At 43.1% G+C, this 144,179-nt stretch overlaps 2 protein-coding genes across 2 annotated transcripts; one reads left to right on the top strand and one right to left on the bottom strand.

Moving 5' to 3' along the window:
* The first annotated feature begins 56,153 nt into the window (after positions 1-56,153).
* On the top strand, positions 56,154-76,506 carry EIF2S2 (eukaryotic translation initiation factor 2 subunit beta). Its single transcript, XM_035123161.2, has 9 exons — positions 56,154-56,338; positions 59,532-59,712; positions 61,789-61,892; positions 64,076-64,217; positions 65,809-65,909; positions 67,532-67,680; positions 68,863-68,919; positions 71,891-71,976; positions 73,632-76,506. The coding sequence occupies exons 1-9, from the start codon at positions 56,324-56,326 to the stop codon at positions 73,805-73,807; spliced, it is 1,011 nt and encodes a 336-aa protein (XP_034979052.1). The 5' UTR covers positions 56,154-56,323; the 3' UTR covers positions 73,808-76,506.
* Positions 76,507-78,946: 2,440 nt separating this feature from the next.
* On the bottom strand, positions 78,947-116,597 carry RALY (RALY heterogeneous nuclear ribonucleoprotein). The gene is made up of 8 exons (XM_035123488.2): positions 116,325-116,597; positions 108,046-108,118; positions 90,679-90,726; positions 87,687-87,847; positions 86,741-86,854; positions 85,146-85,291; positions 81,720-81,768; positions 78,947-80,731 (listed from the first exon to the last, which is right to left on the bottom strand). The coding sequence occupies exons 1-7, from the start codon at positions 116,578-116,580 to the stop codon at positions 81,724-81,726; spliced, it is 843 nt and encodes a 280-aa protein (XP_034979379.2). The 5' UTR covers positions 116,581-116,597; the 3' UTR covers positions 78,947-80,731; positions 81,720-81,723.
* Positions 116,598-144,179: the final 27,582 nt, after the last annotated feature.

The following is a 144,179-nucleotide window of genomic DNA, read 5'->3' as shown; positions in this document are numbered from 1 at the left end:
CATGAGGGTTGGAGAACTTTGTAACAGTAGACTTTACAATGCTTTGATCTTTTTCAGACAGAAGAAAACCAGAAGATGGATAAGGCACCTTTCAGAGGAAAGAAATGGTTGAAATAAACATGTGCCCTACGCCACGAGGGAATGCAATCTGTCACTCCATTGATGAAAATGGACGCATTCCTCATAACTCCTTGCAATATATATGTTTTGCCCCCTTGGAGGACAGTTCATACCAATGACAAACTTAGTTGGTCTCTAAGGTGCTACTGGAAGGAATTTTTTTTAGCTCATAACATGTTGAGGGAAAAGAACAAAAGGGTGTATACATAGCCTATACGACGAGCAACAATTTACTTGTGTAATTTTCAGTACACAGAAGCCAAAAGGATTACTAGAATAATTCTTCAAAATCTGCTTTTGTCGATCACAAATGCCAGTTTTCCAGGTGGGCATGCCACTGATGTTCTGGATCTAGTTCTAAGATTCAGATGACCTTTCCTGAGGCTAGGGATGTACAAACACCTGAATTTCAGTTTCTTTCAATTTTTCTGCACTTGCTTCACTTTTGAGAGGTAGCTGCCTGTCACTATCTTAAGCTTGTGATTCAGTCGAAATTAACTTGCACTATGGTATATAGCATCTCTTGAAAATGTATTTATAGACTATGTCTAAAAGAAACCACCGCCTTCCTGTTACCTTCAGATTAACAACATCTGCAAAAGACATGTGGCTGGGCTGTGGGGAGGAGAGCTGTTTTGCCATCAACCAAAGACGAATGAGCTACGGTACTTATTAATTTGTGAAAATGAGCATCTAGGTTTTAACTTAGCACTGCTTGCTGTTTATCTATATGATGCTTATTTTGGATCTTAAAAACAACAATATTTTAGGTGCTTTTTGTGGTAGTTCTTTTTCTGTATTAATTTAAATGTTTTATAGGGATGCTTTTATTTGCATTCTTTCTCTTTAAGCTGTCCCTAACTTTGGAGAAGCAGAATCTTTGTCTATATTTGTTTGTGCCTGTGAGTACGAGAAATGAATAGGGTGCCACATCAGGCTTGCTAAATGAAAAAGGAAATCTTGCAAAGCTTAAAAGGGAGTGTAACTGCCCAGTTAGCATAAGCTCCTTCTGTTTTGAATTCAGTCTGATTCTTCCTCAGTTCAACTACTCTGGTTTGAATCAGCACATGGTCCTTGCTAAGTATGACAGGAGCAGCTGGAGGTGCTTGGTAATTACCTGATATACCTTTGCTGAGTGCTTTTCCCACCCCAGTGGTTGTTCCGCTTGGAATTCTCCCTAAGGGTACTATTTATCAAGCATCTCCTGTCCCACGCTGGGTCACAAAATTTACAAGTATACAGAAATTGACTAAAGGGGTGGGGTGTGCTTTCATAATTTAGCTTTAGGAGAAAAGCTGCTGCATAATAGCCTCTGCATATTCCTTAAAGGAGGGCCCTGTGTGCAATGTAATCAAAGCTCCTTATTGGATACTTCTCTATAGCCCAAGCAATAACAAATGCATGGTAGTACTAATCACCTCCAGACTCGCATAATAGCAATAACTTGGAATATTGTGTCCCGCTCAAAAAGGATATTGTACAAAAGGGAAACCACAATAATCAAGGGGCTTGTGATTAGGTTTCGGGTTGCACTAGAGGCCACTGCGAAGAATGGCTATATATTGATTTATTATTATTTTACTGAATTTCAGTGGGGAGAAAAATGAATTATTTGCCCCAGTTGCATATAAACCTTGCTAGTCATTAAGATCTTCTTTGGAGGCCTCCTTCCAGTTGGCTGTGCCTTTTGAGGAGAGATTTGTGGTGTTAAGAGCAGAAGATCACCTTTGTGGCAGCATATTCGCTATGGAATTTCCTCACCTGTTCTTTATTTAGTATTGACTCAAATAAGGAACCTTGTAATAGGTAACAGGAGGGCAAAGATGGCTTGACACCTTCCTCTTTGTTGGATTATATGCAGCAGACCAAAATGGTGATCTGTATCCTTCATTTTTGTAAAGTGCAAGATGGAGAGCTAGGAATCCATGGCCCTCCAGCAATCTTGGACTTGAACTCCCATCAGCCCCCTGTGTGTGGCCAATGGTCAAAGATGACGGTGGGTGTGGTCCAGTAACATTTGGAGGGCCTACTGGTCCCCACCTCCCACTGTGAAGAATTCTTGCTGACTTTGCAGAATCTTGCTGGTCAATAGTTTTATTGATTATTTTTACATTGGGTAATGATGTTTTTGAGTTATCCCACCTTGTTTTGTTTTAATTTAGAGAAGATGCCCAATGCAGGTTCCAAGGTTCATTTATTTCTTTAAATATGTCTAGACCTCACTTTCATATAAAGTCAATCAATCAAAACCTTTATTGGCATCATCCAGAAACATTCAAAACAAATTGGCTAGTACAATCACATTGCCATATTATCAGTACAGACACTTGGAAGAGGAAGAGGAGACCGGCAATCTATTTCACCTCTGTGGGTCTCCAACAAGGGCAGGGTCCTGTAATGTACTTTGGCGGCAAAAGATCAGATAGAGGAACTTAGCTACTGTCTTAGTTAGCTCCTGGTCTCTCCCCTGTAATAGGAAGCAAATAACCTCTATCTCCGGTATGCAACCTAGTACCAGTACTACAGTAAAAGCTAAAAGATACAACATTGAGAAACAACCCTTTGTAAAAATGTGATCATGCCTGTTTCAAAAACTAGATTCTAAATGTGCACAAGAAAATAAGAATAGACTCCTGTGTCAGTCCAATGCCCATCTAGTCTAGCACCCTGTTTTCATAGTGGCCAGCCAGGACTTGATCTCAACAGTACTGTCACCTCCTGTGGTTTCCAGCAACTGGTATTCAGAAATGTATCTTTGTGCCTTTATATTGTAAACCACCCTGTGGTCCTCAGATGAAATGCAGCATAGAAATTAATAAATAATACCGTAATATTGATAATGTTGCTTCTGATAGTGAAGGCAGAACATTGCCATCAGTGTTAGTAGCCACAGATGGCCTTATTCTCTCCATAAATTTGTATAATCCTCTCTTAAAACCATCCAAGTTGGTGGCCATCACTGTACTTTGTTGCCAATGAGTTTCATAGTTTAACCCTGTGATGTGTGAAGAAGTAACTTTCTTTTATCTGTCCTGAATCTTCCAACATTCAGCTTCCCTGAGTTCTAGTGTACTGACCGGGGGGGGGGGGTTATCTGTCCACTCTCCTCCCTTATCCATACTTTTATACACTTCTGGAAGATGGTAATTGTAGTCCGAAACATTTGGAGGGCTGACGTTTGGGGATGCCTGCTCTAACAGAAGCTATGAGGAGGGATGAGGAGGAGGCCAGGGCAGCCCAGAGGGAGAAGGCCATTTGGTGGCAAAGTCTTACCATTGCTGCCTAATGGGTGGCACATGAAAGTGAATTATATGAGCATAAAATAGTGCACTTGCAGTGCACAGCGCAGCATGGCTGGAAGTTACTGGCAGGACTGGAGAGCAAAAAGAGAGAGAGGCACGGCACCAGTTTGGGATCAAAATGGCCACAACTTTATTGATTATAGATATAAGTTGGTTTTGGTTTAGGCATTGGGTATGTATCCTGAATCAGCCCACCTGCTTGCTGACTGATATCTCCATCAAGGTCAAACCAATTGAATGGGTGATCCCACCAGGCTGCCCTTTTGGGATGTTCTACAGCCCATCAGCCCTATTTGGGCTTTCAGACAGAACCCAACCTCTGGACCCCTTTACCAGGGTCCAGGGGTGGGGAACACACCCATCCCTAGGTTGACAGGGGCAGGTGCCAGAAGCAGGTACTAGGAGCGGGTCAGCACATGGCTTCAGTGGAGTCAGCTCTTTATTCAAAGAAACAAGACAGCCTAGGAGGCCAGGCCTAGTGAGCACAGCAACTCTTCCTAGTAGAACTTGACCCTATGAGGCTATTGCAAGGATGGACGAGTTTTGGGAAGGTGGCGGGAGGGCTCTTGGACGAGTCAGGGCATTGTGCCTCCCTCCCTAAGCCGGGCAGAAGCTTCCTGGGCTTTGAGAAGGAGGTGCCAGGCTTTAATACTTTAACACTCTAATTTATTGGGAACATTTAGGGGACTACTCTGGTCCCCCATGTCCACTTATTGCATGTCACTGGTTAGGCATGCACTTCTTTGGATGCTGTTGACTTGTTTTTGACAAGCTCTTCATATTGGGTTTCTAATGTCCATGATTTTCCATTGAACTTTAAAGGCACTTCTTAGCAACGAAGTGACTCATAGAAATGTCACAAATAAATAATAAATGTTTATGATTTATTGAGAGCTGGCCCTTTCCAAAGATTCATCCAAATACATGGCAAATAGAAGCTAGAAGAGAACAACAGGGGACAGTGTGCTTCATGGGTGCTTTGTGTTTCTGTTATACGCAAACACTTCACAGCGGAGCCAAATTATTCCCAGAATGTATTTATCTAATGTATTCATATCCTGTCTTTCTCCCAAGCTGGGAGTTGAGGCAGCTTAAAACATTAAAAAAACTTAATAAAATACAAAATAATTTAAAAAACCTAGTAAATAAACCCAAATAAATAAAATACATCAGAACACAGGTACAGCAGCCCCAGTGATCAGCATCACCTGCCGTTTACGGTAGTTTTCAAAGGTCTGTGTCAATAGAAAGGTCTTTGCCTGACAGTAGAAGGATAACGAAGAAGAAGCTGATCTAACCTCTCTCAGGAGAGAATTCCACAATACTGTATGGGAACAGCCACAGAATAGGTTCTCCTGTCACCAACATCCGTGCTTCTGATATTGTTGAGACCTAGAAAAGGTACTCACCCAAGGATCTTAGCACCCAGAGAGACTTGTATAAAGAGATACAATATTTTTGGTAGGCTGGGCCCAATGCCCTGGCCTTGTATAAATAAATGTTTTCCCACCACACCGTCCCTGCAAATAGAAAACCAGCATGCCAAGAAGCAACCTAGGCTAGAACCTTCCCCCTAGCACCAGTTCACTTAGGAAGAGCAGTGCTAGAATTGGTGGCGGCTGTACTGGAACCTCATAGTATGGACTCTAAAAGTGTGTGATCTGCCATTACTGGAAGCGTATCAGAAAGACCATGTAGCTACAGCACATCCCATAGCACCATAGTCATGTCAGAAGGGGCTCTGGACTGAATCCAGTTCTAGAGATCCCTTGCATTTGTTAATCTGACCTGGGTGAAACTAGTTTTTGTCGGCAATGTATGCACATAGAACAGCCTTCCAAAGCCTGATGCGTTCCATCAGCTTCAGCCAACATAGTACAAATGATGAGAGTTGTAATCTAAAACATCTAGAGGGCACCAGGTTGGTGATGGGTATTGAGGCTAAATTGCTGCATTGGTGGAAGCTACAACAATGTTTTTGAACCTCACTTTACCGCTATGAGCCCCCCCCCATACAGGTTTTTGATTTTCACTACTACATTTTGATTGGCTTCTGTCAAAATTGCTTACTCCTTTTCCTCTGGTTTGGGATGGGCAAATATATCAATTTTGGTTTCTTTCCATTTCGCATTTCCCCAATCTTATGTCTCCTCCTACTTCTCGAAAGCTGCCTTATGTCAAGTCAGACCAGTGGTCTATCTAGCTTAGTATTGTCTAAACAGACTGGTGGTGGCTCTCCAGGATTTCAGAAGGGATCTCTCCCAGTCCTACTTGGAGGTGTTGGTGATTGAATCTGGAGCCTTTTGCATGGACGAAGACGACAACAACAACAACAACAACAACAACAACAACAACAACAACAACAACAACGGCATCAATATATACTTGTATGCCTCAGGTGCCAAATTTCCTTCATCATTCATTTTGTCTGGTCCCTGGCACATGCATAGAAACACACTACATAGTTCTAAGAAGAATTCTACCCTCAAAAAAATCCTTCAAAAATAAAATAGGGACAGTGTTTTAACAAGGAACAGGTGCCAGAAAACAGAAGCCTGTGGGTGATATATAGGGACACTGCTGTAAAGAGAGATTGAATTGTGAAAACACGACTCCTCCCTTCAGCTCCAATTATATCTGTAGCTTTAGTCAAGCCACACTCTTGCTCAGCCTAAACTCAACAGAGGGATAAGACTACTGATACTATCTTGGAGGGTCATTGTGTTAGGTTTTATTGAGATATGTGAAGTGCACTGAATACTCTAAAGGATTATATAGGCAGGCTTGTCATTATTACTCCCAAAGTCACACACAGTTTAAAGAGGGATCTTATGAGATAACTTTTCACTGTTTTGTAGCTTTATGACTGATCCATCAACACTACACCCACTTTGTTCTGGTTTCTAATACAACACTGCTCTCTTGCGTGCAAATAATACATTGCTTTGGAAAAACCATTTCCCTTGAAGCTGTTAATGGTTCTGCACATTTCTCCAAGATAGTGAGTGTATCAGCTTAATAAGGTGTTTCTGCAAGTTTAGCAACAAGCCCTTTGAACAACAAGCTCCAACATTCTTCATCTGAAAAGTGGGACACGTGTCTTTGGGTGCGCAAGTCAGTGGGCCGCCTTCCCTGCCACAGCTGCTCACTTCCTTCCCTGTTCATTCACTTCCTCCACCCACACCGTGGCAGAGAGGGGCCGGCAAGAGCACTGTGCGTCTCCACCACCTCCACTCCAGTGGGGAACTGACTCTCCCACTCATGAGGGTTCCACTTCACAAGGGTCCTACTGCAAGCACAATTGCCACCTGAAAATGCCGGCTGCAAGCGCCAGCTCACTCTCCTCTCTGAGCTTGGTGGGAGCAGCGCTGGACGGGGGAAACAGGACATTACGGGGTCAAATTAGAAGCCGGGATGGCTCCTGTAATTCCAAGAATGTCCCAGGAAAATTGGGATGCTTGAAGGGTATGGACAAATGTGTCTGAACAAAATGCTGGTTTTTCTCCCCCAGTTTTGCATTGCCCTTTACATACACCTTGAATCAGGCCCCAACTGCACTATACATTTAAGGTAGTATTATACCACTCTAAACAGTCATAGCTTCACCCAAAGAATCCTAGAAACTGTAGCCCAGGCATCCCCAAACTTCAGCCCTTCAGATATTTTGGACTACAATTCCTATCTTCCCCGACCACTGGTCCTGTTAGCTAGGGATCATGGGAGTTGTAGGCCAAAACATCTGGACGGCCACAGTTTGGGGATGCCTGCTGTAGTCTGTTAAGGGTGTGGATAGTTGAGGAGACTTCTATTCATTATCACAGAGCTACAATTCTTGAAGTGGTTTAACAATCAACCCCTCTTCCTAGGAAGCTCTACCATAGGCATAGGCAAACTGGGACCTCCAGATGTTTTGAGACTACAATTCCCATCATCCCTGATCACTGGTCCTGTTAGCTAGGGATCATGGGAGTTGTAGTCCCAAAACATCTGGAGGGCCGAGTTTGCCTATGCCTGCTCTACCCTGAGAGGGGAATGGTGTGTGTGTCTTCTAACAATGCTCACCACCCTTAAACCACATTTCTTAGGATTCTTGGCAGTGGTGGGGAGAGCCATAACTGTTTAACACGTTTAAGTGTTGTAAAGGTAAAGGGAACCTTGGCTGTTAGGTCCCGTCACGGATGACTTTGGGGTTGCGGCGCTCATCTCACTTTACTGGCCAAGGGATCCGGCGTACAGCTTTCGGGTCATGACTAAGCTGCTTCTGGTGAACCAGAGCAGCACATGGAAATGCTGTTTACCTTCCCGCCAGGGCGGTACCTATTTATCTACTTGCACTTGCACTTTGTGCTTTCGAACTGCTAGGTTGGCAGGAGCAGGGACCGAGCAACGGGAGCTCACCCTGTTGTGGGGATTTGAACCGCTGACCTTCTGATCGGCAAGCCCTAGGGTCTGTGGTTTAGCCCACAGCCCCACCCGTGTCCCATAAGTGTTATAATGGTGCTTTAAATGCTCAGAGGCACCAGGTTGCCCCCAAGATTGGGGTGCTGGGTGCTGGTGCATGTTGTGCATTTGCCGTGTGTCACGTGTCATGTGCGACGCAAGAACCCTGGAGGAGCTGGCCACTGGACCTGCATCACATATTGCATGCGTGATGTCACACATGTGTAATGCACGCAGGACGTCACACACACTTGACGCATTCATGGCCACCTGAAGATTGAGGGGACCCATTCCCCTTCAAAATATATGTATCAAGGGGGGGGGGTCGATATAGTTGGCATGCCGGATAGTGAAGATGAAGCCTAAGGCTGTAATCCTATAACCACTGGGAGTAAGCTCTATTGAACTCAATGGGACTTACTTCTGTGTAGACATGTGTTGGGTTGGCACTGTAATTTTATCACAGTGACAGGGAGATTGCCTCCAAATGTTGCAGTCAGGAAAGTCAGGAATTGTACTTTTGACATGGAAGTCAATTGATCTAACTTCAGCAAATTGTGCTTAGTTTTATGAGATAACATCTGGACTCCAGAGAATGTATTCCTTATGTCCATCGTTTATAATACCCAACAAAGGAAAGCAAGCCAGTGGTTCTTTTTTATAGCTAGGTAGATTATTTATTTATTTAATTTTATTTTTAAAAAGATTTTCAATCAGGGCAGCTCTCAATCAGTAACACCTTTCAAAATTAATTAATTAATTAATCACATTTTTATAAGACACATGTCTAAATAATATTATTTTTAAACTGATTCCACAGTGCATTTAGTGGTTGGGTGCTGGGTGAAAGAAAGAGCTTATGTATATTCTTGTGAGGCTTGAGAGCTTGTTAAATCTTACAAACAGAAGTTGAGTTATTGAAGAATTACGAACAGCATGCACTAAAGCTGGACAATCATTTCCAGGGAGTTCGACGGAAATGATTCTATGTCAAGACTTTTACCATTCCATATTCTTGGGTAAAAAGGTGGCAGCTCCTATTCGGCCAAGTACTACTGTCCGGTAGCAGATGGTGTGGTAGGATGACACCAGTCACTGAACCTCTGAGCAGTTGTGTTGTTGCTGCTTACTGGGAGGTAAAGGGGAGGTAAAGGGGAGGGGTGGGGAGGCAACAGCGAGATCAGTATGGTGCAAATGTACCTGCACAAGTGCCAGTTTGGCTCCACCTGTGCATTTACACCACACTGACCTTGCTTCCATATTGATAATCTATCTCCTGATAAGCTCTTAAGGGGTGTGTGTGCCTATCAACTTTATGATTCCGCTGTGGGGCTTCTTTGTTGGAAAATTTCTGTATTGTGGGAAATTTCAGAGCTGGTGGCACGCTTCACTCTTATACTTGAAAAGAGGAGGCTACCTGTGTTTCTTTTACACTCTGTGCAGAATTTTACCCTTCCACCATGCAGGCTGATTAGCAAGAGGCAAAGGTGGGGCAGTGACAGCTGACATTTTGGATAGTGGAATTTGGACTCAGGGAGAGTCTTTAATTGCTTTGTTTCTTTTTTTACATATGAACACCAGCACAACACATGAGAATCGTTGATACAAAATGAAACTCACTTGCAGATCAGTTAATCCTGATTAGCTCGCTGGGATTTTCCAAGCAAATGTAAAGCAATTAATATATTTAAAACCAACTGTCAGCAACAGGGAAAGTCACTATGTGATTGCTTGGATTTACATGATGAACACTGATTTTGTATGGGTGCACAGATAGATTACAGCTTCCTACGGACAACAGCATCAATGCATAGCTGCCAAGTTTTCCCTTTTCTCGCGAGGAAGCCTATTCAGCATAAGGGAAAATCCCTTTTAAAAAGGGATAACTTGGCAGCTATGCATCAATGTACCCAAACCTATAGAAAACCTTCTACTTCATATTGGCCCTACTCCAAAACTGTGAGCTGGCTACATGCTGTGTGGACAAATCTCCACATGCCTGGCTATAAAATGGGTGGCTGGTGCTGTAATTTTGACTAACTCAAATCACCTTGTTTCAGAAGGATTGTGGATGTGTTAATCCAAGCTCTCTCTGTGATATAGAAGCTCAGAGGCAGACCACATGCTTTACTACTACCAATCCCTGGTGTCTCCAGGTAAGGATGAAACCATAGAGAGCTGGTGCCAGCTGGTATCAACAGTATTGAGTCACATGGATCAATGACAAAATACAGCTTCCTATATTCCTGAAACCCCATACAAAATGTCAGCCAAAGCACCTGTCACCTGTTCAATACCATCTTCTCAGTGTCTTCTTCTCTCCCATTATGAAGGCTAAGCCTATTGTATTGTTATGTGTTTTTTTTGGGGGGGGGAGGCTCCATGCCAAGACCCTTCTAACCCCTGGATCCAGCAAGTGCCGGGGGGGGGGAGCCAGACTAGCTTCCAGAACGCCAGAATGCAGAGAGAGAGAGAGAGAGAGAGAGAGAGAGAGAGAGAGAGAGAGAGAGAGAGAGAGAGAGAGAGAGAGAGAGAGAGAGAGAGAGAGAGAGAGAGAGAGAAGCACACACCATGTCTGATTTCTGCTGGAATCCAAGGCTGTGGCTATGGGAGAAACAAGGTGTTTTTTGGGGGGTGTTAATGCTGTGAACCCCTCCATCATAGACTCAGGTTGTATATATGTATGAATAAACCTTATATCATAAAGACACCACAGTTTCCACTGTCCCTCATTCCAAAGGAAACACAAACCCTGTGTAAGCGCTTGGAACCCCTGGAATCTCACATTGCTTGGAGATTTGAGTGGTGTGCAATAGTATTGTAACCCTGCTAGCAGGAATAACTCCTCTCTTTCTCTTTCTCTCTCTCACAAATAATTCATAATTAGCTTAAGAGCTAAAGAGCTGATTAACCAGAGGTTGTAGCAAAGTTGTATAAAACTACTTGGGTTGAAGTTTGATTACCAAAATAGACAACTTTGTTCTCCTAATATAACCTCTGTTAATATACTCTCTGCCTAGAGCTAGATTTGTGCAGGCATTTTGAATTTTTATTATGTTGTTATCAGTTGTTACAAGGTTATTAGAGCATTTTGTAATAAGGCCAGCCAGATCAAGGTTTAGTTGAGATTCCTGGATTGCAGGGGGTTTGGACTAGATGACCCTTGGGGTCCTATCCAACTCTGTGATTCTATGAAACTCATCTTACTCATGAACTGGTGCAGCTATCAGTAAATAACTACAGGCTAAATGTAATCTTATACTGCCATCTAGCTTTCAGTCTACATCCAGCATCAACAAGGCCAGAAAGCTCGTCAATGGAGCAGTGGCGAGTAAAGCACAAATGCTTAATGGCCAAGTGATTGCGCAAATGGAAATCACATTTAGCTTTGTTTCGTGAAGATGGCATGCATCTTTCTGATCGTGGAAATGATGTTTGGTTGGCCAATGTTATTGAAGGCATTGGCGTTGGTTGCAGTTGTGAGGGCATTTGGCGGCAAGCCGTTTGTCTCAAGTAGCGGTTAGGCATTGGAAAAGCTTGTTTTATGGGAGGGGAGGTTGTAACCATCTCCTACCCCTCCCCTTTAAGGGTATTCTGTTAAAGGAATCTGGGGTGTGTGGTTCCTGCCTGAAGCCCAGGTGGAGGCTAGGGCCATGGCATGGCCTTTCCGGTGACCCTGGGGGAGCTCCGAGTTGATGTACATCAACAGGGTTTCCCCAACAGATGGTTAACCCTTGTGAGACTTCCTGCGTGACAGGCAGGAGTCAGATATAGTCGGTTTGGGTCCAATGCCTAAAGCCAATACCACTCAAATTCTGTAACCAATAAAAGTTGTGGCCTTTTTTCAGCCCATTAACCTAAAATACTTGTGTCCACATGTTTTATTCATCAAGGGAGGGGGTGCGGGGCCTTGACGCGCAATAAGGCCTGTTGACCACAGAGGGACTTACTTCTCAGTAAACATGTATGTTTTCTCACCTCATGAGAAGAAAAGACTCCCTGGAAAGGACCCTGATGTTGGGAAAGATGGAGGGCACAAGGAGAAGGGGACGACAGAGGACGAGATGGTTGGACAGGGTTCTCGAAGCTACCAACATGAGTTTGACCAAACTGTGGGAGGCAGTGGAAGACAGGAGTGCCTGACGTGCTCTGGTCCATGGGGTCACGAAGAGTCGGACACGACTAAATGACTGAACAACAAAAACATGTATATGGCATTGTTTTGTATAATTATCAATGCTGTGGTGTAGGCGAGTGGGGAAGCTGATGCAGTGTGTCTTGTCTAAAGAAGCCTGGTAATTTCATTGCAAAAGGGAGACATGGATCAGGGACCTCCTGGTTAACTAACAGTGCAGTTTGTCAGCCACTGTAGTACTCTACTAATAGAAAGGTTAGTGGAAGTTAAGTTTTTGCAAATGAAGCACTGTGTTGGGATAATGCAAAACCTGAAAGAGTGAAAAAAGATGGTCAGTAAGGGAATTATGAGTATTGACTTCCAGGGTGGAACAACAGTGGGGTGAGTGAATGTAAGAACTGTGTTTTAACAATGGTGTCATGTGTTCTAGACTGGAAACACCCACCAGAATTCTCTCTGGGCAGTTGGAAACCTTGGAAAAGTTGGGTTATTGGTGGTATGCAGAGAGCTTTGTGTATGTACAGTCTATACATGTATGTATGTATGTATGTATGTATGTATGTATGTATGTATGTAAAAATGAGGTGCTGGTACTCATATATTAATAAATCCTCCCCCCAATCCATTCATCACACACACCACAAATACAACTCTCCCTCTCTCGAACAAACCACCTACATACCTCTCTCAGTTTTTGCCTCTTACTCTCCCTATAAATTGAACAACACCTTCAGAAAATTCCCTCCATTTCTACACCTGACTGGCGGGCAACACCAGGCTGAGTTTGCTGGAAATACCCCACTGCTCCTTCCATCCCTCCCCAACCTTTTTTTATTTTACGCAAGCCCTAGCACAGGGTGAAGAAGTTGCCTGCTGCTGGATGGTGAGCATGTGGGGATATCTTGCCACTCCTCCCCATCCACTTTCCCTCCAGCCGGTCCCAGCATGGGATGAAGGAGGTTCAGCTGCCTCTTGGTGGGCATCTCACTTGTATTTTAATAAGTGTGGAGTGGAGCTTTCAGAAAGAGGTTTGAATCCATGCATTAGAATAGTATTAGAATATCAGAGCAATGCCATGGCAGCAACTGCTGGCAGAGAAGATCTCTTCATTGATATCTTACTTCCAACACATCAAAATTTTCCAGTTCATGTCCACGTAAAAAACTATTTCCACAGACGCGAGAATATGGTAGCAACGAAACTGCCAGCACATTATAGCAAGTTTTGAAAGTGTTTCCATGTCATGAACTGCTTGCAGCAGGGCTGCTTGAGAGAGCATGGGTCCGATTGTCCCAATATGGAGGACACATCCCCCCCAAAGCAACTGGTTTGATACCCTTTCACAAAATGGTATACAACTATACATTTTTGCAAAGCAGTTTCACCTCATGTAATGCATTTTTCATTGTTATTTTCATACATGCATTTCTATGCGCACTTTACCCTAACACAGTGGTGCCTCAACTTACGAATTTAATCCATTCCGAAGGCACCTTCATAGGTCGAAAAATTCGCAAGTCAAAAAGCGCCATTGGAAACGCGATTTCCCATAGGAATGCATTGGAAAAATTCGTAAGTCGAAGCAACCCCATCTTAAACCACTGTGGTTTCCGTTCGGATGTCAAGAAATTCGTAAGCCTGCAACCATTTGCCCCATTCGTAAGTCGAAAAATTCAGTTGTTGAGTCGTTCGTAAGTCGAGGTACCACTGTATATGCATTTTTATACACATTGCTTGATTGGAGAACTGCATTGCAAAATTCAGGGGAGTACACATTTCAAAGGTAGGCTACATATTGTTTCAGAAAGCACAGGTTAGGTAGCTTCAATTTTTAATGTGAATTGAATCAAATGTCTGTTCCATCTGTAGCTTCTGCAACATAAACTACCTTTCTAGTTTAAAGTCATATGTGTGAGAGCTGATAGCAGGACCGTATGACTGGCCTCTAAAATGTATGGAAATATTTCTCTGGAACCAAAACACCAGCTGCCCTCAGCCCAAAATGCCTGATCTTTCATTTCCCATAAACACGTGAGAGGGATTTCGTTTACTGAAGCTGGCCAGCAGCCCACAAACCCTGCAATATTATCTTCAGGAACCTTTCCTTTGCCGCCTAATAAATCCTTCACACATTTCTTCCATTTGCCTGGCAAGTTAGAGTTCACATCTTTGGTTTGTGAGGGTTTCTGGCCCTTCCCTAATTTCAGGAAATCTGGTTCTCTAGTAGATTTCTCAACACATCTGTTCATCTTCTGGGTACATTTCATGGGGGTGAACTAACTTTCTTTCCTTTCTTTCTTTCTTTCTTTCTTTCTTTCTTTCTTTCTTTCTTTCTTTCTTTCTTTCTTTCGTGTTTTATTTCATTTGAACACTGCCCCCCGAAACTGGCAAGACATTAAGAATTCATATCTTGTATTGTGAGGAATCGACAAGTGGATTTATGGAGGTTTGCTGATGAGAGAGATTTTGAAAAGGAACATCACATAAAATTACCTGTGTTCACTCAGAAGATTTAATAATCCTCATTAGGAAGTGAGAAAACTGCAGGAGGCCTTTGTAAATTTCACCAAAGGAATTCTGTTTGCTGAGTCGTCATTCATAGGCCTAGCCAACAAGGCATGCACGGACAAGAGGCAGATCATGACAGGCCCTGGCCTAGGCTGCAAACAGAGGGACCATCTCCAGGGGATCAAAAGACCAGACATATGGCAGGAAGTGTCAGTGGGAGGGGGAGTGAAGAAGGCCCCATTCTCTCACCAGAACTTCTATTTTGCTTGGAGAACCCAAGAAGCTCAAAGCGAGTTTGAGAAAATCTTCAGTTTATAGTATACACTCTTCCTCTTCCAGATAAAGGCGGTGCTGTTATCAGCGCTTGTATCCTTGGCTCGATCCTAGGGAATAATGGTATAATCCTAACCCTGGCTACTAACAAACAGGTGGGGTGTAACGAAGGTGGTGGTGGGTGGAGAAGCAAATGGCTATTGTAGCTTGGAATTGGCAAAGTGATCAGGTCCAAATTGGGCCCAATGCCATTACATGACGACAGTGAGGGTGCCTTGGGAACCAATGGATCTCGGCTGGCTGAGAAGAATAACCATGCTCCACAGGCTGGACCAGAGAGCCCTGCACCAGTGAAGGCTGGCAGGGGTTTAGATTGTGCTCTTAGTGCTCAAGAGGGCCCACTGCTGATACCAGTGCACCAGCATTGTGGCTTGGCTGCCATCTTTGTTTCCCCCCTGCCCCCTGTAACCCTTCAATTTGACTTCTTCCAAGGTTTTTAAAAGATGAATAAAATAAAATTGCAACCATCACAAAAACAAAGTAGCACCCGCCGGTGGCTGCCATGATTTTGTGATACTGTCCATTTTTAATTACTCTCAATACCCTGGAATGGTTCAATTTCTAGAGTGGGATGGGTGGAATGAAGATGGCATTTGGAAGCTACTTGGAATAGGGGGAAGCATTTATCACTTGCCACTATGAAAGCCTCCCTGGTTTCCCATGGACCATCAGGGGCTGAGCTGTATGGTCCAAACCATGTGATATTTAGGTCTCCTGTGGGAACCCTAGCCATTCGCCACAACAGAACTGATACATGTACTGATGTACACCAACACAGGAAAATTGAAAGCATCCAGGAGGGTCTTATTGAGTACATCATTTCCCTCACATCTATAGATGTCAGGAACTAGAAGGACTCTGAAGAGGGTGTGGTGGAGGCAGGGGGTTAGGGGAGTATCCCAGGAGAAGGGGCCAGCGAGTTATGGGCTTTGGTGCCACCTGTAAGGCAGGGGCCAGGGCAGCAAGCGGAGGAAGGGGCAGGGCAGTTTGAGATGGAGGGAGGTGCCTAAGATGTGATGGAGGCGGAGGAGGAGTTTGGACTTGATATCCAGCCTTTCACTCCCCTTAAGGAGTCTCAAAGCAGCTAACAATCTCCTTTCCCATCCTCCCCCACAACAAACACTCTGTGAGGTGAGTGAGGCTGAGAGACTTCAGAGAAGTGTGACTAACCCAAGGTCACCCAGCAGCTGCATGTGGAGGAGCGGAGACGCGACCCTGGTTCCCCAGATTACGAGTCTACCGCTCTTAACCACTACACCATGCTGGAAGAGACTGATCAGGTAAGTAACAGGCCAGTAGACTCCTCACTATCCCCCACCCCGCTGTCTCCTAGATCCAGGAGGGTGTTGAAGAGGGAAGGGCAGAGACTGCTTTTGTGATGGGCACTTGGAATATATGGCTGGAATATCAACTTATATATGTGGCAGGAACCCCAAAATGTGGGTGCTTTAAAAACAACAGCAGCAACAGCAACTCAGCAATGTTAGCAATAGTTGGCCACTCTAAGAACAGATTCCTGGGCTTGATCCTTGGTCTGACCTAGAAAGGGTTTTCCTAAGTTTCATCTTCCACAAATACTTTTCCTTAAGCAGCTCATGAGTCCGCTTCTTATAAATCTGTGATCAATGGATTTTATAATTATTATTATTTTGCATTGTTGCTGTCATTAACTGGAGCATTCAGTCCAATCAAAGAAGGATGTTAACATCCTTTGGCAGTTTGGCCTTTCTTCATATAATAAAGAGATCTGCTATGTTTATTTAACCTGGACCTTTAAAAAGGAACTATATCTACTTAAAGCCCTAAAGTGGGGCTTTAAGTCTAATCGTTGTCATTCCCATATTCATTCACTGGAGATAATTTGACCATTTTCATTCATTATTTATAGTAGAACAATGGGGGGTGGGGGGTGGGACACAAACACTCAGGAAAAGAGCAAACATTTGGAAGTATTTACAGGTCTACGTGCAGAACTGAAACTACAAAACAGCAGTACTCAGAGAATTGGTTCCAGGTGCAAATTAAGAACAAAAAGACTAATAGTTTTATAAGCATCAGGGCATATATATTTCTCCTTTTAGAATATATGTAAATATTTAAAATGCATGCTACCACTTATAACCATTTCAAAACCATTTCAAAACACACACACACAAAAAAATATGAGTTAAATATTAAGGGAGGAAATATTTAACTCGTGTGTGTGTGTGTGTGTGTGTGTGTGTGTGTACACACACACAGAGAGTATATATATTGCGCTAAACGGATCACTCCATCATTTCTGCTTGCCTTCTGGGGGTTCTCCTGACCACAACCCAATATGGGGGTATACAGGGATCTACTCTGAGTAGGATTTAGTTTAATGCAACTCTGCATAGTTAACATCAATTAATAAAACAGCAAAGTAACATTGCAAAGTATAACAACCTGTCCCTTCTCCATTTTGTAGCACATCTTAATGGCAACTCAAATACCTGAAGCAGCATATATTTACCTTTTATTTATATTGCTCTAATCTAAAATGTATTCCCTTTAGTCCTCCATGAACAGTTGCACAACTCTGGTATCCCCCAGTTTAACCTTGTTTATGGCTAATCATTTGCACATTAGCATTATGAACCATACTCTGGCAAACCATTTTCTTACATGCTCTCACAAACATTTTGATTGTGACTAATACAAGTATTATCAGACTCCTGTTTTTCTGTACAAACCACCATTTATCAAGCCATTTAATCACACGACTGTGAACCTATCATTTGCTGTGGCTTGGCTCTGAAGACCTTAAGGAACTTCACAGCAAGAAAGTTTCTCATCTCCTCCACCCCAGCAGCCACCGGCACCTCCTACAAACCAGGAGTACCATGTAGTGTTGCCATGTGTCCTCTTTTTCCTGGGTAGTGTCGTCATAGCGATCCATAGTTAAAAGTAGAAGTCGGCAAACATGTCCTCTTTTTTGCTATTCAAAATATGGCAACCCTAATTAGGACATAGGATGTTACCTTATTTTGAGGCCATTGATCCCTCTAGCTCAGCATTGCCTGCATTGACTGAAATTATCTCTCCAGGGTTTCAGAGAGCCCTACCTGGAAGTGATGGAAATTGAACCTCTAACCTTCTGCATGCAAAGCAGATGCTCCACCACAGAGGTATGGCTTTTAGTCAGGTGTAGGCAGAGGGAAGTGAGGTATGGGAGACTTTCCTTCCATGTTTTACCTTAAGTTAACATCTTAAGATCTGAGCCAGTATCTTTATTGATATTTTCTGACACCTTCCTTCCTTCCTTCCTTCCTTCCTTCCTTCCTTCCTTCCTTCCTTCCTTCCTTCCTTCCTTCCTTCCTTCCTTCCTTCCTTCCTTCCTTCCTTCCTGGTGTATGCACCATGTATATTAGAAATTGACCCCTAGTGTCTTGCAACATCGGCAAGATGTGTTGTTGTTGTTGTTGTTGTTTTGTTGGAGTTATTTATATCCTGCCACTTGTGGCAAAGTACTTCCAGGTGGACTTGCAGCATAAAATAAACACAGAAGAGGTACATTTATCTATCTATTATATTTATGAGGCACCCCATAAAATAAATTATCCAGGCATAATAAAGAATAAAAAGAATAAAATATAAAAACATGCTGCAATAAAACCACACTATAATACACTGCATACTACACACTACACCAAAACCACAATAAGGTTAAAGACAAGCAGCTTAAAAACCCAAATACAAAATCAGCCCCCAAAGAAGCATATACAGCAGCATAGAACCAAACTGCCAGCCCTACTGCGGGGGCTTAAAATCAGAACTTAAAAATGAAAAGTCCTCATCTGAAAAAGATAATAATGTGGGCACCAGGCAAAACAGCTAGGGGGCTACAACAAAAAAAGCCCTGCCATCCAAACAGTAGTTATAAAAATGTTAATGTTTTGCATGTTTCTTCTTCTTTTTCAATAGTTTAATGTACTTATATTTTTAATGCAAGTTGCTTGGAGACCTTAAGTAACAAGCAACTACTACTACTACTACTAATAATAATAATAGGAGGGTACACACTGAAAAGGGTGCCTGTTGATGACCTGAAGGTACGCCTAGGTGCATATAGGAGGAAGTATTCTGTTAGATACTGAGGTTGCCATTAGTGTGGAAGAGAGAAAAGCAGTCGCAATGTGTGACCAAAGGTGCAGACGCTCAGCCCCAAATTCACTCTTTAGAACATCAGATCAAACAGCAACAACACCACTATAAAAGGTAAGTGTGGAAAGGTCTGTAGCCTCTGTCCAGGCAGCTCCTGCAAGCACCCGTGTGATGGGAAGCCGTTGAAGGCAGAGGAAACCTATCAGGAAAAACAACAACTTTCAATCCTATTCAGAGAGTGAAATTGTGAGGCGTTGACAACGTGCATCATGCATGCCACCTCACACCTTTCACAGCTGTATGACAGGCAAAAATGTTACGTGTTTCTCCAACAAATAGATTTGATGATGGGGGAAAGAACCCACTTTAATTTCAGAAATGTCTGCCTGCCATGTAGCTGTCACGAGGTGTGCGTGCTTTTGTACTTTAACCGCTTCATGAAACACGAAAAGTCAGTCAATAAAGCTGTACTCAACACTGCCTCATGTTTTTGGACTCCAGCTCCCATCTGACCCAGCCAGCATGGTCAATGGTCAGGGATGATGGGAGCTGTAGTCCAGCAACATTGGGAGGGTCACAGGTTCCCCACCTCTGTGTTAGGGAAAACTTCTCCTGCAAGATGTCTGCATATTGAAGACACAAGGGTGCTGCTGGGAAATTTTTTTATTTAATTTTTTTAAAAAAACACGGTTTTAATGTTATTGCTGTATGTGCTGAGGTAGGTGTTGGGCTGGATTGCTTTCATGTGCTGAATTTTACTTTCAAGATGTGCTGGAGTGATCACATGACCAACATGCTAAATTCCATACTAATTGCTTCAGTCTACACTCCCAGCAGTGTAGCTCAGTGGTATGAATTGGTCGTTTGCACCGCTTTGGAAAGCCTTCCAGGATCTTTCTGTTTTAAATAAACTCCCTTATTGAAGAAGCACCACTTCAGCGATATACCAAGAGCCATACTTCACATGAGGCACAGCTGAGTGGGTCTTAAATCCTTAGCCTGGAGTGCAGAGAGGGTCCATAAAGAGCAAGGTTAATTGTGAGGCCATGACTGCCTAAAATAGTTGTCTGTTAGACAAGCTGTGATCTTGGGTTTGATTACCGGCTTGTCACAAAGGCTTAGTTCTGTGAGGTGGTGAAAAGTCCCACAAGGTGAGGCTTACTGGACAGAATGCTCCTCCATCAAAAAAAAAATCCTTTCTGTCACAGAAGGCTTAGAACGCTCAACGGTCAGGAAGCTGCACAATGACTTTATTATCGTAAACAAGAACAGGCCGCAGCAAGAAACTCCATCCAGATAAAACAATCAATCCTATACATTCTTGCCTGGGAGTAGAGCATCTGTTTTGCATTCAGAAGGTCCCTGATCTCTCCCCAATACTCTCTGCCTAAGACCTTGGAATCGTTGCCTAAAACCTGCCAATACAAAACTGGATGGACCAATGGTCCGATTCAGTATAAGGCAGTCAGCAGAAGAACATCTTTTCTTTAAAAGAAAACCCCAGATGTATTCTCACAAGCTATACTGACATTTGAAAAAAAAAGGCATGCTTCATGAGTGCATTCATTTTTAAAAGAGTCCTGGGATGGTAATTTCTCATTGCTAATTGCACAGGCGCAGAACCAGTTGCCTATATTACCATTCTGCCACTACATTTGTGCTGCAGAAATGTCTCCAGTCGATGTTGCAAATTTGGATTAAATTCAGTAACTGACATGGCTCCTCCCTAAAGAAGTCTAGGAATTGCAGTTTGGTGAGGAATTCTCAGAAATCCTGAGATCCCTTTCATCCAAACTGCAGTTCCCATAGCTCCTAGAAGAGGGAATGGGTGACAAACAAGTTTATTGATGCATGTTTGCTCAGAAGTAAGGTTGCAATCCAATAAATACTTACCAGGAAGTAAATCCCATTGAACTCAATCTGATTCACTGCTGAATAGACACAGTGGGCTTGTGCTGTATGTCCCATTGGAGTCAATGGAGCTGACTCAGTTCTAAGTAAGTATAGGCTTGCAGGATCAGGCTAAACTGAACAAAATATCTGGTTTCCACAAGGAAGAATGCACCAATTCTGCAAGTTTTGGCAGCTACCAGAATTAGTTAATGGAATAGTTTTTAGCAATTTAAAGGGTTGAATATGTTAACCTTTCCCAGAAGTGAAGAATTATATATATATATTAAATTCAGATATCTTTTATTCCATTACATATATGCTATTAGAGTGAGAGTTCAAAATTGGAGAACCAAAACAGATCATGCCCACAAAATATGAACACATGTTGTGTTACTATAATTACACATTGCTCAGTTTCATGGGAGACGCAGTGTGGAAAATCTTCAAAAGCCTTAGAATTGTTTAAGTCCAAGTTGGGTCCCCACATCAACCCCTTCCCTACATATTCCAGTTATTGAAAGTATGCAAACACATACAAAATCACAGAAAAAAATATCTCAAAGAAAATCCAGTTGTAAGTGCAATAAAAAACATTGTGTATCTGGATAGCATAATTTCATGGGAAAAGCACAAAATGTTTATGGAATAAATATGACTGAAGGAATTAAATGGATCAAAAACTGCTAACAGTCACCAACAATTGAACCACATAATAGTTTTCAGAAATTATTAATGGATTGTTATTTCTAGGTTTTAATATGTGCAGTATTGATATAAAGTAGTTCAGGCAAACTATGGCTGCAGTAAAACAAAACAAAACAAAACCTTAGTTTGTGTGTAGTAGGTTAACTCTTGGCCTACTTGCATAGACCTGTATGGACATAGGTTGTATGTGCATTCTGTGAACCTGATCATAGGAGTTTGGAAAATATATGGGAAGCTAATGCCTAAATGGAATGCCACTACCATAAAGGCCCTATTCCTAATGGAAACCAATGCACTAGAGTTACCAGATAGGCAGGCTGACCTGGAGTCTCCAGGTTTGCCTAACACCACACAACAGATGGCAGGTGAAGAGCTTGAATCTCCAGATGGACGAAAGTGCCAACAACAACAACAACAACAACAACAACTCAAGAAGACTACATGCAGCTTGGAAACTTCAGGCCAGCAGGAGCTGGCTGAAATATATTGCATATACTCTCAGGGGAAAGGGTCTGCCCTTTCCTTCCCTCCCCATCCCAATTAATCTCCATCTCTGCAAATGATTGTGTAGATGCTCCAGGGTGTGTGTGTCTGCCCTTCTCTACTGTCCCAATTAGCCTCTGTCTCCAGGCCTCAGTGGTGGGAAGAAGCACAGAGGACAAAAAAGGACTGGGCTGTGTTCAAGAGTCCAGGTTATGAGTATGCATGCACACCTGGCACAAGGTGTGGGGCTGCAGAAGTGAGCAGAGCACATCAGGAGCAGCCAAGTCCTGCTGCTTCTGCCACCCACAGCAACTCATGGATGGTCCTTTGCTCTTCCTGAGCGAGTTCGAGGAGGTGAGGTCAAATACTGACTGAGGCAGACTACCGGTAGTGCTGGAAAGCTGGAGTGGAGAAGGAGGCCTTTATTATTTATTTTCATTCGAAGTAGAGTAGAGACTAGATAGATCATTTCAGGGAGAAGTGGGGTGGGGGCTGCCTTGGAGACAGAGGAACAGAAAAAGCTGCGAAGATCCCACTCTCATTCTAGTGTGTTTACCCCAGGCACCCCCAGACTTTGGCCCTCCAGATGTTTTGGACTACAGTTCCCATCATCCCTGACCACTGGTCCTCTTAGCTAGGGATCATGGGAGTTGTAGGCCAAAACATCTGGAGGGTCGCAGTTTGGGGATGCCTGGTTTACCCTGTTCCAGTGTGTCCGTTTTACCACCTCAAGGGCAGCCCCTCCCACTCCCAACAGTCCACTTGGGAACCCTAGAAGTGTGCACAAGAAATAAATTTGGATATGGGAAAGAATGAAGTGATGGAAGGGGAGGTGTTTAAGAAAAATGGCAAGAGTTTGCTTTCCAAGCTAAGATATGAATTGATATATTGATTCACAGAAGCTATATTGATTCACTGCTACATTAATTCATAAATGGGTGTGTGCTAATGACAACCTAGTAGTTCCCCCCACTCCTACATGTCTGAAACACATAGTTTGTGGAATAAATTGTGCCTGTGTATAAAGCAGATGTTTGGAAAGTGCTGTTCTTGGTGTGAAAATAGGTCCTTGCAATTTTCCCATCAAATCCCATGTCTTAAACACAAAGCTTGGAGGTATGAAGTATGTGTATTTCTGCATATCGCTGTTTAAAGCAAAGACTGGGAAGGTTAATTTGTGCTAAGTGTCCCCTTCCTCACTTGTGCCAGGTAGCCTTATATGCCAGACAGGTAGATCTGCACATGTGATTTTGTATGCCAACACCAATGTTAAATGTTTCTATGAGCTCTTAAATCCCCCCCCAAACAAGCAAGAATGTCTTGTGGTATCCTAAAGAGTAACTAATTGTATAACTAAATAAAAAAATTCCTTCCAGTAGCACCCTAGAGACCAACTAAGTTTTAGGGTTGCCAGACTCAATAGTGGACAGGACTTCTGTGCCTTTAATTGCCCTGCTCTCTTTTGAGCCTGGAAACCTTAAAGAGAAACCAGCAGACCCTTTGTTTAATTTCCAAGCAAAGGGTCTGCCAGGGCTGTCTCAAGCCAGTCGAGCGCCCTGGCGCCGTGGCGCGGAGATTGCTCCGGCGCCCCAGCCCTGGTGGGTGGGCGCAGCGCGCCGCACAGCGCCCTCCTGCCGGCCCGGTGCCCTGTGCCACCGAGACTACCCCTAGAGCCGGGCCTGGGGGCTGCTGGTTTCTCTTTAAGGTTTCCAGACTCAGAAGAGAGCAGGGCAATTAAAGGCACAGAAGTCCTGTCCTTTATTGAGTCTGGCAACCCTAATACTTAGTTGGTCTCTAAGGTGCTACTGGAAGGATTTTTTTTTTTTTTTGCTTCGACTACGGCAGACCAACATGGCTACCTACCTGTAACTAATTGTATAACTGTATGATAGCATAAGCATTGCTGGGGGGCGGGGGCGGGGCAGCTGTAGATAGTGAGGTTAGAAGGAAATTAAATGCATACCATACTGATTGGCAATTGTGTCATTTACACTGGCTGTTCTCAAGAGCAGCTCACAGCAAGCACAGGAACAACCCCTTTAGCTATGGTTTCTATCTTAATTTCCACACCAGTGACACATTTGCTAATTTGTTAGACTTTTTTACTTGAATGACATGCTCTCAGCAACTGTGGTTAATGCTTGGTGTGCCATGCTTGATTACATCACTGGGGGCTGCCCCTAAGTCTCATGTTTGGGCCCTGGGATCCTCCTGATCTACAATGCACAACTATACAGGTCTACATTTGTAGGCTTTCCTTTGCAGGCATCCATGCCTAATGCACGAATGTCAGTCAATGAACTGCAATAAAGACATATGTTGTTGCCATTAGTTGATGGGACTGGGCAGCCTGGAACTTCACACTTAACTCCTTCCAAAACTGACATAATTTCTCTTCTAGTTTTATCACTCTGTCAAGGAGAGTAATCAGGACCAGAGCTTCTTAGTGAAGTAGGAGCTGCCACATGGTTTGAAGGTTTCAGTGCCATTAACCTCTTAGAGATGTCAGATTTCTGGACATTTTGAGGCTGTAGGGAATAAACATTTTTCCTCTCCCCTCCCTGGTAAAAAGGAAGTTTTGGGGGAAATTGAGATGTATACAATATACAAGCAACGAATGTCCTGTATATGGGCCTCATTAAGATGCCATCTCTCACTATGTGCAGGGACATACCTTGATTCTGGCTATTTTATATGTCAGAATTATCGTTCTTGAATGTTGTAGGCCATCTTAGATAGAAAATTGTGATTTTAAAAACCATTTTGTATTATAAAAGAGAAAATATTTTTTCCACACACCCCAATCAAATTTTCAATTGGAAGCATGTGGGGAGGGGGAGTCTTTAAAAATGAAGAAAATCTATATCACACTTTTTTTACTAATGTAGCTGAGTCCCAGATCTCTACTCCTTCTAGAAAGCCTTTGAACAAACTGGGCTGGTGCTTCAAATTCCAGGCACCACACTGTGACATCTACCATAGAAGAGAAGATGGCTTCTAGGAGCATTGACTTCTGTAGCTGTCCACGCGCCACCTCTTCACCAGTGTATTTGTTTGTGGACATTTAACATATTAAAGCATTGTAAACCGAACACATAAGCTTTTTTTCTGGCAGTATGAAACAGTACAGAGTACTACCACCTTTTTGGGGGGGGGGGAGGCGGGAGGGCTCTTTGACCCCGTCAAAGCATCGCACCTTCTTCCCTTAAGCTGCTCAAATGCTTCCCATGCTTGGGGAAGGAGGCGCAAGCAGAATGTTGGACAGTTTGACCCTGTGGTACACAGCCAGGTACTGAGAGTACAGGAAAAGGTATGGTCAATTATCATACATTATGCAATAATGATATATCAAGATCTTAATGAAATTCTAGTAAAACATGCAATTGTTTTACATGTAATTGTTTTTCCTGGCCCCAAGGAATTTTTGTGTCCAGGCCAACTGCCCAGAGTACTGGCACCTTTTCCCCCCTAGAAACAAAGCACTGAACAGTAGGATGGCAGTGGCAGGCCCCACCTTGTGCACGTCCATTTTTAGGCTAGTATAGGGGCTGTTGTTACACAACTGAGAGCCCTGAGAAAGCAGGCCAAACTTTTTATCCACTAAATCCACATTTTGCAATGCCCCTCTTTAGTTGTTTGTCTTCTACACTAAAAAGCCTCCAGACTTTAGTTCAGTATTCGCCAACTTGGTGCTGTCTGGGAATGATGGGAGGTGTATCTCAACAACATCTGGAGGGCACCAGGTTGGCAAAGCCTGACTTAGCCTTTCCTTGTATGGAAGTTGCTCTGACCCCTTAATCATTTTGACTGTTCTTTTCTGCACCTATTCCAACTTTTCTTTTTTTGTAGATGGAGCAACCAGAACTGTATTCACATTATTCCAAATGCAGCTGGATCATAAAGGGATCACAAGACTGGCTCTTTTATTTTTGGTCTATTTCCTAATAATCCCCCAAATGGAAATTTCCCTTTTCACTGCTGTTCTGCCACACACAGAGCTGTTCTTCCCATCAAGCTATTCTCTTTCCTGTTTAGTCACTGCCGAATTAGGCAACATCAGTGTCAATGTGAAGTGAGGAATTTTTGCCCTCATCTGCTTCATTAACATTGAATCTGATTTACCATTTTGTTTTTCCCCCTGCTTTGTTTTGTTTATTTTTGTTTGTTTTCTGGTTTGAAGAGGTTCTTTTTTCCTTACCGTGAATAATTTGGAAGTATAATTTGGAAACTTGGTCACCTCACAGCACATCTGTTACTATAGATCACTTTTGAATACATCAAATAGCACCAGTCCCAATACGGATGTTTCTGGGACCCTGCTGTCTCCTGCACTGCAAAGATGGTATAATTATTACCATCACCCGCTTCCTGTTCTTTGACTAGTTACTGATCCATAAAAAGACCTCTTCTCTTATCCAATGACTGTAAAGTTGAGCCTTTGTGAAGGAAAAAGCCTTCTTAGAAATTAAAGTAGCCTATAGAATGGATTCGTTCCCGCGACACGCATTAACAAACCTTGACTGCAGTTTGTGGTTAGTGTTGGTTACTGTCCAGACTCGGCCCCATAGGTAGTGGATGGTTTTGCAATTGGGGCAGAAATACAGCTAATACGTGAATCACAAAGATATACATGCGAAACTCGGAAAATTAGAATATCATCGAAAAGTGCATTTATTTCAGTAATGCAACTTAAAAGGTGAAACCAATATATGAGATAGATGCATGACATGCAAAGCAAGATATGTCAAACCTTTATTTGTTGTAATTGTAATTATTTGTCATTAGGCGGGTCAATTATAAATGGAATGGAATTAATGAAATGTAATAGCGATGTTTATTTTTGTATTATTGTAACTCTTTGTTTTATTACTGTGGAATTTCCAAAAGAAAGCATTTGTAAAAATTAAAAGAAAAAGAAAAAATACTAAGTTGCATTACTGAAATAAATGCACTTTTCGACGATATTCTAATTTTCCGAGTTTCACCTGTAGCTCAAAGCTAGAACATAAGTTGCTACATGGTGCAAATGGCTACATGCAACACAGGTTCCCAACATGCATACTAACACAATGTAACGGATCTGGTAAGAAACCACACTGAATCAGCAAAATTGTCGGTGCTTATTGCGCATGTGTAAATGAGGTAATGATGTACATGATTGGTGAAAATTGAAATGCTTTGTTTGAAACTTTATAAATACCACTGCCTGAACCACTGGGCGTGGTTGCAGGTTTGCAGAACAATCCAACTGTAACCTATTGCTTTGCAATAACTGTTGGACTCCTAACTCTTCACGTTTCTGAGTTTTTATTGGCATAAACTAATGAGATAAGCCATTTTTGGCTTACAACAGTAGGACTGGATCCACTGTAATACAATACAGGTATAGGTACCAATCCTATGACCCAGTTCAGGAGGTACCTACAGTCCATCCATTATACTCATATTCTCCCTGGGAGCTTTCTTTGGGCATCAGGTTGGCTTTTGAGGGAAAAGAATGTTGGACTGGATAGGCCTTTGATTTAACCCAGCAGAGCTTTTATTGCCTTCCAGTGAATGTGAAAATGTTAATGGATGCCATTTCAAAAGAACACAAGAGATTTATAGATACAGTTCTGAGCTTATCTAGCAAAAAGTGAAATGGACCCTCTTTGGGGAAAGTTGTAAATGTCAAGATTCTGAACTAGAAACAACTATTTATGATCACAGACCCCATGCACTTGTATACTTAAATGGGGCTGGATTTTTTTTATTAAAAAAAAGCTTTCACACATCTCCTTCAGTTATATGTATATTGTGTTACAGAATTTTGGTAGGTGAGAAAACAAAATTGCTCTCCATCTGATATTTATTTAACAATTACCAAAAGCTAAATTCTTTCTAAGATCACAGTTATCATTACAAAGAAAGTCCAGGAGCACAGAACATATAAGGAGAAAAGAAAAGTTCTGCAGAAATAGTCAGATCTTTGATTCTATAAATCAAATTTGCCACTGCTGAAAAACAGGAGAAAAAGCTGCGTGCTCCTCTTTAGAAACATCAGTGCTAATATTACCAACTTCATCATTCTCTCCCCCCCCCCCCTTGATGAGGCAGATCTGTTCTGAGAACATATACTGTATAGGGAACTTCAAAAATCACATCAGTTTGTTTGTATGACTTGGGCAATATTACGTAAAATTACATCCACTTATTATACAATTCTACAATAAAGTTGTTAATGTGAAACCCAAAATACATAATTTGACCTTGAAATGCTACTAATCAAGTCTCTAAAATAAATTGCACACAGGTCTTTATTGCTCTGTATATATTCAGTATATAGTTAGCCAACCACAAGGAAGTACTTTTTTCTGGTGCGAGAGCTGATACAGGTTCTTGACAGGGGTGACGTCTCTGTGTCTTTGTTCAACTAAGGTCCAAGCCAGGCATCCCCAAACTTTGGCCCTCCAGATGTTTTGGACTACAATCCCCATCTTCCCCGACCACCGGTCCTGTTAGCTAGGGATCATGGGAGTTGTAGGCCAAAACATCTGGAGGGCCGCAGTTTGGGGATGCCTGGTCCAAGCTATAATGAACTCTCCAGGTGTTTGTTTGGTTTGGTTTTTGAAGCTACGGTGCAGGAACAAAATTTGATGGAAGCAGTACCATTGGGAAATGGCATACCAACTGATTAGGTAAAGGGACCCCTGACCATTAGGTCCAGTCGTGACCGACTCTGGGGTTGCGCGCTCATCTCGCATTATTGGCCGAGGGAGCCGGCGTATAGCTTCCAGGTCATGTGGCCAGCATGACAAAGCCGCTTCTGGCAAACCAGAGCAGCACATGGAAACGCCGTTTACCTTCCCGCTGTAGCGGTTCCTATTTATCTACTTGCATTTTGACGTGCTTTCGAACTGCTAGGTTGGCAGGAGCTGGGACCAAGCAACGGGAGCTCACCCCGTCACAGGGATTCGAACCGCCGACCTTCTGATCAGCAAGCCCTAGGCTCAGTGGTTTTACCCACAGCGCCACCTGGGTCCCTTACCAACTGATTACCTCATGCTATTTCCCTGCTCCAAATCAAAGGACCCATGTGGCGGCTAAATCTGGGTCCCTGTATTACCAAAGGCTAACGGCACAGGTTTTGATTGGGGTAACAGTAGGGGGGGGGGAAATATTACCTCTTCATCTAGTGCTACCGCTATGATCAAATTTAACCCCCTTTCCCTTTAGCTGCTCTTAAGAAAAAGTCTGGAGATATAATCAGGAACATCCATTTGGTCCTTGAGTTGCACAAAAAGCTGCATTTTAACAATGCTATCCTTAAAAAAAGAAAAAAGAACAAGAGTCTAGTTATTCTTAAAAAGTTGTATGCTATTCTGTGGGTTCCAAATACATTAGAAGCATGGGGCATAAGCAGTGATTTTTTCTTTCTAAAGAAATGTTTAGGGGTACTCTAATTTTGACTCAAGAAAATCACCATTGACAGGAACACCATGACAGGAAATGAGGCCATCACTGGGGGTAGCAACGGAACTGATGATTCACTGTGCTAGAGAAGAAACTTAAAAAAATTAAAATTTTAAGTTTTTGCTCCCATTAGAGTCACAAAATGTTTAGGGGTATGTGTACCCCTGCGTACCCCCAGAAAAAAAGCACTGGGCATAAGTTTTCTAAATGAGAACATTGAAATATAAACAGAATATAAAAATATATAGCTATGGCCAATAGTTCCATGAAACACAATGTCAGAATTTTATCTGTGTTCCAGTAGAACATAATTTTCTTCTTCTACAAAAATTATTATTTTGTAAAAGGCAGAGGAAACAAGAAAAAATTGCTTCCCACTCAAACAAAATTAACATATGGAAGAGTATGATGAATATTACATTAAAACCTATCTGAGAACCTTGTTTATCAACTACTGTGAATCCATTTGCCTTTTCAAAAAACAGTATGCAGTCTCCAAATTAATTTTTGTTCCTTGATTATTTCTCAAAATCGAACATTCTAACTTAAATAAAAATAAAAATAGTATTGCAACAAAAGCTATGGCTTCTCTTTCAGTATCAGTACAACCGAAATAAATGGACTTGTTAAAGCATAACTAACTTAAATCCATTTATTTCAGTGGGTCTAATCTATGGTTTAGGGTGAAGGGAAGACCACCCTAGTGTCTTAAATTGACATTTGTAAACCTGGTGAAATTCTTTGGGCTTATAGTTGGCGGGCGATGGTGGAACTAAAATTTCACATAAGTTTTTTGTTAACATAAATTATCATTATTTTTAAAATACGGTACTGGATACTGAAATAATTTTGATCTGCGCCAGGCACACAATGTTTTTATTGCTCTATGTATTTTATTTTGTATGTGGGATTTAAAAAAAAATAGAAGATGCAGAAGTACTGGACAGTCATTTTGTTAATTTGTAAGAAAAGGCTTTGATTTCTTTCTAATGCATTTTTATGAGAAATGTACAGTAGTTTGTATATAAAATCTATTAAGATCTTGGAAAGATAAACACAAGCACTCCTGTACAATTTAGGGCATGGTACCCACTTTTGTGTGGCTTACTTCAACAAAGAGAGAATATTAAAACATCTGAACAGTTTTGTTCATTATGCCTTCCTGTTGATCCTAGCAACTATATTTGAGTGTCACCAGAATCTGTAAACATGCATCATTTGCACAAGAAGCTATGGACCACAGTACTAGTGTTCATTTGATGTTATTTATCATCATGTAAAACAATTTTAACCCTGAAATCCTATTCATACTTTTCTGATCACAAGCCCTATTGAACACAGTGGGACTTTGGGTTAAAAATGCACAGGGCTGAATTACACATTTGTTTTTATGTTTGTTCTTATTGATCTTCACATATAAAAGATACAATTATAAATTAAATTAACACCAGAAATTGTTGGTCTCTAAGGTGCTACTGGAAGGAATTTTTAAATTTTGTTTTGACTACGGCAGACCAACACGGCTACCTACCTGTAACCAGAAATTAACATACTGTAATGAAAATAAATACAATTTGTTATAATATTTAAAATTAATTTGAAATGTACTTTATTTATTTTTTTATTTTACACCATATCAATTTAGGATCAAGTCCTGATGTGTTAAAGTTCAGTAAGTAATAGTTACAGAACTAAAAGAAATTTACTGGTAATTGCCTTATTTGTTCTCTGCATACTTGAAAAGCTAATCTTTTGTCTCTCTTTTCGGTTCTGAGCACTTTTCTTTGACAAGGAGAATTTTAAATATCTCGAAGATCATTATGGACTCATTCATAATAATCAGCATTTGAATGATATGTGTGCAAGTTTGATAATAATTTTATTGGGGGGAAACAGATACAATTCTTCCTTGCTGGGTGCTATGAATTGAAATATGCCCACAAGGAGAAATATTTTTATTTTCCATATGGTAAATATTTCCATTGTTCAGACATTGCTGATAAACCTGTAACCTAGCACATTCTTCATGGGAAATACTCACAATTTTAAAGCACATTTATGCCACACACTTCAATGAGCTATTTCTGAAAATCTTTAAACAAAAAAACAACAAAAAACGTGGTTTTAAAATTTATCTAAATGTTCAGCAATTTAATGCCTTATCTCTGCGCTTTTGTATTGTAAGTTGAAATGTTATGCACCCTGACTCGTATGTAAATTCATTTGAAATCAATGAAAGTTTCTTCCAAGTAAATAAGTTTTAGAATCGAATTGATACAAAGATGTGCATTATTGTATTAAAATTATATATAGAAAACCACTGGGTTACTCCTAAAACAAACCATTTGAAAATAAATTATAACTTAATTCATGCAAATTCAAACATGAACGGGAGAAAAAAACATACAGCATTCATGTAAGTTAATATCAAAAGCATTTTTGGGATTAAAAAGAGGATCTGTTCCTCCCAAGTCAGCTATTGTGTATTCTTGTTCGGTAAATGTAATAACGGGGCATTTTACAGATGCACAGAACTATAGACGAAAATAACAGGCGCAAATGTATGCATTTAAAAAGCTATCACAACAAGAAAAAAAACATAGTACAGTAGTCAGACCTCTCTAAGCCAATAAAGGTACTTGAAAGCATAATTAGGCACTCTTCGAAAATTCAAACGGCAGTGCTACAGAGTAGCATTTAATTTCCTTTTGATGAGAGCCTTAGGGTGTCCTTTCAGAGCAGAGTACCGGTATCTTAGAAGCAAATAGACCTTCCTTCAACAGTCCGCATATTCCTACAGACAGCAGCCCCACCGCTCCATAGGGCATTAGCCTTTGTCCACTCACTCACCTTCCCTCTAACTCTCACAAATTCAAGCTGAAAACTGCCTGTGAACAGTAGGATGGTCAGTCAGGCAACAACCATAACAATATAAATACATGACTACTCAAAGGTGTTGGGAGTGCCATTCTTTGCAACAAGTTTGACCCTGAAAAGGGAGGGGAGACGGACTTACTAGTATGCTGCATGAGCATAACACTGAGTTTTCACATGCACCTATTGCAGCCAGTTTGCAATTCTTAGAAGAGTCTGACAAAGCACATTTGCAACTCTAGAAGCAGAAAGCCACAGGAAAGAGGTGCATTTGAAACCTTGACAAGGAAAGGAGTACAAATCCGAGGGGGACAGAAAAAGGGCATGGAGATGTTAGTAAAGGGTACAGGAGAGAAACAGAATTTTATTTGTAATTCATGAAAAGTTTTTTGATTTCGGCTCCTACCTGAAAAGAATGTGCCTCTATTTATTCTACCTTGGGAAACAAAAGGTTCCAGATGATGCTCCCTAGTTATCTGGATTAGCTTTCCACTGTAAGAAGTTGTAGGTTCATAGCAAGAGGGGGATTTTTTTTGGCACAAATGCCTATTGAAAGGAGGGGTGGGGAGACAGGGGGAGTAGGGAGGAGGGAAAGAGCGCATGTTGGGGGGGGGGATCAAGCCCAGTACAATAAATGAGTAGTATCAAAATACTGCCTGCACATTGAATCCATCAGGCTTCTCTGACACTCCCCTAGAATCTAATTCATCTGAGAGGAGCGGGGATGCCAGCACAAGATAATCTCAATGTTTCTTTCTCTGTCGCAGATGAAAACTCCATCTACTCAAGGAATATGGCATAGTTTATCGTCTCTTTCCTGGTTCTAATTTGCAGTGAATTTCACAGGGCTTCCTGATTCATTTCCGGTCCCTTGTAAATCAATGTAAAGACTTCGATGTTTGCACAAGAATTTCACTGTTTAGATTTAGGCCAAGGAACTATTTTCTGCCTTTAGACTGTCATAAATGACTTTCTTGCATATAGGACTTTTCAGGGAGTAAGACTTTGCCTTTCAGCAGTATTAGAAAAGATACAGCAAGACACGATGCCCAGCAAACAGAGTCTTACAAAATCTGCGGTGTGGAGGACCCTTCAGTAAGGATCAATCGTTTGGATGTACTAATTTATTTCAATGCGTATTTGTTTAAAATTGCTCATTGATATAAACTGAGGAACAAAACAAACCTGGACTGGGTAGTACTCGGAAATAATAAGACGTTTAAAATAACCTCCTCCAACTTTTGCTAGGCTTTTAAAGAAAGACCTGAAATGTTTAAAATGTCTAAAATTTACCCGGGGGTCAGTAACTTATGTTGGAGATGCAAAAAAGGAAGTTGGATCATTTATCCATATGTGGTGGAATTGTAGTGCAATTAGGGAGTTTTGGGAAATGCTATACAGTATAAGGAATTAAAGAAAATGTTAAAATATTCTTTTAAGAAAATGCCGGAAATGTTCCTCCTGGGAATGATACCAGAAGATATCCAACCAAATGATAGATGTGTAGTTAGCTATGCTGTAGTAGCTGCTAGGTTATTAGTCGCAAAGAACTGGAAAGCCCCTGGAACCCCAAGCAAAGAAGAATGGCAAATAAAATTGTTTAACTATTATAATCTAGCGAAAAATTATGAAGAAATCAGAGGAATGAATTCAGAGGAAACTATTAAAATTTGGAAATCGTTTATTAATTATATTAGAAGTAAATTGGAAAGACCGAACTTTATCTCAGATGTCTAACGATTCTGTCATGAACAAATGATTGATATAATATGTAATTATCTTAGTGCAGTATATATATGTATATATATGTATAATTGAATGAATTATGGTATGTAATTAACATGTGGAACATAGGGATAAGCTCAAAACAGGATGAGAAGTGAGGGGGGTGGGGTCAAGGGAGGGATCTGAGGGAGGGGGAAGAACAGGGAAAACGACACAACGCGATACTTGTATTGCGGTGGTACGGTTTTATTGGTTTTTATTGGTTTGTATTTTTTTTAATCAATAAATATTTATTTGTAAAAAAAAGAAAAGAAAGAAAGACCTGAAGCAAGACAGGAAGGAGAAATTCAGGCCGGGGGGTGGGCACATGCAATCAGCTCCTGAAGCACCCATCAGCTATTATTAATTAATTCATTAAATTTATTTATTCATTTTATTTCATAAAATTTATACACCGCTTGATTGCAAAAACAACAAACCTCAAAGTGGTTTACAAAAAAAATCAAGCCCAATCAAAACCAAAGTACAATACTTTAAAACATATAGTGAATGCACCTGCTTGAGATCAACAGGGAGTCAAGTGACCACAAGTGGCGTAAGGTGATATTGTAGGTACTGTATACTAGTCTCAAGTTAATATGGGTTTTGTATGTTAATTGCAACACCTTGAAATTGGCTGGTAGCAGATGGGCAACTAGTGCAGCTCAGGTGTTATATGCAGACATTGGTGCCACTCTTGTTGTGCAATCGTCCTGCAGCATTATTTGGCTAAGAGAACTCTGCTCCATATTCTCTACCATTTATTTGCTTTAATTTAGTCCTTTAATTTTTTTATTTATATGCTGACTTTTGCCTCTGTCTCTGCCCACCACTGACACGTGGGAATGTGTCCCTTGGGCTGAAGAAAGTTCCCCACTCCTGTCGTAACGGAAAGTTTTGTGTTTTGTTTTGGAAACACCCCCCCCCATATCTAGCTATCTAAAGCTCTCCTCCTTCTCCTTCAATTAGCTAGTGAACCTTAATTAATTAATTTTTTTGTAGTGGGAATGCAACAAAAGACACTTAAAAATAATATCGCTTGACTTGTCTCTGTTAATTCTTGCTAATGATCGAATCCAGTGCACAGTGAATGCCTTTATCCAATGGATGGACTGTGGTAGAGATGGATTTAGGGCAATGTGACCAGTTCTGCTGCACTGGGCACTGGACCTGGGGGGCACTGCAGGATGTTGCAACTATAATGTAGTAAAATGGAAGCCATTTATACTCCTAATAGCCTTTCAAAGGACTTGGACTTTGTGGGATATTTGACATTTGGAAAACATCACACTCTCCTGATCTCTGTCATAATGCAGAGTTGACAGGAAACAATTGCAAACACTTTCTAGACTTTCAACATTGACTCGTTTTTTGTTTTTGTTTTTTGTCCATGTCATCTGGATCCACTGAATATGTAATTCTAGAAATTATTAAATTTTGGAAATGCTTGAATCCACATAACAGATTGCAAGGGGCAGTGAGAAGGATAGAAAGTGGAAGCGGTCACAATATCGGGGAGTTTGTGGTTTGGGGGGAAGTGACTAAAGGGAGACATGGTGGATTTAATTATGCATGGTATGGGGAATGTCCTCCCCCCCCCCTGTAAACATTAGAACACAAAGCCCACTGGCTCATGGCTACTAGCCATAATGGTTGTGCTCCGGTCCTGCTTGAGAGTTTCTCACAGATATCTGGGTTTTCACCATGAGAATGGGAAAGAGAAGCCCTTCAAAGTATTTCATTGGTCGGGATGACTATATGTGATCTCCAGGTTTCTAGTCACTATTTACTATTTAATGGCAGGTTAAACCACAGAGCCTAGGGCTTGCCGATTGGAAGGTCAGTGGTTCGAATCCCCACGACGGGGTGGCCTTCCGTTGTTCGGTCTCTGCTCCTGCCAACCTAGCAGTTCGAAAGCATGTCAAAGTACAAGTAGATAAATAGATGGGAAGGTAGGAAGGGAAGGTAAACGGTGTTTCTGTGCGCTGCTCTGGTTCACCAGAAGTGGCTTAGTCATGCTGGCCACATGACCCGGAAACTGTACGCCGGTTCCCTTGGCCAGTAAAGCGAGATGAGCGTCGCAACCCCAGAGTCGTCTGTGACTGGACCTAATGGTCAGGGGTTCCTTTACCTTTACCTTTAACTGCAGAGCTGTCTGTAGGTGTCAGGGCACAATTGGAAGGCACATAATGCAGCCCACCTTACTGAAACTAAGCTTATCTGGGTCTAGTGAGTAATCTATTTTAGAAAAGAAAATCACTGTGGAAACGTGAACTTCAATACATTTGTATCCTGCAAGTAAACTATATCTTTAAAGGACTCTAGAATTGATTAGTCATGCGTTAGTCTGTCAACACCCCACACACCCCACTTTTCTACCATTTCTTTTAGTTTCCTCAACGTTCCTCAACATTCTGTCACATGCTAGTGTGACCAAGAAACAGAACTCAGGATGAGTAGCAGTCTTGGTTTGCAATGGCTGGGATCAGCAGGAGTAGGAAACTGCTTTCGTAGGTTGCCACCCCACTGATGTCTCAAAATGAGAGTTACATATTTTCCCTAAACGTTTGCAAAAGGTAATTGCATAAAAAAAAAACCTTGACCGATAAGAATTTCACTAAAACTTCCCATCCCCTTTGATCATGTTCAAATACATTTTCCCATTAGTTAATGGAGAATGGTAGAAAAAATGCAGATGGGAGGGGCATAGCACTATGAATTTAATAATCTTTCATGGTCAAGTAAGCTCTCTTCATTGAAATCTGATGTTATGCAATAACATTTACTGTGTACTGGCTTGGTAATGATTTTACTCATTCATATAAGCCAGGCAAAGGGAACCTTTGGCCCTCAGATGCTTCTGGACTTCATCAGCTGCACCCAGCATGGCCAATAGTGAGGAATGATGGGAGCTGTAGTCCAGCTATATCTGGAGGGTCAGAGGTTCCCCACCCCTGATGCAACCAATCATGTTGAGGTCAAATGTCAACTCTTTCCACTTGGCCATCCCCTAGCATTTTGTATTAGGACTGGTTATAATACTGCCGTGTCCTTCCTAATTAATAACTCTTGGGAGCCTAGCCAAAGTCTTTGGTTATTGCAGTTGGGTTAGGAAACCTGCTGGGTCAACTTGTTACTGTTGGACTTAACCGTATTTCCCAATCTCCCTTGTTACCACTTTTAAGGATACGAAACCCTTGTTAATCGTGAGAAGTGTTGTTTTCTCTTTCCTTCTGTTCATGCCAAACCCACTAATGATAGAGTACGGTGAACACTTAAAACACAAATAAACAGCTTGTTCTAGTTTTAGGGGAAATGGCTTTCTGTCTTTGCAACATAAAATTGTCCCACAGCTTTTTTTCTGCATTAACTTCCATTTAAAACAATGACATATTAATACTCCTTTGTAAATGCTTGAACTGTTCCAAGGGTTTTTAAAACATTTTGGGTGGTTCTTCTGGATGGGATTTAGATAGACAATTGAGACCATAAAATGTATTGCAGTTTCTCCACCATTAATACAGGATGTCTCTTGGTGGTGTTGGACACATAATGATGTCTGTTGTAGTGAGGATGTTAATAATTGCAAACAGGCAGCACTTGAAAGGGATTTCATGGATAAACTAGTCAAGTGATTCTGAAATTCTGGTGTGTAGTGGCTATTTGCAGGTAGAAGTAGAAGGAAGAACAGTGACATCCAAATTTCATGTAATCAGGCCAAAGCTTTCTTTAAGAGCTAATAACAAAGGACCAGGCCAGTGGGGTCTCTGTAGTTGTTAAACAAGGTAACAAAATCAGCATGTCCCATTAAACTGAATCATTGCAAGGCATGCACAAGGTGCCTTGGGGCACAGTTTAACAGACTGGAAGCATAAATGTCTCACAGCAGACTTAGAAGCGGGGTGACTTAAGCAAAAACACGTGAAATTTGAAATAGCCATTTACATGCCAAAAATTATATTAAGAAATAAAATGGCAGAGCCCCATGAACGTTTGGGGTATGCTATCTGCATTCTTGTGAGCAGGATGAATATTGTTGTAGATTAAACCCTAGAAATTAATAAATGGTAGGATTTTGATGGAGACCTTTAACCCTCTGGGTTGGAACCACCTGAGGATGAACTACAGAAAATGTGAACTCATCATTTCATAGCCCACGTAAGAGATTGATGCTCCAGCATCAGACATACCACTATGGGCATTAGACACAGCTCCTCCTTGAGGCAAGTACAGTGGTACTGTACCTTGGGTTACAAACACTTTGGTTTACATACTCTGCTAACCCGGACGTAGTACCTCGGGTTAAGAACTTTACCTCAGGATGAGAATAGAAATCCTGCGGCAGTGGGAGGCCCCATTAGATAAAGTGGTACCTCAGGTTAAGAACGGTTTCAGATTAAGACCGGACCTCCAGAACGTATTAAGTTCATAACCAGAGGTACCACTGTAATTGTGGGAGACAGAGGAAGTGTCCAGGGATGCCACTGAGGCAAGAGGCAGCAGTCCTGCACATTAAGCAAAAGTGCGGGAAAACTGCTGAGGTGTATGTGCTGTTAGCCATGGCACTGCTCAACCTCAATAAAATGTGCAGTCTGGACAAAGCAGGCAGGCATGACATTGCCAAAGGCCGTGGAGTTCAAACAGTGAAGATGGAAAGGAGGGAGCCTGGTAGCTGCGGTCCTGCAAGGACGGATGTATGCAACATAACATGGCATTATGGGAATGTTGGGTCCAGCATTGATGATTCATTTGCAAGGGCACAAATCAGTGATCCTACTCTGTTCAAAGATGTGGAACATGCCTTCAAGTCACCAGTGGTGGATTTCCTTGCACCCAGCTGGACAGATCTAAACACTTCCCCCTTCTCAACCAGTAACAGTGGGGATGAAAAAACAAGCAGGAAGGCGAAAACAGCCAGTGCAGGCAGGGGGGGGGGGAAATGGAAGGAAAATGCTAAGAACCCTGATAAAGGAGATAAACACTCAAAGGAGCCCAAATGACAGAAGCAAAATTGGGAGAGGAGGGGGGGAATCAGAAACCGACACGAATCAAACATTAAGATGGCTATAGATAAGTTTTTCCCCCCAGAGAAAAAAGATCCAGCTGTTACTGACAGTAGACAAGTGGGTCAGGAGAGAGAGGCAGAAGGCTTCAGATGACCCTGCCTGATCCTTTCCAATAGGAGCTATCCATTTTTGTGTTTCTAGACCAACAATTTAGAAACACATTAACATATTCTGTGACCAGAGATTTCTACCTGTGCTTTTATGGCTGCTGTATGGAAAAAGGCACATGAATCTCACCTTTGGAAGTTTGTAAGTAAAATCCATTTTAAACTTATCAAACTGTGCGGTCTGTTCATTACAGATGAGGGTAGAAAGGGGAAACACTGTAAGCAACTTGGGATGGTATCTTTAAAAGGTTCAACAGCCTACATTCTGACACTTTACTTCGCTGCATGTTTTGTGACTCTCTGCTGGGGCTCTTTCTTACTGGAGAGTGTGCTTGCTTCTGTGTTTCAATCTAGGGATCCAGTGAACTCTTTTTAACAAAATACATTTTTATATATAATAATCCCTAACAGATCCAGCTAGCCCAGTCCTGTCTACACCAACTGGCAGCAGCTCTCCAGGGCTTCAGGCAGGAAACATTCCCAGTCCAACCTGGAGATGCTAGGGATCGGACCTTGGACCATTCACATGCACAGCAGATGCTCTGCCACTGAGTTAAGGCTCTTCTATGCGAAAATGACCATCATCTGCCAGAATGCAAGGGTAATTTTGACAGCCCTTCCTTGCTCTGGCAAGTAAATGGGATGATAAACAGGCTTTCCGTTTTTTTCCTATTGTTTGACAGATTAGCAGAAAGGAAGTCAGACAATGATAAAAAATAAGCAGGGGGTGGATAGTTATTTCTGTTATCTTCATACCAGCATCCAAATGGAAACATTTCTTTGAAACCTTCTAATTGAAGGTTGCATTTCAGCTGGCTGAAGAGCTTTTGTTAAAGCTGAATGAATTTTGCAATTCGAATCAATGCAATCAGAAGTAAGCACAGAGCTTACCCAAAGAAAACCATGTATAGGATTGTAGTCCTGCTGATTATAATAAGTTGGAGTGTTATGCTGCATACTGCTGCTCTGTGTGTAGTAATGGATTGGGTACAGCTGCCTGCAGTTTTGGACTCGCATTTCAACATGGCCTTGGGGGCTGTCAGGATGTGCTCCTGCCGTTTGAAATTTACCACCGATACTCTTTTTTCTTATTCTGGGTATAATTTGAGCAGCAAAGACAGAGCGTTTCTTTGTGCAATTCTAGCAAACACCATACTGTTATTCTTTTGAATCTGTGAAACTATGCCAAGGATAAAACGGACATATTGCTATTAACTTTGACTTGGATTTAAAAAGAAAGGGGGGGGAACTGGGGGAAGGGCTGTAGCTCAATGCATCCAAAAGGTCCTCAGGTTAATGTCCTGGCATCTCCAGGTAGGGCTGGGATAAACCCATTTTCAGTAAAATTACACAATACTGAACTAGACGAACCATTGGCTGACTCAGTTTAAGGGAGCTTCTTATGCTGCTTTGAATGATTGGTCTAGGAATAAACACCTTAAGGCACTACAGCAAGGCATCCACTCTTGACCCTCCCCTGCTCACCCTTTTCTCCCCCGCCGTTAGACAGATTATCTCATAGATAGCTCATAGAATCATAGAGTTGGAAGGGACCCCCGAGGATCATCTAGTCCAACCCCCTGCAATGCAGGAATATGCAGCTGTCCCTTACGGGGATCGAACCTTCAATCCTGGCATTATCAGCACCACACTCTAAACAACTGAGCTATCCAGTCATCCTCAGCTGTTTTTCTCCTGCTTCTGACCACGGACCCTTACCAGGATTTTTAAAAAGTTGGGTTAAAAAGTGCAGCGCTGTATCCAAAGTAGCATTAAGTAACAGAGACTGTCAGTAAATGATTTCCATTTGTGCAATTGGACCTCCCCCCCACCTGCTCCCCTGAGCACCCCTAAATCTGTTCTAGGGGTTTCCTAGATTTGGAGGGATGTGTAGGGGGGAGGAGAGGGAGGCAAAGTCCTGTTGCACAAATGGAATATTTGGCCCCTCTGCCCCACTAAGGCTGCAGTTTAAATCTCTTAACTCCCAGTTTACAGGGAGTTTTCAATGTTTTTTGGGTGTTTTTTTTTAATAAAAAAAAACGTATCTCTTCTCACACACACAGTTTTCTATTAAGGCTGATGATTTCATGGAAACACACCCTGCTGTGAATCAAATGCCAAGCTGACATTTAGGGGTGGTGAACATTTATTTCAAAAAAGAGAAAGAAGTATGTTTTCTCTGACTTGATCTCTTTGAAGAGGCTTGGGGTACAATTCAAACCCCAAGCAGAGGTTTTTCTGAAGAGCAGGGTTAGGAAATCTTACACTCGGGGCCTGAATGCCTCTAGCCCTGTCCAACACTTGCATGTGGTCCCGGATGTTTGCCCAGAACCTGCCCTTCAGTTAAAAAAGTTCCCCACACTTGCAAGAGTCTGATGATAATTTTTTTAAGACAATTAAAAATATAGGCTCTGCTTCCTATGATAAATTCACACTATTGTTTTGCCCTACCACCCCCTCTTGTCAAACAAGCTTTAGAAGTAATATTTTGTGTTGTTTGGTTGTTTAGTTGTGATCCTACTCTTCATGACCCCATGGACCAGAGCACGCCAGGCACTCCTGTCTTCCACTGCCTCCCGCAGTTTGGTCAGACTCATGTTGGTGGCTTTGAAAACACTGTCCAACCATCTTGTCCTCTGTCGTTCCCTTCTCCTTGTGCCCTCAATCTTTCCCAACATCAGGGTATTTTCAAGGGAGTCTTCTCTTCTCATGAGGTGGCCAAAGTATTGGAGCCTCAGCTTCACGATCTGTCCTTCCAGGGAGCACTCAGGGCTGATTTCCTTAAGAATGGAGAGGTTTGATCTTCTTGCAGTTCATGGTACTCTCAAGAGTCTCCTCCAGCACCATAATTCAAAAGCATCAATTCTTCGGCGATCAGCCTTCTTTATGGTCCAGCTCTCACTTCCATTCATCACTACTGGGAAAACCATAGCTTTAACTATACGGACCTTTGTCGGCAAGGTGATGTCTCTGCTTTTTAAGATGCTGTCTAGGTGTGTCTTTGCTTTTCTCCCAAGAAGCAGGCGTCTTTTAATTTCGTGACTGCTGTCACCATCTGCAGTGATCATGGAACCCAAGAAAGTAAAATCTCTCACTGCCTCCATTTCTTCCCCCTCTATTTGCCAGGAGGGGATGTTATAGAGCACTGGATATATTTTTAGTGGAAAGAAACACACATACACACCACCCTCAGCCACTTCACAATGATAAAAAGTTAACTCGTCAATGGCAAAGATTGTAAAGAAATTATAAAGTGTTGTGTCACCATCTGCAGTGATCAAGGAGCCCAGGAAAGTAAAATCTCTCACTGCCTCCATTTCTTCCCCTTCTATTTGCCAGGAGGTGATGGGACCAGTGGCCATGATCTTAGTTTTTTTGAAGTTGAGCTTCAGACCATATTTTGCGCTCTCCTCTTTCACCCTCATTAAAAGGTTCTTTAATTCCTCCTCACTTTCTGCCATCAAGGTTGTGTCATCAACATATCTGAGGTTGTTGATATTTCTTCCGGCAATCTTAATTCCGGCTTGGGATTCATCCAGTCCAGCCTTTCACATGATGAATTCTGCATATAAGTTAAATAAGCAGGGAGACAATATACAGCCTTGTCGTACTCCTTTCCCAATTTTGAACCAATCAGTTGTTCCATATCCAGTTTTAACTGTAGCTTCTTGTCCCACATAGAGATTTCTCAGGAGACAGATGAGGTGATCAGGCACTCCCATTTCTTTAAGAACTTGCCATAGTTTGCTGTGGTTGACACAATCAAATGCTTTTGTGTAGTCAATGAAGCAGAAGCAGATGTTTTTCTGGAACTCTCTAGCTTTCTTCATAATATAAAATAATATAAAAGTAATATATATAATGTAATATAAAGTAATATAATATATTATATAATTAATAATTAATATAAAATTTATATAAGTAATATAAAATCTTGTAAAACCAGTATAATAGAGGAATTAGTGGGCTGATGAGCCCTTTTTGAAATTACCTGTAACTCTCTGAAAAAATTGTCTATCTCAAGACTGAAACAAAGCCCTATCCTCAGCCTTGCAGATGTGCAACAAAACTACAGTATTTGTTTACATATTTTATGTCCTGCATTTTCAACATAAATTTATGCTCCCAAAGCAGCTAGGAGTAGTAAGAAACAACAAAATACAATTTGATAGTAGTGATTGTGGAAATAGTAACCATACAGCAAAATTAAAATAATAAACGAAAGCAGCAGCAACAGCTCATTCACATAGAAAAATCAAATAGTTCCAAGTTAAAGATACATCTATTAGCAGTTTGTAAAAATCTGCGAAAACATATGTTTTTTCTGCTGATAGCAACTAGGTCACCAGGTTGTTGTTGGTAAAATTTCTATTACACCCTTTATCTGAAGGGTCTTTCCCCATGGAGAAGACATTCCAAGGCAAAGGTGCCGCAACAGAAACGGCTTTCTCTCCAGTTGCCACCCACATTTTAGAAAGCAGTGGAGTCCAGAAAAAGGCTTCAGATGATAACCTCAGTGGGTGGGCAGAAAGATAGGGAAGAAGGTGGTCCAAGAACATTCAAGATAATTGTGTGCGATACTGTATTTTCCCGTGTTTAAGACTAGGGTTTTTTTTTTTTAAACCCAAAAATTAGGTTTAAAATTGGGGCTCATCTTATACACGGGTAGTGCTGAGGGGTGTTTTCTTAATTTGCAGTCCCCCAAAATAGGGGATGTCTTATACATGGGGGCATATTATAGATGTAAAAATATGGTAATTCTCCCCTCCCCTTTTCTTGAAGTCACATAGGATTAAAGGGAGGTTTTCCATAATCCTCCTACTCAGAGCAGACCCATTGAAGTTATGACAAACTTAGGTTAATTAATTTTTAGTGTATCTACTCTGAGTAAGTCTTAGTTGAATGCATACCTGCCAAGTCCTGGACGGAAAAATCCGGGATCGGCAGCCCACGACACCGGAAGTTGCGTAGATGCAACTTCCGGTGGCGCTTTGCCCTTCTATGGGCACCAGAAAATGGTGGCGCCAGCGCCGGAAGTCGCTTCTACGCATGACCGGAAGTGCATAAAAGTGACTTCCGGCGCCGGCAATGCCATTTTCTGGTGCCCATAGAAGGGCAAAGCGGCACCAGAAAAATGGCCACCGGCAGAAGCACATTTAAGGGAGAATATCGGGATAAAAACCTAAACGGGAGACCGCCGGGAAACGGTAGGAAAAAAGGGGTTTTCCCAGCGAAAACGGGATACTTGGCAGCTATGGTTGAATGCAACCCTATTCTATCTTTCTCTCCCCCCAGCAGAGTTCTGAAGCAGAGTCCTAGGCAGGGACTCATCTGACACAGCAGTGCCTGGCTCCAGCAAGGTTACTACATTTCATATTTTGCTCCAGGACCTGATATTCTGTGTGCTGTAGTACAGGGATGCTGTCCACTTTGTGCCTATTCTGCGCACCTACATAGCCCTAAAAGCATTTCAAATTTTGCATGAATCCTCACCTGGTATTTTCCTTTCTTTTGCCACACCTTGGAATAGAAGAGGAAGTTGGTGCATCAGTTTAATCCAGCCTTGTTTTTAAGCGCTTCCCACAGGCAACAAGAAATGCCTAGAAGGCAAGCCAGCGAGCTGCTGGAGGAGCAATGGAGCTCCTGTCTTGATCACTCCCTTGCTATTGCTCAGCAAGCTAGTAATTTTTTGTGGTCTGGTTTACAAGGCATGTTTAATAGTTACCAATGGTGGGTGGGGGTTGCGAGGCCCTGAGCGTATGCCATCACCGATAATTCTGGGGAACTGAGTGGAGAGTCATTTGCATTCCAGTTGCTCCACTTTTCGCTGTACGCATCGGTAGTGCCTGGTGGGAAAAATTCTCCTTGGAACCTGAGATTCTTCTGGGCTGAGAGCCTCATAATAATGAAGCTGGCTGCTGGATGTGTTGACCATTGGTTAGGATAATGGTTTCCAAATGGGAGGTTAATATCTACCAAAGTATTGTGAGATATCTTTAAGGTGGTCTGTCAGCCTGGCTGCTTGGGGGGAAGGTGGCTTTGAAGTTGGTGACAAAATCTGGAACGGGTCTTGAGGAAATGCCAATAGGCTCTTGGCGGGGTTTGCAATATGCCACCTAGTCTCACTTGGAAAGAGAGATAAGATCAGGCATTCCCAAACTGCGGCCCTCCAGATGTTTTGGCCTACAACTTCCATGATCCCTAGCTAACAGGACCAGTGGTCAGGGATGATGGGGATTGTAGTCCAAAACATCTGGAGGGCCGAAGTTTGGGGATGCCTGGATAAGATCCACTACTCAAAAACAGAACTTTTGGCAAGAATCCACCAGCCTCACCACTCACTGCGTATGACACATCTGGAATTGTTAACTGCTCCCAACTTTCCCAAAGTTTAGTTTCCTAAACCACCCATTTAATGCAATGAATGTGCACATGGCTCTTTTTTTAAAAAAAGCTCAAACTTGGCACCTCTCAGGTGGGCACCATTGTCATTAGGAGAGAGGAGTTTATGGTGAGTTTCAGCACCTCTTTTCCTAGAAAAACAGGATTGGATGTGCCTATAGTGTTAAATGGAGTTATTTTGTCCGTTTGAGTCATAGGCCAACTTCAAGGCTTAATAATACATAAAAAAAGAACTGTGCCTGCTGTTGTCAGTCACTGCGCCCTCTGTTTTTCACAGACATGCTGTGGACCACCTATATGAAGCACATGGACCACAGCTTGGGAATTCCTGAAAAGGATGTCCTACTGTAAGATGGAGGAACCAGGCCTTTAGTGTGGTGGCACCTACCATTTGGAACTCCCTCCCTGTTATTATCAGACAGGCACCATCTCTATTTTCTTTCTGGTGCCTCTTGAAGGTCTTTCTTTTTCAATAGGTCATTTAAGTGGATATCTTTATCCCAGGCTAGATGTGTATTGTGTTTGGAACTGTTTTTACATATGAAATTGATTTTAATTGTTTTCTACGCATGAGGTTGTGCAATTGTTTTTATTCTTGATGTTCTTCTTGTGAAATTGCTTTTAGAAAATGAATAAACCAGAGAGACAGCAAGCATTCTAGCCCTAACTCTGGCGTGTGTGTGTGTGTGTGTGTGTGTGTGCACGCACACATGCACACACACAGAGAGAGACAGACATAACTTTAAATATAATCACCTCAGTATATGGGATTATCTCTGTTCATTCCTACATCTCCCATCAAATTAGCAGTAATACAAAAATGGGCAAGAAACTAAATAAATTGAAAACAGATATGCCTCCTCTCCCTGCCCGAGCAAAACAACAACAATGTGAAACAATCCTTAAAGCAGATTAAGATGATTTGAGAATCAGATTAGTTGAGCCAAGCATTTGGTGTTAAGGGCTCTGTTGGGTTTCAAGAATATGTAGGAAAATAAATATTTCCTAGAAACCTGGAGAAAACAAAGATAATCTAGATGGATTACAGAAGCCAAAAACACCATTATACTGACTGCATTACAGGTCATGGAAGAGTAATGACAACCTCAGAGATGAGCTATAAAGATGAAAAAGGGGCCTAGGGACAACATTTTATAAAGAGCTATAAATGTTCCGCTCAGATCATAAATCAGCAACCAAGGACAATTCAGTGCCCATGCATTGCCTATAACCAGGAAATAAGGAACATGTGACACTCCAGATGTTGCTGAACTACAGCACTCATGAGACCCAATGGCACTCATGGCCAACGGTCAAGGATGATGAGAGTTGTTGTCCAACAACATCTAGAGAGCCACAGGTTGTACATCCCTGGCCTTGCCTCTCTAACCTCATCATTTGAGGCCCTTCTTTGTGTGCCTCCTATGCAAGAGGTCTGGAGACATCAGGAAACTATTTGGACACTTAATCCTCTGGGATGGACCATGATAATAAGGTCCCCATACTTGCAGTGACTGCAAGCTATTGTGAGTATAAACTTGATAAGACAACAATCTGTCCAGAAACACTGGATCGTATCCAGAATTGGCAAATCTTCGATCTAACCACACTGATGCATGTAGAGGCTTTGATATGAAGGTGGAATTCTGTGTGAGTAGGGCCTACTATCCCATTCTTTTCAAAATCACTCTGTACACATGCTGCACAGAAAGTGTGCATCTGCAGAGCACTCCTCAGTAATGAAGAGCTTCTGCTTGCATGGTGTATGTATTACTGGAGACCCTGGGCAGGATTCAACAAATGAGTCCCACCAGTGGAAGCCACATGAGGACTTCTGCTAGAGCAACAGGGCCTTTTCTCCCTTCTCTTTCTTCCCTGTACCCTACTTGAGTTGGTTTGGGAGGAGGGGGATTAGGAGAACCTTAGGATAGGAACAGCATGAGGAGAGGGCAAAAATGCTTGCACTCATGGACCAATCTGCTTAGCGTTATGTTGCATTCCACAGAAACACAGACCATAGCCTACATGAATGCCAGCACTTTCTGTTGGCTTGATTTCACTAGAAAGCCAAAGTAAATATTCACTCAAGAACAGCAAGGGGTTCACCTAAATGGATAATTTGTTGTGATTTTCATTGGAGAGTTTTGCTAAATTAATGCCACAGCTGTGGAGGTGTTTCTGAAGACCAGCTGTTTGCTTAGTGGTCTCACTCAGCTATGATTCTTATGATTTCCCACTGAGCTTCTGGTATTTCAAGTACTCACCCTCATCCTGTGCAGCATGGCTCTGTTTACCAAAATGTATAACAAATTCAGCCTGGCAGACATTCCAGAGAGCAAGCATTTGTTAATTTCCTTCAGGCTGCAGGGAAAACTTTATTGCAAAGATCCTAATGGTGATATTTACCAACAGAATTATCTGTTCATCATTGGGGGGACGCAGTGTGGTCGATTTCCTCCTCCTCTCCTGCTCTCAAAGGAAATGAAAAAGATTACTGTGGCTAGGATAGGACAGATAATACAGTGCACAAAAGTGACAGTCCAGGAAAGTGGAGAGACTGCCCATAACGTATGGCAGACAATAGACAATTTTAACATCTGTTTGTCACTTGAGTGGAACTCCATCTAAACTGATATCCTCAGAATACATTTATTACTTCTCCTTTTATTGACAGGCTGTGTTTTAATGTTACGAGGTGGAAGACTTTCCCCATACCATGCATAATCAGGTGTTTCCCCCGGTCGGAACTCATCAGAACTGCATCTTTCTATGGATTATGATTTTTATATATATTTCTATGGATTATGATTTTTATATATTTTACTAGCTGGCCCTGTGACTGCCACCACCCTGTGTCGATCCATAACATAGCCCATCCCCTGGCAAGTTCTTAAAGAAATGGGAGTGCCTGATCACCTCATCTGTCTCCTGAGAAATCTCTATGTGGGACAAGAAGCTACAGTTAGAACTGGATATGGAACAACTGACTGGTTCAAAATTGGGAAAGGAGTACGACAAGGTTGTATATTGTCTCCCTGCTTATTTAACTTATATGCGGAATTCATCATGCGAAAGGCTGGACTAGATGACTCCCAAGCCGGAATTAAGATTGCCAGAAGAAATATCAACAACCTCAGGTATGCAGATGACACAACCTTGATGGCAGAAAGTGAGGAGGAATTAAAGAACCTTTTAATGAGGGTGAAAGAGGAGAGCGCAAATTATGGTCTGAAGCTCAACATCAAAAAAACCAAGATCATGGCCACCTCCTGGCAAATAGAAGGGGAAGAAATGGAGGCAGTGAGAGATTTTACCTCTTGGGCTCCTTGATCACTGCAGATGGTGACAGCAGTCACAAAATTAAAAGACACCCGCTTCTTGGGAGAAAAGCAATGACAAACCTAGACAGCATCTTAAAAAGCAGAGACATCACCTTGCCTACAAAGGTCCGGATAGTTAAAGCTATGGTTTTCCCAGTAGTGATGTATGGAAGTGAGAGCTGGACCATAAAGAAGGCTGATCGCCGAAGAATTGATGCTTTTGAATTATGGTGCTGGAGGAGACTCTTGAGAGTCCCATGGACTGCAAGAAGATCAAACCTATCCATTCTGAAGGAAATCAGCCCTAAGTGCTCACTGGAAGGACAGATCGTGAAGCTGAGGCTCCAATACTTTGGCCACCTCATGAGAAGAGAAGACTCCCTGGAAAAGACCCTGATGTTTGGAAAGATGGAGGGCACAAGGAGAAGGGGACGACAGAGGACGAGATGGTTGGACAGTGTTCTCGAAGCCACCAACATGAGTTTGACCAAACTGTGGGAGGCAGTGCAAGGCAGGAATGCCTGGCGTGCTATGGTCCATGGGGTCACAAAGAGTAACTTGACACAATACCTAATTAAGCAACTGAATTATGTTAATTTCAATGTGCGAATTTTACTCAGAGTAGACTCACTGAAATCAATGGACCTATCTTAGTCGTGACCCCAAATTTCAATGGGTCTGCTCTGAGAAACACTTTGTTGAATATAAATCCTTGGTGTTAGGCGATTCCACCCATTTGTTTCCATGCAAAGGAAAAGGGTAAAGGTAAAGAACCCCTGACAGTTAAGTCCATTCGCGAATGAATATGGGGTTGCGGCGCTCATCTCGCTTGACAGTTTTTCCAGGTCATGTCGCCAGCATGACTAAGCCGCTTCTGGCAAAACCAGAGCAGCGCACGGAAACACACAATGCAAAAAGAGATGTCAGAAAATTCCAGCAAAAATAGAAACAGGCAGAAATTGCCAGTGTTCATTCTGGACAAGGGACAAATAAGTGAACACTGGCAAGATTTGCCCGTTTCTATTTTTGCTGAAATTCTCTGACATCTCTTTTTGCTCACCGACCCTGGAGGACTCCCCCCCCCCCCACCGCAACATGGTAGACAATCAAGGCAGACTACAAATCTTTTTCCATGACCTTGTCTGTTTTCCCAAATATAGCAATTCCTCTCCTTGAATGCTGTCTCCTGCCTACGACTCTTCACAACTTCACCCTCCCCAGGGCCACTGGAGATGGAGTTGGGGGAGAGAGGATTGCCCAATGCCCCATTACCACCTCTCGCCCTAATAAGGACTACGAAGTTCTCATTCTCAAAACGCCCTGCTGGGTCAAGGCAAGATTTTAGTGACCTACAAAAAAGAAAAAGAAAAAGGGGGCAGCAAGAAAGCAACATTGTGGAATTCCAGCTCAGTAAGAGTAGCCGGAGAGCGTTCAATTTTTTCTCCCATTTAAAATAGTTCAGCTTGACTGATTGATTGGTTTTGCTACATTTGTATTTTGTTCATGTCAAACAAGTTCTCTGGGAAGTTTACATAAACAATGAAATGAAAAATACCATAAAAGCAAAAGTCCAGCAAAAAAAACTACTACTACAAAAAACAACACTGACTAAAACCAGCATAAAACACAACAGTGGAAACAATTAAAACCAGGATAAGACTTATTGCCAAGGAGGCAATTGGAAGGACCTGGTATATTGTAATTCAAAGGCCTGGGAGAACAAGAAGATGCCTAAAGGACCACAGCGTAGCCAGCAGGAGAGCCTCTCTGGGGATGTTATTCCACAAGTGGGGTATCACCACTGAAAAGGCCCTCTCTGTATCCACCTGCCTCAGTTAATTAGGCAGGAGAAGAGTCTCCAGGCACTTGCTTACTTCAAAAGCCTGACAGGATCTGGGGGTGACAACAGGCTTTTTTTTTGAAAGAGCAGAACGGAGGGTGAAAACCCAGTAGAATACTGTAGCTGTAAACATAGAGGAAGAGACTGTGATTTTATGAACCTGTCTATCAGTGGGAGTGTTCTCATTCTCTCATGGACTGCAGTTTTCAAATAACTTTGAAGTACTTTTCAATGAAGCCTATGGCAGCTAGAGTGATGACATTTCCCCCTCCATCTGTGTCGAAAACACAATTCTGAAATTTAGTAAAAATTCTTGTTGGGAACAGAAAAGAGGCTCTGCTCTGGAACCTCACTGACAGCACTAAGCTGACACTGCCACGCCCACTTTCTTCTTTACACCTGATCCTGGTCTTTCTGTTTTGCATTGTTTTGTGGCTTGGAGCTGAATGGAAAGTGAAGCTAAATTCGAACAAGGCCTGAAACAATGTCAGGATTTAAAATGAAGCAGAAGCCTTCCCCTGGTGTGACATCTAGCATTTTGCTGAGCCTTTCCAAACAAATGTTCTCTTTTGTGTTCCTTCTGATAAATGGAAAGCATCCAGGAAATCTCTCATTCATTAACCCAGTACCACAGAGGCAGTCCACTTTTGACATTTCAGCTGGAGAGTCACTGCGTTTCGAAGACAGCTTTTGAACGTCAGCGAAGCAAGATCCACTGGATGGAAAAATATTAGTGTGTTTGTTCTCTGTCCAAAGGTGATTTGGTTTTGGAAAATACAATATAAACTTCCAATTTTGGCCATATGTGTATATGCTGGGCATCTGGCAAATCTAAAAAGACCACCCCCCCAAACACAAAGCTACGGATCATTCTTCCCCTGGACTTTTAAGAACTGCCATGAATGGTTTCAATGAGGGCTCATTATTTAATCATTTTTTCAGCACTGTGGTTGAAAATGTTCATCTGGGGTCAGTTTGGCGAATATGACTTGCATCCTGGATAATAGTTGGAAATGTATTTTGTTACAGAGCTTCTGGTGAAGAAACCAAAGTTTCTGAAGGGTGTTAAAGAGCAGCTTGAGGAATGCCACCAAGGGATCCCAAAGCCACGCTGGTGGGGGCTGGCGGGAGTTTGTAGGCCACAGCATCTGGAAGCACCATGTTGGGGAAGGCTGGGAAAAGTGATTTTAAAAAGCGCCAAAATGACAGTGATGGGGGATTGAGGATAGGAGTGATAGTTCTGTGGTCAAGTCAATTTATTGTGTTTTAGCAGACAGCCATTATACACATGAAAATGATAACAAAAATAATAATGTTTACATTTCTGCTCCTTAACCTTTAAAGGATAAATCAATCCCCATCGTTCTGTGGCAGTAGGCAAAGCTGTAGTGTAACTCTTGATTTTGTGGGAAATGTGTTGTTATGATTTTTTTCTAATATTAAATGAATGTGTTTTTTTTAAAAAAAGAAAGAAAGGACAACCAAAATGATCAAGGGGTTGGAATGACTCTCCTGTGAAGAAAGGTTGCAACATTTGTGACTTATCAGTTTAGAGGAAAGGTGACTTAAGAGATGACATGATAGAAGTATATAAAAGTATGCATGGCATGGGGAAGGTGGGTTGAGAAAACTTTTTCACCCTCTCTCATAACACCTGTGGGCATCCAATTCTGCTTGGCAATGGACTCTCATTGATCTACATTGGATTTGTGTGGTTGCAACCTTTATCGTTCCACCATTACAATCTGGTTTGGAAAACTTTGGACTGTACCCAACAGTGTCCCGTGCATGAGTAGAACAATGTTTTACTCAGGCAATAGGACTTTCCCTTCCTCTCCTCCCCCTGTACATCATGCAACCCCCACTCACAAATCTGATCTGGAGGGTCAGGGAACCATCCAGAGCAGATCTGGGAGGTGCCTGATTGCCACAGGGGGAGGAGAGGATGGGGGAGTCCTGCTTTACAAGCCAAAGCCCACTTCTGTCTATTCTTATGTACTGTACTTAGAGAGGAGACTGAGGCATGTGCACAAGCTCTCCAGATTTTTGAATCAGAATATTATGAGCACTTCTACTATTATTATTTTTCTCTTTGGCTGCCCTTCTGATGGAACATATAGGTCTGAGATTCTAGGGCCACTTGTAAAGAGGGCAGAGGGTTGCTTGTACATGGTTACTTGGCTTAGGAATGCTTTATGTATATCCATCAATGAAGTCTGCAATTATTTGGTTCTCTCTGTATTAATTATTCTTGTGTTTGGAAAACTTTTGTAAGAGCGCCCTCTGCTAGTGGACAAAGGTATAGATGAGCACTTTGAAGTTAAGAGCTGATTCCACAGCGTGTGAGGAATGAAGTTTGGATCTAGACAACAAAGGATATGTAACTGCTGTGAAACATCTGAACCAATCCAGTTCCAGGTCACAGGAAGGGATTTAAATATTCACATTATTTAAATGAAAGGGCGCAGAGTACGTTAAAGGCTCAAAATTATTACCATCTATCCCCCAAGCTAAGGGTAGTTAACTTACAGCACTGAGGGCCAAATCCGATCTCCAAATATTTTATTATAATAGTAATAGAAACCATCCTGGCTGGATAACTCACACACGCTACTCCAGAAGCCATTTCAGGGTTAGGGTATCCTATATAATAACTAGTGGTTTTCAGCCCGTTCAATAACGGGCGCTAGAATCCTGGGGTTCGGAGAAGCGCTTGCGCAGCGCTTCTCCGAACCCTGGGACCTGTCCTTGCTGTCGGCGGCAGGGGGACAGGAACGGAGGAGGAGAAAGCGCTGCTTTTTCCTTCTCCGTTCCTCTCCCGCAGCCGCCGACAGGAAGCAGATATCCCAGGGTTCGGAGAAGCGCTTGCGCAGCGCTTCTCCGAACCCTGGGACCCGTCCTTGCTGTCGGCGGCAGGGGGACAGGAACGGAGGAGGAGAAAGCGCTGCTTTCTCCTTCTCCGTTCCTCTCCCGCAGCCGCCGACAGGAAGCAGACATCCCAGGGTTCGGAGAAGCGCTTGCGCAGCGCTTCTCCGAACCCTGGGACCCGTCCTTGCTGTCGGCGGCAGGGGGGCAGGAACGGAGGAGGAGAAAGCGCTGCTTTCTCCTTCTCCGTTCCTCTCCCGCAGCCGCCGACAGGAAGCAGACATCCCAGGGTTCGGAGAAGCGCTTGCGCAGCGCTTCTCCGAACCCTGGGACCTGTCATTGCTGTCGGCGGCAGGGGGACAGGAACGGAGGAGGAGAAAGCGCTGCTTTCTCCTTCTCCGTTCCTCTCCCGCAGCCGCCGACAGGAAGCAGACATCCCAGGGTTCGGAGAAGCGCTTGCGCAGCGCTTCTCCGAACCCTGGGACCCGTCCTTGCTGTCGGCGGCAGGGGGACAGGAACGGAGGAGGAGAAAGCGGCGCTTTCTCCTCCTTCCTTCCTCTCCCCCAGCCGCCGACAGGAAGGACGCGCGCACTCTCCCCCCCCGCCTCCTCCAACCGCCGCTCCTCACGGCCAGGGAGGGTTGTGAGGAGGCCTTCGCCGGCCTCCACCCCGGCGGGAGCGGCGGTTGGAGGAGGCAGAGTGGGGGGAGAGTGCGCGCGCGCAGTCTCTGCTGTCCAATCCCTGTATCCCTGGGGCACATGCGCAGTGACCCAGGGACACACGGGACATCTGGACGCAGGGACAACATGGACATTATTATATAGGATGTCCATGTTGTCCCTGCGTCCAGATGTCCCGTGTGTCCCTGGGTCACTGCGCATGTGCCCCAGGGATACAGGGATTGGACAGCAGAGACTGCGCGCGCGCACTCTCCCCCCACTCTGCCTCCTCCAACCGCCGCTCCCGCCGGGGTGGAGGCCGGCGAAGGCCTCCTCACAACCCTCCCTGGCCGTGAGGAGCGGCGGTTGGAGGAGGCGGGGGGGGGGGGGAGAGTGCGCGCGTCCTTCCTGTCGGCGGCTGGGGGAGAGGAAGGAAGGAGGAGAAAGCGCCGCTTTCTCCTCCTCCGTTCCTGTCCCCCTGCCGCCGACAGCAAGGACGGGTCCCAGGGTTCGGAGAAGCGCTGCGCAAGCGCTTCTCCGAACCCTGGGATGTCTGCTTCCTGTCGGCGGCTGCGGGAGAGGAACGGAGAAGGAGAAAGCAGCGCTTTCTCCTCCTCCGTTCCTGTCCCCCTGCCGCCGACAGCAATGACAGGTCCCAGGGTTCGGAGAAGCGCTGCGCAAGCGCTTCTCCGAACCCTGGGATGTCTGCTTCCTGTCGGCGGCTGCGGGAGAGGAACGGAGAAGGAGAAAGCAGCGCTTTCTCCTCCTCCGTTCCTGCCCCCCTGCCGCCGACAGCAAGGACGGGTCCCAGGGCTCGGAGAAGCGCTGCGCAAGCGCTTCTCCGAACCCTGGGATGTCTGCTTCCTGTCGGCGGCTGCGGGAGAGGAACGGAGAAGGAGAAAGCAGCGCTTTCTCCTCCTCCGTTCCTGTCCCCCTGCCGCCGACAGCAAGGACGGGTCCCAGGGTTCGGAGAAGCGCTGCGCAAGCGCTTCTCCGAACCCTGGGATATCTGCTTCCTGTCGGCGGCTGCGGGAGAGGAACGGAGAAGGAAAAAGCAGCGCTTTCTCCTCCTCCGTTCCTGTCCCCCTGCCGCCGACAGTAAGGACAGGTCCCAGGGTTCGGAGAAGCGCTGCGCAAGCGCTTCTCCGAACCCCAGGATTCTAGCGCCCGTTATTGAACGGGCTGAAAACCACTAGTTGCAATATAAGTGAGCAGAGCAGAAATAAGAGAAGCAGCAGCTGGGTACAAGTCCCTTGAGCATCGTTTATGAGGACACTGGCATCCTGTCCTCCCTCCAACTCGCTCAGGGGGACACAAAAGTGAGGATCAGGATTTCAACTCGGCTTCCCTTAATAGAAGATCCAGCACTCAAGTCACCACGCGGGTTACAACCCCCTCACAAAACTGCATGCATTTTCGGCCGGCGAAACGTTCGGATTGATAACACGAATACAGTCGCCCAGTCCGACGTGCCAAAGAAACAGCGGTTCCGCCCCGCAGGCTCCCCCCTCTCCCTCCACACCGTGGCGCGCCCGCCGCTCGACTAATGCGCGCCGGGCCCCGCCCTGCCTGCCTGTGACCTCACCCGCTCGACTTCCTCATCCCCTGAGCAACACGTGCTGTAGTCCAAATCCCCGGACTCCTGCCGCGCTTGCGCAGCGGCTGGACTACGATTCCCGAGAGGCTCGGGCGAGGCGGGGCGTGGAGTGAGTGCTGCGCATGCGTCCATCCGGGGTAGCCAGCCCCTGTCTCCTGTCTCCTCCTGCTGCTGATGCAAGAGCTGAGCGCGGCGGCGAGGCGGGTAGAGAGGCGAGAGGCGCCTGGGAGACAGAGCGAGGAGTGACTGACTCGGCCGGTGGGGTTGCGGCCACCCAGAGCGGGGACGAGCCCTTTCGAGTTTCTGCCTTGAGGGCCGGCGAGAGCCGCAGCCATGTCGGGAGACGAGGTGAGGGCCCGGGCGTGCCTAGGCCTCGGGTGACGCGGGGCTGTGGCCGCCGCCGCCGCCGCCATGTGAGGAGGCAGGCCTGAGGCCTTCCCTCGCCCTGGCCGGACGCCGGCTGGGGGCTCCCCTGCCCGGCCTGCTTCGTGTTGTGCTGGTTCCTCCGGCTTGAACGGAGGTTGCTCCTTCCTCGCCCGAGTCGCTTTAGGGAGCGGCGCTTGTTGGTCCCTTCTAATAGACAGCGAGTTGCTTCCTCTCCCTTTCCACGGATCAGGACATAAAAGGGAGGCCCGCTGGATCCAGGCCACAGGCCCGTCCAGTCCAGCATCGCGTTTCCTTCAGGGGTTAATTCGATGCCTATTCGAGAACACGAGTTCGCTCCCTTCCCTTCCGCCCCTGAGAAATAAGAGCGCGCTAAGAATCCCTTCACACGTTACATGAAACGCGAATTGACTCTTGCGTGTACACTTAATAGAAAGGTGTAGGGTCACTTCATGCAGCCTTAATTTTTTTTTATATAAGAGAAAAGCCTCTGCCATAAAACGTAAAGAGGGAGTGCAGCCATCTTTGTTACAAGCATGTGTAAAGGTGCTGGAAGCGTTGGGTGTGGGCGCCAGTGAAGTGCACGTTTCACAGGCCTGTGCTCTCCATCACGTAATGTGTGGATTAGAATACCCTGTGCTTTACCCCGACTTCTGTGCTGATGGGGAAGACCCCTGCCTCTTTAATTGGTGTTAATCCGTTGTAACCACACTTGATGTGCTTAACACATCTTGTGCTTTTGTTTAGAGAGTTAGCAGAGCTCTTCTCTCTTTCCCCCCACTTCGGTAGGCTGGGCTTTCTCATCCTTTTGTACTATGAACAATTGTGCCTGTAGTACTTGCATGCTGTGTTTGTGCTAGTTTGATGCTTGAGCCCCAAACAACTTTGTGGAAATTCAGGTTTAGAATTAATTGTGAAGCTCATCAATTCAATGACTCTTGGACATTGCGAAATAAATGGACTTAAAAAGAATTGGCATACTTAACAGCATTGATTTAAGCTTGTAATCTTTCTTGGGAGTAAGAAAGAATTAAACTCATTTCAAAGTTCTGATCAAGGCAAGCTGGCTGTCTTGAATCAATTCAGGTACCTAGTCTTTTGTGCAGAATAAAATTACTGATGGCTTGTTTTTATTAAGATTTGTTGATTAGATGGTTGAGGTTTACTGGTCCTTTCTATACTGTACTGTGGTAGTGGTGACATTGTGCAGCTTCTAACCCAGAGAGGTGCTAGGCGTTTATACCCTAAAACTGCAGGTGCAAAATTTAGAAAAATAATGTGCTACACCTGTAGTAGCTTAGATCAGGCATTAAAGCACTACAGCACAGGAATGAAAATGCTTCAGATTTTCAAGCACCTGGGACTTGGGTAGTCTTTAGAACAGGTTTTATAAAAGTATTTAGAACAGGTTTTATAAAAGTACAGAATAGAGCCTTCAGTGGATTTATCTCATAATTATTGTTTGTGAAAACTTGTTAGCCCATTGTCACATGTTCCTAAGTTTTAAATGGCTATCCTTAACTATAATGTAGGTACAGTACTAAGGTGACATTAGCTACATAATCTAGAAATTAAGAACTGTACCTGGCTATTTAGAAACTTTTATCCACCCAGAAGAATTCTCACTTTAGCTTGATGAGTCAAGAGTATTTTTAGCCCATCATTTTTCTGAACATTTTAAGGAGTAATCACTACAGCTGTTTTTATAAGTTCCTGGGCTATGTATGTGATGCATGTACTGCTGTCATTCATGGCACCACTGGGTTGCACACTAAAATAACTGCATAAGATAGTTTTAAAATATTGCACAGAAAAAGACCACATACACAGTAAGACCAATCAAAATGTCACAAGAGTTATATGCATGCTTGTTTATTATCAATGTATCTGGAACAATGCTGAAATCATTTGGAGAGATATGAAATATGTGCAGTTCTTTCTGCATTAGACTTGCATGTCATCCAATAATGTAAGAACCAATCTGTAGCGTCATAGTGGATACTAAGGGAAAACACTCATCCTGCTCTCAACATTGCAGTGCATGCTGGGGGAAGCAGTCCAAAAATGCATTTAATAGGCGAACAAGTTTATTGTGGAGAGAGAACTTGTCAGAATCAGACTATTAGTTTAATTCTTAAGGCACAGAGGAGATTCTTGAGATTTTGCTTTACTGCCAAAGATAATAAGAGAAACATATCAAATACTCAGATATCTTTTGTCTTTGCAGGTGCATTGTACAGTCATACCTTGGGTATAGCCGCTTCAGGTTGCGTCTTTTCGGGTTGCGCTCCATGCCGAACCCGGAAGTACCGAAATGGGTTACTTCCGGGTTTTGGCGCGCACATGTGCAGAAGTGCTAAATCGCGCTATGCGCAGAAACACCAAATCACAACCTGTGCATGCGCAGACGCTGCGGGTTGCGAACGTGCCTCTCGCACGGATCATGTTCACAACCTGAGTGTCCACTGTATATAGATTTGTTTTATGGGGAATTGAACTGTACTTGCATGAACCTCTAATTGGGGTCTCAATTCCTAACAAGTTCTGTTTAACCAGCTAGCATGATGGGACTCCCTTGCATTACTAATCTCATATGTCTGAAAAATGATTGAAACCGCAACAAGGTTTATTCTTGTCTTACTGCTTATGATTTGTTTTAGGGAAACAAACCACAAGTGCTGGCCTCTAGTTTGTTTCCTCCCTGCCTGGCAGGAGCAAACACACAACAAGTAACAACAAGGCTTGTTATTGGTTTATTTCTGGCTTACTGCTTATGGTTTGTTTCAAGCAAGTCATGGTCCTGGTTCAGATGACAGAGAAGCCATGCTATGGCTTGTGGGAGGCATTTTTATGTTTAAAACATGGTTTAAGACAAATTGCTGGTTATTGTGATGTGCAAACCAAACCAACATCTGTTAGAGAAATCTTGAAATATCTTTAAAGAAAAACACACCAAACTAAACTTTGAATTCTGCAAGATTGTAGAGCATCTTCACCCCCACCTTGGTTCAAATTATGAAACTCCTTGTAGGTAATGGTGGAAATCTTAACTTTAATAGAAAGTTGGTTGTTAAAATATATGTGGTAAACTAGCGTAAGCTGGAGAATTGTTTTTAAAATAGTTTTAAAGTTGCATTAAAAATCTTGTTTGTTGCAGATGATTTTTGATCCTACAATGAGCAAGAAGAAAAAGAAGAAAAAGAAGCCCTTTATGCTTGATGAAGAAGGAGGAGATGCACAAACAGAAGAAATGCAGTTATCAGAAACAAAAGAAATGGAGCCAGAGCCAGTGGAAGACAAAGACACAGAAGCAGATGAAGAGGACAGTAGGAGAAAAGGTAAACTAAAATCCTCATTCATCAGAAACATTTTTTAAGTTTGATTCTTTGAAAAGTTATATGTAAGAGAGTGTATGACATTAACTTTCTACTTTTGAAGCTCTCGGGAAAGTGTTAAACAGTATAGTTGATAGTGATGGATTTCAGGGATACATGGGTTCAAACCCTGTTCAGCCATGAACAGTGTTAGAAACATATGAAAGCTAGGAGCTAAATGGCACCTTATTTATTATTATTAAATCTTTATTGGTTTCCTATACAAACATATACAGTGGAACCTCGGTTTATGAACGCCTCGGTTTATGAATTTTCGGTTTATGAACACCGCGGACCCATCTGGAACGGATTAATTCATTTTCCATTACTTTCAATGGGAAAGTTCGCTTCAGTTTATGAATGCTTCAGTTTATGAACACACTTCCGGAACCAATTACACCCATGCTTCAGTTTATGAACGCTTCAGTTTAAGTACTCCGCGGACCCATCTGGAACGGATTAATCCACTTTCCATTACTTTCAATGGGAAAGTTCGCTTCAGTTTATGAACGTTTCAGTTTATGTACCCCGCGGACCATCTGGAACAGATTAATCCACTTTCCATTACTTTGAATTGGAAAGTTTGCTTCAGTTTATGAACGCTTCAGTTTATGAACAGACTTCCGGAACCAATTGTGTTCATAAACCGAGGTACCACTGTACAAACATAAATGACAAATCATACAAAACAAAAACATATACAATACGAAAACAAATAAATTAAAAAACAAAAAACTGCTAAATGGCACCTTAAACCTAGGTTATGAGCCCAACAACGGAATGTCTACATGCACTTTTTATAACAATAATATAAAACTGAAAATGAATGAACTGCAGCTAAAATATGTTCATTTTTCACATGGTCTAGTCCTTCCCCTGTCCACCCCTCTAAGTTTCTTAAGAGGGTCTCTTCTTCAGTCTTCAGAGAGTAGCTGGAAGTGGGGAGGCAGAAAAAGGTCCTCCTTTCCTTCCACTCTGCAGTTTTGATTTGAAATCTTAGGTGCAGTACTGTGCCCAGAGCTCAGAAACTGCTTGCACTAATGAAATTCCCTGTCACAAAATGTGCCTAGAAGAATGGGAGTTTCGAACACTGGCCATGAAGCCCACTGGGTGGCCTTGGCCATATCCCTCTTTTGTTTAACTAAATCCCCTGCCTTGCAGTAGTTAAATTTATATGGGATAAGCCCATGTTTGCTGCCGTGACTTCCTTGAATTTAGGAAGCGAAGGTCCTAATTCTGCTATTCACATTCAGAATTAGGTACACCAAATCCACTGAAATCAATTCATAGGATTGCAGCCCTGGGGACCCCCATCTGCTACATATGACAGATCCAATGTTGTACAAACAGACTTCATGTTCCTCTCCTGCCACCTGCAGCCCTCCAGTCTATTCTAACCCTCTTGTTTATGCCAGCCTTCTGCCTTCATCTGTAAGCATTTTAATTCTGTAGCACTTTTAAAGGACTAGGCTACAAGCTTATTTTGTGCATTTCATAAGAATCCTGGTTAGTTTACTCAAATTAAGTATTTTCCTATAATTAACGAGTTCTAAAGCAACCGAGCAGTTTCACTTCCTGCCCCTGTTGTTATAAATTTTAAAGTAATGGGGGCATGTAGCAATAAACCCTACCTTCTGTGGTATGCCATGCCTGCTAAAATTTATTTTTTATTAAAAAAACCTGGGAACCAGTTCTTGTTTATACTTTCAGTAGCACACTTTGATTTTTTTAGTCAGATGCTATGTCAGTCATAAATGGTGATGACATCTTCAAAAGTCACCATTGATCAACTTTCTACACATTGCTAAGGTATCGCACAATATTTTTTCAAACGGACTACTTCATTCACACAATCACTTCACTTGGTGGCAGCTTAGCTAAAGCTGATTTTCACTAATCTTGAAATGTTGCTACTGGGTGCAGAAAGATCTGGAGAATTATTCCTGAATTATTGTTGCTGCTTACATGATGTTGATGAATATATTTCAGTGTTGCATTTTTGTAATATAATTGCTCTGTAATGTTGCTTTTGACTTTCAGATGCATCAAATGACTTAGATGATTTAACATTCTTCAATCAAAAGAAGAAGAAGAAGAAAACAAAAAAGATATTTGACATAGATGAAGCTGAAGAGGGAGTAAAGGTCAGTCTTCCAAAATTACTCAGTTGTGCCCTTTTCCCTTACTGCTCTTAACTAAATATTTTATATAGCATCAGTCCAGTAGAAGTTTAGTTGGTTAGATCATGTAGCTCTAGATCAGGCATGTCAAACATGCGGCCCTCCAGATGTTTTGGCCTACAACTCCCATGATCCCTAGCTAGCAGGACCAGTGGTTGGGGAATATGGGAATTGTAGTCCGAAACATCTGGAGGGCCGCATGTTTGACATGCCTGCTCTAGATATATTTGGTGATATCTAATACTTCTGCTCCATGAACAGAAGGAGAGTTGAGCTCACAGAAAAATATTTTTCCTTTTCTTGGTGCAAAAACATTGGCTACCACCCATTGGACTGGTGTGCGTATAATGTTAAACCAGGGGTCAGCAACCTTTTTCAGCCGTGGGCCAGTCCACTGTCTCTCAGACCATGTGGTGGGCCGGACTATATTTTGGGGGGAATAAATGAACAAATTCCTATGCCCCACAAATAACTCAGAGATGCATTTTAAATAAAAGCACACATTCTACTCATGTAAAAACACCAGGCAGGTCCCACAAATAACCTAGAGATGCATTTTAAATAAAAGGACACATTCTACTCATGTAAAACACGCTGATTCCAGGACCGTCCGTGGGCCAGATTGAGAAGGCGATTGGACCGCATCCGGCCCACGGGCCTGAGGTTGCCTACCCCTGATATTAAACCATAGTTAAGCATGATAGGAATGAACCTTCTTTGGCACAGGGGTGAAGAGTTGTAATGCAATGATATGGGAATTTGTGGTTAAGCAAAAGCATCTTAACAGTATGCTGTGATTCCCAGCAACTAGTATTCAGAGGCATACTGCCTACGACAGTGGGGTGGAATATAGCCATTGTGGCTATCTGAAGAAGTGTGCATGCACACAAAATCTCATACCAGTAACAAACTTAGTTGGTCTCTAAGGTGCTACTGGATGGAATTTTTTAATTTTGGTTCAACTACGGCAGGCCAACATGGCTACCTACCTGTAACTAGAATTGTGGCTAGTAGATATTGAGATCTTTATCCTCCATGAATTTTTCTAATCTTTTGAGGTCATCCCAGTTGGTTGCCATCACTGCCACCTTTTAACCTCCCTGCCTTGCTTCTCTTTGCTCTGGCTCCACATTTCACTGTGTTTAGTTTAAATGTTGCAAGTTAAATGTGCATGAGATGTGATTCTGCTGTACTTCGCTGTTTTCTGCTGCTGTAATTGCCATATGCGGCACTGTTCGTTGTGCAACATTAGCCTATCCTATGTTCCTTCCTAAATGATGTCTTGCACCAGCTGGGATCTGTAGACTATGTACACTCAAGAGTTACAAACTAGCAGCCACCAGCCACCCTGGTTATTCTGTTTGAAGGGTAGGCAATAAAGCACTTTGATATACAGTGGTGCCTTGCTAGACGGATGACCTGTAAGACTAATTTTTTGCTTAACGAAGAGATTTTTCGAGCGGAGGTTGCCTCACAAGACGAATTCGTTTTGTGAAAAATTTGTCTAGCGAATCACGGTTTCCCATAGGAATGCATTGAAATTCAATTAATGCATTCCTATGGGCAAAAAAATAAATAAAAAAATTCAATGCATTCCTATGGGATTCGCTAGACGAATTTTTCACAAAACGAATTGACTCACAGAACGAATTAAATTCGTCTAGCGAGGCACCACTGTAAGTGTACCCTAATTTTTAAAAATACAGCCACAGTGTGTGGTATCCATTCTAAGAATCACTTGTACCAAAGCACTTAGATACTTGAGAAAAGGAACTCTAGAATTAAATTTTCAGTAGATAATGGTGGCTCAGTTTTCATGAAGAGCATGTTGCATATTTTAGAACTGTGCCGTATTCTGGTTTGCATCCAGTGATGCCATGCTACTGATGGGAGACTTCTGCCAGTGGATGGGAAGGGAAGCCATTTGGGGTGATATTTCCCTCCCTTCACCTCTAAATCTGCTCTAGAGGGTACCTCAACCCTGTGGAGTAGAATTGGGCTGAGGGGAAGAAAATCACAGAAAATGTTGGCCTTCCTGTTTGGCCTATGAAGCCTCTCAGTGGAGTGGCACTTTTGGATATAGCCTTTTAATTTTGCTGTTTGGTTTAATGCCTGCTATTTTATGTCCCTTTCACATTATGTTAAAGGACCTGAAAATTGAGGGGGATGTTCAAGAGGTAGCAGCAGAACCACAAGCAGAAGATGACCTTGATATCATGCTTGGAAAGAAGAAGAAGAAGAAGACTGTGAAGTTTCCAGATGAGGATGACATATTGGATAAAGATGAAGGTGATTTTCTTTTTCTTTCTTTTTTGTGTGTGATATTGAGTGAAAGAATAATTTTAAATGTTGGAACAAAACATATTCACACCTGGTAGAGTGGAAGAAAAGCTGTCTTTCATAACATTTACTTCCACAGTAGCTCCAACTTCACCATACAGTTCAGCATTTAGGTATGCACCCATCTTTCCTTCGGTGGTGTTTTCTTTCTATGTCTCTCCCTCCCTCTGTTCCTGCTTGCTCAGAATTCCAATGAGGTCCCATGAAGGACGGGGAACTCTTTTGAAACTCTCAATAGGATCTCACTTTCAGTTCTCAATCAAAACCAGGGGTCAGCAACCTAAGTCCCATGGCCGGAAGCAGCCTGCGGTGGTCGCTTGACTGGCCCCCTGGCCGAGCCGCCCACTCGCGCGCTGTACTAAACTGGCACGGCACGGGGACTCACTTCCATAGCGCCAGAAATCGCGTCTGTGCATGTGCAGATGCCGGAAATCGCGGGCGCTCATATGCAACCGGCCCACGCAGGGGTCTCTACGGAACTGATCCGGCCCAGGCAAGATAAACCTTGCTGACCCCTGATCAAAACAATGGGAGATCATTTCTTCAAAGCTAGTACAGGCAGTAACTGATTTGCTGCAGGGATTACTTTCCAGACCCCTGCATGTGTTGGTGGGACCCATGTAAGGCCGCTCCACACTACCCCTTTTTGTGCTGTTTTGGGGGCACTTCTGGGTTCAGAGCAATGTGCTGTTGCACACATAGTAGACACGCCTACAGACGTTGCCTGTATCTAAAATAACCATAAACCTAAGCCTTAATACAATTTTCTGCAGGAAACCCTGGGACTCTTTGTGTATACTGAGAACTGTTTTTGAGACACCCAAGGTTACTTTGAACTAAAATTCCCAGAGTTTCTTGAGAAAAGCTGACAATATTGCATCTTCCTTCCTCTTGAGAAAAGCTGACAATATTGCATCTTCCTTCCTCTATCCTCTTTTGTTTGTGGATTTAGGTTGCATGCACATCTGCACTCATGGCTTCTCTCTTCAAACCATGAGTTGTAACGAAGCAACAAGGTTTGTTCTTGGCTTTATGCGCATGATTTGTTTAGGGCAGGCATGGCCAAACTCGGCCCTCCAGGTGTTTTGGGACAGTTCCCATCATCCTTGACCACTGGTCCTGTTAGCTAGAGATGATGGGAGTTGTAGTCCCAAAACATAAACACCAGCATGCTTGTTCGCTCATGATAAGCCATAGTTGTGCACAAATCATGTGAGTGCCATTTTTATTTGATTTAGCTAATCTGAACATTTTCATCCCCCCCCCCCAGCAAAACTAATCGCTATTCACATATGCCAAACACTTCCATGGGAAGACAAGGGAGAGCTGTGTTTCCCTTCCAGCTGCAGCGCCTAGTGGGCTTTTGAATGATCCAGTGTCACTTTAGATGATCCCTCAACTTTCAAGACTAGTTTCTGCCTGTTGTTAGTTGGTTGAAAGTTTTCTTTTGTATCCCATGTTTGTAAAAGTAAGTGACACTTTGCCCAAGACCAACTGGAAGACAGTTCCTTCGATCTCAAGTATATTTCTTACTCTACAGCATTGGAGGATGAAGACAGCAAAAAAGATGATGGAATCTCCTTTAGCTCTCAGTCAGGACCTGCATGGGCAGGCTCAGAGAGGGACTACACATATGATGAGGTAAATAGTTTATATGCCTCTTACTAATCTGTTTCTGTTGATAGCTTTTTTGGGGGGCATGTGAACAAATATAGCCTAAAATTGATTTTGATTTATATAAGGCTTGGTGCATTTTTTTAAACTTGGGCTGTTGTTGCATGAAGAAAGGAGAATGAATTATTTCTGTAGGGTGTTAATCAGGAGGTCATGGAGTACATTCACACACACTTCAGTGAGAGTTCTTAACACTGTCTTCCTGGCCAGGAAGATTATGTTCATCAAAGTCCCATGCTTCCTTTGGTGCAAGCAGTCGCCCTAACTGTGACAGAAAGATACGTTTTGGAAACAGAAGAGTGGGCTCTACCCCTGTACACTTAATTCAGAAAGGTCAAGAATAAGGTTATTTCTCTTGTTTAAAGCAACATGCATGCCTGTCAGCACAGCTCTGAATGAAATATAGGGGCTGAGGCATAGAGGACTGAATATGGTGTTAAACTAAAGGCGAAGAACATTCCTTGTTCAGCCCTAACTCCTGCCCAGAAACACGTGCACTTGCTATCAGTAAATAGAAATAAAATAGCTTACTGCAATCTGTGGTTCTGAAAATGCAGAGTGGGACTTGCTGAGGAAGCAATAGCAGTGATGCAAGATGTTTGAAATGCATCTCCCAGTTCTTGGTGTCTTCAGATTTGCCCAGCAGGGAGAGCTTACACCAGCCTCTTGGAGTTTAGTTGGGAACTACTGCTTTTGGTGCCCTTTAGTTATAATTTCTAGCCCTACTTCTTCCCTTGCTACACTTTCCAAAGCAAAAGGAAGCAATATGAGACAAATGGTTCTTGTTTCATTGGAGATATTATTACTTTTTCCTCTGAGGAGCTAAAACAAGAGTCTGGTCACTGCTATTAAAAGCTTGGTTCCATGTGTTCAACATGCAGAGGACATAACAGCCACTGGTTCTGCCACTGACCTCTGTACCAGTGTTAGAAACTGAGATGTGAAAGCTAGGAGCTAAATGGCACATTAAACCTAGGTTATGGGCCCAACAATGGAATGTCTAGGTGCACTTTTTTAAGAAGAAGAATACAAAGTTGAAAATGAATGAACTGCAGTTAAAATACTGTGTTCATTTTTCACATGGTCTAGTCCTTCCCCTGCCCACCCCCCTAAAATTCTTAAGAGGGCCTCTTCTCCAGTCTTCAGAGAGTAGTTGGAAGTGGGGAGGCAGAAAAAGGTCCTTCTTTCCTTCCACTCTGCAGTTTTAATCTGAAATCCTAGGTGCAGTACTGTGCCCAGAGCTCAGAAACTGCTTGCACTAATGAAATTCCCTGTCACAAAATATGCCTAAAAATGGGAGCTTTGGACACTGCTCTGTACACTTAATGGAGTGTGAGAATAGACTCTCTGTGTGTACAGCTGTAGTCATGATTGAAAGCCCCAGTGCAACTCTGCTGTCCTCTGTGTGGTTTGGTGGGATGCACCAGAGCATGAGAGAAGGGCTGTTCTAAAATACATCACAGAAGATTGAAATCCCCCATCACCACCACCCCCAGTGATCACTGGAAAACAGTTGCTTTTTTGATAACAATAAAGTGAGAGATGGTTCATGAATGAAGTTATAAATATATCCCCCCATGTGTTTGCAGTTGCTGAATCGTGTTTTCAACATTATGCGAGAAAAAAATCCAGATATGGTAGCTGGTGAAAAACGAAAATTTGTCATGAAGCCTCCACAAGTTGTAAGAGTAGGAACCAAGAAAACATCATTTGTCAACTTCACAGATATCTGTAAACTGTAAGTCTGTCTGTAACTTGGAGCAGGGTGCAGCATTGGGTGGAGGGGGATCATGAGCCTTACGTTGTATGCTGTATAGTTATTTAATCGCATGGACTGGAGGAAACTCATTTGCAAGTAATTGAGTAGCCCTACTGAGGAATTAATGGCTTGAGTAGAGAACCAGCTTCACTTCAAAGATGTTTGCTTTGTCAGACGTCAAAGACGGTTGAAGAACTGAACATAATGCATCACCACTAAAAGTTATTACTTTAGTGTGTGTGTAGTGAGAGTTTGGGATAACTCCGCAGAAACACAATGGTGTTTAACAAAACAAAAGGCCAGCTCATTTCTGGTGAATTAAACCAGCCCTTTCATACCCCTAGTGATACTGGATGTCTCTGCCAGCCTCCCACTCAAAACCATCTTTGTGTGTTCGTGTTAAATTCTAATTCAGTCAGTCTTCACTGAAAGCATTCTCTTTTAGAAACCAATAGTGTCTGTGTTGCACTGAAATACTAATGTCAGATCAGTTTTCCATGTTATCTAAGTAGAAGCAATCTGGGGTTTACTTTGAAGATTTATATCTTGCTAAACTCTCCTTCCCTAGTTGTTTCTTGACTGATGCTTTACTCTTTTCAAAGAGGCCCCCGTCAGGCAGATTTTGCTGGAAGTTTTATATCCTGACTTTTGTGTGTGTATGTCAGGTATTACTTTCATATTACAGTACACCCCTACATTGAGGAACATCAACATTGACCCTGTGGACATACATGTACCTGTTAAGGCCTTTCCTGGTGCCCACAAGGTCCCTTCCCCTGTCAATAGAACATTGTCATGATGTGTGCTTGGTTGCGGGGTGTGTGGTGTCCACAGTAGTTTCTCCTGTGTGCAGATGTGCCCAGAGGCCCTAGGTAATACTATGTTCTAGGTCAGATGATGATGATGTGTGGGGAAAAATACTGAGCACTTAATCACTGCATTGAGCTGGGCTATTTGCTTAGTACTAAGTGCCCTAAATATATAGTTTGTGATCATAATAATAATCATAATAATAATTTATTATTTCTACCCCGCCTATCTGGCTGGGTTTCCCCAGCCACTCTGGGCTGCTTCCAACAGAAGGTTAAAAATACATTGAAACATCAGTCATTAAAAACTTCCGTAAACAAGGCTACCTTCATTAAACTTCTTTCTTTATAGATTACATCGTCAACCAAAGCATCTCTTGGCTTTCTTGCTTGCAGAATTGGGTACAAGGTAAGCACCTTCCACTTCAATGTGTACTCCAGTTTTTCCTGAATGCAGGTGTTAGCTGTGTTCTCTAAACTGTTTTAAAATTCGTTCTCTCTCTTCTGGAAGTTAAGTAAACTTGCTATCAAAGGTGTTGCTTTTGCATGTTTAGATTTGAAATTCATGTATCTTAAAGTGCTATGGGCTTATGGGAGGAAGGGTGGGAGTTGTTTGCAAGAGGACCATACTTTCCCTTGGGGCAGCTACTAATACCATTCATGAGCTTGGAGGTTTCTTGCAGCAGATATTTCTTAAATGTACAGATGCATACTACTGCTTCTAAATGCTAGTAATTAAGCTTGTCGGGGAAAAGAAAAAAGTACTTTGTAAGGCAACCAGTTCTGCATTCTTTCCCAAGGTTCAGGTTCTTGTACTTAAAAGGTAATTTGGGGAAAAGGGGGGGGGGATGTTTGACTTGCAGCATCCACTCAAAGGCATGTATGCACACAGGGGAGGGTCACTGATTTCTTCCTCCCCCTCAGCTGTAGTCCTTCACACTACAAAAATGTTGCCCTGGTTCCTAATTTTCAGAAGGAGAACAAGAAAGCCTATTTGACAGGTGGAAGTCACCTCAGGCTATTTGGAAATTCAGGCTTGATCGAGGTTTTTTTCTTTTCTTTGCAGTGTCTCTTTCTTAAAGATAGATAGGGCAATTCTTAAGTGGGCTGTTTATGATTAGCTTGTTGGCTGATGTACCACTTTAACTCTTCTTGCTTGCAGATTGGGATTAGATGTGAACAGAACTTTGAAGGGTATTCCTGGCATTCATGTATTACTTGAGCTTTCTTATTTTTTATAATTTAGTGAATTTATATACCTCCCCATGCCTAGAGGTCTCAGGGCGGTTCACAGAATAAAATCAAAATATAAAACAATAACATACATAATCAAAATAAAAACAACCCAATAACTCCCCCCCCATTTTAAAAGGGCATGGGCACTCCAGGTCACTGAGGCCACCTGAGCCTTGAGCGACAGCAAAGGATCCAGGAGTATCCCTAAGCTACGAACCTGCTCCTTCAGAGGAAGTGTAACCCCATCAAAAGTAGGCATTTCCAACCTATCTGGTCTAGGGAACCACACATTAACAATGCATCTGGATTGAGTTTCAGTTTGTTGGCTCTCATCCAGTCCATTACCAAGGCAAGATACTGGTCCAGCACTTCCACTGCCTCACCTGCAGATGTAAAGGAGAAATAGAGCTGAATGTCATCTGCATACTGCTGACAATGTACTCCAAATCTCTAGACAGTTTCTTGACCAAAGGAACTGAAAAAACATACAAGATAGCAGCCAAGAGTCCTTGCTCTAGTTTGAATTTGTCTTCATGTACTTTTTTAAAAAAATGCTTAAAAATGCAACCAGTGAATGCAAATCAATGGAACATGAAGCTTCAGATGATATTTGAGTTCTGATTTGGCTTGGAAGGTGGTTTGAGGGGTCTGTTTTTAAGCAATTTGACCTTTGCTGCAGCTTGAGAGGTATAGGTAAAGGTAAAGGGACCCCTGACCATTAGGTCCAGTCGTGACCGACTCCGGGGTTGTGGCGCTCGTGACCAACTCTGGGGTTGCGGTGCTCATCTCGCTCTATTGGCTGAGGGAGCCGGCATACAGCTTCCAGGTCATGTGGCCAGCATGACAAAGCCGCTTCTGGCGAACCAGAGCAGCACATGGAAACGCCGTTTACCTTCCCGCCGGAGCGGTACCTATTTATCTACTTGCACTTTGACGTGCTTTTGAACTGCTAGGTTGGCAGGAGCTGGGACCGAGCAACAGGAGCTCACCCCGTTGCGGGGATTCGAACCACCGACCTTCTGATCCGCAAGCCCTAGGCTCAGTTTAACCCACAGCACCACCCACGTCTTGAGAGGTATACTTGAGAGGTATAGGGCACTGTTAATCTAAACCTACTTCAGCCCCACCTCTAGCCTGCCATATTAATAGACCACATTGTAGGGCAGCCATAAGATATTCTCTCAGCACAACCTCTCAGCTGTAATAGGAAAATACAGTGAACATCATTGAAAGACTTTTGCTAGTGACTCTTTCCTGTCCCAAACACTGCTATAAGGGGACAATGAAAATGAGGCCTATTTTTAAAGATATTGCACTAAATAAGACCTGGTGGGTTTTTTTTTAAAGTAAGAACTCTTCTTTTCCCCCCAGCTACATTAAACTCTTTAAGAGTTTTATGCGCAGCTCATACTTCTGTCCCTGGTGACTTCTCAGTGTTAACTTAAAAATGACCTGTTTTTTTGTCTTTTTTGTCTGTGTTTCTTTGTCTATCATCTGCTTATTCCTCTTGGAGAAAGAGAAATGGAGCAAATGGCAGTAGAAGAAAAGATACACATAAAACTATTCACCTTCCATTCATTCATCCTAGCCTTCTCTCATCTAGCTTCAACTTCTACTTTGCTGGTCTGTGTTTTTCTCCCCCCCCCCCCTCTTACCCTCTTACCATACCAGCCAAGTAAAAACAATTTGCACCAGGAAGAAAAGGATAGGAGAAAAAGGAAAGTGTTAACTCTTCCCCTTAAACCACTTCCACTCAGCCGTACTTCATTTCATCCACCATCTTGACCCTCTGCTGTTTCTTTCTCAACAATCTCATGATTGTTGTAGGATTCCCCCCCCATCTTAGGTTGGATTTTTTTTTAATTAAGAGAGTTTACAAATTCTGTAAACCTTCCCTGAGCACATTGATGTCCCTCTTGATGCTGCAAAGCCTGGTTTTGGCTGTAAAGCTGTCAACACTCTGGGAATGCGTTCAGCTTTAGCAGAAGTGATGAAGTTTGTTGCCTCCACACAAATGGAGGTATCCTCAGCAACTTTTGTTTGTATATGCTTTAATTAGCATTAGGAAAGCTTGCAGCAAAGAAACATATTCTATTTGAGAGTGTTATTTAGTTCTAAACTATAAAATGTTTCTTTCAAATCAGTGGCTCTATAGATGGTAACAACCAGCTTGTAATCAAAGGAAGATTCCAACAAAAACAGATAGAAAATGTCTTGAGAAGATATATCAGTAAGTATATTCTTCTGCTTCATTTAAAGTTGATTTCTGTGTTTTGTTAGCCCTTAACATGAAAGAGGCAAGTTGATAACTTCATGAAAAGGTTTCAAATATTGTCTAAAATGTGCACATTATTAACTAAATATTTACACCACCTTTATGTGGGTAATGATCATGAAAAATAATAAATTATATAGCTTTCAAAAGAGAACAAACATGAGGCTCAGATCAAAATCTCTTTACATTGCATCAATCTGAGTGCTTGAGTGCATGGGAAAAAGGGGTCCTGTCTGGAATACCTTGGCTCTAGATGCTTTCTGAAGCAGTTCAGCTGAAATGCACAATGAATAACCCTTCTTGTGAACTTACAGTGGTACCTCGGTTTACAAACACAATTGGTTCCGGAAGTCTGTACTGTACCTGAAGCGTACTTAACCTGAAGTAATGGAAAGCGGATTAATCCGTTCCAGACGGTACGTGGAGTACTTAAACTGAAGTGTACTTAACCCGAAGCATGGGTGTAATTGGTTCCGGAAGTCTGTTCATAAACTGAAGCGAGCGTTCCCACTGAAAGTAATGGAAAGTGGATTAATCCGTTCCAGACAGGTCCGCGGAGTACTCAGCCTGAAGCGTACTTAACCCAAAGTATGAGTGTAATTGGTTCTGGAAGTCCGTACTTAACCTGAAGCATACTTAACCAGAAGCAAACTTTCCCATTGAAAGTAATGGAAAGTGAATTAATCCGTTCCAGACATGTCCGCGGAGTACTTAAACTGAAAATACTCAAACCGAGGCATACTTAAACCGAGGTATGACTGTAATGAGTTTTGAATATCACACATGCAAAACATGTGTATTCAACTGCAGACTTTTTGCTACCTTACAATAGAAGTAGCTCAGTAACAGAAATAGAAGTTTTGGGTGTGGAAGATCCTGTGTGAAAGATTCAATCTGCTCAGTCTCCAGCATCTACAGTTAACTGAACTGGGGGAGCAGGTGCTAGGCAAATCCTCTTCCTGAGATCCCGGAAAGCCTCTGATAGTCCTGTAGGCAGTACTGGGATACTTTGCTAGCCAGTATAAGGCAGTTTTATTAGGCTTTCAGGGTGATCATTTCAAGTTTCTGCAGCAGGAGCAGTTTCTGAATTGTCAGAGAAAAAAGTGTTTCTCTTTTCTTTGGCACTTCAGAGTTCCGTTGATAAAAAGTCGACTAACCTATCTGCACAGAGCCCTGTGAGCTGCTTGCCAGACCTACCACTCAAACCGTCCTGTGGCACATAGGTTAAATGTGAGTGGGCAAGCAGATAGAACTTTTTGTGGAGTGTTGATTCTTTAGTACTTGCATCGTAAGGCAGAACTGCATACCAGGAAGATGTATTAATGAGCTAGGGTGCAGTACTGCTCATTTGAGAAGAGGTAATTAACTCTAAAACAAGATTATGGGGCAAATAGAGAGCTGCTATTAACTTTAGTCTTCGCAAAAGAATATGTTTATTTCTTTGTAGTAGTACCATTGGTGCTTGAAGACAAGAATTGGTGCTGTGACCCAGGCAATTTGAAAATTGTTGCCATGACACAATTAAATAACTAATTATCATACACAGTTCAGCATGTGAAATTTTGGTTAATCTCTCGTTGCTAATTCAGCATGTTTAATTGTTCCCCCAGAGGAATATGTCACCTGTCACACATGTCGGTCGCCAGACACAATCTTGCAGAAGGACACCAGATTATATTTTTTGCAGTGCGAGACCTGCCATTCGCGCTGCTCTGTCGCCAGCATCAAAACTGGTTTCCAGGCTGTCACGGGCAAGAGAGCGCAGCTCCGTGCCAAAGCTAACTAGTTGGTTGGTCGACACTGGATTTTTTCAAAGTGATCTGGGCACAAAAGGCTGGACAGGCTTACGACCTGAGTGGATTTCCAATGTATTAAAACAAGATTGTAAAAGCTGCTTGGCTTTGGGTTGGTCTGTGAAATTCTTGCAGGATGCAGATCCTCAAGCTGTTGACATTTGCTAACTGAATATTTTACCAACTGTCAAGTGTGATGAGAGGAGGTGCTTTTTAATCTGTTCATAGAATTCTGTAAAATGCAAGAAAAATTAAAGTTATTATAACAGTGACTCATTTCAAGCTTTCTTTCTGTTTCTCTGTTAAAATGACTGCTGTGGCAACAATAATACCTTGCATACATGCGAGTATTGTGGCTGATTCCAAATAATCAAATGTGTTCTAAAAAAATTGTTTCTTGGAATGAGTATTATAGTAGCAAGTGAGAAAAGGTAATGAATGAAATTCATAAAAATATTTTGTCATTAAAAATAGATTCTTTCAGATGAATGACTCCATGGATATAAAAAAAATCTAGTTACGTGGAGCAAGCCCACAGATATTTGTGATTAAATCTGGATTGATTAGGGTTGGGTTTCCTGTCCATGCTTGGGCTCAGTTTCATCTGTATGCTAATATAGATGAGTTCAGGGCACCTTACTAATGCATAAGGTTTGGGAAACATGTCAGGGTACATGCACATTATCACTGCCATGTCTACTTGGAGATTCTGCAGTGCTAGCTTCCAAATGTGTGCTAGAGCAATGGCATTTTCAAAGTAAATTGTAAGGCTGTACCAAGTTTTTTGCACACAATTTCAATGAAAGCATCCACTTAATAATGGAAGCCAAGAAGATAATACACCTATTAAACCTTAATCGATCCTGTTTCTTTCCTTTCCTTTCCCCTCCCGCTCCTGCCCTCCCCATCAGCCCCCACGTCTGTCTTCCTGCAAGTTACTTGGTGTAATTTCCTCCCATTCATAATAGTGTGTTAAAAGAATTGAGTACTGATACGAAAACCAAACTGCCCATTAGCTTTGTGTGTTTATGCTGCAGTCTGTATTTGTTTTATCAGTTTGAATGTGCTAAAAGAACTTCTATCATTCTTTGAGAGTATTAATCAGTGTGTGGATAAGAATCCTCCGGTAGACTGTGTACCTTTCCAAGACCTTTGCAAAGATGCCTGACAGCACAAACTTGCACATGCTTATTCCAAACCAAGTCTAGTTGAATTCAGTGGGACTTCTTCCCAGGTAAGTGTATGCTGAGTAAACTTGTAGTCATGCAGTAAGGGGTGCCTTGTCTTACAGATCAGTAACTGGTAGAAGAATAGGAAGCAGGGAGTGAGAAAATATAGTTTCTCAAGAATTTGTATTGGTACTGGTGCTTTTTAAACTTTTCTCATAAAGAACCTGGAGTTAGGGGTGAGCAGTGAGGTCAAGAAGTTTGCTGTTTCCAAATTATTGAGGAGGGTCAGAAAAGGAGAGCATCCAAAAGGGTATCTCCAAACTATTTGTTAAAATGGCAAATGTGGTTCAGTCTAAGCAACTGTAAAGTGTGCTTGGGGCAAAATAATTCAAGCTTCATATGTCTGTGACGGGGTCTGAGTTTTAGGGAGCAGATATTGGATTGGGATTATGGGATCATTGTGGATAGTTCAGTGAAAACTGGCAACTGAAAAGAAGCACGTTAATTAGAAGAGGGGACTGAAAATAAACTACCGATATTATAATGCCTTTATACAGATCTGTGATGTGACCATGCTTGGAAATACTGTGCAAGTTGTGGTCACTGTGTCTCAAAGGAAGTTGTAGTGCTTGGAAATTTGAAGAACAGGGCAACCCAAATTGAGCTTGCCAAGTGAAGGGTACAGTCTTTGGGGCGTTTAAAAAGGTAAGAGATAAGATACAATAATATGGATAGAAAATTTTCTCTCTCATAATACTAAGCTGGAACGTATTGATAAAACCCAACGATTGTTCTGAATCCCCAAACAAAAGTAATGCCCAGGACATGACCAAGTGATGAAATTGTAGAGTTGGAAGGGATCCACCCACATGGTCATCTCATCCCACCCCCTGCAATGTGTCTCCAAGTGCTGGACCACAGCTTCCCTCATCCCTGAATGGCTGGCTCTGAAGGGAGTTGGGGCCCCACATCATCTGAAGGTTCACAGGCTCCTCACCCCTTGCATAAATGTCTGAAATCTGTAAAGCGTGCTGGTGACTAAAAAGTGGTTAAGTAACTTAGTAGTAGTTAAGGCTTTTGCAATGGCTACTGGTCACGTTGGCTGTGTCACGGTAAAGGGAAGAGGATAAATCAGTGATATGTATATGCTTTGTGGGCATTTGTGGTGAGTCCTATACTTTGAAAGAGTAGCATGTATCCATAGTATTAGCCATAGCAGCTGGGTCACCCAAATAAAGAAAGCTGGGGCCGACTGTTTTTGCAGACCCCACCAATGTTTTAACGTTTGAATACATTCTGTTTTGGAATTTTTATTTGTAGGTGTTCCATCGCACAGCTCAGTTTTTCTGCCGAATCATTTTTATTTTCTCTCCAAAGACTTGAGAACAGTAAAATCTAAAGTCATGTTTTGTTTTGTAAAAAAGAAAAGAAAATGTTTTTAAATCGCATCTGAACTGTAATGAATGATAGATGTATCTTCAAAAGTTAATAAAGCCAGGATCGGTGCCTCTTGTTTAACATTACTGTGGCATTGTGGTTGTCTTCATAGGACACTTTTATGAACCCCCTTTACATTTACCGCTCCCCTTGCTTCTTCAGTTTAGCAACTAGTCTTTGTGTGCATAGGGACAAAGAAACATGCCTTCTGGTGGCATGTAGAGCGCAAATAGATTTTTGATGTTTGGGGTAGAAGTCCAAAGGTGCAGGATTTGCTGAAGCCACACAGATCTGGATCAGGTCAGTGCCTGAGCAAGAGATTGCTTAGGGACCTTGGGTATAAACGCCACCTTGAGTCACTTCTAGCTTGGATTAATCTTGGCTGGGATCTTGAAAATTCTGTGCTGGTATTAGTAGTGTGTGTTCATGGATCCTGCTACCACTGGCAGCACCTTATAACTTTATGAAGAGTGGTGGGCAGAAAGTACATTGGGACTTCCTAGTGAGCAAGGATTCTGTCTTAATTATGTAGCAATAGTTAACCCCCCCATTAAGCTATACAGATGAAGAAAGGGGGGAGGGGAGGCAGGGGGGAGAAGAGAGCTGGGTGTAGGTTTTTGTGTGAGGACTGTGCTCTGTTCTGGTACTGACAAATCCCTGGACTGAGTATATGCTCAGAGGCCCCCTGTTCCATAAGTCTGAGAGTATGTTCACTTCTGTCACTATTTTGTACTTGACTGATTTGCTGCTAATAAGGCAGGGTAGATTCTGCCAGCCTGAACTATTCCTACCCCTTGCATTGTGGAGTGCAGCGTCCGCTACTGCCACCAACCCCCAGCATGTGCTGCCTGACAGAGTTGCCTCACTTTGCATAATGGTAGTGCTGGTCCTCACCCCCAAAACATTTTGGCAATTTTTAGCAAGTTCTGAAAGGCTGGGATTGTCTAGTGAGCACTGTGGAGAGCCAATCTGATTGTATTTGTAACTTGCTGTTTGCAGACCGTTTATGTGTGCTGCTCAGAACACCCCAAAATTCTGCTTTCCATTTCAGTATTTGAATGTTTGAACCCAGGGAGAGCTTAGTTCCCCTGGACAAACCCATAGTTAGTCTGGAAACAGCTAAACCATGAGCATGAGTTTGAACACACTAAGCCAAACAAGCCATGGATTATCTTAGCATGTCATAGAAGCAAAGCTACCAGAGAGAAGCAGTGCAGCAGTTGCAATCTCTGAGATCCTGCAAACTTGCACAAACTCATGGTTTGGCTGTATGTATCAAGCCTCAGAATGTGTTAATGGAGATTTTATGCGAATAAGCTCTGGAACAGGATTATAGCCCCCTAAGTGAATTCTCGTGTGGTTCAGAACTAGCTCCTACCCTGTTTCTCTGAAAATAAGATGTAGCCATAAAATAAGCCGTAGCAGGATTTTTAAGCATTCAAGGAATATAAGCCATACCCCCGAAAATAAGACATAGTGATAGGCGCAGCAGCAATGCTGGCCGCGGCAGGAGAAGGAGGAAAAAAAATAAGACATCCCCTGAAAATAAGCCATAGTGTTTTGTTTTGTTTTTGAGGAAAAATAAATATAAGACGGTGTCTTATTTTCGGAGAAACACGGTGTTTGACTGGGGCAGACTTTAGACTTAACATGTGTGGATTGATCTCCCCCTATGTGGCATGAGCACAGCAGGGGTGTGTGCAGATGGCAGGTTCCTGCACTACAGATACTTGCTTATGTTTGATGCTGCAGATCTATGGCTCTTTCAACAGGCACATAGATCCATGCTATTCACTAGGACAATATTTCAGCACATTCAGTTTGCTTAAGAACCCACCGTTAATACTGCCATTTATTCATGAAAGGAGCTTGGGGGAAAATCTTTAGGGGACACCACCCCCCTCCCCGCAAAATCCCCCACCCAATGAGGACTGAGTATGCTTAGTGGCTAGGGAGTGGCAATTGATAGTTAGATGGGATGGACTGGAGTATCCTGGAAGAGGGCCTGATTGGGTGGAATGCTGAGCAGGATAACCACACTGCAACGTTTGGTTGCGGATCCTACTTGTGGTTCTGAATGGGTATACAGGCAACTTTCAACTTTGGCAGAGGATGCATTCCAGGGATAGCGTGTAAAACTAGAACTGTGTATATAGTCAAAACACATTAGGTTCAATGGCAAATTGGAGTGCCAAACTCATTTTTCCCAGACTGCTGCCCCCTTCCCCCCTTTATTATTATTATTATTTTGGCCAAGCACTTAAAGCTGAATGCACACAAATTAAATGTGTGTAAGTGGCAAATTACCTGTATATGAAAAAAGAGCAGTGGGAAGAACAAAAGAATCAGTGGGAAAGTGAATTAAGCAATATGAACCAAAACAAATACTTGATGTGATGTAGACATACTTTGAAATCGGTTTCTATTTCTAGTTGGAAGACTAAGACTTTCACAGGTAGCAGTAAAACAGAGCCTATTTAAGGAGGTTAAGAAAAGTAGCAGCAAGACTACATGATGAATCAAGTTCTTCCTTTTATTATACAGGATTTTATATACAAAGCCCCCCCCCCTTCCTTCCATCTTGTGGTTGGATCATAGCAAAACAAAAGCATAGAAAGCAGTTCTAAAATAGCTAAGTACAACAAAGTGGCCAAACTTTGTGGGAGGCGCAGAAGAGAAAATGCAATAGAAAAACAAAGCGGAGAAAAACAAAACAAGTGCCTCTTTTTGCTCTCCAGGATGTATTTTCAACAAAGAAGCTGGTGTATGCTGTTGTGCTTTGAGAGCCATGACCCTCTGTTAACAAGCCCTAAGGAAGAGATGCAGTCAGATGGGATGTTTTCCAGCAGAAATCTTTTGAAAAAAGTTGAGAACCCAAGGTCTTATGGAAGTGGCTTATACAACAATACTGTTCTCTCCCTTTCTGAGCTGGTTGGTTGGAGTCTAGGACAGAGTCATGCTGTTAAGCCAACACCACACCCTCTCCTGCTGAAGTTGGTGATGAGGAGTAGACTGCTTTAGAGAGGATTGGATCACAGAAGGGAACATTGCAAAATAATAATAATGATAATATGCAATTTGCCGGATATTTCAACATAATCAGCTGCACAACATACATTGCATACCTTTTGTCATTACGGGTGTGAGTGGGCTGAAAGCACCTGCATTTCAGAGAAGGGGTGAAAGGAAGCAGATTAGAATCATAGAATTGGAAGGGACCATGAGGGTCATATAGTCCAACCCCCTGCAATGCAGGAATCTTTTGCCCAACATGGGGCTCATGCTCTACTGACTGAGCTACCCCAGGAAACCTTCAGACCTCTATCCTTAAACGAAAATGAAATTGTTTTTCCTCTCTTAGATCGGAAATGCAATTGGTTTCAGGTGTTAAATGAGTCTTGGTTTTTTTGGATGGATTGGCATCTGACCACTTCACCTTCCCTTTTGGACCTGATTGGGTTGACCTTATTTTTATAGAGAGCAAATAAATGGCTTATGGAACTTTGATGAAGCACATGGGTTGTAAAGCAAAGACTCCAGTCATCCCTTATTCTGAAATGCTTGTCTCTTATTGTATCCTATATGGTAACTTCACTGCCTACTCACACCTGCCTACAGTAGAGACCTACCACCTGCCTTAACCATTGCTGACGCTTAGGAAACTGGATGAACAAAAGGTGGTTTGTTGCTCCTGTACAGAATGGTCTGTAAATAGCCACGTTCTCTGTTCTTCTTTCCAGAGGGCACACCACGTATGACAATGGGTATGTCTGAAATGCCATAGTCTGCAGGGTGGAGCGGGACCAAAGCTACCTAGGAGGAGGTAAATGGACTAGGAGGAGGCACCCCTGGCTATCCCGGTCATGACCTGGATTTCAAATGCAAAACTGTAAATTGTACATACTGTAGTGAAATAGTTTTCTTTCTCTTCACTTTATGCATCCTGTCCCCATTGTGTCTCAGGAGCAAGGCTCTTTATATAGTATCTCTCTCGCTTTCCTGGTGTAAGAAATCAGTTCCAATTTCGGGCTGTTGGAGATCATGGAACGACGGGTGCTTGTGCTGGCAGCAGGGCTCCAAGTCTGTAGTACAAGGGTGGGTTTGATGGGCACTGATGAGGATCCACTGGGATGGCTAGTTTGCTGTGTACTACAAAACGGCTTTGAGAGATTGGCCCATGTTTCTCCTTTTGAATGCCAGGCAGAGAGATGATGGCAGTCCTGCATGTTATGCTTATCTGGCTCAACATGCCAAGGCAGGATTGAACCTCTTGCTGTCCTCCCTCTCTTCATCGCTGTTGCGCTGATTATGCTAGGGGGGGTGGGGAGGAACAGGGAAAAGAGTAAACAGATAGACTGAATAACTTCTCCGTGATTCATGCTCAATTGTAAGAAGCATTTATTGGCGGAAAGGGTCATAGCTCAGGAGCACAGCACATGTTCTGCATGCAGAAGGACCTCTGTTAAATCCATGCCATTTCCCGGTAGGTCTGGGAAAGATTCTTGTTTGAACCCCTGGAAAGTCACTATCAGAAATAAGGTGGGGGCCGTTAAATTTCAAGGGTGGAAATCATCCATCAGGGTGAATGGGGCAGTGCTCCACCAACCTCAGTCTGCTTCTAGCCCCTCATGCCTGTCATCCTCCTTACAACCACTCCACACTCCACATCCTCCTTACAACCACTCCACACTGGTGGTCAGCTTCCCCCTCAATGTCTGCTGAACTCAACAGGAAGGAGGATGGGGACAAAACTAAAACTAGTTGGCTCTGTTTGCCATTGACTCTGGCTTCACCTACTGTTGGCCTCCGTGTCGTCTTCCCCCAGTCTCAATGAACAGCCCAGCATTGCACTAAAAGACTTCCACTCATGCACCAGGGCTTCCCCTTCCTCTCCTCCACCTTACAGCCCTATGCACCTTACAGTCCTCCAGATATGCTCTGGAGAAAAAAAAATGGCCAAAATCAGCCTTGGGTCTGTGGGTGTATTCTGGCACCAGGGATGGGGAACCTGTTGTCTTCCAGATGTTGTTCCAACCCCCACCATCTCTTGGCCTTGATGGGTGGAGATCATGAGGGTTGAGGGCCCAGCAACATCTGGAGGGCCCTAGTTTCCTCATCCCTGGCCTATGTCACAAACCTCTTTGTACGGTCTTTGACTAAAATCAAAGAGCAGCAAATTTGCAAAAAAGGGGCAACACTGTTGAAATTAGGCTCGCCGAATCGACTATATACAAATGTGCACGGTTCATAAAATCTTTTTTTTAGAAAAACAAATTATTATATATGCTTGTCAATATACCTAGTTACTGTAGGCTGGAGTCGTCCACATCTGTGTAATGGCTATTCTCCTGAAAGAGAAGAAAAAGGGGGAGGAGATTATTTGGTTCTCTTTTTTTTGAGATGTTGCTAGGATAAGGGTTACATGTATTGGAAATAAAGAACCCTAACAGTCATATCTTATACATGGCTACGCAGAGCCCTTACTGAATTCAGGTGGGCTCATTCCCAGGTAAGTGTGTATAGGACTACAGCCCAAGTGTCCATGGGGTTGGGTTGTTGCCAATTTCTTTTGGGTGCATAGGCCCATTTGTAAAGCAGAGAAATGGTTGTGGGCACCACATACACACTGCAACCAAGCACACACCACAATCTATTATATTGACTGCAACTGAATTTTCTTTCTAGCCTAATTTCAAAGGGGGGTCCACCCTGTAGGTAACCCAAGAAGGCATCTCTGGCCACGTGGGTGTCACTGGGTGCCACATTGTCAACCTTTGTGAAAATTAGCAAATATCTAGTTCTGTAAGCATCCATTACTACTAAAAGTGATGTTGGAGCATTAGTTCAGCATTAGTAACATCAAATTGCAGCTCAGAAGTATCTGAATTAATAATCTGAGCAGAATGCCCTGAGAAGAGCTTCTTGTGGGGGAAAATATGATACATGAGATGGGAGTTATAAAATACTTCGCGCACAGGGAAATGTTCTAGAAATCATTGCTAAGTGATGATACCAGTACTTTAAAACAGCTTGGGAATTTGTTGAGCAAGCAGGGCTGGGTCCAAATAAGTTTCCATGAATTTTTATAGCTTGTTCCTCTTGAACACTATTAAATCATGCATTAAATGTGAATCCCCCAATCATTACACTTCTTTGGAATTATTGGTTCAAATACTTGGGCCCTGGTTTGGCAGCTGATTATTCACAGTGACATTTCATGCTGTAGCAATGCTTAATTCGGTTAATGGCAACACCACCAGCAGCAGCCCGTACTGTATCTGCAAAGATGCATGTTCTGGAATTATGGCCCCTCTAAACTTTGTATTGCATGTGTTATTTCAATGTATACAACTTTCAAGATTGCTCGCTGACAAGTGTATAAACCAAATTGCAGAAAGGCAATAATTTGCTGAACTGGGTTTAACATTTAATGTGATTTGATTATAGAGAGCAGTTCTCATTCTCTCTGTGTGTGTGTGTGTGTGTGTGTGTGCGCGCGTGCGTGCACGTGCAGTTGGATATTTTATTGGAAATGAGATCAAAGATTGCTCACGATAATAATGATGAGTCAGATGTTCAGCTGTGGGCCCTGCATGTTCAATTTATGTGCACAGAGTGAAACCATGGCAGGGTCTGCTGAACACATATTCTTTTGCAAATCTGATGTGCTCGTGCCATTTCCACAAACAGGAGATATGATGGAACACATGCAGGGCAGAGCCTGCTAGTTCCATGCCATGCACACATTCATTCCATGCGCCCAAATATCCATGCAGGGCTAAAGAGTTGGGTGGGATCAGCTGCGGCATGTCACCAAGGGGAGTCCTTATTTGTCTGTCTAAGTTAAATGGCCAGTGCTGTAAAAGTTTCTTGGTGCTAAGGTTTTAAACTGGTTTTCAAAATATATTTTGGCTACAATTGGGATGATGACGACGACGACGACGACTTGTTAATCTATGGATCACCTTTCACATGCAACTCAATATGATTTACAAACCTGCCGTAAAATCTGCTCCAAATAATTTTTAAAACGGTATAAACACACACACACAAACCAACTTTGGCTGAAAATAAGTTTAAGAACAACACAAAATGAAAACCTAACTAGTCATCTAACTGGAAAAAGATGCCAAACTATAATGTCTTCAATTGTTTCTGGAAAGGACGGAGATCAGGAAGCGGCTCCACAGGGATACTGTTCCACAAAACAAGGACGGCCAAGCCAAGCTGAAAGCCCTGGTCCTCATAGTTCCTGTGGAGCAGGTTTCTGCTATTTTTGCTTGGTACTGCAGATTTCAGAGCATTATCTGCAGGTCTAGTAAAAACAGAGCATGATAGATACTTGGGGTGCTGGTTCCAGTTTGTGGGGTGGGCAGGCAAGGACTAAGAACATCCAGGGATTGGCAGTGAGCCCTACACATGAAATGGGCCTTGGCAGATGCCTGGCATTACTACCTCCTGGTGCCAGCCCTGGATACTTGTCCTGATCCAGCTGAAAGCTAGATGTACGCAGGAGGAGACGTTTGCTTATTCGTATCCCTTGCTGGATAAAGAATCCTGCTGCGAGTGCCTGATTCTCAGTTCCAGTCTAGGATTCAAGGCTAGAGTAGCCATGCAGCCCATTTTTTTTGGAGAGGACCGTCTTCTGTTTGAAGGGCTGCCTTCTCTCAGTTTAAAAATCAAGAGCCATCAGAAAAGACAGTGGGTGGGTTCGCCAACAGCACCTGGACAGCATAATGAGCTGGCACAGAGGTCACATGGGAACTGTCTTCCCTACAATGGTGAGATGCATTGTATTTCTGTTTAAATTATAGTAATTAGGTTAAATTTGCATTTCTACATAGAGATAAGCATATGCAATTCTATGCAAGTCTCTACTTTTGTCCTTTTCTTTGGCTATGCGCAATTGGCCTCCCCATCCAAGGTTCTGTATTGGCAGCTAAGATGCTGCATTTTAGCCATCTTGAGAATTGTAATGTATTATAAATATTAATCCAGTGCTTTGTTACCCCTGGAGGGTGGCATATAAGGCTATTAACAGTTGCCCTGTGACTTTCCATAGCAGATTTCTCCTTTAATTCACGTACTGCTTGGGATTTTTTTCATAGTTTATATATTGCAAAGGCCTTTGGCTATGTACAATAAAGTTGACTGGCAACCAGCATGAAATATCTTAAAAAGAAAAAAGTGGTATGCCGGGTATTTCAGGAGTGGAAATGGTGTGCATATGTGTGGAATTCCAGCCTCCTCCTCCCATCGCTATATAGCTGGTTTCACATTTATTTATTTTAAAAAAGGCTATCTATGCATGTGCTGCGTTGGATCTGACCCAAGGCAATTTGAGTTGGGAATTTACAACAGCTTATTATGATATGTTTCCCAGCTGCATATTCAGACAGTCACACATCAGAGAATAAACTGTCTTGGATCAAAGCTCTTTGCATTAGGCAGAGATTGACAGTCGATAAAGCCTGGATTTGTTGATGTGAATGCGGAAGGACAGGTCCCATTCCTGAGCATCAACATGCCAGGTGCTTCCTGGAAAGGCCGCCTTCCAGGATGGGATGAAAAGCGGACAACCCAACTGTAACCAATCCCAGCATGAAAGATCGCCATTTATTTGAGGGGAGGGGGAGAGAATATTGCTTTTGCCAGCAATCTGAACACTGTCAAAATTGTATAAGGCTTATCTATCCACAGGGGTGGGAGAGCAATGGTTTCCTACCAAATCATCTTCACAGTCATCTCTCAGGAGACCTTCTTCTTCTCCCTCCTCGCCGTTGAGTGGCTCCTCTGTGTTCGTTTCTGCCTCAGACGCTGTGTCTTCTTGGGAAAGCTCACTTTTGTTCCCATCTGCTTTCTTTCTGACCTCTGCAGGACGAGATGTAGTAAGGGACAAACCCAAGAGATTGACACTCCATTTGGACCACTCGCTGAATCAGAATCATTTCATTGTTGCTCACACTAACCAGTGGTCTGGGATCTCTTAACTTTGTGACCGATCCTGCCTTTGATGTCAGGTGTGAACCAGAGGAGGGTGTGGGAGGAGCTTCGATCACCTACTGAGAGCTGGGCAGGGGTGGTGATTCCAGGCTCAGAGAGATGAAACCTCTTCCCCCCTCCCCAGGCCATTTACAGTGGGAGGATTGGGAGAATCCGTGGACATGGGTTACATACAAGGGGACGGAGTGAGCAACAACTCCATGAGTTAAAACCTGAACATCTTATGAAAGTGTTATAAAATCTACCTTTTTAGGGCTATGGCTGCAATCCTACCTCCCCCATGGAATTCTATAGGACTTACTTTTAAGTAGACATAGTTAGGATTGCAGTGCAAATCTGGAAGCACCATCGGATTAAAACAAGTGGGCCCTGCTACAACTTTTTGCAGTGTTGGTTGCTCTTGTTCACTGGTCAGTCTGCTAACTTCCTTCCCCCCACCTTTGATTCCCCCCTCCCCAACATTCAGGAGTTTGTGGCCATTGAACACGCTCAGTCCTCATGGGGGCTGGTGGAGTGTCCTTTGCTGTGGGTTTCCACCCCTATAGTTTTTATGTACTCCGGCAAACTCTCTTCCTAAGCCTACTGTTATCTTTCTCTTGTGTTTGTTTGTTTGTTTGCGTGTGTGTGTGTGTGTGTGTGTGTGTGTGCGCGTGTTAGGGATGTCACAGAATTCCAATGTATGCAGAAATGGGAACAGAAAATTGCTGATGTTTGCTTATTTTGTCCCATGTCTGGAGCGGAAATCAATCCAGCGAATCACCACCCACTACCGTTGTTGCTTTCAGTCTGCAAATGATACATAACTAATTCCACGCCAACTAATTTGCAGTGCATTGACATTAAAGTGGTGGAATAATGTAATGACAATGCAACTTATGTACGGTAACTTGTATAAATTACATGATTTTGCCGCAGTCGACAGTAAGGCAAATAACATTGTTTTCAGTGGAGGACAAACTGCAGCAGAGCAGAAACTGCACTGCATGTGATTAATATGGGACAGAACATCCTTAGTGTGTGTGGTTTCCAAAAGTTGTTCTGTTTAACTCTTGCCATTGCAACCTTTGTGGTAAAATGCTAAAAAATATCCTCATCTTTGAGATGCTTCAGAAACAATAGCTTGTACTTAAAAACAATAGTATGTTGGAATAGTGAAGTGGCCTCAGCTGCTGAATTACAGCAGCAAATGCATAAATGAATGCAGGTCCCCAAGTGAAGGAGTGCTGGCTAGGTAGCTGGCACATAGTGAATCTCTGCACCTGAACTCCTGCAATGTTTCGGCCTCAATGACGAGAGATTTGGAATCAGCCCACTGACCTGCCGATGCTTTCTGTTGCTCTGCAATCTGCTCCAATCTGCCCAGGAGGGCATCAATGTTGGATTTGATCTGCGTCAACTCCGTCTTAATTGTCTGCAGTTCATTGCATTTCACTTGGAGGAAGGAGAGAGAGAGAGAGAGAGAAGCTGGAAGCAAGGCTTACTATTCTTTCTTATTTTGCAAAAGTGATTTTCTTGAGCAGAGACTTAGTTCTTTTCCTTATATACCTTTCAGTAGCAGGTCCTACTAGGGAGCCATCACAATATAAGGTTGTTGGATTCAATATAGGACAGGTCTCCTTTGCCTTTCATAGCTGTGAAGAAGACAGGAGAATTTTGGCAGGTACAGTTTCTCCCATCCTAGTGCTTCATAAACGGGACAAGCAGTCAATGCCCCAATCCTCAGACACAGCTTATTAGAGGCACGGAAGCTCTGGACTATAATGACTTTGGCAAGAGAATGATATTGCTTGGAAAGTAACCATGGATTGTAACTCTTTTAAAAAAAAGTTTAACTCCCCTGCCGAACCTGAGAATTTTAACATCCAAACCTTGCACATTTAGCAATGGATTCTCATTTCATTTAAAGATGCTTTAGTTTACACAATCACTTTGGTGGTGGACAGATCAAGAGATCACCTCCTTTTTTGCAGTTCTGCCTTTGTAGAACTCAGCATGCAGAACTATAATTAGTTGGCTCTGCATGTCATTGACTTTGGTTCAACTTGCTGCTATTCTCCCTCCTTTCTGCCCTGTCATTCCCAATGGGGCACCAACCACCACCATGTTTTTATAAATATATGCATACATAAAATACATTTAACAGGGTTGCCTTGCAAAACTATTGTTAGCATATGTCGTACAATACAATGCAAAGGCAGCCTTTGAAGGCAAGCTCCGTTCTTTGAAATATGAATGATCTCTGTGTAATAACATAGAAGCTTACATTTTAATTTGGCAGAGCTGTTTGCAATGGCAGCAGATCGGGCAAAGAGTTTGACTGGGAGTGTTGCTTTTACGCGCCGTACCAAAGGGATGGTCACTCGTGGACGCTTCACAGGAACCACCCTGGGAATGGGAGACACCCGTCCCCGATACTCAAAGAGTCTGCAAGACAAAAATAGCTTATGGTATAAGAAGCCCCCTCCCTTTCCCCCATAAAGTTCTATATGATTGTAAGACCTTAAGATAAATTTAAACATACAATTTAAACTTATAGGGCAGTATTCAACTATGACATCCCATCAGCGCATGGATTTCTTGTTGTGCAATGAAACTTTCCCCATCTCCTCCCGCTACACACATCCTCCCCAAACCTGCTCCAGAGGTTTGGAGGAAACCCCAGAACAGATTTAAGGGGCATTTAGCGGGAAGAGAGGGAGAGAGAACATTTCACTGCGCAAGCAGAAACCCTTGCACTGACAGAACGTTCATTTAGCACTATGTTGGATTCCAGCCATAATGCTTATTGCTTCCAAATGAATCCTTTGAGGATACACATTGCAAACACTCGGAACCATGCAATGGAACTTCCACATCAGCTTTTTCAAATGTACGGAATCCTTGCACAAAAATCAATATACAAAAGACCTATACAAAATAGTTAAAAACCTCACACAATATTTTCAGAAATTTAATACATCATTAACTCTTACAATTCTTGCATTATAAACCTAATATTAGTTCTAATCTAAATACTTGTCTACTAATGTACTGTATAATAAGGGAAATGGCTTGTCTTTTATTAGGCTTTCTGCAGTGAGCTACTTTGGTTCAAATTTGTTCATTTTGACCCTCTTCTGTAGTACCTATGTAATTTTACTCAAGGATGCTATTTCCCACATTTTAATATCTCATTCCCTTAATTGTGCTGTTTCTTTCCTTTTCCAGTATTTAGCCTAGAGGACATGGGCTGCCACTATCACATGAAAAAGTAGCTTTAAAAAAATCTTTCAGTGCAACTCCTTTTATATAGGTCAAAAGATGACTTATAGGACACATTTTGTGATATTTTAGAACATAGGAAGCCATGCCACTTCATTTGCCTAGATAGGCTCAGTATTGTCTGCATTGATTGGCAGTGGCTCCTCAGGACTTCAGGCTTTTCCTCACCCTACCTGGAGATGCCAGGGATGGAACCTGAGACCTTCTTCATGCAAGGCAGAGATGCTCTACTACAGAGCTACTCTCCTTTCCCAAGGACTGTATTTCCTGGCAAGGTATCCATGCAACTGAACCGACCAAAAGGTATTCTCTAATCCTGCCACATTTCCAACAACAACTAGCCATACAATTCTTTTATACATTTTGGATAGCATAAGGCAGGAATGGTCAGATGTCAGGGTTGCAGGGTCTACTTTCCAGATGTCAGGGTTGTAGGGTCTACTTTTGTTTTCTTTCCTGAAGCCCCAAAAGTCACCAGCTGGGGACACGTGTAAAATGGTGGAGGCAACACACTCTTAGACTAAAGGATATGCTCAGTACAATAATAGGTTTCCAGTACCAAAATTGAGCTCATAATCATGTCACTCAAAAATCTGCTTCTGGTTCCCTTTCCCCCAACCTTTTTTTCATCTCAACAGCCTGCTGCGCTGCTGTGAGCCAGAATCCTTGCTGAACATCTGAACATCACTCACAGATCGGCCAGTAGATACCAATTTACCTTCTGCCCACACACCTGGTCTAAGAGCCATCAAGTGTTAAAAGCTTAAGCACTTTCTAATAATGTTGTAGAAACTATTTGCAATTTGTGGAATCTCATGTATAAGTGGGAATGATCTGGGATGATCTCATTATGATAACTGAGATACATCTTTGTTTTCCCCAAAACTATTCTATTTCAAAGCAATTCAATTGTCTCACTCCTGGCCCTTGATGTCTTAGCCAAGGGGGAAAGGAGCAGAACAACAAACACTTTTCAGCAGCACAGAACCAGATGGGGGAAATACATTCAGACCAATAACAAACTTGGATGAACATGAGACAATGTTCCCTTATTGCCTCTAGGGGTAGCTAGCATTCCATCCACACATGCCAGTCTCTATATTGCCTGGGATGAAAAGCAGCAGCTAGGGATGATATTTGATCAAGAAGGTTTTGGAAGACACATTCACTAAACCAATGCCGTTAACTGCACACAGAATATTTTTACTTAACAAATCACTATAGCCTGCAAGACTGTGACTTCTAATGCATTTTTAAAACACCTTAATGTTTCCACTCTTAGAATTAATTTAGGAACTCCTGAGGACTTGAGAACTGACGTACAAGCCCAGTTCTTTTGCTTTTCTACACCATCGTCCCTTCCTCTCCTGTGCTCCTTATCTCATTTTAGTGTCTATCCATAAACATCTGGCTTATGGTGGGTAGAAAGTTGTGGCCTTTTATACCATGCAGTTTGAGATGCAGACAGAAGCAGGCACAATGGTATTTCCAAGTTGCACATGCAGGCAGACAGGGAGAAGGAACTTTCTGAGCACAAAATACTTTTTTTTGTCTTCAGCAAACCTATGGATACCTAGATGACAAGAGAACTCAGGAACCTATTGGGGAAATGTCGTCCTGGGGAAGCATGTGAATGCCTCCAAGAGAGCAGGGGAAAGAATAATGAAGGCAGGAAAGAGGGAGAGCAGGAAAATGGGCATTATGAGAAAAGCACGTGGGTGTGGAACATGAAACCTGAGTTTTAAAAGCACCAAGAGCTGTTCCGAGTCACATCCCTGATTAGCTGTGCAACCATGGGAGGAATTCATGGTACACCTTTATGCTCCTCCTCCTTGAAGGGTTTTGGGATTTGTCTCTTGTGACTTTTAAAAATCTATCCCCATCAGCTGGATGCAGAGCAATTAACACAGTGCACTTCTTTCAGAGCCCCAGAAGTGCATTATCCCATTCCTGCCAGTTCAAGGCATGTCACTTGCTCCTTTCAATCTGCTTACCTGTCATAGAAGTCATCTCTGTAGTAGTCGTAGTCAAAGTCATAGCCACTGTAGACCAAAGAAAACCAGTTAGTATTAGTCTAACTTTCCCCACCCATTTCTGTTTGATTGTAGCAACAGCCTTTATAACATGGGGTGTGAGACCTGTGGTTCTGCAGATGTTTCTGGACTACAATTCCCATAATTTCTGAACCTTGGACTATGCTGCTTGGGTGGAGATTGGGGTCCAAAAGCATAATAGCTGTACCCCAGAATATATCTGGAGTCCCCCATTTCTGTTTTATGAGGTAGCAGAACTCAACCTTGCAGATTTGGAAGAAAAGAAAAGACTGTATACAGAATCATTTTGGCACAGCAGGACACCCAACTTCCGCAGTTGCACAGAATTAAGCCACAACCAGGCCTTCAACAGGAAATCATGTAAAGCAGTCAGCTTTGAGCTATAGTAGCATGTGGTTATGATGACGTAGAGGCTCAACCAACAGTTATTGTTAGCTGGGCTACTAAAAGATAAATAGGCATCATTTTAGACGGCTATCTGTTCTTAGCTGGAGGGGTCAGGATGCGGGGAGACAGGGGCTGCGTAAGCACCTGTCAAGAGCGGTTGAGGTGGAGTCACTACCATCAAAGTGCCAGCAGCTGCCTTGATAACCTGCCATTTCCCTTTTCTCTTCCCTGAGCGATATTTTATACACTGTAATGAAACTATCATGCAGGAACCCTTGATAGAAGAAAACTTTCAGCATGAATCCATCTGGCGAATAGGAGAAATGGAAAGCTTTGACATTTCCTGCTGAAAAGGAGCATCAGTTTGAAAGGTCGGCTCAAAGTGGAATTTTTAATTTTGCCTTGACATTTTTGACTTCCCAGTGACGTGGAGGCAGCATTTCAGGACAATAAAAACCACTGGAGATTTAGTGCTCAGCCCCTCACACTGCTCCGCAGGAGCAACCCCCCTGCCCTGCCCCTTATGCTGCCTGAGAGTCTGTACATGGTGGTGCATGCTCTAGTTATCTAGTTATCTCTCGCTTGGACTACTGCAATGCGCTCTACGTGGGGCTACCTTTGAAGGTGACCCGGAAACTACAACTAATCCAGAATGCGGCAGCTAGACTGGTGACTGGGAGCGGCCGCCGAGACCACATAACACCGGTCCTGAAAGACCTACATTGGCTCCCAGTACGTTTCCGAGCACAATTCAAAGTGTTGGTGTTGACCTTTAAAGCCCTAAACGGCCTCGGTCCAGTATACCTGAAGGAGCGTCTCCACCCCCATCGTTCTGCCCGGACACTGAGGTCCAGCTCCGAGGGCCTTCTGGCGGTTCCCTCACTACGAGAAGCCAAGTTACAGGGAACCAGGCAGAGGGCCTTCTCGGTAGTGGCACCCACCCTGTGGAATGCCCTCCCACTAGAGGTCAAAGAGAACAACAATTACCAGACCTTTAGAAGGCATCTCAAGGCAGCCCTGTTTAGGGAAGCGTTTAATGTTTGATGGATTTCTGTATTTTAGAATTTCTGTTTTGTTGGAAGCCGCCCAGAGTGGCTGGGGGAACCCGGCCAGATGGGTGGGGTATAAATAATAAATTATTATTATTAATTATTATTATTATTATTATTATTATTATTATTATTATTATTATTATTATTATTATTACAGCTGGCAATGGGGCAAATTTTTCAGCCCCAGGGCAGCTTCCTAAGGGCCACATGCCAGTGGCAGGAGAGCCTAAGGGCTAGATCCTCCAGACAAGCAAAGTGAGAGGCATAATCAGAGTTCAAGGACACATACCAAGAAGGCGAAAAGAAAAACATGGGGGGAGGAGTGAGGGCGAGTTCTGAGGGCCAGGCAGAAAGATATGGAAGGCCACATTTACCCCCAAGCCTGAGGTTCCCCACTCCTGCTGTTGCACTTGGACCAGAAAGGTCTGGGTTCAATTTCTTAAACTGCAGTAATTTCTACTTCCTTTTCTGCTTGCCAATGATTTCTCTGACATCTCTATCCCTCATACATGCCACCTTGAACTCTTGACAATCCCATGGAAGAAACGTAGGTTACATAAAAGCAGCAAATATACTCCGTAGTCCTTTGTCCTGTAAATAAGTAGCAGTAAATAATTTGGTCACCAGATTTTTTTCAATGAATCCGGGGACCCTTTTCAACTTCAATGGATTTTGTATAGGGACTGATTTGTAAATCTGGGGACTGTCCCCGGGAAACGGGGATGTCTGGTAACCTTAGTATACCTTGGTGGTTAGATGTAGGTAGCTTCCTGGTTCCCAACATGTTCCATAGGGTGTTTCAACAGGATATGGGCCTTGACTACATTAATTTAATGATGCATTTAGGGCTTGGGTGGATAGCTGATTGCTGAATTCAGCAGTACATTTAATTATTCGTTTTAGAATGGCGATGAGAGTCAGCATAGTTAAGCCCATTGGGGCAGGAAGCAGACAAAAAGAACGAGGAAAGGGTTCTGGGACCTATTAGGCTTTCAGTCTAAGGCTGAAAGCATCCATTTCAACTTCTTTCTTTTTAACGCAATCCTTTCCCTTTGGGTTACTCATAATCTCAGAGAAAGGCTGACACATTTCCAGAGAACAGAGCTATCAAAAGTTATTAAACAGAACGATGAGGAGCACACTTTGGCCTCCATGTTTGACTGATTCGAGCTGGCAAGGTCATTGAAGCTGGATAGAGCAGAACAGCTGCATCGTCCCATGCTTGATCTGGGAGTTCTATAGGCAGCTCAGAGGAGACATGCAGGATCACCAGACCATTGGTCCATAAGGCTCAGCACTGTCTACAGTATACTGAACAGCTTAAAAGAGCTCAAGGAATGGTCTTTCCCAGCCTTGTTATCGGAAATCCTGTTAACTGGAGATGTGAGGAACTGAACCTGGGGTATTCTATGTTTTTAGGTATTAGGTAGTAGTCATAAAGGTAAAGGGACCCCTGACCGTTAGGTCCAGTCGTGACCAACTCTGGGGTTGTGGCGCTCATCTCGCTCTATTGGCCGAGGGAGCCGGCGTACAGCTTCCAGGTCATGTGGCCAGCATGACCAAGCCACTTCTGGCGAACCAGAGCAGCACACGGAAACGCCGTTTACCTTCCCGCTGTAGCGGTTCCTATTTATCTACTTGCAATTTGCCGTGCTTTCGAACTGCTAGGTTGGCAGGAGCTGGGACCGAACAACGGGAGCTCACCCCGTCGCAGGGATTCGAACTGCCGACCTTCTGATCAGCAAGCCCTAGGCTCAGTGGTTTAACCCACAGCGCCACCTGCACCCCCAGTAGTAGTCATAGTAACAACCAAATAGCCCAGTCAATACACCATGGGACTCTTAATCTCAGGGTCATGGGTTCGAGCCCCACGTTGGGCAAAAAGATTCCTGCATTGCAGGGGGCTGGACTTGTTGACCCTCGTGGTCCCTTCCAACTCTACAATTCTATCAGTCGCATATCAGATGATCTTAGGGCTGGTGACAATAAATAAAACCACCATACAACATACACTGTAAAAAAAAAAGGCAAAAAATACCACTTCACATAAAATCCAATAATCAGTTTGGGGGGGGGGGTGTCAATGCAAGCAGCTCAAAAAAAGCTGTATCTGGCAGCCACTCTCCTCGTGAGAAAAATGTTTATGTTTAAGTGACCTTGGTGTTGGAATGAGACCAATAATGGTGCCAGCCAAGCCTCCCACATATTCAGTTCCTGAGTTCTTGAGAGTTTTGAAATAAACATAGTAATAGTTACAATATTGTACAAAAGCACCCTAGACTAGAGTGTCAGACAAAGGGGAATAGGCAGGCACCATGTGTATGTTATTTGGTAAAATGAGCTATCCACTGGTGTTATTATTACTATTAATTTAATCGAAGGGCGAGAACAGAATACAATCCTAAAGGTGGCTAGAAATCATCAAAACAAACACAGATCCTGCTATGGAGTTCTGATCGGTGACTAGGACTATCATAGCGGGTTGCCTTAAGGTCATACCTGGCCAGCGTTTTGGACTTGACAAAAGGAGAGTTACTAGCCTGGGTGCTCTGTCTCCATGGGAGCTAATTGTTAGAAAATTGCTTCTTGATACAGGACCACTCTGCAGTGTTCTGGCTAGAAAACTGATGGAAGGTTATGAAAGGGGGCATATCACCCTAGGTAAGGATGAGGTAATCTAGCTGTCTGTCTGTGGAAGGGAACAAATGGGGGATACTGCAGTTGGAGTTTTGCAGTGAAAGAGTCAGCTTTAGAAGCATTTTGCGGTGGCAGCGGGGGACAGCTACTTTGGAGATCTGATGTGTGGAAGTTACTTTGACTGCCTGACGGGGTGTTCAGGTGTCTGCCTCCACCTAAGCTCTGTCTGTACATTTGTAATTCAGATACTACAAAACACTGTAGGTTTCTAGTCACCTCCTTCTCAAGGAAGCTGAACCTGGCTAAGCTCTGCTCCCTTGGAATTTTTTATTTTTTATTTTAACCAGAAGTGAGGAAATCCCAATACCAACCAAGCACACAAAACCAGTTTAAAATCCCTCATAAAACAAGCAGCAAATCACTGGTAGGAACATGATAATGATGATGATGCTTAATAATATCAGAAAAAGCGAAGAATCATAAAATGATAGAGATGGAAGGGGTCCTTAGGGTCATCTAGTCCAACCCCATGAAATGCACACATCTCAACTAAGGCATCCATGACAGACGGCCATGCAACCTCTGCTTAAACACGTTCAAAGAAGGAGGGTCCAGAACCTCCTGGTGGAGTCAAACAGCCCAGACATTCAGAAAGTTCTTCCTGATGTTTAGTTGGAATCTCCTTCTTTATAACTTGGATCAGGCATCCCCAAACTGCGGCCCTCCCTCCAGATGTTTTGGCCTACAATTCCCATGATCCCTAGCTAACAGGACCAGTGGTCAGGGATGATGGGAAATATAGTCCAAAACATCTGGAGAGCCGAAGTTTGGGGATGCTTGACTTGGATCCATTGATTCAGGTCCTACCCTCCAGAGCAAAAGAAAACAAGCTTGCCCCATCTTCCATGTTATAGCCTTTGAGATGTTTGAAGATGGCTATCATATCTCCTCCCAGTTTACTCTTTACTAGACTAAACCTACCCAACTCCTTCAACTGTTTCTCATAAAGCTTGGCTTCTAGATCCTTTATCATCTTGGTCGCCCTCCTCTGCACCCATTCCAGCTTATCAATATCCTTCTTTAATTGTGATGCCCAAGACTGGACACAGTATTCCGGGTGTGATCTGACCAAGGCAGAATAGAGTAGTACTATTATTTCCCAAGATACTATACTTCTGTTGATGCAGCCTAAAAGAGCATTAGATTTTTTTTGTTTTGCTGCTGCATCACACAGTTGACTCATGTTCAGCCTGTGGTAGAGCCTTTGACTACTAGCAAGCCACGTGTCCCCCATCTTATATTTTCCAAGCTAATTTAAATTTTCAGCAAGTGCTTTCAGTGACATAGGAACATAAAAAGTCGTCTGAAGCAGTGTCAGACCAGAGGTTCGCCTAGCTTAGAGTTGTCTACACTGACAGCAACTCTCCAGTGTTTCAGAGAGGGGACATTCCCAGAGCTACCTGGAAATGCTGGTCATTCTACTTGGGACCTTCTGCATGCAAAGCAGATGATGTGCCATGGACCAAAGGGCGTACGTCTGCCCCCCCTCCATAAGTCCAGGGACCCCTCCATAAGTCCAGGGACCCTGGGACCAGAACATAGCTGCAAAGTACCCCATTTCCCCCGGGAAACCCCCATATTTTCTTACCGTTTCCCGCAGGTGTCCCGAATGGCAAAATACATCGTATTCCCCCGGATTACGGAGCTCCTGCCAGTGGCCATTTTCTTCTGGTGCTGTGCCGGCACCGGAAGTCGCTTCTATGCACTTCTGGACATGCGTAGAAGCGACTTCCGATGCCGCTGTGCCCATTTCCAAAATGTCCACAGCGCCAGAAGTCGCTTATACGCATGTCCAGAAGTACGTAGGAGTGACTTTTGGCACTGCGGACATTTTGGAGATGGGCACAGCGGCATCGGAAGTCGCTTCTACGCATGTCCGGAAGTGCATAGAAGCGACTTCCGGTGCCATGGTGCTTCTGATCCTGGATTTTTCAATCCGGAACTTGGCACCTATGGACCAGAAGTGCCTGAAAAACTGCTAGAAGCAGCGAGCTGCTGGTGGCAGTAGTAGTGTGTTTTATTTGATAGCAATGATGACAAAAAGTCAAGCAGGGCATGCAAGTGTGTGCATGCAAATGCTGGGGTGGATTCAGTGCCAAAGTTGGGGGAGGGGGATCCTCAAGGCCTGAGTCCGCCTCAAACCCGGCCTTGCCTTGAACAAGCTAAGCAGTGCTGTTTTAACTTGACAGCAAAAAGGGAGGAAAAAGACAAAGAACTGAGAAAGCCCTGTCCTATGTATCTATGTGTCTCATCTTAGATGGCACTGGAACACGAAGCAGGACCTCCTCTGGTAACTGATGCAGGACAGGAGTGGATAGTCCTTATATATGCAGGATCCAAAGCCATTTAGGGAAGGGAGGACTGACCTATGGCCTTCATGATGTTGCTGTTCTACAACTCCCATTATCCTTGACCTTTCTCCATGCTGGCGAGTGTTGATGGGAGCCCAACAACACCCAGAGAGCCACAGCTTAGCCACCACAAAAGGTGAAAACCAGCACCTTGAATTGGGTCAAATGAGGTTGGGACTATATGATCAGAAACCTATGCTTCCCTGAGCTGGTTGCTTCAGTTTTCATTTTCATTTTATAGTATATGAAGATTCCATGCCTGCAGACAGTGCTCCCCCCCCAAAAAAAAATGTTTAGGGGTACAGTGGTACCTCGGGTTAAGAACTTAATTCGTTCTGGAGGTCCGTTCTTAACCTGAAACTGTTCTTAACCTGAGATACCACTTTAGCTAATGGGGCCTCCCGCTGTCGCCGTGCCACCACTGCACAATTTCTGTTCTCATCCTGAAGCAAAGGTCTTAACCCGAGGTATTATTTCTGGGTTAGTGGAGTCTGTAACCTGAAGCATCTGTAACCCAAGGTACCACTGTACACTTATTTTGACTCAAGAAAATCACCATTTTATAGTTCAAATCGGGAAAAATAAATACAGTAAATGGACAAGAGTACAAAAATTCACAAAATGTTTAGGGGTATGTGTACCCCCAGAAAAAAGCACTGCCTGCGGATACTGTAGAAAGACCACTCAAATATAAATACTCATGTCAAGTGTTCCCACAGTGCCTTGGAGCTATGGCTGCAATCCTCTGCAATTTTATTGGAGATACACCAGCCCACTGAGTTCAGTAGGCTGTTCTTCAGAGTTAATAGGCATTTCCACATAGCAGTTTATCGTGGATTCGGTGGTATGCAAAGTTTGCGCAATATACTATGTCATCCACATCAAAATGCTATCCCATATTATCACCAAATTAAACTGGATTTACTGTTTCCATAGTACCCCACACCCGCTGCCAAAAAATAACCCTTGCAAAAATGGTGCATCTGAATTAAATGGGTATGTGTGTGTAGAAATACAGGGGAGCATTTTGATTAGCATGTCGTTGTGAAGATGCTGCAAAAAAATAGCAATGCACGAGCAGCCCTGACCACCCAATAAACTGCTACACAGAAACACCCCATGTGTTCAGGATTGCAAGGCAAGGCTCTTTAATCATAAGCAGCAGTTAGGCAGTAAATAATTTCCCCCTTTTAATGGTTAAGGGATGATGAATTCACTGCTGATAGCAATAATAATCTCTGTGGTTTATGGCTCAAAAATCAATGTGCTGTAACTGTACAATACCACCCACTCTCACACCTGTACAGTATCTTCATAGTCTGTGTTTCCCTCTTCCATCCCCTGCAACTGCATGGGAACTCACCTTAAGAGAACAGACAGGAGAATTGAATGCCTCCTGCTCCTTAGCTGTATGCAGAGATTTAGAAGGCTGTGGCAGACACTGATCCAGTCATAAATCATACTGTTCTCAATAAAGAGCCCCAGTGGGCAAAGGCATGATATGACAAATGCCACACATCATTATGGTGACCCTTTGTTTAGTTGATTTTAATTTCCACTATTTAAATCTGCAAAGGGCTCCTAGGAGGATTCTGAAGCATCAGGTGCCTCATTGATCACTTCCAGGTGAGCTGTTTATTGAGCATTTATCCTGGTTTGTTTCCACACTTTGCAGGGAGGCTAGATGCTGTTCAGCTATTTATTGAGCATTCATTCTGGTTTGTTTGCAGGGAGGTAATACAAAGTTGTGCCAAGCAATTAATATCCCACACTTTCCAGTCTGAATTGGTTTTTTTGTTTGTTTTTTGGGGTTGGTGGTGGTTTTGTTGTGCGGGAATGCCAGACCAACTCTAATGCCAGACCAACTTTAATTATGCAATCTAAATTTGCTGATATGAGACTGAGTCCCACCAAAATATAAGAACAGCCTGGAAATATCCAGTATTACTTAGAATTTGTGCTAATAAATACTCCTATTAAGAGCAGGCAGAATAATTTAACTCACTACCATTAGAACACGGGGCGTGGGTGGCGCTGTGGTCTAAATCACAGAGCCTAGGGCTTGCCGATCAGAAGGTTGGTGGTTTGAATCCCTGCAATGGAGTGAGCTCCCATTGCTCGGTCCCTGCTCCTGCCAACCTAGCAGTTCAGAAGCATGTCAAGTGCAAGTAGATAAATAGGTAACGCTCCGGCTGGAAGGTAAACAGTGTTTCCGTGCACTGCTCTGGTTCGCCAGAAGTGGCTTAGTCATGCTGGCCACATGACCCGGAAGCTGTATGCTGGCTCCCTTGGCCAGTAAAGCGAGATGAGCACCGCAAACCCAGAGTCGTCCGCGACTGGACCTAATGGTCAGGAGTCCCTTTACCTTTACCATTTTACCATTAGAACAACAGCAATTGGACACAATCTTGACCAGAATCAAGTACACTTACTTGTAACTTGGCTTACTTGCATGAGCAACCTGTTCTCTAAGCAGTTTTCTTACACACACTAGCTCCCTGCCTCAGAGCAACAGGTTGAACAAGAATGGACCTGCGGTACCACCTAGATCAAAATCCCTATTTTGAAAGGCTTGTGGAAATGACACAGTTTCTCTGGTCTGTCTGACAGTGAGCACATAAAGAAGTTTCTGTGATGTTTCAACTGGTGAATTGCTGCTTCTACCAGTGGGGAGGGATTAATAAAGGATAGGATGGGGGAGAGTGCTGGGATGTGCACTGTTGCTATTTACCTTTATACTCTTGAAATATCAAGCCCGGCCATGTGAGAAATAGCTCCATGCTTTTATCTCCCCCCACCTGGGATCTGAATGAGACAGCTGGCTGACTGCAGGTCTCTTTAGTAGGTGGGTGCAAACTATAAACACCCCCCCCAATCTTGTTAGCTAATGCTTGACAGATCAGGTGTGATTATGCTCACATCTTTAATTCCTCTTCTTTTTCTTTATCCCCGATGTTTTTTCAGGATGTTCTAAATTTGGGATTGTATCAGAAATGAAGTGGAAGCTTAGAAGAAAAGCTTCCCTAAACAGGGCCGCCTTCAGTTGTCTTCTAAAAGTAAAATAGTTGCTTATTGCCTTGACATCTGCTGGGAGGGCGTTCCACAGGGCGGGTGCCACTACCGAGAAGGCCCTCTGTCTGGGTAACAGATGTAACAACACACACCGGCACAACAACAGGCAGAACCTAGAAACAATGCTAAGTACTGTAATGCCTGGCAGTGACCAATTGCAAATTGCAACTCTCTCATGCCAAACCTAACACTGTTTCCATGCTTAGCTGAAACCAGATTACTGTTATCAAATTTAAACCGGGTAACTGCGTTGCGGAAAGCATGCTGAGGAGACTACACATTCTGAGTATAATTAAGAGAATTGCTTTAATTAAAGAAAATAACAGAAGTTACATTAACACTACAAAACGTTACAAAAACATGACCCATCCAGTGACCCACCCACAGGGTGCTGAGAGAGGTACACAAACCTCCTTATATACTATATCCGATTGCTGACACAGTTTAAATACAAACATCACCTTCTGTAGAATCATAGAATCGTAGAGTTGGAAGAGACCACAAGGGGCATCCAGTCCAACCCCCTGCCAAGCAGGAAACACCATCAAAGCATTCTTGACATATGGCTGTCAAGCCTCTGCTTAAAGACCTCCAAAGAAGGAGACTCCACCACACTTCTTGGCAGCAAATTCCACTGTCGAACAGCTCTTACTGTCAGGAAGTTCTTCCTAATGTTTAGGTGGAATCTTCTTTCTGTACTGCCCCACAGCTGCAAAACTAGGTCATGACATTCACTTTGGAGTTTAAAGAGATACGCATTTTGCGAAACAATAATGAACCTCAAAACTTAAACCATTCAACAATTACAACCCTGGAAATTAGTGGCGTTTGCTTCCAACCTGCATTGCAACCATCTCACCTGCATGTCTATTTGGAAGTAAGCCCTATTGAATTAAACTGGACTACTCCAATGTAAATGTGCATATGATTTCAGCTTACATAGGCTTATAATTGGGATGCTAGACTCCAGTTAGAGGCGGACAAGTCAGCCTATTTCCAATCCATGTGAAATTCACATCTGTATTCCTGCCTTCTTTCTGCATTAATCTTCAATTAAAAACAAAACAAAACCCGACAACAAAATGTGCATTTAAATATGTATTTAAATACAGTTATACATGTATTTTATCTCAACATATGACCTTGCGCATGAAGTTGTCGGATGCATTCAGAGGGCTGGAGGGAAAAAATCATTCACATTTTTAATTGAACCAACCTAAAAGATGCCTGCTTCTTGGGAGAAAAGCAATGACAAACCTAGACAACATTTTAAAAAGCAGAGACATCACCTTGCCGACAAAGGTCCGTATAGTTAAAGCTATGGTTTTCCCAGTAGTGATGTATGGAAGTGAGAGCTGGACCATAAAGAAGGCTGATCGCCAAAGAATTGATGCTTTTGAATTATGGTGCTGGAGGAGGCTCTTGAGAGTCCCATGGACTGCAAGAAGATCAAACCTATCCATTCTTAAGGAAATCAGCCCTGAGTGCTCACTGGAAGGACAGATCCTGAAGCTGAGGCTCCAATACTCCTCATGAGAAGAGAAGACTCCAATACCACCTCATGAGAAGAGAAGACTTCCTGGAAAAGACCCTGATGTTGGGAAAGATGGAGGGCACAAGGAGAAGGGGACGACAGAGGACAAGATGGTTGGACGGTGTTCTCGAAGCTACAAACATGAGTTTGACCAAACTGCAGGAGGCAGCGGAAGACAGGAGTGCCTGGCGTGCTCTGGTCCATGGGGTCACGAAGAGTCGGACACGACTAAACGACTAAACAACAACAACAAATATGCACTTAGGTGCACAGACTAATTCATGGATCATCCTTTGCATTTTGCACCACTTTGAATGTTGTGGTTCATTTCTCAACTAAAAGAAATGCACCAAAATGCAAATAAAATGTGTACTTGGTGGTAAAATATATAAAGAAATGCGTATGTTGAGCTAAAACACATACTTGATTGCGAGAAATGTATTTAAATATTACTTTTCATACGCTTTTCAAAAATTCACTGATTAATCTTTAGACAGGATGGAACAGACTTATGAATGAATACACATGGCATTGATCTGATCCAGAAATAGACTCATCTGTCCACCTCAGTGGATGGGTGGGGTCATCTGAAAAAACCTGGAAGATTTGGGACAGACTAAAGAAAGTGCTTCTTCATGCAGCTCATAGTTAACCTATGGCATACACTCCCACAGATGCAGTGGCAGCCCCCAGCCTGGATGGCTTTTAAAGAGAATTAGGCAAATTCATGGAGGAGAAGGCGATCAACAGCTAATAGCCACAATGGCCATGCTCTTCCTCCATGATTGGAGACAGTATGCATTGTAGGAGGGATGAGCGCAGTTGTGTTCAAGTCCTACTTGTGTCCTTCCCATAGGATCTGGAAGATCACAATGAGAATCAGATACTGCACTAGCTGGACCAATGGCCTGATCCAGCAGAGCTCTTCTTATGATTTTTTATGTTCTAGCCTTCCTACGGTGGCCTATAAATTACTCCGGATTATTAGCAAGAGTGTGCTGCTGAAACACTCTGGAATTTGTTTGTTTGTTTGTTTGAGGTAGAAAGGGAATGTTGCTCTGGGATAACATTTCTGAAATAACGACCATTGTGCCTGATCGTATAAGCAAGCCTTAAGAAATGTGTGGGTAAACACTCGGAGCGGCACGTACTCTGTGAAAGAATAAACAAACAAGCGGGTGCCAAGGTGACCCAAAATCTGTGTCAAGCAAAGCCATTCTGCCATGTGAATAAATCACGCAATTAAGCAAATTTGCACTCATCTGCTTCTTTTGCATTTAGTTTGCTCCTGGTAGACAATTACCAGTAAATAATTAAGAAGCACTACACGAGCAAGGAAAAGAGAAAAATAACAGTTATCACAACTGATCCACTGCAAGTCAACTAGAGAAACACAACAGTGTTGTGTCCACCAAAGTGACCTGACAGACATCACATTCAGATGCCATTCAGAGAAGGAAAGAAGTGAAGAGGTATTTATCTCATGCTTCTGCTAGCAATTTCACTCAATTGAACGATTAGCTCTGAAGTCTAAAGATAAATAACAGTGTTTGCACTACTCCCTTTTCTATTTGTAGCCCACAAACTTGAAAGATCCTGGTTGTTGTTTTTTTAGAAAAATGTACATAAGTAAATGTCACTTGAATCCGAGAAATGTGGATATTCCTATCCCAAGCAACTTAGGGACAAAACATCTTTCAATTCTGCCATATGTGCAGCTTTCCCTTGTTTCAAACTCCTGCTCCCCCCTGCCCCTGCAAATTTACCCCTCTCCCTACCACCCTATCTGAGGCTGGTTCATCTCACAAACCACAGGCATTTTGTTCACATGTGGCTTGGCTTTCTGTCTAATGGAGAACTGGTTCCTATTATAGCCCTATCTGGGGATTTGATCCCTTGGAAAAAGACCTGTAGTTCAGAGACAGAGCATTTGCCTTGAGGGCAGAAGGTCCCAGGTTCCATACCTGACATGTCTAGGTAGGGTTGGAAATGTTCCCATCTTAAACCCTAGAATGCTGCTGCCAGGTTGTGTAGACAGTGGAGAGCCAGTGTGGTGTAGTGGTTAAGAGCGGTAGACTCATAATCTGGGGAACTGGGTTCGCGTCTCCGCTCCTCCACATGCAGCTGCTGGGTGACCTTGGGCTAGTCACACTTCTCTGAAGTCTCTCAGCCTCACTCACCTCACAGAGTGTTTGTTGTGGGGGAGGAAGGGAAAGGAGATTGTGAGCAGCTTTGAGACTCCTTCGGGTAGTGATAAAGCGGGATATCAAATCCAAACTCTTCTTCTTCTTCTTAGATGGAACAATGGTCTGACTCAGTATAAGGCAACTCATACATATTTTCCAAATATCATACATTTCCACCAGAACTTAAACCCTTCTTCATCTGATACTTACAGCCATGTGGGAAGAAGGTGTTGTGCTCATATTTCCGTGAATTCTGATGGGAAGCAGGTAAAGACCCTCTCACCTTCTCTCTCTAAATGCACACCATTTCCCCTATCTTATTTACTATTAGAGATGATTTCCCTGGTCTCTCTCTCTCTCCCCCCCCCTCTGTACTTCCCTTAACAACACAAGTGATACAGCACAGTGTTTGATGTGTGTACCATTGCTTGAAGGTAGCATAATAACTAAGATGAGGCCAAAACACCAGCCTGGGCAGAGAAGAAAGCTTGGGGGTAATAAAAACAAGAGGGCTAGGACTTCCCTTTAATCTTCAGATGGGCTTCTTCAAAGTGGCATAAACTGTGCTAAAGGGGCTACTAAGATTTTACCTGAATTAATGATACGATGAAAGAGGCAGAGTGGAAGAGATTATATTGACAAGTGTATTATCAAGAAGCAGAGGTTGGCAAAGGATGAAAGCTGAGTTTATCTGCTTGCTGAGTTTCTTTGACTCAAACCAATGTGAAGATGGGAAGATTGTTCCCCACCCCACCCACAAAATCCCTACCTCTCCTATAGTGGCACAATGGTTATGCAGAACTATCAATTTGAGGAACCCAGCAAACAAACGGATAAATGTGATCACATCTTCTTCCCTTAAAGCACACGTCTTCAACCTTGGTTCCCCATATGCTGATGGACTACAACACCCATCATCCCCAGCTGGTTTAGCCAATGATCAGGGATCATGGAAGCTGCAGTCAGACAGCATCTGGGAGCCCAAGATTGAAGAACTCTTGATACCTTTGCAGGACTAGCACCATGATTATACCAGCAAATAATTGTGTACCTTGCTCTCCATTCCAAACTGCAATGAAATCTGGATTTGCTGACTAAGTCCATCTGGTGCTTGGTAAAGGTAAAGGGTAAAGGGATCCCTGACCATTAGGTCTAGTCGTGACCGACTCTGGGGTTGCGACGCTCATCTCGTGTTATTGGCCAAGGGAGCCGGCGTACAGCTTCCAGGTCATGTGGCCAGCATGACAAAGCCGCTTCTGGCAAACCAGAACAGCACACGGAAACACCGTTTACCTTCCCGCTGTAGTGGTACCTATTTATCTACTTGCACTTTGAGGTGCTTTCGAACTGCTGGTTGGCAGGAGCTGAGACCGAGCAATGGGAGCTCACCCCATCGCAGGGATTCAAACCACTGACCTTCTGATCAGCGAGCCCTAGGCTCTGTGGTTTAACCCACAGCGCCACCTGCGTCCCTTGGTAGCTGCTTACAATTCCAATACGGAGAGACTGCCAGCCACATTGGAGCCTGTAATCGGTAGCATACAGACTACTTTTGTTATGTTTGCAATTATGCAATTTCTATTCATGTCATAAGCAGCTTTGTGCATGGTTTGAACTATGGAAAGGTGGCATGAGCTCCCGTTGCTTGGTCCCAGCTCCTGCCAACCTAGCAGTTCGAAAGCACGTCAAAATGCAAGTAGATAAATAGGAACCGCTACAGCGGGAAGGTAAACGGCATTTCCATGTGCTGCTCTGGCTCGCCAGAAGCGGCTTTGTCATGCTGGCCACATGACCTGGAAGCTATAGATGAGCGCGCAACCCCAGAGTCGGTCACGACTGGACCTAATGGTCAGGGGTCCTTTTACCTTTACCTTTATGTATGTTGGCAAATACTACTACCATGCAATCACTAGTCCACAGTTTGCTGGGGGGGTGTCTTATTCAAATTTGTTACATTTACAATGAATTGTTTTTAGTTTGTTTTATTTCGATAATTTGATGTGAGCTGTAAAAGTGGCAAATTAAATATACACTTTTTAAAATAAGGAAAACAGCAAGCAGTCATGTGTTACCCTTTTGCTGATTCAAAAAATAAATTTATTTGCAGAGATGAGAAGGAGTAATTTTGTAGAGGAACAAGCTGAAATTAATTTGGCAAAAAAGTGTTCCTCAGAACTTTCCACCGGGGATTCTGATGACTGAATATTCTAATATCATGCATCAAACACAGTGTACTTAATGTAAGTGTTTGATATTGAACAGTATTTGATAATTGGCATTAAGTGACACTGGTAGCTCATGCACAATAGCAGTTGGTATTTGACAGAGAGGACAACTGAAAGAGAACATTTTGTAAAGTAAATGCTGACTTTCCCCTCCTAATAATTTCACATATTCACTTAGCCAATAAGGAAGCAACCTTTTGAACAGGAATCAAAAACCAAACAACTCCTCCTTTTGCTTTGGGCACCCTCTTGATGTTGCCTTCACCTGGAACTGCTTTGTTTCTGACATTTCTGCTGTGGAATTCTTTCTGCCCAATCACCGTCTTAGTCTCTTCAACATTTCACACAGTCCACCCTCCATATATCCCACCCCCTACTCCCTCGCTGACCTCCTGTCCATTGAGCCAATGGCCTTCTCTGAAACATTGCCCTCTACTATCTCTCCTCTCCTCCTCTGCTTCTGCCTGCTCCATAGATGCTGCAGTTGTTACCTTCAATTTGTCCCTGTTATCCTGCTCTTCCAACATACTTTTCTCCTCCTCGCACATCCACACCCCTGGCTCAGTGCCTCTATTGGATAGTTTCACTCATATTCAGGTACAGCTGAAAGCCTTTGGTGGAGAACAAAAACAGTGCGTGGCTGATGATCTCAGCCACTATAAATTCTTGCTTTCTCCCTTCTTGTCTAAGCAGCAATACTGCACCCATCTCATCTATACCAACCCTAGAAATTCACAGCATTTCTCCTCCAATCTTGATGCTATGCTAGGGCCTTGCTACAGGCACTCCACTTCCTGACACTCTGCTCAACATTTTCCCCCTTCTTCCATGCTGAAACCAAAACCTACCTGCTCTTATTTCTTTCTCCTGCTCCTTCCATATACCAGTTATTCCTCCTCCTACGCTTCTCTCTACCATTTTCATTTACTTTGTCTCACCTGACGTCCACTACCCTGCTCCTCCATGTGCTCACTGGATCACATTAAAAACTATTTAGTTAAAAATTTTTCAATTAAATGGACCAACTTGATCCACTGATACCAGCTTTTCAACATCCGATACAGCCACACCTCGTGTTGCGTCTGCTGAGAGTTGCGTTCCTTCATGTTGCGAACGTGGCGGACCCGGAAGTGTTTACTTCTGGGTTCCGCCACACGTGCATGCGCAGAAGCGTTCTGCGAGCTTCGCACCATGTACAGAAGCGCTCTATTGCCAGTCAGCTTACCAGTTAGCTTCTTTAATAATCACAGCGAGAGACAAAGGAATACATCTCTCTCTAGAAAAGGTGTTGCTCCCATAAAGGCTCACCCCCTCCGTCCCCATTAATCTATGTCATTCCTGCGCTGCGCTTTCTGTTCCATCACTCTCAAAACCTGTCTAATCTTAGGCAAAGGGGTGGGTGGGTCAGGAATGCTTTCCAAGGACAATGGTGCAAGGGGCCAGAGGCAAACGTAGATTGAGCAACAAATATGAATTTTACCTTTGTGCAGTGAACTAGTTTCTATTTACTCACCCTTCTGCTCCATCCTTGGCAAGCAAGAGGCATTCTGGATTGTGTTTCAGCCAAGCAAATCCATTAAAAGAGGGTATGAAGTAGGACTAATGAGGAGTACAGCTTGGGGGCGGGGGAGAGATGCAGCCTGGAGAGAATCCTTAGGGCCAGATAGAAAGGCCTGGGGGGCTGCAATTGAAGTTCCCCATTCCTGCCCATACAGCACAACATATATAGACCGTATTTCCTGAATATCCCTGTTCATGCTTGTCAGATTCATTTCATTAGGTGAAAACGACAACAGAACTTACCTGTATAAGGCAGATGCTGTTCTCTTCAGGCCTTTGGGTCTGTTGGGCTTTGGTTCTCCAGCCATATTTATATCTGCAGCAAATAACAATTTGGAATTAATGCTGTATTGCTCTCTTCCCATCCCTTATGCGTAATTTTTTGTATCAAATATTTTTTTATTTCATTTAAAAAAGCTTCATCTGCACTATTATTTGCATACCTTTATGCTATTTCTATACCTGCAAATAGACGAACATATACAAAGAAGTACTGGCCTTTTCCTTTTGTGAAGGGTATAAAATGTACGGTATACGGTATGTATATATTGGGGTTTTCCCCCAGCAAATATGTCAGCTAGAGCTGCCAGAGGACCTGCCTTTTAAGTGACTAATCAATTCATTAAATAAAAGTAAATATATTTCCATATTGCCAAAACCTGTTTGAGATGACTCACAGTTTAGTAAACATCTAAGCACTGGTAGAGATATAAGGCCATTTGATCTCCTAATCATGCACTCCTAGCGCTTGTGAATTCTTTCCCCTTCGCTCCTCCACTCTTTTGTGAAGATTATCTTCTGACTTTAGTTTTCACAAAAGAGAGGAGAGAAGGGGAATGAGCTCAAAGGATTAGGAGTGCATGCATGGTTGGAAGATATCAGATCTAAACAATATGATCAAAACAGCACAAAACAAAAAATAAAATTACTAGCAGCAACAGAAATTCAGGTGCCCAATACACCTTGCTTCTCCTCAAAAGCCTGGGCAAAGAGGTGCATCTTCACCTGAAATTGAAAAATGTGGCTTGTTGGAAACAAGGAATGAAAACTTCTATCTCCTTCTCTTGTGTGCAAAGGAGGAACGGAAGTGAAGGATGGACAACACAGACCTGTAGCTTGCTATAGCTCATGTAACACAACAGCAAACCATGGTTTCTTGTTCATAACTCAAATGGGTCTCTCCCTCTCTCTATTCTCCCCACCTTGTTAAGCAGAACTCCATTCATTTCCTTGTTCCTTCCTGCACTCTAGCTCCCTTAGCCCCCATGTCTCAGAGGGACCCTCTAAGCATGGGTGGCCCATCCTGGTCTGCCACCTGCAGTGGAATGGGAAAGTGCTGTTTCCTCCACACCCCACTCCACTGAAGCCTCACTTCTTGGGGTTGCACGGCAGTGGCTTCTGGTGAGATCTTGGAGGTCAAGTGAGAGTTTTGTGAGATCTTGCCAGAAGCCACTGCCGTTCCTCCTCACTTCTCCAGCAGTGGCAGTGGCGGGTGGGGCACGGATGGGGGCACTGCTCTGCAGGATTCTGCCACCTAAGGTGGCCGCTGGGATCAGTGGCAAAGCTGCAATGCTCTGTTACTGGGGGCGGAGAGCAGGCGGGGTGTGTGGCTGGCACATCCCCGTGGGGGCATGGTGCACATCCTGGGGGCGTGGTACGCCACCCATGAGGGCATGGTGCACTGCCTGCAGGGGTGTGGTGCGCTTTCTGGGGATGCAACACACCGTCCGGGGGCATGGGGCGCATGTCCGAGGGGCTACCATGATGGCACCCTACTGGAATAGTGGTGCCGGGGGCAGTTCACTCCCTTTGCACCCCCGTTCACCTGCCAGTGTATGGGATAGCATGAGACTGGGCAAATTCTCCTGATTGTCCTTCAGACTCCCTGTGCACAGACTGTCTTGCTCATACAGAAGTGCCTTTCTGCTTGTGCAAAACATCTCTGGATCCAAGCCACACATACACTGCTCTCAGCTTATAGCCATTGTCTACCTTCATCCTCCTGTGAAATGAATGCCAAATATAGAGCACACAGGAGATGTTAGTTGTGTTCCTCTGAGCCCGCTTCCATTCAGTTGAGGCTAAAGGCTGTGCTGGGTGCAGACACATGTTTGAAGTCACCCAGCATGATTTAATGGATAGTCTTCAACTCCCACAATAGGGGAGAACAATGCTTTTTTGATCTGCCAAGGAAATGTTCATCCCTAAACCTCTGTACTGAAGGGGTGTGTGATATACAGGAGGATAGAAATGTGTGTCAAATTTTCGCGGTCTGCATGGAAACCAAACAAAGTAACTCTGCGAACAAAGATGTCGACCGCCTTCTAGAAGCAAAGCATAAGGAAAGGTGATGTAGCCTGCCAACCTGTTTTCTGAAAAAATGTTTGGATGCTTGACGAAATACCCCACAAGGTCCTTCCGGCTTCACTTCACCCCTGACACACTGGGAAGTTGCCGGCACAAAGGTACAGCAACACAGATCACAGGCATTTTTCCTTCCAAAGCTAAGGAGACTTAAAAAATGATACGGGTGCCTGCCAGTTTCAACAGGGAGACACAACAGAGCTTACAAGTTATTTGGGGGAAACACTGCAAAGTTACTGCTCTACAGAAGAAGCACATGCCCTAGTCAGGTGGTATACTCGCAGACAAGACGAGCACATGAGTGCGGCCATACATTGCAGCCCTGGCCCTGGTGTCATGCGTGCAAAGTAGCACCCAATTCAAGGTGTGACTATTAGTATAAAAAGCCCTCAACAGCTTTGGACCAGCTTACTAGAAGAATCGTCTTACCCATATGTCCCCACTCAATTGCTTTTATATGCAGAACTGGCACTTTTACACATTCCCTATTCTGTAATGTTTGTTCTCCAATTGCAAGGAACTGCAAGTGTGGCAGCAGCTCCTCTCTGGAACACCCTGCCTATTGATTTTAGGGAGGGCCCTTCATAGAGCTATTTTCACCGCCTGTTGAAACGAGCCTACCCAGACTTGTAATTCTATTCCATTTTATTTTTTGAAACTCTTGATTTTACCTACATTTTGGCGATTTCATTATGTCAGTTTCCAAAGTCTTGTTATTTTAATTGCTTTTTCTTACGGAGGTTTCATATTTTTAATGTATTTTTTATTAAAGATTTCTTGGTTTCCAAAAAAATATGTGCAATGTCTCTTCTTTCAAGTTACATTTTCTACAGATCAGTTTCATTTGTTGAGACATTAAAAGGGGGAAGAGGTGGAGGGGGCCATGGTGGGTGGGGGTGGGGTGGGATCTTTTTTTTATATAAAAAAGCAGCATATAAATAAAAATAGATTGCAAGCTGCATTTCAGTTTTGCTTAAGGTTTTCAGAAGAATAAGGTGATAACCAGAGAGCATTGTGTGTTGCTTTGGAGAACCGCTTCCCCCACCACACACCACACACTGGTGTGTGTGTGGGGTGGATTGATAATACAATGGCAATATCTGTTTTCTAAAAGGATAGCAAAATGTTCCGAGTTCTCATTTCAGGTTGTTGCGGCAGACTTTGCACAGGGTGGGAATAGGTTTTGGGCCTCTGCACAGGCGTGTCTAGCACTCCTGCCGCCTTCAATATCACCACCACCTACTGGGAGATCAAAAATGCCAATTTCTGATGGAGAATGCTATCTTCAGCAACAATTCTCAGTTTATGCCTGGTGACAAGAGCTGCTCAGCGGGTGACATTTCAAAACATTGCACACATACAAAAATAAAAATGTTACTGTAAGAAACAATTCATTTCAAGCAAACAGATACCGAGTTAGATGCTGTCACTATTGTGGGTGGACCTTCCAGTACATTGGCTGGGGAAGTTTGAGACAGATGTGAAAAGTTTGTTTTCCTAATACCAGTCAAAATGCAGAAAGGCATAACCACCTTATTGTGCAGCCCACATTGTAATGGATTGTGTAGGCCAAGCTACATTTAGGAGTGGGCAAGCATATCAATTTTTGGATTCTCTCAGCTTCTCATTTATCCAGTCTTAAATTCTGTTCTCTCTATTCCCACATCATCTTGCAATCTTGATTTTTTTAAAAAAGGTTCCATCGGCATTTCAGTGGGAATTTCTCATAAATACACACATTTGTATGCAATTTTGCTCACTGTGCATATTTTTGCAAAGCAATTCCACCTAATACAATGCATTTTTGTATGTTATTTTCACCAATATATGCATTTGAAACCCAGCCAGATGGGCGGGGTATAAATAATAAATTATTATTATTATTATTATTATTATTATTATTATTATTAACACTTTCCTTTAATGCATGCACTGTTGCATGCATTGGCTGCATTTACTCGGCTGGACAACTTTATCGCAAAATTCAGCCAAGGATGAGTTTCGAAGGATGGCTGTGTTTTGTGTATTGTTTCAGAAAGTGAAAATTAGGTAAGTTCAGTTGCAAATATGAACTGAATTAAATTTATCTCCATCCATAGATAAATATTATATTTAATTCATCTGTATTTAATGTAACTGTTTTAAAAACCAAGAAGGTGGGGTACCTGGGGGGGTAATTTCCCCTGCTCCCCAAATCGTTGTGATGCCTCTAGCAGGTAAACTTTCAAACCCCTCTCCCCCTGCAGTTGGTAAACCACTAGGTAACAAGATATGTGAAAAACACCCAAGCAGAAAGTTCTGTTGCCAACACCTGAATCTGGTTGGATTGCTCTGACATGAGCTTAAAAATAAAAGATTTCAAGAGACACTTAGAGTAAAAAAATACATTCCATGAAAAGCTTGGCGTAGACACGAACGAAATTTAACTCTCAAAAGAGTTTTCCCAAGATACAGTCACTAGCAAAACTCACAGTGAACACAATTAACAAGCTCAGAAACCACTTAAAGGAACATACTTTATGCTTGCCAGAAGACCCAAGGTGGGCTGGTGAAAGAACCTTAGGCTGCAATCCTTAACTACACTGACCTGGGAGTAAGCACCATTGAATTCAGTAGGTCTTACTTCTGAGTAGACATGCTTATGTTTGAACTGGTGTCACTTATGTCTCAGCTCTCAGCCTCACTATATTAAATGATCCCCCCTCATTGACTTCCAAGAAATCACTACATTAAAAGAGTCTTGGAACAGTATTTTCCAATAATAAAGTTTCAGCTCATGACCTAAGAATATTTACTTCTCTTGCCTTCTATGTCTCGACCTTACATTTATTAATTCATCTGAACAGAGAAATACTGCTTTCTTCTTTTCCTAAAATTATTTCTGTCAAATTAGCTGAACTCTTCCTTTTCCGACCCATCATTCTTTATCTTCCTGTGAAATCCCTTAAATGTCTACTAAAAATGAGTTCCATGGGGCTTAAAAAGGTAAAGGACCCCTGACAGTTAAGTCCAGTCGCGAACGACTCTGGGGTTGCGGAGCTCATCTCGCTTTACTGGCCGAGGGAGCCGGCGCACAGCTTCCAGGTCATGTGGCCAGCATGACTAAGCTGCTTCTGGCGAAACCAGAGCAGCGCACGGAAACGCCGTTTACCTTCCCACCAGAGCAGTACCTATTTATCTACTTGCACTTTGACGTGCTTTCAAACTGCTAGGTTGGCAGGAGCTGGGACCGAACAGCGGGAGCTCACGCTGTTGTGAGGATTCAAACCGCTGACCTTCCGATTGGCAAGCCCTAGGCTCAGTGGGTTAGACCACAGCGCCACCCGCGTCTGATGCTCTACCGACTGAACAATCCGGGCGCTTTTCCATGGGGAAATGTGTCATCTTCGGTGCTATTTTTTTAGAAAAAGAGGTGCTGAAACTCACCATGTTCTCTTCTAATGGGAATGGCACCCACTTGAGAGGTGCCAGAACCGAGTTCCAGCGAGTTCTGGTTGAAAAGAAAAGCCCTACTCTTAATGATCCTTCTAGGAGACGGGGATCATTAATCCTTCCAAGAGGTAGGGATATTAGATGCAGCTGGGCAAAATCTAATCTTGCTTGCCATTGGTTTAAAATACTCAGATGACAAAATAGCTAAGGATGGGATGAAATAGAGATTAACTGTTTTAAGAATGAATCAACCTAAAGAGAGTGACTCGCATATTTCCTTTTATTATTGTTGACAAAAACCCCTGTTTAAAGCTACTATTTGCATTGGGAGGAAGCTCCCTGCCTTTCCGACTTTGGGGAGCTCAAGAGCTGTTCTTTCAACTGTACAGGTGTTTATACAGGTACATACTGATTGGCAATAGCAAGTGAGTGGTCCAGTTCCATAGTTGCTATTGGGCATGAGAGCAAGCTCTGTGCATTTCTAGCAGAAAAGGTGCAACTCTGTGGGTGGTTTCATGCACCAATGTGCACCTGAATCAAAGAAGGCAGAGGAGGGTTGACTCAGTACCTCTGAAAACGACATAGCCAGATTCTGAGCATAAACAACAGTGATCAAGTTCTGATTGTGGACTTTCTAGCAATATCTGGCTGGGCATATTAGAGGTATAATTCTGGCACAGTAGTTGTATCATCTAACTCAGAATGGCTGCTGAGCTTATCAGATGGGGCCCAATATGCTGTAACTAGAGATGCTAGGAATGGAATCTTAGAATCTTTGGTATGCAAACCATGTGATCTACCAATGAGCCATGGACCCTTTCAAAATTTCCCAGGCTTTCCTAGCTGTGCTACTTGAGATCCTTCAACCAGAGACCTCAGAAAATTAACCTGTACTACTGAGCTGCTAGGGAGTTTAAAGAGAAGCAGATGTGCTCTGAATGAGAAGATTCTATCACTTTTCAACAGTAACAAGGGCTTTGGGCAGAGTATTACAGCTACTGTATTAAAACAGAGCATATATACCAAGAATGAGCTATATTGGATGCAGCATTCAGACTTTTCAATGAAAGCAAGGTTTAAATGAAGTAACCACTTCCATCAGGACATATTTTCCACAGTGAGCTTGCTTACATGTTATGTTTGCAGTGCAGGTAATCAGGATTATCCCCAAGGATATTTGGTAGTTTATAGTGTTCTCTCCTTTCGTTTCTAGTAGTTTATGATTAAAGCCCTCTCCTGCGCGGCGTGATCATTCCTGGCTGTTTAGTAGTAGATGGGCTGCTTTTTGTAATATGTGAACAATTGGGGGTTGCGGTCACATATCATGGCACCAAAGCACTGAGAATAAGCCTTTTGCATTTTTCAGTGTGTGTGCCACATTAGGTGCCTAATTTGATTTGGGACCTCTGAGTGCTTCTGTAGCACATACCACAGCAAACATCATCATCACTTCGTGTTCAGCAGCTGGCAGCCTCACTGCATAAAATGAAATCCTGAACACCCACACACCAAGATTTAGAACATCTGTTTGTCTTGAAGCTAAGACTCAAAACGGATCTGCAACAAATTGCCCCTAATAGGCCCAAGTTAGTTGCAAAAGACTCAGAATCAGCAGAAGAAGGTGGGCAGATGACCTACAAGCAGGGCTGGCCTACTTCTCTAATGCTTCCTAGCTGCCTGTAAATTAGGGCTGCCGTTAGCTTAATTGGCAAATTAATTAACTAAAATGTTAGTTGATTAATCAGCAAGGGCCCCCTGTAATAAGTCAGGCTGCTAATGAAGCAGAGACTTAACCTATTTTTGAGCCGATTTGGCTAGATTTCCTGTGACTGCTATACAGGTAATGCTTAAAAGTTTATTAACATTGAACAGTAACTTTTGTTTATTGCAATATGGTGCTTCTTTTTTGAAATGTTAGTTATAATATGCTGATTTAATTAAATGAATTAACCAATTAATTGATAGCTGGCACTTTCATTATACACCTTTAGGCACCAGGCAAAAACGTTCCTCTTCAACCAGGCCTTTGGCTGATGAATATCCTAAACCCTTTAAAATATGTTTGGGGCGAGGGTTGTTCTTGTTTTTATCATGTATTTTGTGTTTTTATCTTGTGTTTTTATGTTGTGAACCGCCCTGAAATCTAAGGATGAAGGGCGATATACAAATTTAATAAATAATGGAAACAGTAATAATGCAAGCACTGCCCCTCCATGTAATACTCTCTTTGAGGCATGTATTTGCAGTATAAAGTTGTAAAGTGTGAACATTTTACTTATGCAGAAGGAAAATGGGTGCAAATCAACATTTGCTTTAGAGTATATGAGAAGTATCTCGACAAATAGCAGGCTAATTCTTGACGCTGCTTATCGAAGAGGAGTAGAGGGGATCAGCTCCAGAAATTAATACTCCTCTGAAACCAAAGCCATTTTCTTTCATGCCTCCTCCAAGGCTAGGGAGCTTATGACATAAGTCCTCTTAAAACAACCTCAGGAACACATTTTTTTGCATAGGTTGCCTAGCCTTGCAACTCAAGGTTCTATTTCAAGAGTACAACTTTCCATGCAAAAGTCAAAACTCTGTGATATTCATTTCCACTTCACATGGGAGAGGCCTTCCCCCAGTTCCACAGGGACCGTCAGTTTTCCGAGGGTTCCCTTCCACTTTAGTCTGCACATACCAAGTTCCAAATAAGGATATTAGAAAAAGAGGCAACGAGTCCTTACCTAATGTCTGCCCGGCGAGTACTCTCCCATTCTCCCCCAGGACAGCTGCCCGTGCGTGCCTCTCGTTTGCGTACTGTACAAATGCATAGCCCTTGTGAACAGAGCAGCCCACCACCCTGCCGTACTTAGAGAAGATGGTCTCTACGTCTGACTTCTTGACCACTGCTGTGTTGAGGTTCCCAATGAAGACTCTGGAGTTGATGGACTTGGGGTCATTCTTGTTTGTGATGTTACTCGTCTGCACTTTCAGTGACATCTTGACACCTGAGTAGGCAAGATACAGGGAGGGTCAGGAAGGCACTGGCATCCTAAAGGAAAAGAGCCTGGTGGCGCCAGGCAACGGTGGTCACATGGGATTAGAGCAAAATGATCCGTCAAAAATATGCAGAGAACAAAGTGAACTGGTGACAACCAAAGCCCGTTTGTCAGGTGTTATTCATGCAGAAACTAAATCCTCACAGAGCCTGAGGAACAGTGGTCTTGTGGCACCTGAGACCTCACTCAGGCCTAATTTTAGGTTTATAGTATCCGGGCTCTGAATTGTGGAGGTATTTTCCTTATTTAGGAAAGAGGTCCAACCAGTAGAGAGAACTATTCCCTTTCTTGGTGTCCTTACTACAGAATAAAAATAAATAGGTCACAACCACACCATGCATTTTAAGCACGTTGTTTTCCCCAAAGATTCCTGGAAACTGGAGTTTGTTAAGAGTACTGGGAAATGAGAGGGAGTAAACTACAGTTCCCAGGATTCTTGGGGGGGGGCAGCCATATGCTTTAAATATATTCAACTCAACTGGCACTCTAACACAGGCACCCCCAAACTGCGGCCCTCCAGATGTTTTGGCCTGCAACTCCCATGATCCCTAGCTAACAGAACCAGTGGTCGGGGAGGATGGGAATTGTAATCTCAAACCATCTGGAGGGCCGAAGTTTGGGGATGCCTGCTCTAAGAGAAGCCAGTTGAAGGGCTCTTGCTAGTGCAAGGAGGGTTTACCCCGTCTCCTTGCCCCATGCGGTCACATGCCTCCCCCAAATATTGTCAGGAGAACCCTGAGAAGAGTGCATAGGAGAGGAGGGGGGGTGTCATTCCATCAAGCAAGCAGAAATTTTGTGCTGGTGGAACAATCAGAAAAGCGTAACATCGAATCCCTCTCGCAGTGTGGGCACGACCATAGTTACAGATTAGGATTGCCGCATTACAATTTGGGGATCCTCTCTTTTGTTTTCAGGTCCACCAATGAAATGGGAGACAAAACAGTAATTGTTTCTCCTCATTGTTTCTCCCCACCATTTTTATCCTTTCCCCCTTTCTCACCTCCTGAATAGCAACCTTGGAGTTATCACGGCAAAAGAAGTCAAGAGAGGAGGGTAAATACAAGAACCTGAGGGGATTCATGACAGGTGACTGCTACACAGTGCTGCATATTTTCCCACTATGGGCAAATGAAAGAGCAAATCTCAACCCATCAGCACGGGCGCAATATGTTTTACTGCCCAGGGTGATAGACAAGATGGCAGCTCATCCCTTTCCCACTCAGATAATAAATTCCATGCACAGAATCCAACCTGACTGGCACTTAAATTTTTACTTCATCACTGGTTGCCGCCTCTGTACCTCAGGGCAGGTATAGGACTGACTATGTGACAGCACAGTTCTGTCATCCAAGACTTTGCTGGCCCTTCCCACTCCTCAGCATTTGCTTCCTGGGGCAGTTGCCTCACTCTGCCTCATAGTATGACCAGCCTTGTCCCTTTCTAATGGGTCTCTAAGACACCATCGGTATTATACATTTAAAGCAGCATTGTACTACCTGACTAGTCATGGCTTCCCTCAAAGAATCCTGGGAGCTGTAGTTTGTCAAGGCAGCTGAGAGTGGTTAGGGGACTCATGCAGCTACTGTTCCCAGAGTTCCCTGGGAAAAGGAATTGACTGTTAACCACAGATGGGGACTTAGTGGGAATTCCTCGCTTAGGTGGATGTACATAGAATTACTAATTCAGAAGGAATGTTACTAATAAATACTAATAAATAATAATACCCTTATGATAGAAAAGAGACAGTGGGATAGCTGCTTGGGTAGGATGGTGGATATTCTTGGGTGTCTGCCCAGACTGAACAGAAACACATCACAAAAAGAGAAGGATCTCTGAAATCTTATCTGAACCATCCCAGTTATAAGCAAAAGAATGGGCTATACCATGAGGCTGGCTTCATGCTTTCTTTACACACAACCATTTAAGAAGCTTTTACTACACCCTGACACCTCCCCTATTGCGAGAGCCCCTCCTTGGAAGACTCAGATAGGGACACGCCAACTGCATTCAAAGAGAATTTTTTTAAAAAAAACCCTTCTCTCAAATGTTTTCTTCTCTTTGAATCGTAACCCTCTCGGCTGAAAGTTGCCTCCCAGGGATGTGAGGAAGAGGGTGTTGGACAGCTCTCTGCCTTCCGACACTCCTCTCCCCACCAATTTTCACCTAGGGGCCTTCCTGATCCTGTGGGCCAAGGGGCAAGGCTGTGTGACTTTCCACCACCTCCCATGGCGATGAACAGCACACCCTGAATATGCTTCATTTTACACCACTTTGGTCTCAAGATTGGCTTGAGTCGCTGCAAGAAGCTGTTCTCTGGCAAAGACTCTTCTGCCTGCCAGTTCGATTGCACTGGGCTGCGGCGAGGAGGACTGAGCCCCGTTTTCAATATGCAGAGCAGCGCTGGCCTTGGAATACCATTGGGCATGTCAAATTCACCTTCCCCACTCCTCTCATGCCTTCTGCATTATTCATGCCCCCCGGATCAATCTGAATAGATCTGAGCAATGCATATGCAATCCAGACAGAGCACGGAGCCAGACTTTATAGCTTTAGCTTTCCATTTTTCACTCCCACAATGCAATGTCAACACGGCCTGTGTCAGTGGGCTCAGCTCCCAGTAGGTAGTACTAAAAAAATATCAAATCTGAGCTGTGAGACAAGACAAAGCTATTCATCTAGATACACCAGCTTTCTAGTTATCCTGGGCTGAAAACTTTCATAGGCTGTGTAAGCATCATGCACTTAAAGCACACCCCTCTGAAATAATTCTGGGAACTGTAGTTTCCCAAGGACCTTGGGAATTGTAGCTCTGTGAAGAGTTAACCACCACCCCCCAGAATTCTTGGTGTGTGTGTGTGCTTTAAATGTATGGTATATACGCAGTCTTAGGTACAGTGAGGCATGCTTGGCACATGGAGCAAGGAAGTGTATGATTGTGCATGAATAGGTGCAAGGGGCACAAGCAACAGCAGTACAGTACTAGTAGTCCCCCACCAATATTGTTTTAAGCAAGGCTTTGGGAAAGGGGATATGCAACGAGGCTGGGATATCTGACGCGTCTTTAATATTTCATTAGCTGCTTTCCAAAGGAAATGTTGCTTTTGCTTCTTCTGAAATAAGGCTGCAATCCTCTACACACACACACACACACACACACACACACACACACACACACACACAACCTCCTGAAACCGGAGGGGGCTTACTTCCAAGTAAATGTATATAGAATAGCACTGCGCAACCATTTTTTGAAGATGAAAAACACACCAGAGTTCTTTTTGGAGCAGCTGGGATGATTCCATGCAGCAGATTAACCATTAAGAACATAAGTAGAGCCCTGCTGGATGAGGCCAATGGCCCACTGAGCCCAGTATCTTGTTCTCACAGTGGCCAAGTTACACTCAAGTGTAACTATGGAAAGCCTGCAAGCAGGACTTGAGTGTAACAGCACTTTCCCCCTGTGATTATAAGAACTACTATTTAACTTTAAGAATTGAGGTCTGAATTTGCTCCCCCCCCCTCTTTTTCTTTTGTGTCATGTCTCTTAGATGGCGAGTCTGTAGACAGGGACTGTCTTGCTTTATGAATGTCAGTGGTTCTGGGAGCCGTTTTGGCTGAAGAGCTGGGTAAACAAACAAACAAACAAACAAACAAACAAACAAACAAACAAATATTGATCTAAAAGCCTCCCTAGAGACCAATGTCCATAATTTCCCTAGGCATTTTGCTCTTTGCTCTTGCAGGGTCAACATTTGTACTTGGTTTCCTTTTTTTAAACAGAGAAAGTTTGTTCAACTTTATCTCAAGCTCTGCTTAGCCAAAAGAAAGAAACATTGACTCTGACAAAGGAACAAGAGGTGGGGCAGCTTGCAAGCAATCTTGGAGGACATAGATGATCTGGAATAATAGAATCAGGGAATCAGAATGGTGGAATTGGAAGGGACCGCAAGAGTTATCTAGTCTAACCCCCTGCAATGAAGGAATATTAGATCCATTCCAATCTGGGTTCAGGCCTGGCAATGGAAGAGAGTCGCCCTTAGTCACCCTGATGGATGACATGGATAAGAAAACAGCAACCCAAGCTTGGATCCTGACAAGATGGAGGCACTGTTAGTGTGTAGCTCCCATGTCTGGCCAGTTGCCTACTCTGGATAGAGTTGTAGCCCCCCAAAGGAGCAGGTTTTGCGGTTTGGGGGTGCTTCTCGATCCAGCTTTGTCACTGGAGGCTCAGGTAGCCTCAGTGGCAAGAAGTGCCTTTTATCAACTGCGACTGGTTCAAAAGCTATGGCTGTTCCTGGGCCAGGAAAGCCTTGTCACAGTAGATTTCCCACTGGTTACTTCAAGACTGGATTACAGTGGTACCTCGGGTTACATAGGCTTCAGGTTACATACGCTTCAGGTTACAGACTCCACTAACCCAGAAATAGTATATCAGGTTAAGTACTTTGCTTCAGGATGAGAACAGAAATTGTGGCGCGGCGGCAGCGGGAGCCGCCATTAGCTAAAGTGGTGTCTCAGGTTAAGAACAGTTTCAGGTTAGGAACGAACCGCTGGAACAAATTAAAGTTCTTAACCCAAAGTACCACTGTACTGCCATGCACTTTATGTGGGGCTTCCCTTGTGCTTAATCTGGAAGCTGCAGCTAGTGCAGAATGCTGCAGCACAATTGCTGACAGGGGTGGGATCTTGTCAGCATACGACACCTGTGCTCAGAGAGCTGCACGGGTTGCCGACCTGCTACCGGGCCAAGTTCAAGGTGTTACTATTAGTATACAAAGCCTTAATGACTTGGGACCATTTTACTTTCATGATCACCCAACCCCACATGTGCCCACTCAACCACTTTGATCAGCAGAGCTGGCACTACCGTAGAAGCCACATAACACCCGTCCCACATTTGTAAGGACTCAGTCATTTGGTGTGGCAGCACCTGCCCTTTGGAACTCCCTGCCTATTGATATCAAGTAGGCACCTTCACTGTATTCTTTTTGGTGCCTGCTAAAAATATTATTGTTTAGGTAAGCCTATCCAGATGCTTAGAATTGCTGGTGTGAATTTTAATCTGTTTTAGTATTTTAACTTTTTGTATGTTTTAAAGTATTGTGATTTTTTTCTTGATTTTATTTTTTATCTTTTTTTGTAAACTGCTTTGATTTTTTTTACAATCAAGCAGTGTATAAATGTTTATGAAATCAATCAATCAATCAATCAATCAATCAGCGAGCAAGCGAACTATCCGCACACCCTCTGCCCTTTTCTATTTTGAGCAGCTCCAGCATTGATCCCTTTCACAGCAGGCCTTCCTCAGGTGCCATGTTTTGGCTTTCCGTCTGCATCTGAAAAGGGAGCTTATCACTGAATTTCAGCATCTGATATGTTTTCATTCTCTCTCATCATCCCTATTCTCATGACAAGCTGAAAGAGAAGAAAGGGAATGGAGTGAGTTATTTCTCACTCGGGGAGCTCGAGTTTTCATCAAGCTTTGACCTGATTGATTACAAAAACCTTCCGGTCACTTGTTAAAAGCCCCAGTGAATGTGTGTTGCTTTCCATTCCACTCCCACCCCCAAATGAATGATAGTTTGTCCGGGCAAAAGCATTAGCTTGCTTCTCTGAAAAAGTGGCGAAGTAGTACTGTACTTCCAACTGCATAATGACAGCTGAGATCTAATATTGCACAATTAGGGAAGAGATTTGGCCCAACCAGGGAGAGGTTCACTGTCGAGTTGAAAACCATTGTGAGGCCACACCCTAAAAGACTTACATATAGTCTTGATCCAGCCAAAATGATGTGTTAATAATCATAATAATAATTACTAATGTGGCTTATTAGCGGCTTACTACAAAAGAGTCTCTAAGTGACATATGGAAAATTAAGGACACTTCTAGGCTGTTGCTATTTTGGGGTAGGATTCAGTTATGTACCTGCAAATTCAAGTTGTGCAATTATAGCTGATTTGCAGCTCTTCTGAAACCCACCTGCTTCCCCCAAAGACTGGACTTTTTGCAATAAGGAAAGTGATGTGAAAATGCACAGAAAAATGTGGGATAACACTTGCACCATCTAACCTCCCTGTAAACAGAGCAAATGCTCAATAAATAGATAATGTTGTTTAAACTCCCTGTAAACAACTCCAGATGGATGCTCAATAAATAGGTCATCTGATAGCGCCCCAAGAGCAAAAGGCATACCATAAAATTAAAAACAGTACATGACAATAAAGCCATTACAATGACTATAAACAGAAAAAACTATCCCAGAATAGAACCGCCTCTACTAGTGCTTTTTTGTGGGATGTTATCACTATTCACAGAAATCCTTCTCCTTATCACCACTGGTTCTACACCAAGCAGCTTTTTAGTTGCCATCATGTAGCTTGAGAGATGTCCGTTTAATGTTCCTGCTGGTGTGAATTATAATTCACTGTGGTTGGAAAGGAGAGCAACAAATTCAAGTTTTAACAAGCGACTGGAAATAAATATAGAGCTTCCACTGGGGGAGGGGGGGGAGGGAGGCAGGCAGCATCATGAGTCAGGACCTCTGTGGGCTTTAAAAAGAGTGACTGAAGGGTTAAAGAAAAAATCATCCTGAGCATGTGCTAAGAGTGTGTTAAGATCTTTGGGTGGCCTTGATGTCCCATTGCCTGCAGAGCGTCATTACTGTATGTGGCAATGTGAGAAAGGGGCTTTCTGTTTATGGAATGAAGTTCCATAAACATAAACTTCCCTCTGAAGTTCCATAAACTTCCCTCTGAAGTTCCATAAACTTCCCTCTGAAGTTCCATAAACTTCCCTCTGAAGTTTGGCTTCTATCATTTTGGTGCCAGCTCAAAACACACTTTATTTACTTAAGCATATATTGTGTTGTTTGCTGGTGATAGTCTAAGGTTATTCATACTCTGTAGTTTTATAGATTGTGAGTTATTTGCTGTGTGTCTACTTCCGCAGATGGTGGCCTGGAAGTGAGGCACCTATTATTTAAGCAGATTGTTTTGGTGTGCTTGAACCCTGGCCCCGGGATCAGTTTCAGTTAGCTCAGTGTCTGAGGTCTTGAGTTCAGTTCCTGCCACCTTCAGGTAGGGTTGGGAATAATTCCCTGTCTGAAACCTTGGAGAGTCTGTGATAGTCAGGTTTGACAATATTGAACTAGATCAGGCATCCCCAAACTTCGGCCCTCCAGATGTTTTGGACTACAGTCCCCATCATCCCTGACCACTGGTCCTGTTAGCTAGGGATCATGGGAGTTGTAGGCCAAAGCATCTGGAGGGCCGCAGTTTGGGGATGCCTGAACTAGATGATGTAGTTAGGCCAGTCACTCAGACTGACCCAAGTGGACAAGACATTAACTTGTAACAAATCTTGGTTGTAATCACAAAAATATTTCAGTAAGTCAGAACCAGGGCTTATTGTTCATATAGGAATTATGACCAGCTAATTTCAAAGTATGGGCCAACCAATTAGAAGCTTGGGCAACATCACTAAGTGATGTTAAATCAGCTGCTTCTGTGTGCATTGCCTAGAATCCAGTGTCTTGTGCAGGTTTCTACTTGGCCAGTAGGTGCCGCTGTTAATTTGGGAACAAGCCTCTCCCTGCTCAGCTGCTTAGGACTCTGATTTATTCTTCAAAGCTCTCCTAGCCCTGGAAATTATGGTAGCTGAGACTGGATCCTAGTGCCTTCCAGATGTTGTGAACTGCAGCTCCCATCAGCCCCAGCCAGTGTGGCCAAAGGCCTGGGGTGATGGGAGTTGTAGTCCAAAACATCTGGAGGGCACCAGGTTGGGCTGAGATAGGAAAACGAACTGAGAGCATCCACAGCTCCTCCTACCGCTTGCTCTCACCTTCATCCACCCAGGTGTGCTGTGCAACAAGAGAATGCACAGCATGGGTGACATGGACCACAGAGGGAATCTTATCGATGCCAACAGCAATTAGAATATTCAAGGTGTGGCAGGTCCCTTTAACGGTGTGTTGCTTACTTCCGGAAAAGGTAAGATGAGATATAAATGCAATAGACCTATTTTCTCCAGCTGAATTGTGAACTGCCTTGTCCCTAGCACGCTACCTATAAAATACCACTAAACCTGATCTCTCTGAACAAATGATAAACAGCAGAGGAACCACTGTGATCACAGTTGAAATGGAACTCGTTTTTTTCTGCCTAAAGAGTTTATGGTGTTACTGGGGTATCTATTTAGAAGGCATGGATTTTTTTATTATTAAAAAATCAATTAATGGGTGCAATTAACTGATTAATGGATTGTTAACTAAAAATAGAGCTCGGATTAATCAGAGCTTGCCACCTGGGCTCTCTCACTACTTCAGCTGGGAACCTGCCAGCTCTGGGACTTACTGTTTCCCATTCTCTTCTCATCTGCTTTGCCACCTGGCAGCAGCTGCTGGAGAGATCTACCAGCTTTTAATGGTGGGGCAGACAGATTAGCCTACCAGCCTCAGCCCTGATGGAGCAGAAAAGCAGAGGAAGTTCTACTCTAAACATGCCAAACAGCCATGTTCAGAAGCAGTGTGCCAATGAATGCCAGATGCTGGGTGATGAAGATGCTTCCTTCTCTCCTTATGAACTTACTAGAGTTAGCTCTTCAAAACGGCGCATAGGACAATTGAGAGTGGGGGCCTGAAGCCCATCTCCAGCTGAAGAGGGTCCCACAGGGCACGTGGGGTTTTGATTCCCCCTCTCGGTTTTCCCAGAGGTAACTCTTTACAACACCCACCTAGCAAAGGAAGAGAGATGCTTCTCTGCTAAGGGGCTGCTTTGAAGAGCTGCCCCTGGGGAAATAGGATGGCGACAGTGTTCAGTAAGATAAACAAAATGATAAGTGTGTATGTGTGTGTGTTTCCATATATCCCTCCTTCCCCGCACTTTGAGTTCTTCATGCCCACCTTTTGGCCAGCAGAGCACTTGATATAGGATAGCGACATCTGTCCAACTTGCAGGACTTGCCAAGTTAGTCCGGAAGACCTGATACAGTATTAGCTGATATAGCAGAGAAAATCCTGAGCTGCATGCTCGAGTTTGCCAACAATGTGAACCAGATTCGTCTTGAGCCACCAGCTATGCATGTGAAATCTGCCGCGCACATAAAAATTGCATTGCACTGCGCTGGTCCTTGGCCAACAATGTAAACTGGAGTCATCTTGAGCCACCTGCTATGCAGTGCGTGTGAAATCTTCCATGCACATAAAAGTTGCATTGCATTGGGTTGGCCAACAATGTGACCTGGAGCCGTCTTGAGCCATCTGCTATGTTTGTGAGATTTGGTTCACACAGAGAGATGTTGTATCACATTGCACCACCATTTGCTGGAATAGGCACCTGCCAGGTATGTATCTAACATAGAATCATAGACTTGTAGAGTTGGAATGTTCCCCAGGGTCATCTAGTCCAACCCCCTGCAATTCAGGAATAACATGTGTCTGATTAGCATCCTTTTGACTAGACATTTCAGAGTAAAGGCCCTTCAGAAATGCCCTTTAAGTGCTTGTTAGGAGCCTTTTATACTGGCTTGTTTTAACACCTCATCTGCTCAGATAATGCCTTCTTATCCTTACTGCTCCAGGCTATTCTCAAAGATTCAGACATGTGGATTCTCAACTTTATCATTAAGCCTGAGAGTAGAAGATAGGGAGAAAACAACAACAACCCCCACTCCTCTGAATATCTTAACATATTAAAGTAAACGTTCTGTTTCACACCTTATGCTATGGTTCCAAAGAACATAAATGCTAGAATCTCAAGTGCTGTCTTAAGAAAGCATCAATCTGGTATTAGTCTAAATGCTTCTCAAATGGACCCTGAGCAATTAAATTCACAAAAGGTAATATCTCTGATCAGCTGGTTCTGCCTGTAAATAATGTGCCAGTGTGTCGAGCTACAGTTTGGAAATGTGGGTAAACTGGCCACCAAGGCATTGGAACTAATTCATAGCAAGAAGCAGACTAAGTGCCTGAAGAATTCAGGCAAAACTGGAATGGGGTGACAGATTTGGGTGGCAGCCACTGGAGCTCATGACGGGCTTAACTAAGCATGTGAGAAAGGGAGAGCATGCATGAATATGTTAGCTCTCCCTCTCCCTTCCAACCACCCTTCTCATGTTCAAGAATGGCTGTGTGTGATGGGGAAGCCTCCCATAAGAACCTAAAAAGAGCCTGCTGGATCAGGCCAGTGGCCCATCTAGTTCAGCATCCTGTTCTTGCAGTGGTCAACTGGATGCCTATGGGTCGTCTGCAAGCAGGACCTGAGCACTCTCTCCACTGGTGATTCCCAGCAACTGGCATTCAGAGGCATTTGGTACCCCAGTTTTCCAGGGTTCTAAAACATGCAGGTACCATCACCAAGTGCAGTTGCCCTTGAATGTGCAGAAGACACTGAGGATGGGAACATGGAATCGGAGCTAGCAAGCTCATGCACAATTCCTGTTCTCTGCATGCTTAGTTAAGTCCATTGCTTAGCTCAGGTGTTGGTGTTGTTTAAATAAAAGGATTAGGCAAAAGGATATGTTTATGAATGACTATTATTCATGATAAGCCACATGTAAGCCAGATGTTTTAGGCTATGCAGTCCATTCCACTGCTCAATTCAGGAAGTCCCATGTTAACTTCATGCGAGAAAGGTAATTGTCCAGGTAACTGTCTGGCTGCTCTCAAAGTCCAGACATTTCTCCTAATGTTCAACCAAAATCTCCCTGCCTGTAACTTAAGCCCGTTAGATCTTGTCCTGCCATTTGGAGCAGCAGGGAAGAAATCCACTCCACTTAAATGTGGGGAGGAGTTGCAGTGGACCACGTGGCTACCCACTCCTCTCCGGGGGCGGGGGGCAGAGTCCCGTGTTGCCCGGAGGATCCTGGCCATGTCATCAACCAGCCAGCCAATCCACAGTGAGCCAGGGTGAAGGGAGACGCGGCCGTCCCTGTGAGAGGTGGCGACATGATCAGCGCCCCGAAAGCGCTGCTTTTGGGGCACTCATCCCGCCGCCGCCTCTCGCAACAGCAGCTTCCTCCCCCCCTCTCCCTTCTCTCTCTCTCTCTTACCCACCCCTCCCTTCCTCCCTCCCTCCCTCCCTCCCTCCCTTCCTTCCTTCCTTCCTTCCTCCCTCCCTCTCGCTATTTTCCTCTCACCCCCTCCTCCCTTCCTCCCTTACTCTCTCTCTCTCTCCCTCTCACCCCCTGGGGGGTGGCAGAAGGTGATCTTGCCTAGGGCACAAAAAGCCCTAGCACCAGCCCTGCTTATGATGAGGGAATTCGGGGGTGTGGATCTTGTCCAAAGCCCGGGGCGAGGCTAGGGCCGTGCCCCGACCCCTTGGGGAGCTTGAGTTGGTTTGCATTGACGGAGCTCCCCCTTCCAGTGGTTTGCCTGTACCGGACTCCCAGGAAGGAGTCAGATATAGTCAGGTCAATCCAATGCCTAAGCCAATACCGCTCACATTTTGTAACCCATAAAGTTGTGGCCAAAATTTGCCCAATATCGTTAACCTAATATCTGGGGGTGGTTACGGGGTCTCAACACGCAAGTCTTTGTTCCTGTGACAGCTCTTCATACCTTTGAAGAGAGCTATGGAATGACTGAGACCAGATCGACAGACTCTTGGTCTAGCCCACTAGCCCTTCAAACCATGCACTAATGCATGCTCACCATTCTCAGGCTGCTGGAACTTTCCCATCATCTGAAGCTAGAACTTTTTTTTTTTTCCAGACCAGATACACTGGGCTGGTAAAGTTGCATTCTGTGCCCCTGATCTGTTGTGCATTCATCTAGGAAGTGTGTTTCTAAGCAGAGCAATAAGATTTTGTCTTTGTGATCTTGCAATATGATCCACTGGAGCCTCAGTTTATGCAGTTGCAAAACTACAAAAACCATGGTGCAGTGCAAAATGAGCAAGAATGTTCATGCAGAAAAGCATCTGAGGCCAGTAACTTGAAACAAGCAATTAGCAATACCAAACACAGGTCAGAAATGCATCCAAGCTGAAATGTAACAGGGCAGATGAAATGGGAAACAGATAAGGGAATTCTTCCTGGAGTTTTCCATAGATCTCCAATTTGGAAACAGAAGCCTTGGCAAAAAAACAAAAAACCAACCACAAAGTATTATGTTTCTTTCTTTTTTAAAATGGTGACTTTTATAGATTAATCAATCAGTCATTGGGGAAAAAAGTCCTCCCCTCTTGGATCATTTCACAATGTTTTTAAATGAAAAATAGGCTGTAATAATTTCACACTACTTAAGAGACCCCTTTCTTTTGACAAGTAAAAAAAAAATACATTAAGCCATCTTGTATTAATATTTCATGCTCTGCATAATTGCATTGTAGCAATGAGAGTATTACACACTGTATGCAGATTAACTCCAACATCGTATCAGCCACACTGACTTATTATTCCTTTCACAGGGAAACAAATGAAGTTCTTCTGAACATCTTGAAACTGTGTAGCATAGTACCAGAACCCTTTTCTCTCTGGTAAGTTGTATACAGTCAAAGAAGGTCTGCTGTGAGCAAGACAATTGGACACAAACTTCTCTCCACACCTCTAGTATGAAAGTTATTGTCTGTCATTGTCTGTACTTGCCATATTGGGTGCTATTCCATGGAAGATTCTCCTCCCCACATGCTAACAAACTTGGAGATTTATGAAATATCACAGCTCAGTGCAATGATCCTTCTCTGACGCTTTTGCCAGAGTGGAACCTTTTTTTTTTTTTGCCTAAGGTAAACATCCCTTTACACATTTTAAATACAATGCTCCCAGTATGTTTCTGAGCACATTTCAAGGTGTTGGTGCTGACCTTTATAGCCCTATATGGCCTCGGCCCAGTACCTGAAGGAGCTTCTCCACCCACATAGTTTAGCCCGGATACTGAGGTCCAGCTCCGAGGGCCTTCTGGCGGTTCCCTCCCTGCGAGAAGTGAGGTTACAGGGAACCAGGCAGAGGGCCTTCTCGGTAGTGGTGCCTGCCCTGTGGAACGCCCTCCCATTGGAGGTCAAGGAGATAAACTATTTATCTTACTTCCAGAAGACATCTGAAGGCAGCCTTGTTTAGGGAAGTTTTTAATGTTTGACATTTTATTGTGCTTTTAATATTTTGTTGGGAGCCAGATGGGCGGGGTATAAATAATAAATTATTATTATTATTTATTTATTTATTCAATGCATTCGGACACAGCATTTGATGTATATTAAACTTACAACTTTAACAGGTGGTGCAGAACCTGATTTGCCCTAATGGATTTGCCTCCACTGGCTGCCCCTCACTATAGGATTCCAGATCCATGACTGTGATTTGAAGCAAGGAAATGATGCCAAACCTCTGATATGGAAATATGTGTGTCATATAGAGTTAGCCCTTTAGGATGCTGATTTCTGAACCCACAATGGTGCCCCGGATAGATGAGAGAGAAGACAGAGGGGTAAGGTCTGGGGCAGTGAAAGGGATATGAACATACCCTTCTTCTTCCCTGAGGAAGAATGCTGCTCCCTTGTAAAATTTTATTGCTTGCTTCTTGCTTCATGGGCTCCCTTTCAAGTTTTACTGAGCTGGACCAGAAGCCAATACCTCTGTGCATATTATCCCCAAACTACAAAACAATAGATTCCTTTAGGAGCCACTTTGGGCCTGGACATGTTCAAGACAGGGAAATGTTAACATTTCCAGTGGTAATTGAGGAAATTTAAGTGTAATTAATTGTGCTGAATGAGGGAGAAGTTTCTGTTGAGAACACCTGCACCATATTTAATCATCTGAATGAGTGTTTTCGTAGATTTTAGTACTGATAAAAAAAAGCACACCACACAGCACTCCACCTGGAGAACTCAGAAACTTTAATGTCTTTTTAATTGCCCGCTTGTTAACATGTATGGCAGAAGGTTGTTTAACATTGATACAAGTGTTGTGAAATACGGCAGGTACCGCAAATGCTGTTTCCACATAAGCAGTGTGGCGTTAGATCAAACTCTCAGAGTGATGCTGGGATAAACCAGATATAAATCAGCAGCAGCCAGTTGGTTTATTCTGGATTCATACCAGCAGAATAAAAAGCAGATGCTCCTCTCTATGGGAGGAAAGTATTTGTGAGGTTGAGACACATTTATCACAACAGGTTGGGAAGTGGGCTGACGTCCCATTCCTAATACTTGTTGGGCCAGCAAACATTTCCCTACAATGGGAACATACCATCTGTGGTGCCAATGCCTTGTCTCGAAGTAGAATGGGTTTTCCCAGAGAAGCTTGTATTTGCATGAGGAATGTGTAGTTATTATGTAGTTGCTGAGCATAAACCAGACGATAGCCCTCGCAGGAACAAAGGAAGCTGCCTTATACTGAATGTTTATTGAGCATTCATCCTGATTTGTTTGCAGGGAGATTAGATGACATTGGCTGTTTAATGAGCATTCATCCTGGTTTGTTTGCAGGAAGGCTGGATATAACGTTGCTGTCAAAGCAATTGCGCTCCCACGTTCCAGTCTGTTTCCCCATGATGGCTTTCCTTAGTCAGATCTTTTGGGGAAGCGGATCTGTGGTACAAGCCCTCCAAACATGCAACCTGTATATGCCATTGAATATCACCACAAAAATAGCAACAGTCTAGAAGTGTCCTGAGTCATACCAAGTGGTCCACCCAGCTCTGCATAGCAGCAGCTCTCTGGGGCTTCAGAAAGGAGTCTCTCACAGCCCTTTCTGGAGATTCTAGGGACTGAAGCCTAGGGTCTTCTGCATGCCAGGCAGATGCCATACCACTGAACTACAGCTCCTGTTCTCCCTTTCAGTTTGCCCCTCAGCAAATGGTACTCAGTGGGACAGACTCAGTGGTGCATTTAGCTGGGTGGCCGCCTTCACATTGCCAAAAAATGGACACAGATTGCACGTGCTAATCTATCATCTCTATACATTTCTCAGTCTGTTGCCTAGGGACTAAGGAGAACAGAAACTCTGATCCTAAACCTCTACTGCCTTGCATAAATTCATGAGAAAGGCCTTGGGAGTAAGCCCTGAGGAAAAAACTGCATTCGCTGCCTTGCTTTGGGAGAAGAAAAGGCTAAGGAGCAAACCATACACAAATATGGAGTGGCGTCCCTATGGCGGTTGGATGGTGCCTTGTACGTCTCCTTCAACTCCTGCAGCCAAGCAAATGTATGGCTCTGTTTTCCTTTGGACCACATCAGTGAGATGAGATTGGGGTCTTGTTGTCTGGGCAGCCCAGGATCTCCATACACACTGCCCAGGCTTGTGCTCCAGAGAGGTCACGTTGATGCTGCAAATGCAGCAAAAAATAAAATAACACAAATCTGCAGCCACTGTGAGTCCCTAGTGGTTTGACTTCACCCCTGGAGGAGCACTCCATTCTCTCTCGAGAAAGACGGATGCCAACAATAGCCTAGGTGTTGATGTGCAACTTCAGGAGTTTGTGCTTTTTGTTTTGATGGTTCTTTATATTTAAACTGGACTTTATAATACGACACATTTCTGTCTAGGAAGACATATGGTACTTCAAATGGTCCTACAGTGCCCCACCCCCAGAGAGTAAAGTGTATTATTTCACTTACTTTAAAATGTAGTGAGCCAGCCCTGTTGCATTGGGGGGCCTTTCTGCTCGTTCTGCTGATTGGGATCCTGCACCTCTGCCCCAAAGTCCTGTCCAATGGCACCTCTGGACAAAAAGCTATCACAGCTAAGGACAGTTGATAATCCCTATAATCCACCACAAATCTGTCTAGTCCTCTTTTAAATCTATCTGATCCTGTGGCCATCATTACATCTTGCAGCAGAAAACACCATGAAGTTTATCATCCTCTGTGAAGAAGTACTTGCTTTGGTCTTTCCTGAATCTGTTGCCAATCAATTTCATGGGGTGAACGGAACTTGAGCTCTTGTATTATGAGAGAGGAAGAAAAGTCTCTCTCTTCACTTTCTCCACATCATCCAAAGTGTCAAAAAACCTCTATCATGTCCCTTCTCTCTCCCCCCCCCCCAACAAGGAAAAGACTCTTGGCTTTCCTCAAAGAAAAAATGCCCAACTGCTTGATCATTTTGGGTGCTCTTTTCTGCATCTTTCCCAGCTCTAGCATATCCTTTCTATCTAGCATATCAGCTGATTGGCAGGTCTTGTGAAGCCCAAACACCCCCCAGGAACAATCCGGAGTGGTTGCAGAGGGCTGTGCAAGGGGCTTCACACAACCCAACAATTACAGTAGCTGATTATCAGGTCTTGCAAAGCCTGCTGCAAAATATTCCAGAAGAACCAAGAATAATCTGATCATTGGGTCTTCCCTATCCCTTTTGGTATGCTATGCCCTTTCAGCTGAGCCATACCTCATATCACCTCCAAACATGAATGTGTTGTTGTTGTTGTTTGTTTGTTTGTTTGTTTGTTGTTGTTTCTATTAATCACTTCCCATGAGTCATCCCAAAGTGATTTGCAATATCTAATCTAACCTCTGTATTTTCAAGGATATCACCATAGTCCAATTGAAATGCATATAGGAGGACCATGGCCAAGTCTGCCTGTAACAGGAAGAGGCACAACCTTTTGTCGCCTTTCCTAATCTGTGCTGTACAGCCTACCTGTATCCCTATAATAGCTTATTTAAAAACCAGCCAACCTCCCAAGCATCCTTCAACCGAGAGATAAAGAGATGATAAAAGTTTGAGGGTGTGCACTAATTAAGGAGCACGCTCACCTTTACTTAAAGTTGGAAACCATAGCACATGAAGCTATGAAAAAGCCGGTGGGATAAGGCTGCAGTTTAGTGGTAGAGCATCTACTTTGTGTGCAAAAGGTCCCAAATTCAATCCCTAGCATCTTCACGTAAGGCTGGGAAACAGAACCTCTCTAAAACCCCAGAAAGCTACTACCAGTCAATGTAAGCAAAAGGAAAGCAAAAAGTGAGATCCATTAAGCTTTTGCATCCCTGTTAAGGTCAATGAGCTCTAAGATCACTTTCGTCTTGTGCAGGATGGAGAGCAGTGTCATCACTTGCCTTATTTTCCCCACCCGGAAGGATTTTGTGATTGTTCCAGCCATACACAGATTCCAGCTGTTCAGTCTTTAACACAGACCCACTACATCAGGGATGGGGACCCTGTGGCTCTCCAGATGTTTCTAGACTACCAACTCCCATCAACCCCAGCCAGCATGGCCAAAGGTCAGGGATGATGTGAGTCACCATAATCTAAGAACACCTGGAAGGCCACAGGTTTCCCTACCCCTGCTCTGAAACTAGTACAGAGGTAGTCAGCCTCTGGACAGCACCACTTCAGATAGTTGTGGGGGTGGGGACTCATATATTTTTGAATGATCTCCCATTTCAAAAGTTGCTTCCACTTATACCAAACACGCACACCTAGGAAAAGGTCTTGGTTAATAAAATGAATCTCAAATTAATCACATGGAATGTGAATGGTTTAAATGATAAAAAGAAACGAAATAGTATAAGACATGTATTACTTAAACAAAAATTAGATATTATTTGTTTGCAAGAAACCCACATTAAGAAAGATCATGAAAGACTATTAATAGACCCGAAATTAGGAGTGGAATTTATAGCAGCAGACGAGGGGAAAAAGAGAGGGGTGGTGATTTACGCAAGGGCGAGTTTGGAGCCGGAACTAGTATATACGGACCAAGAAGGTAGATTGGTTATGATAAAAATAAAACATCTAGGAGAAATGATATACATAATGGGGATATATGCACCAAACGATAAAAAACTAGAATTTTATAAAAAGGTGGAGATGAAAATGTTGGAATATGTCGGAGGGAAAATGGTACTAATGGGGGATTTGAATGGAGTATGTGATCCAAAAAAAGATAGAACAGGGAAGGGGAGAGAAAGCAAGAAAGGGAGACTACCGCGATCCTTTTTCAATTTAGTAAGAACTTTAGATATGAAAGATGCCTGGAGGCATAAGAATGAAATGGAAAAGGAGTACACCTATTTCTCTAATTCTAAAAACATGGCAAGCAGAATTGATGCTATCTGGCTATCGACAGAAATGCTAGGAAGAATACAGGAGGTCAAAATACAACCTAGAATACTATCAGACCATAACTCCATAATTATGAGCCTAAGGGCTGAATGGAAGACGGGAATGAGAAGGTGGAAACTAAATGATGCATTGCTGTATGATGAAAGAATCATAGAAGGGGCCAAAGAAACGCTGAGAGAGTTTTTTGAGTTAAACAGCAATGACAACATAAACATTAAAACCATCTGGGATACCAGTAAAGCGGTGATAAGGGGATACTTTATTAAGCAGAATGCCATGTTAAAAAACAGAAAGGAAAAAGAAAAAAAGAGAATAATAGAAGAGCTAGAGAAAAAAGAAAAAGAGCTGAACAAAAACCCCAATAATGAGAAAATAAGGAAAGAAATTGGTATATTAAAAGTGGACTACAAAATTAAAATAGAACAAGAGATGGAATGGAGACATAAATTATGGAGACAGAACAATTTCGAGTTTGGAAACAAACCAAGTAAATATCTGGCCTGGCAACTCAAAAGGAGAAGAAATGAGAAATTGGTAAACAGATTAAGAGAAGGAACAAAAATAATAGATAATCCCCAGACGATAATGAAAAAGTTTGTAAAATACTATGGAGAATTGTATAAGAAAAATGAGGAAAATAAGGAGGAGATCAATAAATATTTAGAGAAACACCAATTGAGGATTAACATTAAAGAAAAAGCTAAGGAATTAGAAAAACCAATTACCGTACAAGAGATAAAAGAGACAATGAAGAAAAGTAAATTAGGAAAAGTGCCAGGTCCAGACGGGCTTCCCACAGAATATTATAAGAAAATGGAAAACATCCTCCTAAACCCCCTAAAAGAGATAATGAATCAAACCTTAGAAAAAGGCATAATACCCGAGACATGGAAGGAAGCGTATATCACGCTCCTTCCCAAAGGAGATACAGACCTGGAATTAATGGCAAATTACAGGCCTATATCTCTATTAAACAGCGACTATAATATATTCGCAGGGATAATAGCCCAGAGACTAAAAAACATACTTAAGGAAATTATTCACCCAGACCAGGCAGGGTTCCTCCCAGGGAGGCAGATATTTAATAACACCAGGAATATAATAGATATATTAGAATATTTGGAATTTAAAATTGACAAAAAAGCTGCCCTATTGATGATAGATGCCGAAAAGGCATTTGACAATGTCTCATGGGAATTTTTGAAGAAACAAATAAGCATGATTGGTCTGCAGGAAAAGATGCAAAAGGCCATAGGAGCTGTATACCAACAACAGAAGGCGAGACTGATAATAAATGGAGGAGTGACAGAATCTTTTTGGATAGAGAAAGGCACCAGACAAGGCTGCCCTCTCTCCCCCTTGCTATATATTCTAGTGCTAGAAGTGCTATTAAATAAAATCAGAAGTGAAAAAGAGATAAAGGGTATAACGGTTGGGAAAAGAGAATATAAAATACGTGCCTTCGCGGACGATATAGTAGTAACAGCGCAAGACCCAAAAGAAACCATCCCAAGAGTATTAAAAATTATAAAAGAATATGGGAAAGTGGCGGGACTGAAGATAAATTATAAAAAAACTACGTTGCTAACTAAAAATTTGGACAAAAAGGAAAGGGAAGAGTTAAATCAATTGACAGGTCTGGAATTAAGAAAGAAGGTTAAATACCTAGGTATCTGGATAACAGCAAAAAGCCTAAAACTTTATGAGGATAACTACAAAAAAGTGTGGTGTGAGATCAAAAGGGAAATGGAACAGTGGAGTAAACTACATCTCTCCCTCTGGGGCAGAGTCTCAATAGTGAAAATGAATATACTCCCAAAGTTGATGTACCTGTTTCAGGCAATACCAATTTTGGGAGGAATAAAATGTTTTGCCGAGTGGAAAAAAGACCTCACCAAATTTGTGTGGAATAATAAAAGACCGAGGATCAAATATCAGTTATTAACAGACAGGAAGGAAAGAGGGGGATTCTCCCTCCCCAACCTAGAGCTGTACCATGCAGCAGCTGGACTGGTCTGGGTAAAAGATTGGATAACCCTGGAGAGGCCAGAGGTTCTAGACCTAGAGGGGGTAGGAAATAGATTTGGGTGGCACTCCTACCTGTTACATGAGAAAGTCAAGTCACATAAGGGGTTTTTAAACCATCTAATAAAAAAGTCCCTGTACCTGATATGGGTGAAATACAAAGGCATATTAGAACCCAAGATACCCTTGTGGAAATCACCGATAAATGTAATTACGGTCAAAAAGGTAAATATGGAAGAAAAAGTCGTCACATACCATGAGTTATTGGAAAACATACAGAATGAACCAACATTAAAAAGGTATGAAGAAATTAAGAATCATCTTTCAGTCTGGCTGCAATATTTCCAGATCAATCAGGGACTAATAGAGGATAAAAAATTGGGAATTGCAAAGGAGAGGTCTAAATTTGAAAAAGAGTTAATACATAATGATAAAAAATTAATCTCACGCATGTATGATCTGTTACTGGAATGGGAGCTAAAAGAGGAGCAGACGAAACCTTCCATGATAAAATGGGCCCAGGACCTTGGTCATAACATCCTTATAGAACAATGGGAAAGGCTGTGGAGAAAAGATATAAAATTTACCGCCTGTTATGATCTGCGGGAAAATATTTTTAAAATGATGTACAGGTGGTACCAGACCCCTGAAAAATTAGCCAAGATGTATAAAAACAAGTCACCAAAATGTTGGAGATGTGAGAAGGAAAAAGGAACACAAATGCACATGTGGTGGAAATGTGCTGAGATAAGCAAATATTGGAATAACATCTACGAAGAATTAAAGAAAATGTTGAAATGCAAGATTATAAAAAAACCAGAAATGTTCCTATTAAATATAATACCAGAAGAAATAAAAAGTGCAAATAGAATACTACTTATGTATGGTATTGTAGCTGCGAGGGTCCTAATCGCCAGAAATTGGAAAAATAAAAACACACCCAACGTATCAGATTGGCAAATTTTAATGAAAGAATATTCACAGCTAGCCAGGGTCACTGGGAGAATTAGAGGACAAACAAAACAAAAAATAAAGGAGGAATGGAGGATTTTTGATGATTATATATTAATGAGTAAAGTAACAAGATCATGAAAGCAGATTGGAACTGAACCTACTGGAAAATAAAAGGAAAAATTGAGGTGAACCTTTTGTATATAATAAGATGGATTAATGTAATTTGCATAGGATATGATTGGAAGACCGCTGTTATTTTTCTATTTATGTATTTTTACTCATGCATGTTTTGTGTATGTTTTTTTTTTTTTGTATATATCTAGGTTGGTTAGAGAAGATAATTTGTGTATAGACTAGGACATGGTAGGCTCAACATAGCCACCTCTTTCTTTTTTCTTCCTTTTTTTTCTCCTCTTATTTCCTTTCTTTTCTTTTCTTTTCTTCATTGTTTGGTAAACGAAGACTTATTCTTTTGTATGGTTTTAAAGATTGAAATAAATAAAAAACATTTAAAAAAAAGGAAAAGGTCTTGGTTTACTTCTTTCTGATGTGCTAGTTGTTCACATTCAATTAATTCTTTTTAACATAAATATGTTTTTTAAATTAAAAAAAATCACCCCTTCTGACTGTACTGTGAAGTAGCTCAATCTAGAACTCCACCAGCTCCAGATACCACCTCATTCTACACCATGTGCAGAGCACTTCCTTAAAAAATTGGGGGGATCACTGATGTTGCTTGATACCATGTTGGAATCTTTTACAATTATTGATGTTCTCCTCACTGGTGGCCTAAGGCCAGCACTGGCTTCCTTGATAAGCTATTTTTCCTTCCTGGCATTAAGTGTTTTGCTTCACCGATTAGCTATTTAATTGAGAGCCAGGTGTCTTAAAGCTCCCAGAGGCCACAGTCTTAGTGATGAACTGTCAGAGAAGAAGACAAGAAACCCGACTTCTCTCTCTTTGCAGAAGCCTCTCATTATTTCAGTGTATAGACAACACACGGCCCAGCTGTTACTTCGTTCTTATCACGGTTGTTCACAAATGGGAAACATGATTTTTCATCCTGTACCTGAGCTCGACACGGTAATGAGTTTTAAACAATTCAGGTAATTAATTGACCAAAAAGAATGTGCAAGGTCTAGAACATGGAGTCACTACATTCATTCTTTCCATAGATCCTGTTCCAAACAGACACTGCACTACAGAAAGGGAAAACTAGGGCTAGGCATTTAAAGATGGCCCCTAGAATCTAGAATAGAAGAAGCATCAATTGACTTTGAAGAAGGTTATCCATGGAGACAAGCAAAGTCATAAGGAGTTGAGTAATCCAGCAATTTCCATGGAGTACATTGTGAACACCAGGATGCCCTGAAACATGACAAGTGCTAAATAAAGAAGCACACATGTTCAGAGTGCCTTTTCCTTATCACTGTATTGCTGTAATAAGTTCCTGAACACCTGAAATTACTGTGAAAGACATCCAGGTCAGCAGTAGCAGGTGACGGGGGAGCAGGGCAGGAAAAGGCATTCACCTAATGACAGACAGGTTGGCCGTGCTGCTGCTGCTTACCAAAATGTGGAGGGCTGAGGCAGTGGCAAGGTCGGTGTGGTGCAAACACATTGGTGGAGCCAATTCAGTGCTCATGACAGTGTGTTTGCACCACACTGGCCTTGCCACCCCTTCACTCCTTCCCCTTCCACATGAGCAGGAGCAATGTGATCAGTCAGAGATCAGGTGAGTGCTCCTCCCCCCACTGTCTGATACTGCAGACCAGAGCACCTTGCGGAATAAAACATGGAACCTCCCCCTCTCTTTTCCCCCTCCCTCCCTATACCTCCAGGTATAAGGTAAAGGTAAAGGGACCCCTGACCATTAGGTCCAGTCGTGACTGACTCTGGGGTTGCAGCACTCATCTCACATTATTGGCCAAGGGAGCCGGCGTACAGCATGACAAAGCCGCTTCTGGCGAACCAGAGCAGCACACGGAAACACCGTTTACCTTCCCGCTGGAGCGGTACCTATTTATCTACTTGCACTTTGACGTGCTTTCATACTGCTAGGTTGGCAGGAGCTGGGACCGAGCAACGGGAGCTCACCCCATCGCGGGGATTTGAACCGCCGACCTGATCAGCAAGCCCTAGGTTCTGTGGTTTAACCCATAGTGCCACCCGCGTCCCTTCCTCCAGGTATAGGGAGGTATATAAATTCAATAAATACAATAACAAAACAATAACAATAATAAATTTAAAGGGATTGGGCCAGCTCACTGCAATCACACGATGACACCCAGCCAGTCAACTACAGAGCTGCAAAAGTATTTTTAGATCTTTATATGCTGAATGCCTTTGGAGGAGTAGGAGGCTGTCATGACTCCTGTGCTCCACATGTTTAGTTGAAGGTCATGGTGTTTCAAACTATGATTTAAATCACATTCATTAAAATCCACTCACCCAAATATTGTCAGGTGTTCATGCTAATCTAATCTAATCTAATCTAATCTAATCTATCTGTCTGTCTGTCTGTCTATCTATCTATCCATCTATCACCTACCTACCTACCTATCTACCTACCTAATATATCTGGTGCCCATTGGGACTGGTGGGGTGGAAGACAGGTGCAGCTGGAATCAATGACAGGCAAAATTAACTAATTTTACTTTTGCGCCCATCCTTCCCCCTCCTTAATTTTCATATATTGTCTGGGGCCAATGACCATGTTGGCTAAGGCAGTTGGAAGTTGTGGTCCGAAAAATGTGGAGAGCAGCAACTTGGGAAAGGCTTCTTTAAAGAGAGACTCAAGGAGAATTGTAAATAAATTCTCAAATAGCTGTGGGGGTCACAAAATATTTGTGTTAGCAGCAAAAGCAAAGTTTGCAGACTCTTAAATAACTTCTTAGTTCCCAACAGTTCTCTTCTGGAATGCTTGAAGTTTTGGTATCTCTCTCCCAAGATGGACAGGCAGCCTTTTGGCTCCTGTGCGTTTCAATAACACCAGTGAACTAGCATTGCTGAATTGTGTGAAATAGCCCTTTGCTCAGCTGGGAATTTGGTTCTGACTTCTGATACATGAGCTGCTTGGGGAGAAAATTGCTAGAAGACTGGTATGTTATTTAAAAATGAAAAAAGAAAGATGTAAGCCTCACTCAACTAATCTTATGAAACTGGTGTTGCCTTCTGGGGAACAGACCTAGAAATCATTGTATCAATGTTTAAGATTAAGGGAGGGGTGATTTCCAGTAGAGAGCTGTTATTTTTCATGTGCTCCTTGTGAAAGTGGCTCAACTCCAGAGCTTCATCAGCCAAATCAGAATCTCCTCCCTAACGGCCCAACCTGCTATTTTGAAATTAAGATTCTGTCCACTTCATTAGATCTAGATCTGCATCTATTTCCTAGGTGTCCTGGGGCGTTAGTCTTATTTTCTAATGTTCTACTTTATAAAAAAGAAATAAACCCTGTTTGAAACCAGATCACATACTTAAAAGGAAAAAAGGGAAATGGAGGAAATGTTCATCTGTTCAGCGTTTTGCTTTGTTTCCTGCATTTATAGCTCAGCTTTCTTTAAAATATCGAAGGTAGCCAGCAGAAAAAGTAAAATCATGTACAGTAATAAAAAATAAATAAGTGAAGCCAACAAATAAACAATATTTGGGATGGGGGATGGGGAGGATTAAGAGACTAAGGAGTCCTGCTGGATCAGGCCAAACAACCCCTCCAAGGGATTATGGATAAAAGTAAATCCTAGTTACAGGTAGGTAGCCGTGTTGGTTTGAGTCGAAGCAAAAATAAAAAAAATTCCTTCAGTAGCACCTTAAAGACCAACTAAGTTTTTATTTTGGTATGAGCTTTCGTGTGCATGTATCTGAGGAAGTGTGCATGCACACGAAAGCTCATACCAAAATAAAAACTTAGTTGGTCTTTAAGGTGCTACTGAAGGAAAAGTAAATCCTGTTTGCTCCCTTTCACAGATAGATGCCCTGGACTTATTTGTCTGCAATTTGACAGGCTTAATCAACTCCTGTACCTGCAAATTTCTTCCACTTTGGCCCCAAGGAGGAAAAGTTAGAACCATTTTAAGATTATAGTGAATTGAGGGAGACGGGACACAGTGCTTTGTTTTATACTGGATGGCTCAGAGCCCAAAACACAGACTGACATGCAGAGGGCACAGAGCAGCTCAGAAACTAGTTGGATTCTTTTTTAATGTAACAGGTAAATACAAGGCAAATCCTGGGACCCATGTACATCTCTAGTATGTATGCCATCTTGAGTTCCTTGGTAAAATATCTCGCAATCTGAAGAGCATGGTGGAATATCAAATAAAGGCTTATGCTGATACTGACAAAAACCTTTAGTGATGCAGCAAATTTTCTACCTGATGTTTCAAGCACTCAAGTCAGGGCAGGTATCAAATACCTTCAAACATCTGTGTCAGAAATACCCGGATGATCTACTAGTAGATTTGAATTGGTTTTGTTGAATTCACACCCTTCTCAGATACTGAGAAAATACAATCTGTATAGAGATCTAGAATCATAGAATCATAGAGTTGGAAGAGACCACAAGGGCCATCCAGTCCAACCCCCTGCCAAGCAGGAAACACCATCAAAGCATTCTTGACATATGCCTGTCAAGCCTCTGCTTAAAGACCTCCAAAGAAGCAGACTCCACCACACTCCTTGGGAGCAAATTCCACTGCCGAACAGCTCTTACTGTCAGGAAGTCCTTCCTAATGTTTAGGTGGAATCTTCTTTCTTGTAGTTTGAATCCATTGCTCTGTGTCCGCTTCTCTGGAGCAGCAGAAAACAACCTTTCTCCCTCCTCTATAAGACATCCTTTAATATATTTGAACATGGCTATCATATCACCCAGGCTATCTTCTCCAGGCTAAACATACCCAGCTCCCTAAGCCGTTCCTCATAAGGCATCATTTCCAGGCCTTTGACCATTTTGGTTGCCCTCCTCTGATCTGTTTCTGATCTGATTCTGCAATGCACCCCCCCCCCCAATGCAACAGCCACCACAGAAGCCCAACAGTTTGAATACCATCAAATTGAATTTGGCCCTAAGATCGCAAAATGCTCTTGAGGTTTCAAATACAGCCCTGACCCTCTAACCTCTCCATCCCTACAGAAGCGTGTGGTGTCAGTCCAAGCCTCTGAACATTGCTTATCCTCTCTCTGTGCTCAGGGCACACATATCCAGAACCCTCACTGATAATTTCCTTACAGATATGTTTGACAATTTAGGACAATTCCCCAAAATATGCTGTTTTACAGTTCACATGCAAAATAAACATGCCTTAAATTTTCTCTAACGGGTATTGAGCAGGTCCGATGAGTTCTTATTGGAAGTGGCAGCGACGTTGCTTTACTTACGGTGCCTGCAAAGGGCTACATGGTTTCATGCTGGTGATTAAAGATAACCAACCGAGAAAGGGACTAGCAGATGACATAATTCAAGAGCTTCCAGTGGTCCATTGGGGTGGAAATGGGTAAGCAGTGGAATATCTACCAAGGGTGTTTGGCAGGAGATAGGCTTTCCCCTCCCAGAGTGGGTTTGGGAGGAGAGGAAACTGAAGTCCTGTCATATCAGTGGAACTCTGCTGGCGCAGCATTAGCTGAAACCTAATTAACTGATTGATAATTAATTACCAATCATAGGGATGGTTATGTTATTAGCAGTGTTGTTGTTATCATCAGTGTAAATGATTTTTTTTAAAAATTAAACCCAGAGGGTGGTAAAAAGTTCCAGTCCCAGCTAGCTCATGGCAGTATCTGGCACCTTCCTCAGAGGCTGCTGGGGTAGTGTTGCTACCTCTTCACCTGACCTCAAGCCTCTCTGGTGGAGGTAGACTTCAGGGTGGCCAAAAGCCCAAGTCAGCTCACAGTGATTTCCAGCAGACCTGAAAGGCATGCATCCCTAACATGCAATACAATGTGATGTGACAGTGCTATTGGTGAGTGGGTGGTTTTCCCCAAATGAGATCCCCAAAGCCAATATCAAGTACTCTAAATGAGCACTCATGTTCGACAATTGGTCCACACAAACCTTTTGTAGGTCCTTGAATGCTACTGTCTTTTGAGTTCCTTATTAAAATTCTTTTCATTTATTTCTCTTTTCTTAAACAAAGAATAGGAGAGACAGAGACACAGAGAGTGGGCACACTTCATGCTCTGCAGATGAATGTAACAAGTAGATTTTTCTATAGTTTCTACTCCTAATCGCCTTGGAAATCTCTCATGTAGGCTAACATGCTTTTTGACAGAAGCAAAATAAATTTTAAAGGTCAATTGAATCAGATAAGCCCCCGTTGGCAGCACTTGCGTCCTCAGAATTTTATGGCTAACATTTAGCTTATGCTAGCAAAGGAGAGAAGGGTGGTTCTTTGGAGGAAGGAGAGTCGCTGAAGAAAAGTGGTCAGAGTAAAGAACAATTAAAACCAGAATGTCATATATAGTCCCACTGGTGGGACAGACGATTACCTGCTGGGCAGTGGACAATGCTACAGGCATTAATCTCATTAAAAACCTTGCTGTGGTGGTTTGGATCCAGCTCATTAGAGG

The sequence above is a fragment of the Zootoca vivipara genome, chromosome 7 (assembly GCF_963506605.1).
Source record: "Zootoca vivipara chromosome 7, rZooViv1.1, whole genome shotgun sequence".
Taxonomy (NCBI): Eukaryota; Metazoa; Chordata; class Lepidosauria; order Squamata; family Lacertidae; genus Zootoca; species Zootoca vivipara.
Note: the sequence above shows the minus strand (reverse complement) of the source record. Positions and strands in the feature narration are given on the sequence as shown.

Excerpts from the sequence above, each read along its gene's own strand:
- EIF2S2 (XM_035123161.2), top strand. Across the intron at positions 59,713-61,788 it reads AGAGGACAGTAGGAGAAAAG|ATGCATCAAATGACTTAGAT; the intron begins GTAAACTAAAAT and ends TTTGACTTTCAG. Across the intron at positions 65,910-67,531 it reads GGGACTACACATATGATGAG|TTGCTGAATCGTGTTTTCAA; the intron begins GTAAATAGTTTA and ends ATGTGTTTGCAG.
- RALY (XM_035123488.2), bottom strand. The coding sequence starts at position 116,580 with ATGTCACTGAAAGTGCAGACGAGTAACATCACAAACAAGAATGACCCC. Across the intron at positions 90,727-108,045 it reads ACAGCATCTGCCTTATACAG|TGGCTATGACTTTGACTACG; the intron begins GTAAGTTCTGTT and ends TTTGGTCTACAG. Across the intron at positions 87,848-90,678 it reads AGAGATGACTTCTATGACAG|ACTCTTTGAGTATCGGGGAC; the intron begins GTAAGCAGATTG and ends TTTGTCTTGCAG.